Below are 144,179 nucleotides of genomic sequence, written 5' to 3'. Positions count from 1 at the left end.
TAACAGAATAAAAAAGAACAAAGATCAAAGCAGGAGAATAATCACAACCACCCTCAGCAAACTACTGAGCACAGGCTATATGGGAGCATTATGTAGGTTTCTGAGGGAAATAAAGTGTGATATGGAGCCCAGAACTATCTTCTAAGCCCCCACGTAACATCAGACTCAGGAACACTGCCAAATACTGTGATGTTCCTTTCAAGAACTTCATTTTCTCTAACAGTGATGTAGGAACTTAGTGCTGACCTTGCCACCAAGCATTGCAGCTGCTAAAAATCCAGCTGCCTCTGGATTTTTTTCAATGGGTCAATCCACTGAGAGACCAGTAATGAATGTTGTTCTATTTAAGAGTGATAGGTAAATTACAGTATTAGAATATGAGTTAATTTAGATAAAGATGTGTTAAAATTGTCTAGTAATGTAGAGTTAACTTCTGCTACTGTTATATTCACAAAGCTATACAGCAGAGAGTAGAAGAGGACTTACTCCCCCTGGTCACCTTGTCTCCATGCAAAATTCTATATTTAAATAGTAAGAAAATACAGTATTTGAGGCAGATAAGGAAAATATCATACAGCACTCATCCCCATGGCCCTATTTTGTGTTATATATTGTTGCTATGTTTGCAAAACCTCAGGCACTGGTTGAATTCATGGTTTACATTTTCAGCAGAAATATCAGCCACGGTGCAGGTCAGACAAGTTAAAACTGTGTGTATGGTGTATTAATACTGTTTTTCTCTGGACACTTTTATATGTGGCATTTCTGGTTTCTGACTATTATGGCCACAGCAGAGAAAGCCACTATCGAGCACCAGGAGTCCGAGGTACCATGAGGAGATATCAGAAGCCTAATTATGCTTACTCTATACTAGTAGAGAACACCTAGATGATTTGCCTACAAGTGAAATCAAAATGAACCTATATAAATTTTTAACACATTTTTCAGCTCCCTCAGAAACAAGGAAAAGTAAATTTACAGTAAGTATAACATGCTATATGGCAAATATTTGAGCTAAGCCAGGTTAGTGATTGAATTTTTGGAAAAAGAGTTCATTAAAGAAAAAAAAAAATCTGAACCTGAAGTTGTTAACCCTGCAATGAAACTACTGCAGCTTACATATTTCATTGTAGAAATAAGGCCAAAGTTATAATATACTTCCATGTTGTACTGATTCTAAATTTAGGGAATTATACAATACTTTTTTTTAACCACCAAACTTTCAGGTGTAGTAATCCATTAAAAGTAACACAGTCTTCTGTAATGCCTGATAAGAAAAAAAAATGCATCATGGCTGTTATTAGTCAAAGAAAAGACCACTATTGTCTTCTTTATATTACAGTATGTTTGTTTGGGATTGGAAGGGACCTCAAAAGATCATCTAGTCCAATCCCCCTGCTGGAGCAGGAACACCTAGGTGAGGTCACATAGGAACATGTCCAGGCGGGTTTTGAATGTCTCCAGAGAAGGAGACTCCACAACCCCCCTGGGCAGCCTGTTCCAGTGTTCTGTCACCCTCACTGAGAAGAAGGTTTTTCTCAAATTTAAGCGGAACCTCTTGTGTTCCAGCTTGATCCCATTACCCCTTGTCCTATCATTGTTTGCCACCGAGAAGAGCCTGGCTCCATCCTCATGGCACTCACCCTTTATATATTTATAAACATTAATGAGGTCCCCCCTTAGTCTCCTCTTATCCAAACTAAAGAGACCCAGCTCCCTCAGCCTTTCTTCATAAGGGAGGTGCTCCACTCCCTTAATCATCTTCGTTGCCCTACGCTGGACCTCTCCAGCAGTTCACTGTCCTTCTTGAACTGAGGGGCCCAGAACTGGACACAATATTCCAGATGTGGTCTCACCAGCGCGGAGTAGAGGGGAAGGAAGACCTCTCTTGATCTACTAGCCACTCCCCTTCTAATACACCCCAGGATGCCATTGGCCTTCCTGGCCACAAGGGCACAGTGCTGGCTCATGGTCATCCTGTTGTCCACCAGGACCCCCAGGTCCCTTTCCCCTACACTGCTCTCTAATATGTAATTTCCCAACCTATACTGGAACCTGGGGTTGTTCCTGCCCAGATGCAGGACTCTACACTTTCCCTTGTTAAATTTCATTAGGTTATTCCCCGCCCAACTCTCCAGACTGTCCAGGTCCCGCTGGATGGCAGCACAGCCTTCTGGCGTGTCAGCCACTCCTCCCAGCTTAGTGTCATCAGCAAACTTGCTGATAGTACACTCTATTCCCTCGTCTAAATCGTTAATGAATATATTGAATAATATTGGCCCCAGTACTGACCCCTGAGGCACTCCACTAGATACTGGCCTCCAACTAGACTCCGCACCATTGACTACCACTCTCTGGTTTATCTCCTTAAGCCAGTTTGCAACCCACCTCACTACTCTATTGTCTAGACCACACCTCCTCAACTTAGCTGTGAGGATGCTGTGGGAGACTGTGTCAAAGGCTTTACTGAAGTCAAGGTAGACCACATCCACTGCTCTGCCATCATCCATCCACCTTGTTACATTCTCATAAAAGGCTATGAGGTTGGTCAAGCATGACTTACCCTTGGTAAAGCCATGCTGACTTCCCCTAATAACCCTCTTATCCTTGATATGCCTTGAGATGGCACCAAGGAAAAGCTGTTCCATTACTTTCTCAGGGACAGAGGTAAGGCTGACCGGTCTATAATTACCCGGGTCCTCCTTCTTGCCCTTTTTGAAGACTGGACTGACATTTGCTTTCCTCCAGTCCTCAGGCACCTCTCCCGTTTCCCAACACTTGGCAAAGATGATGGAGAGCGGTCCAGCAATGACTTCAGCCAGCTCCCTCAGCACCCGCGGATGCATCCCATCTGGACCCATGGATTTATGGATGTCCAGACTATTTAATTGCTCCCTAACCCAGTCCTCATCGACTAAAGCAAACTCCTCCATTGACCTGGCTTCATCCGGGGTCTCAGGGGTACAGGGCTCCCCAGGACAGCCTCCGGCAGAGTAGACAGAGACAAAGAAGGCATTCAGTAATTCTGCCTTCTCTGTATCTTCTGCCACCAGAGCACCCACCCCATTCATCAGTGGGCCTACATTGCCTCTGGTATTAGTTTTATCTGCTATGTATTTGAAAAAGTTCTTTTTGCTGTCCTTGACCCCTCTCGCCAGCTGTAATTCTAAGGAGGCCTTGGCTATCCTAGCTGCCTTCCTACATCCTCTAACAGCAGCCTTATATTCTTCCCAAGTGGCCAGCCCCTGCTTCCACGACCTGTAAACTCTCCTTTTCTGCTTGAGCATACCCAACAGATCCCTATTCAACCACGCAGGCCTCCTGGCTCCCTTCCTGGACTTCCTTCGTGTGTGGATGCTCTGATCCTGAGCGTGGAAGAAGCAATCTCTGAATGCAATCCAGCTATCTTGGGCCCCTTTTCCTTCAAGCAGTCTTGCCCATGGGATTTCCCCCAGCAATTGCTTGAAAAGGCCAAAGTTAGCCCTGCTAAAGTCCAGGGTTGCAATTCTACTTGCTATTCTGTTCCTGCCACCCAAGATGCTGAACTCCACCATCTCGTGGTCACTGCAACCCAAGCAGCCCTCAACCTTTACTGCTTCGACCAGACCCTCCTTGTTAGTGAGGATGATATCCAGCAGTGCACCTCTCCTAGTCAGCTCCTCCACCATCTGCATGAGGAAGTTATCATCAATGTACTGGAGGAACCTCCTGGACTGTGGCTGGCTGGCTGAATGGTCCTTCCAGCAAACATCAGGAAAGTTAAAATCCCCCACAACAACCAGGGCCTGTGACTGTGAGGCCACTCTCAACTGCCCATAGAAAGGCCTCATCAACTTCCTCAGCCTGATCTGGTGGCCTGTAACAGACGCCCACAACAGTGTCACCCCTGCCAGCCTGTCCCTTGATCCTGACCCATACACTCTCAACTCGCTCGTCATCCACTCCTGGGCAGAATTTAGTACATTGTAGTTGCTCTCTCACATAGAGAGCAACTCCACCACCACGCCTGGCTGGCCTGTCTTTCCTGAAAAGGGCATAGCCATCCATGACCACATTCCAGTCATGTGAACTGTCCCACCGTGTTTCCGTAATTGCCACCAGATCATAATCTCCCGCCCGAACATAGGATTCTAACTCCTCCTGCTTATTCCCCATGCTGCGCGCATTGGTGTACAGGCATTTCAGGGAGCGAACTGAGCACACCAGTTTCTCTCTAGGGGCACAGGAGGCCACCCGGTCCTCATCAGTTTTAGAATGCTGCCCCACTGGGACAAGCCCAGCTACAACCCCATCCCCCTTCGAGCCTAGTTTAAAGCTCTCCAAATGAGCCCAGCTAATTCCTGCCCCAGCATCCTTTTGCCCCTGCGAGATAAACCTTTCCCACTTGACACTGTCCGGACTGGTGACTTATAAAACCAACCATTATCAAAAAATCCAAAGCCCTGTCTGTAGCACCAGTCTTGGAGCCAACCATTAAGAGATTGAATTTTCCTATTCCATCCCACATCGTCCCTTGAAGATGGAAGGAGTGAAGAGAAGATCACTTGAGCCCCTGAGTCTTTCACCATCCTTCCCAAGACCTTGAAGTCGTTCTTCATTCATATTAGCCTATGCTAACCTTGTTTAAAGTTCTCATTAGCTTTGTGAGTTAAAAGAAGGCTGAGGTCTGCCAGCTTCATAGTGGTTACCTTTGTTCAGTTCTTTCATTTTTTTCCTGCTTAGATTGCAACTGTGCATTTGAGAAGGTTATTTTACACAAATATCCTCCTGCTAAATGAACCCAGTACAGGCAACTGTTACTCAGATAAACCCCTTTCAGTACAAGGATGATAAAGAAAATGAAGTAAAGGTAGCAAAAGTATGTCATTTACTTAGCTGGAAATAACATCTAGCAACTTCGATGACCTCCCCTTTATTATCTGCACCGATGTTTTTTTTGCTTTCAGTAAAGTTATATTCTTGGAAAGAAAAATGCAAAATATATTTACACTGGAGTCTGTGCAAGTATTATACTTGTTTGAAATCCTTCTAGTATTCCCAGAGCTTCCTTTCCAGAGTCTGCAAACATCAGGTAGGGCTTAAGACATTGTCAAAGACAGGGACCAAACTATTGACTGAAATATGGTCTGTCTCTCTATACAATTACGATAAAGCAGTTTGGCCCAGTGAAGATATTATAACAGTCTACTCACCATGTGAACTACAAATACAAGATTTACTCTTCGGGAGAAGCAAGCTCCAATGTCCTTCTTGCAATTCTTCTGGCCAGATACCAGCTTTTGGTTCCAGCCCTGAGAAGCAGAGGCTGCTAGAGAGAGGTGTTAAACAAGGCCATCTTTGATTTTCTGCTAGGCTGCCCTCCCTGGCAGTATAAAATATCCTCAGAAGCTCTGGCCCAGTTGTTTCCTGACAGTATAGTCAGAGCCCCTCTTTGTAGCACCTCTTTCCCTTCTGGGACCCACAGTTTGGCTTCTACTTTCACCAACCTGCCAGTGACTGAATTAGGCTTGCAATTTTCTACTTTGATAATACATGAAAAAGTAAAAGAACTAGGTTCTGCCCCTGAAGTATTTTCCATAAATAGACTCCTCATCTACAGGCGCACTGATAGCATACAGCCTTACCTTCCTGTCTCTGGTGTTTCCCATTATTCCCACATGATTCATCAATATCTCAGCCTACTCATGTTTAACATTTTCATCCAGTCATTGCCAAAGTCATCTTCATATAAAATCCTTCCAGTCCTTATTCATCGGTGCACCAAATCTTGCACTGATCTTCTTTCATTCATTTAAAACTCCCTTGCAGGGCACTAATTGTGTTCATTGGTCTCAGGAGTAGTTTTTAAGCAGCCTCTGCTCTGAGTCCTTTTACTAGTTTTATTGTCTGGTATTGCACACTTGCCAGATTGTACAGAGATCCTCTAAAATGTCACAAGTTAATCAGAGTCACCATTAAACAACAGAATTCCTGAAAGGCTGAGTATTGGAGAAATAGTGCTTGTATTCAATGTACATTATTTATCATCAAAATTAAAAATCAAGCACATAAGATAAAAGGGAAATGGGAGATGAAAGGATAATGTGTTTGAACTGGAATAGGAAAGGGGTTTTGCTGTTGTGCAGTAAGCCAGAATCCATTGGTGCTTACAGTTTGTCAACCTGAATGTTTCAAACACATGCCATTATTCATTTCATAGTAGTCTGATTTCAGTTTTCATACTGTCTAGTCCCCCTGGTGACTGCTACTTTCTTTTAATTCAGAGAAAAATTGCATGTCACTCTGCTGTCTGTTCTTAGCTGCTGTATGCCAGTCTGAATATGGCTGTACTCCTGTGATGGGTGAATAAATCCTGTTTACCTTTATTTTAATGGATTTGTGATACCTAATTACTGCTTGAAAAGCTCTCTGAGATCATTGATTTAAAAAAAAAGCCCTTCAGCCATCCCAAGAATCATAATACAGTGCTCCTAATATCTTCAATTTAAAAGTATCGTAGTGTATTTTTTTCTGAATAAAACTGCAAAAGAAAAGGAAAGAAGCTACCATTATTCTTGATTTTTTTTAACACCTAGATCAGTCAATTCAACCATCATAGTAAAATACAACAGGCCAAATCCAAACACATTCTAACACTTCAGAACCATTTTCTTCCACACAGAGCATTCAGTCATTCTTAGAGCATGAATTCAGTTACTCATAATAACAGTCTGTTACCAAGATCAAAATAGGTTTTTGACAGAAAACATGTATTCTGTATGAAGTCTACATGCGGACTGCAGGAGTAGTTAAGAGTCACTGGGTTTTGCTACTTGACAAACTGGAGACAAGCATGTGTATTATTTTTTTTATTATTATTTTGCGTACTGAAACATCTCTGCAGCTGGGACTGCAAAAAGAAAATCCTAAATTACCTCAAGTGAAGTACAAAGAAATCCAAGATTCGATTTTGTCTCTGCAGTATTACTAGCGCTCTAACTAGTGCTTCTATCATAGGCCACTGGAATGGTCATCAATAATTCCCAAGATTTATACTGGGCTGCTGGAGAAAGAGTGAAAGGAAAAAGAAAAAACAAAACAAAACAAAAACAAAACAAACAAAAAACAAACAAAAAACAAACAAACAAACCAAACTACCTGAGGACTATTAGAACAAGGTGAATTGTCGTCAAAACAAAATAATATGTATCCCTGGAACTCCCTGCATGAAGAGAAGCTGAGACACTGATGTGTGATTTTGGCAATATCGGCATTGCAACAGCTAAAGACACCACCATGCTGTGAGAATCTTAAGGTGCTCTGTAAAATATTTTTCCCAGTCTTTTTCTTTTCTAGTCCATTGAACTCTCAGCTACTCTTCCTGAGAAGTATATACAACTTCATTTTATGCCTTTCCAGATTCACCAACAGGAGATTTATTTTATGTATCTACAAAATTATCAACAGTTGTCAACTCTTCTTAAACAATCAGTTCATTCCAATAACTTGCAGTCCTGTGGTTTATTCTAGATGATTATCATCTGTATTTTAATGTCTCACACCAGCAGAAACAGAATACAGGCATTTTTAGCACATCTGTCATTTGTTCCTATTTAACAGCAAAGTTCATGTCTTGTTAAAGAAACTGGCTACTTATCTCCAAAAGTTTAGAGCCAGAAACCTTAATATAAAGATATTTTCCCCTGAAAGTTTTTGGGGTTTTGTTTGTTTGTTTGTTTTTTGTTTTGTTTTTTTAATAATAAAAATCCAATTATTTGTCCTAAATGAAAGTTGTCTTCAATCAACAGCAAAATAAAAGAGGATATTCAAGGTCAGGCTGGATGGGGCTCTGAGAAACCTGATCTAGTTGCAGATGTCCCTGCTCATGGCAGGGGGGTTGGACTAGATGATCTTTGAAGGTCTGTTCCAACCCAAACTATTCTATGCTTCTGTATTTCTACAATTTCTTTTTCAAAATTGATGCCATATCTGGTTCTTCTCAATATCCAGAGCCATCTCTATAAAAACTCATAATATCAAAAATTCAGTTACGAAAAAAGTGAATTTGTTTTCTCGTCTGTCACCCCATTTTCTGCTACACTTTCTTTATCAGAAACATTAAAAGTAATCTTTTTTCTCAAATACAGCTGACGGTGTTGATGACTTGGCTGCCACCCCAAGCGATTCCTCACACTGTCCAATTGTTCTAGCTGTTAAAAGACTTTTTTCTTAATGTCTAACTTAAGATTTTTCTTTTCTATGTTCAGGCCATCACTTCTTGTCATGCCATCTTCTGAGACAGTACGATTCCCTTCATCCATTTTTATTGTTACTTTGATGGTGTTTATAGACTGCAATCATATTCCTCCTGAGCCTTTTATTTTGTAAACTATAAAATGTTGTTATTTCCCCTATGCTTATCCTTGAAGTGGATTATTCTGCTCAATCTCGTATTTTCTGACTGCCTCCTCATATCTCCCTACTCCTCAGTATTAGAGGTGCCTGATGTTTGTCAAGTGACATGCCCAGTGGTATCAGTGGCATGTCAAGCTTCTTCACATCATTCTGGTGAATCATAATGATGCATGGAGATTTGTTAAATAAAAAAAAAAAAAAAAAAAAAAAAAAATCTACTGGAGTTTATAATGCTTGGTTGTATTCTCACTTGCTGTCCCTGGGGTGGGGAAGGCAGGACCTGGCAGCCAGAGCCCATTTGGCAGTGGAATAGGCTCTGGTGTGGGGTCCTGCCCTGTATATCCCCAGCCAGGGGGCAGGACAGCAGGCAGCAGGTGGCAGACCCAGCACCAGGCATTGGGCACCTCCCTGGGGATGGGGACAGGCCTTGACAAACTGTGTGATTATTACATCCCCACACGCAGGAAGTCAAGGAAGGGAGCCAGGAGGCCTGCGTGGTTGAATAGGGATCTGTTAGGTATGCCCAAGCAGAAGAGGAGAGTTTACAGGTCATGGAAGCAGGGGCTGGCCACTTGGGAAGAATATAAGGCTGCTGTTAGAGGATGTAGGAAGGCAGCTAGGATAGCCAAGGCCTCCTTAGAATTACAGCTGGTGAGAGGGGTCAAGGACAGCAAAAAGAACTTTTTCAAATACATAGCAGATAAAATTAATACCAGAGGCAATGTAGGCCCACTGATGAATGGGGTGGGTGCCCTGGTGGCAGAAGATACAGAGAAGGCAGAATTACTGAATGCCTTCTTTGTCTCTGTCTAGTCTGCTGGAGGCTGTCCTGAGGAGCCCTGTACCCCTGAGACCCCAGATGAAGCCAGGTCAATGGAGGAGTTTGTTTTGGTCGATGAGGACTAGGTTAGGGAGCAACTAAAAAGTCTAGACATCCATAAATCCATGGGTCCAGATGGGATGCATCCATGGGTGCTGAGGGAGCTGGCTGAAGTCATTGCTGGACCGCTCTCCATCATCTTTGCCAAGTCTTTGGAAAAGGGAGAGGTGCCCAAGGATTGGAGGAAAGCAAATGTCACTCCAGTCTTCAAAAAGGGCAAGAAGGAGGACCCGGGTAATTATAGACCGGTCAGCCTCACCTCTGTCCCTGGGAAAGTAATGGAACAGCTTATCTTTGGTGCCATCTCAAGGCAAATCAAGGATAAGAGGGTTATTAGGGGAAGTCAGCATGGCTTTACCAAGGGTAAGTCATGCTTGACCAACCTCATAGCCTTTTATGAGAATGTAACAAGATGGATGGATGATGGCAGAGCAGTGGATGTGGTCTACCTTGACTTCAGTAAAGCCTTTGACACAGTCTCCCACAGCATCCTCACAGCTAAGTTGAGGAGGTGTGGTCTAGACAATAGAGTAGTGAGGTGGGTTGCAAACTGGCTTAAGGAGAGAAGCCAGAGAGTGGTAGTCAATGGTGCAGAGTCTAGCTGGAGGCCAGTATCTAGTGGAGTGCCTCAGGGGTCAGTACTGGGACCAATATTATTCAATATATTCATTAAAGATTTAGACGAGGGAATAGAGTGTACTATCAGCAAGTTTGCTGATGACACTAAGCTGGGAGGAGTGTCTGACACGCCAGAAGGCTGTGCTGCCATCCAGCAGGACTTGGACAGGCTGGAGAGTTGGGCGGGGAATAACCTAATGAAATTTAACAAGGGAAAGTGTAGAGTCCTGCATCTGGGCAGGAACAACCCCAGGTTCCAGTATAGGTTGGGAAATTACATGTTAGGGAGCAGTGTAGGGGAAAGGGACCTGGGGGTCCTAGTGGACAACTAGATGACCATGAGCCAGCACTGTGCCCTTGTGGCCAGGAAGGCCAATGGCATCCTGGGGTGTATTACTCCGCCCTGGTGAGACCACATCTGGAATATTGTGTCCAGTTCTGGGCCCCTCAGTTCAAGAAGGACAGGGAACTGCTGGAGAGGGTCCAGTGTAGGGCAACAAAGATGATTAAGGGAGTGGAGCACCTCCCTTATGAAGAAAGGCTGAGGGAGCTGGGTCTCTTTAGTTTGGATAAGAGGAGACTAAGGGGGGACCTTATTAATGTTTATAAATCTATAAAGGGTGAGTGCCATGAGGATGGAGCCAGCCTCTTCTCAGTGGCAAATAATGATAGGACAAGGGGTAACGGGATCAAGCTGAAACGCAAGAGGTTCCACTTAAATTTGAGAAAAAACCTTCTTCTCAGTAAGGGTGACAGAGCACTGGAACAGGCTGCCCAGGGAGGTTGTGGAGTCTCCTTCTCTGGAGACATTCAAAACCCGCCTGGACATGTTCCTGTGCAACCTCACCTAGGCGTTCCTGCTCCAGCAGAGGGATTGGACTAGATGATCTTTTAAGGTCCCTTCCAATCCCAAACATACTGTAATACTGTGATACTTGCGCACCACAAGAGACACTATCTTCAAACATCATCATGATTTAAGTTACACTGTATTCTACAAAAGTGAAATTCATTTTACTTCACTAATCCTATTCTCCTTTCTAATCCTGTTAGGTTCTTCACTTTACTGTTTCTCTGATAGGCATCAAATCCATGCTACAGTATTTTGGTCCAGCTGATATACATCATACAATATGCTGTCCTACAACTGATAGATAGAATTCCTTTACTGAACTCACTTTACCAGATAAATTAGGGACTACTTTCATTTGGCAAAATCACTTTAGTAAACCTGTCCAGCTCATTAGCTACCAAGGGCCATTTTCCAAAAATGACCTCTTTTCCAAAAGAGGTTTAGATAAGTGTTCATGTGCTGGGCCTTAATGCAGTAACAGGGACTCCAGTGCCCACGTGCCAGTATGGCCACACAGTGCCAGTGACACCTTCAGAACCTTCCACCCTTCCTCATCACCTTTCCTTATTTCTTTTTGTTTTTATATAATCAGTTGTTAAGGGGTTAATACAGCTAACAAAGAAATCATGTGGATTTCTGTAAACAACAGAAGATTAGCTGATCCTCTTCCTCTATATTTCTGTATGTGTATGCCTTACCAAGGGTGCATTTGCTAAGGGAACGAGAAATATGGATGCCAAATTACACAGTGCAACTACAAAGCCCTATGCAGAAGAGGATGACATTCAGCAGTGTGTGTATATGTATATCTCTGTTCATTTCTCTTTTCTTCTTAAACTTAACTTACTGGAATTGAATTACACTGACCTTTCTCTAAGCCCTTGCTGACTCTCTTCAGTATGTAATATATGTGTGTGTATATATATATATACACATATAGATATTTCAATTCTAATACCCAGAAGAAATGAAAAGAATCAGTTACTTACACAATTCCATTCCATGCCTGTCATTTCAGTAATATAAACAGTACATACCTTTTTTTCTTTTTTTTTTTTTTTTTTAAATATGTTTTTCCCCACTGAAATACAAAACAAGACAAAGAAAAACACATTTCCATACTGCCATCCATTGATTAACTTGCTAGGACAGTTATTAGCCAGATTCCATTTGCAATCCATGTGGCGTGCTGCTTAGACAGCTGACAGCCAGAAGGATGATGGTAAGGGGTCAAATGCTGCTCTGCTACCCAGGAGGAACCCCAAAAATAACACACACAATGTAATCATTGAGCAGAGCCTCTCTTTTCTGTAGGTATATACTTAAAGTTTATTTTAAAATGTTTAAGAAAACACTCTCATTTTCAGTCAAGTTTGTCCAGCTTCAGGGCCTGTTCAAGTCCATGACAAGAATCCTACAAACAGCCAGCCTGAACTTTACCTGTTACATTCTTATGTTGAAGATTTTAAAATTCTTCTCCCATTATTTCACTGACTTCAGTTCCCAGTTTTACTATGGAAGCTGAAGTAGGAAGACGATTATTGTATAGTTGTTGCATAAAAGGTGGGCCAAAAGAACAAAGCTGCAGGCCAGGGCCTGGTTCAGTTGCAGCAACGCTGCTCTTCGCTTCGACTTCTCTTGAGGTTCTTTCCTCTGTTCATTCATTTTTGGCACCATAAATATGGAATTTCTCTCTTAAGTAAATATCTCATTTATACATTATCCATGTATATGTTTGTGTCTCTCTATTTTCTCTCCTATAATTTACAATTATTCTGACTAAGACTTTCTGTTTAAACACCCTGGTTTCAAATAGCAGCAAAACCAGCCCACTATGTTACCTTGATTTCTAGTAGTTTTCTCTTCTTCATTTACAGCCTGTCTTCTTTCTATTCCAAGATTTATCTGCAGTACTGCTTGCAACTCATTATTATGTGCAAACATCAACATCTCTGTGGGACAGTGCTGTAATGAGGATCAAGAAGTTTCACTTAAAAGATCAGAAAGGGGAGGGAAGGGGTGGTATTAGCACCACAATTTGCTTTAAAAGCTCCTCCTCTGCCAGTCAAAGGAAGTCAACCAATGTTACTCTTTGTTCCAAAAATGTATAAAAATTGACTGTAAGTAAAGCGTATTTTTTACAAAGGAATACCCAATGGATTTAATTATGAGGAAAGACTGTGACACTTATGGAGTAAATATGACATTATAGTCAAACCTTTTATTATATTCTTCATCCCCTAGAAATTGCTGAGCTGACCCCACTGCAGCTGAATCAGAACTTTGAGTTTTAACGTCATAATCACAGCAACTACTAGAGTGTGTCTGGATTTTGACAGATAAGACAAAGGCAGAAGAGTCTACAAAATATGGTCTATTGAGAAAAAAAGCCCGAACAAAAAAAAAAAAAAAAAAAAATCCCACATACACAAAAACCCCAAGCACCCAAAAAACCCCTGGATATTAGGGCGATCCTGCAGACCTGTTTCTACACACACAGACGGATCAGTGACTCCAAGGAGCTCAGCTTCCTGAGCTGTAGTTCAATCATTAAACCTTGGGTGCAAATCTAGATTTAGTAACTTTTTAAAGAAAGAGTTTCTCTGTGGCAGAACAAGACCTACAGCTAACAGGGGGTAAATGACTTGTTGCAGTCTCTGACCTAAAGAGGTCAAATTATTTTCAATTAGAGGAAAACACAACTACACGACAGAATATAACATAAAAAAACCCATCCCTTATTATCTGAATGAAGTAACAACTCCTAACATTCTATGATATATCACAAGTGTGGTCAGCCACTTCTACTTCATGTTGTTATTTTGAATAAAATAACCCATACACAGGAGTGAGTGTGTATTATAAATGCATTTTAAAGTATTTCAGCTTAAGGGAAATTGCAGCAGATGTGGATATAAAAGACCATATTCTCTGTTCTATTCCATCTATTTTCTCAGTATCGTGCCTATATATGCCTATACAGCTACCTCTTACTTTCTCTGCAGGATCCTTGCTTTATGTGGAGAGATGTTGGAAGACTACAATTGTAATGCAATTTCTGACTGGTTAACAATCATTTAAGGTCTGTTATCAAATAGCACAGATCATTTCAGGCCCAAGGTTAAGCTATGCTACACAAAGTCTGGTACTGAGCAGGATCAGGAATCAGAGAGAGAAAATGAGATCCTTCAGTCTTCTTTATCTCCTGGATACAGGAGAGAAAGGATCAAGAGACCTGAAACAAAGAAGTGTGTCATTAACCAAGATTTCTTCTCAGTTCTCATCTGTTCCAAAGCGTTGCTGCTCTTTCAGCTTCTGCTTCTCACTGGGAAAGGACAGAGTATAATTTGACATAATTTAGCATATGTTTTGATGGGCTTTTTTCTTCTGTGGTGGAAAGTAGGGATAATGTAATGGTCTCCATGGCTAAAACTTTACCTGCTTTGAAGTTAACAGGACTGGATTTCACCATTTGACTGCAGTAATGAAAGAATGGTCTCAGCATGTGCTACTGAAGAAGTTCTGCATGTCTTCTCCATCATTAAACAGTTTCAGTTTACAGCAGTTGTGGATCCTATTTTCTGTTTATCACAGGACAGAATTTCATTTTCAGTGTTCAATAAATACATATTCATGAAATAATTTAAATAAGGGGTTGTGGTGAACAGATATGTCAGAATAATATGTATTCAAAGTAATTTGGAAGGTCAGTTTATTAAGTTAAAATTTCCTCCTCTGCTTTTAAACAAATACAAGTTTCATTAATTTAATGGTAGAATTCCTCTTAGCTATGTGCCTAGTTTGGGCTTGTCATTGTTTTCTAACCTATTGAGAGACATGAGCACACCCAAAGACAAATTAATCCCATTCTGTATTAGAAATCTGTTTCTGGCTATAATGACCCACACACTGAAAATATATCTACTAACTAAAGAGCTGTCTAGATAACCACCTTAGGCTAAACATGTAATTTTCATAAAACCTAAGTTAGGTGAGACATATTCTATTAAAGTGCCTATTAACTTAGCTTCATACCTTTTTTTTCAGGCTAATAGAAAATGGTTACCCACAAAATTCACATGCACAAAAACAGGTTATCAAGAAATAATATGTTTTTAACTAAAGTTTCCACTAGTTGTCAAGGAAATTTCGAGCCACCTACTTTGATGTTAGCACCCATTTTGCAAGAGCACAGTTCATTAAGAGTAGCCACTGCTTTGTGGCTAGGCTATAGCAAGTGTACTAAAAATTACTGCTCTGTATTCTTAAAATGTAACCTATGCAGTAAAGGAATTCTACTAAACATCGGCATTCTTGAAGGAAGGCAGATGACATATTTTTTTTTGTTAAAGGTGGACGTTAATTACTTTCTTGTACCTCCTTTTATACAGTCATTATGGACAAAGGCTGAAATACTTGCTTCCAGAAATGTAAGCCAGGCAAAATTTAGCTCTTAATTTCCCCTTTAGTTCACTTCAGTATTTGTCAAAGTGCAAAGTATAATACAAATCTATTGACTGTCTATTAAAGAAAATTAATTTATTCTGTCTCTAAATCCTCCAAGTAACATACAGTAATTTCCAGGTCTTAAGAAAATCCAGAGATATCTTTTTCAAGTGTTTTGCATTTCTGTATGCAAGATGTGTGTAACGGTAGTTCAAGGTACTTGGTTCTAACTGCCAAACATAGAACAAGCTTCTTACATTTACTCAAACCTGTTTTATACGGAATATCCTCTCAAACAGGACTAACACTATCTGAGACATATTTACATTTATACTGGAAGATTAAAGATGCAATTTGTAAGACGAAAGATTTTTTGAAATTATCTCAGACAGTGTTTTCCAAAACCATCTCACAGAATCACAGAGAGATCACGATGCTATTTTTATGCCAGTCCCTCTGTCAAATCATTCACATTGTCATGATGAAATTTGCTGCCAAACAGGATGGCAGCAGATACAGTACTTTTCCGTACGTGACAGCCATGTCACAAACCTGCTTCTTAACTATGAAATGTTTGTCATGTTATTGGCATGAATGCACTAGTCAACACAGTTCTGCAAAGATGATAACACATACTGTGAATAGTCTATTTTTCTGTTACATTTTCTCATTACCCACTGGGCAATGTATGTTAGGTATTGCTTTCTGTGCCTCATCTACATAGTATTTAGAGTTGTTAAAGCAGAAAGTTAAGATCAAGTTGTATTGATTCATGATCACACAGCTGAAAGTTCCCAGTTTGACTTTTAGTGCGTCGCAGAGTCATGGCTATGGTAACACTGAGGAAGAAAAGGAACAAGAACTGAGGCTTTGAATGCTTGGCATGAGAGTTTGCAAAAAGAGGGTGTTTTTAAATGTTCTGGAACTGCAAAACCCACTGGTTAGAGCATTGTTGTTCCCTTCTGTGCCTACTTGCACATTATGTGTAAGAGGCTTACTGCTGTGAGACACTATACCAAGGGCTGAAAATCTTTTAACCTGATGTACCTACTAAAATACCCACTATGTTAATTCCAGGAGATTGAAGATTCTCAAAAAAATGCTCATGCATATTTCAAGCCTCACATAATCAAGAGGTGGCTCCTCTCTTCTGAAATTCTACCTGCCCTGAGCTACAGAAGTTTAATTTCTATTTAGTTTGTCTGAGGCATGTCAAAGGAGTATAATACTATACAATGCAGAATTGCATGCACCATATTTCATATATTCTTCCCATTCACAGAAAAATCACACTCAGTAAGAGTCTGTCTGTTGACTTCGGACAATGAGAGCAAAACAGACAGACAGACAACACTGTGCATGGAGGCTGCTGAAGCTGAAAGCTTCTTTGATCAGTTCTTTCCTTTTTCTTTTATTTCCTGCTCATTATGTAAGGAGTAGACATACCACACTGACAAGAACAGTGTGAATGCTTATATTAATAGGTTTTCCTCAAAGTATAATTTCAAAACCATTAATTTGCTCAAATTATCTGTGCATAGGGTAAATCACTTTAGCAAACTAAAATCCTGCAGAGTTTGACTCCAAATCCTACCACAGGTCATATTCACAACAGTTTTAAAAGATATATAACTGACATGAACAAAGTGATATCAACTTCAGGTTATACTTGCTGAGTAACGAGAGGTCTTAATATGGTTTCAATGGATATGGCATACCCATGTATTAACAAATACGAACAGAAAGACTCCCCAGTGGTAGTCCTTCTCTACAGTGGTCAGAGGAAGCTGAGAAAACTTCATACGTCTTTTTAATGGCTAAAGTGTTATGCAATTAGAACAATGCCACTTTTAACTGCTTTAGCAGAAGAGACTCTACTTGTTATAGTATTATGGAACTAGTACTTTCTATAAAGTTGCGTTGTTTATTCGTACCCAAGTGATGCAGGCACCAATCAGTAATAGATTACAGATTAAAGGACAGAAGCAGGCTTTACAAGTATTTACGTGCTTCACAACTGTTAGACCATAAACATGATAAGCATCTGAATACAGAAGGATTTTGTCACCTTATCAGACCATGTACATCTATAATGTGATGCGGACTCCAGTCTTTTGCAGCAAACAGATAAATTGATCGTTATTACAGAAGGTCAAGAAAAGGTAGACCTATGGCGTCTGGTGAACACTGAGGCATTTTCACTATGTGCCTTAATGTTAAAACTGATAAATATATTAAATAATAGCTTTTCTATTTGTTTTCAATAGATCCTTGAAAGCTTTAGCTACCTTTCAGGGTTTTTTTTATTTAAAGAATAACACAATACTTAGAAGATACACATGCAGATGTAGAGGTAAAATATTATTAATATTTTTAATTATTTTATTGTTCATACAAATTTGGACATTCCTTAAAGATATTAAACTGCTCAAATGAAATGACTGTCAGTAAGAACAAGAACCTGGGCTTTGATCCCTGGGGACAAAGAAATTATTCTTGTCTCTTTCCTGGTGATTTGTTTGGTTGCAGCTTATGGTATTGGTGACTTGTTCCATATTGAAGCTTAGAAATTTTGCAGAAGGGGACTATTTCTTGAAAGCTGAGAATGTGCATGAAGCCTCTTGCAATACACCACAGCTGACAGTCAGGCTGTCAATACTAAATGACAGTTATACTAATCTTTGGAAAAGGTAAATTAAAAAATGGTAAAAAAAAAAAAAAAAAAAAAAAAAAAATCACTCAAGAAGGTACAGAACCAAAAAGATTAACTGTTGGAGATCTATAGACAGAAAGAAACCTGGATAGGAGATCAGGAAGAACACTGACACTTGCCAGAAGCATATCTACGTGAGTGAAGCTTTGTATTTGGAAGTGGTTTTCCAGCCTGTCACTGTAATGTTTCTAAAAATACTTGTTTCTTGCCATGACTGAGGATATATGTTGTATAAGAACAGGCTGAAGAGAAAGGTAACTACAACAGGTGTCCTGACTGTCATTTATACTGCAATGCATGACGCCAGCATCTCACAGAAAGGGTACATAGAGGATTACGCAGATCTGCAGAAGAGGCTTACAGAAGTGCAGGCCAAGGAGTTTTTTTCTGGAAAAAGATGGGCAAGATAATGCAAATGACAAAATGACAAGGTGGTTCAATCATGTGAAAATCTGGGGATGTCTTGGCACTGGGGAAATTAATTCAAGGATTAATTCTCTCAACTGATGAAATCTTTGAAAGTAGCTGGGAAAACACACAGTTAAGACGAATTTTCAATTGCTAAATTACTGAAGAAAGTTGAAAAATGTCTTGAAGTTCCCATGCCCGATTTCAGTGCAAAGGGAAAGGAAAATCAGGTAATCAAAGACACAGGAAAGAGAAAGACTGCAAGAGGAGGAAAATGGTAAGACTTGTAGGAAAAGGGTGCTAAGAACACAATCATTGATAGAATAGAAAGCTGATCTACTTGGAAAATTTGGTGAGGGCAGTAAAAAGCTCACACAGCTTGTGTGCTGTTGCAAGGAACAAAACAAAAGAATCTGAATTACTGCCATACAACATAAAAAACTTATATTTTACAAGCAGCAGACAGGCAAGAATAATAAAACATAGTTTCTGAAAGATATCTATTATTAAAGATAGCTAGAAATAAAAGTGCTGAGGAAACACTAAGTAAATAATGTCACAGGGAGAAGTGATATAGCAGATAAAACTGAGTCAAGCACTGGAAAACAGCATGGAGGAATTTGTTTCAAGGTCCAAAACAAACCTTAAATACTGATGCTGTCTCAAATCTTGTAACTATTTATTCATTTACAATATGCAGAAGATTGAAATAGTCCTGAGAACTAAGGCTGGAATCCACATTTCTTATCCTGCATTTGAGCATTCATTTCTTTGTTTTTCACTTTTTTGTCCATTTGCTGTGCTCTGAAGCTCTCTGCCCACTAGTTAATCCAGGGATTCTGGCCATGAGCTGGGCCTGGTTTCCCCAGATTGGACTGCTTCTGTGCCTAGGAGTCTAAGTTCGCAGACCTGAAGAACTCTGAGAAACTCTGAGGAACTCTGACATTCAAAATGTTGACACCAAATTAAGTAATGAGTTCTGGGGAATAAGCTTTCTTAATAACTGTGTTGCAAGGTCCAGCAACATGTCTACATTCCACCAAAAACCTATCCTGGGTGCCAAAGAAAAACCTTTGAGTGCCACATGGTTTCAGCAAGATTTTAAAAATAGAGGTAGAATTCATTTTACTTTCATATACTGTTCCCCCAAGGCAACCTGTACTGATTGTGAAGAGGATGATTTTGAGGTAGAAGGAAAACAGAAAAAGTCAAATGAATAGTAGCACATTTTATTAGAGAGATTAAGGAAATGGGCTCTGCTCCCCAAATACCCTACTTTTCTACCCCTGGCCAATTGCTAATGGAAACACTTTATTTATTTTTCACACCATAGATAAGGAATGTATACATTTATGAATGTGGTGCTCCTTTCTAAATTCATTTACAAGTCTGTCTATACAAATTTGCAGATATGTAAACAACTGCATGTTTACCTGAGGTGAAGCTAATAAATGTTTAATGTATTCTAGAGCAAGATAACCTTTTCAAGCCAGTGCCACAGCTGAGTCTAATGCTTGCTGACAGACTCTTCTTTGGCAATTATTTTTAAAGGTCTGTTTCTCTTCATTTTATTAGCGCATGATAAAGTCACGCCCTGGGGCATCCAATTTCTGAGTTAAATGATGAAATACAGTAGTTACTCAAGAAGACTAAATTAAAAACATAGAAATTATACTACATTTGAAGAACAAAAAAGCCCCCATGCAGAGCGACTTTTTTAGAAACTTGGGCTCTTACAACCTAGTAAGTATTAGGTGACAGTATTTTATTGACAGCCCATGCTTTATAGATCAGCTTTCATGCCTTTCAGTTGTACTAGATGGTAAGGTACATGTTGTTACTGAATGCAAGAGAGAATATTAGCCCCTCTGACTTTGTGCTGCTTAGAGTCAGTTGGTTGTTAACAGACTTGGTAGGAAAGATATTGACAAAACTACTGAGAAAGGCAGCAAGCTGGCAAACCAGCACCAACCATGCTGAGGGTGAGAGAACGCAAGCTATTGATTAAAAGCCTCTTCATTTTGGAATGGCAATTACAGAGAATGAAATGTGAACGGAAAAGATGTCTATCATTTCAAAACATACCTCTTTGTCTGATAAAGAAGCATGAAATATCTAATCTAAGCTCAAATACATGCTTCACTAATTATTCAGACATTTCTAGTATCAGGGAGAAAGGTTTTAAAGCAGAACACTGTTTCATCCTTTTAGAACTGCTTATTTATATTTTATGGAGAAGGCATAGAACTGAATAGTGTTGTGCAATATATAGATGAAAAGAGAATTCGACCTATGTCTTTTTGGATACCTGAAATATACTACAGTGTCAATAGGTAACTATTAATCAGTATACATAAAAATCTTTTGAATTGTACATGTGAGAAAGAGGCCTGGGACAGCAGTAATACTAGCTTTCATAAGCTATTCAAAATAAACAGCATCTAGTAACATAATTGCAGTACAGCTATTAAATGGTCTGTATGTCAAACACATGCTGCCTTTAGCTAAAAGAAACTTATTGATTACCTTGACCTTTATGGGCAAGTATTATTGTTAGTTACTGGTGTACTGAAAATAATCAGAAGAATAAGAGATGGGATGCATGTGATCATGTTTAAATTCCTTTACTTTCTATAAGAAAGCTAGTATTTTAGACTCATTTTATAATAAGTGGTAAAAAATGGGAATTCTAGATTGTGGTATGTCTCATGTTAGAGAAGGTATCTTAAAATAAATCAGATGAATAATTCTTGTATTTTCCTTTGATCATAATTGAATACCTGCTGTGGATACGTACATTACAAATGTACCTAAAGAGGATGCGATGAATTCTAACTCCAAATACAACAGAGATTAATGGTATGGGCACATATACATGTATGAGAAAGCAAGAAATAGAAAACATACCTATTTTAGGAAGAACACTCACTACAGGAACACTGGCTCATGCTGAGTGGCTGATTTTTTCCAATTCCATTAGTACAAATGTATTTTTTAAAAGCTTCTGCTACTTCACTGTCAATTTCTAGAGCTTCTTTTTCAAGTAAAAAGAAGTATAACTCCAAAAATACGTGAACTAAGCCTTCTACTTTCTTCAGTCATGAAAATAATTCAGCCATAGTGTGATGTTTTGGTTTTAGCACTGCACTTCAAAAAAAGGTGCAGACTAGACAAAGAGATGAGAGGATACTAATAGAATATATAGAAATATGTCACATGTGCAAAAAGTCTGAAGGACATAGGTTTGCATAGATTAAAAATAACTAAAAATAAATCAATAAATAGATAAATAAATGGAATAGACATACTTGCAGTCTTTAAACACATAAAACACTGTTGAGAAGAGAAAGGAAGCAATTTGTTTTCCATTTCTGCAGTGGATAGAAACAATGGGTTTCAGTTGCAGCAAGAGACATTTACGGCATACGGTAAGGAAACACTTCACAACAATAAAGATGATGAAGTACTGCAATTGTAACCTCAGGTGTCTTTGTGACTGGAGGTTTTAAGGTGGTCAATCAAGCCACTGTCAGAAATGCTTTAGATCTAATTGAACTTGTGTTGAAGATATCAGGAAATGGATTACACGGCCTCGGTCTTTTCATGTATATTGTCTATGAGGTTTATCTGTGAGACCCCAGATTCAGCTTCCCAGAATTGAGGATAATCTACCACTCATAAATGGCACATTGTTTTTCACCTTCTGATCTTTCAGCAACTACATCATCAACAAGGACAGACTGTGAATGTACTTTATAAAAAAATACATAATCTATTACCCTGACCACTCTGTAACTGTCATTCCGTGTAACCTCTTTGCCCAAGGATCTTTGCCCATGTCAAAGTCAGTTATGATATAGCACAGCTGTGAAACCCTGATTCAGACCTCTGTGAAGACAACTAAGTTGTGAAAAAGAGCAGTGAGAAGCCTCATCTAGATTTTCTAACCAGGCACTCCAGGTGCATTGGCTTACAAGCTGTATTTAACCTCAGGCCCTGTTTTTCACCGTTGCTTGAGCTATAATGTATGCATGCTGTGCATGGCCTTGTATCTTCTTGATCTTGGCCTTATTTGCTTGACTTTCTAGATTGACCTCAAACATCTTTTGTCACTACAAACTTCTCTGGCGATCACTCAATGAACCTGGTTACCATCACCGGACCTGCTCTCCTCTCCTCATCAGGGTTTTGTGGAACTGTGTCTCCTGTCTGCAAGGGATGCAGGTCTTGGAACTTCCTGTTGTTGAATTTTATGAGATATCTCTCAACTGAACTCTCCAGCAAGTTCAGGTTCCTCTGAAGAGCAGTACAATCATCTGTTATATCAGTCATTGCTCCCAGTTTCATGTCATATTCAAACTTGCTTACTCTGTCCCATCATCCAAGTCATTAATGAAGAAGTTTAATAATATTGGCCTCAGTATCAGCATCTGAGGTATACCACTAGTGACTTTCCTCCAAATGGACTTGCTGCCACTGATCACAACCCTATGGCCCCAGCTGTTTGGCTAGTTTTTACTACAATTCAGTGTCCACTGATGTAATCCATATTTTCTCTCCTAATCTATGAGGAAGTTATGAAAGACAGTATCAAAAGCCTTACCAAAGTCAACACAAACAAAACCCACTACTCTCCCCTTATTCACCAACCTAGTCACCTCATTGTATAATGCTATCAGGTTGGTTAAATATGATTTCCCTTTGATTACTCCTGATCACCATCTTATGCTTTCTCTTCTCATGCTTCTAGTGACTCAGGACTTATGGCTGCAATCCATGAGGCTGCATGGATTTCTGTATTTTCAGTTTAAGTTCTCCCTAACACGGTCTTTCACCATCAAGGGTAATTCTTCCTTGCTCCAGACTTTCGTCTGGTCTCAAGTGTTTGTGATTCCTGAAGGCTGGTCTTACCAGTAAAGACTGAAGCAAAGAAGGCACTGAGTATCTTGATCTTTTCCATGCCCTTTGTCAACAGTTCCTCTTCACTTTTCAGCATTGGATTCAGGTTTCCCCTAGTCTTCCTTTTGCTGTTTATGTACTTGCATAATCCCTTCTTTTTGTCCTCCACACCCCTTGATAGATTCAATTCCAGGTCAGCCTGGGCTTTATTAAGCCCACCTATGCATGATTAGACAGCAACTCTTGCAGAGCAGCCTGCTCATGCTGCTCCCTGGCATGGAGCTGACTTCCAAGGCTGTAGCAAGTTGCTCGAGAATTTCCCTGCTTGAGATTCCACAACCTCTCCAAGCAACCTGTTCCTATGCCTAACTGCTCTCACTGTGAAGACTTTTTTGTGCACCTCCAAGAATAGTCTAGCTCTATCTTCTCTAACCTCATTTCAGTAGGGGAAAACCCCCTTAACCTAAACAAATTCAGCTTTGCAGTCTCCCTACATTATATGCTCCAGGCCCATAAACATGATAGTGGCCCTCCACTGGATTCTCTCCAGTTTATTGATATTTCTCTTGTACTCATGGGCAATCATAACTATTTAATCACAGAACATCTAAAATTATGGACATCTTCAACATTTTCTCCTCTTCTGAGTAATTACTTTGAATAAAATAATTTCTAACATTACTCAAGGAAAAGCTATGCTGCCTGTTGAATTAAGATAATTAATTTAGCAGAAGTTAAGCCCCATGCAAGGCGGCTAGGTTGAACTTCTGAGTCATGCAAATAACCTCAAGTCAGGACTATGAGTCTAATACGCTCAACGCCAGTCTGGAGCACAGATGTAAGAACAGCATAATATATAATATAGGACCAGGTGCGTTAACATAGAATTCACACAATTAGATTCACAAATAGTGTAGGCCAGTCATGATCATTGAATCTTCACAGTGCACAGATACTCAAATAGCATAATATACACACTGCACAGATGCACGAATAGCATTATAGGTCTGGGCACATTCAATGAGAAATTCTCACGCCTAGATCCTCAAATAATGAGGTTTATTAAAGCAACAGGTGCAAGGTCTTTTAGATGCTGTTGATAAATACACTGTTTGCAAAAACACACTTTAGTTGAAATAAGATGTTAGTTGTAAGAAGTAAGTATTGGTATCGTACATATATAAATTCTAAGATGACTATATAGCACTATTAATATGATTACAAATACAAACATTAAGTCTAAGTGTAAAACTTGGTACAACTAAATGCACAAATCTTACCCAAGAGCATTCTCCTGAGGTTGGGGAAGAGAGGCTCAGCTTGTCGACTGGTCCCAGAAGTCCTAGTATGCTGTTCCCTTGACTTCTCAGTCATAATGGTATCTTTCTCTCCCACATGCCCCTTCCTGTATTGTTAGAATATTTTATACTATTTTTTGTTTAGGTGGAGTTTGAGTGAATCTAGTCATATATACCTTTGTTATTGATTGGTTCAGAAATCCTCATTTTGATTTTTAAGGTAAAAACCTCACTACACATGCTTGAAGGTAGGCTGGAGACAGGTATCCTTTGAGACAGAGGTGTGTTTTGGTATTATAATAAGATGATGACGAGCAAAGTTGATCCATCAGACGAATTTCTGGCTCAGTAACTAGCATTTTGGATGGAAATGACCATTTATCCTTTTTAAATGACAGCAGCTATATCTTGTCTTCAAAACTGGCAGGAGCTATACCATTTGGTTATTGTATCTGTCCCCTATTACAACAGGGCCCAGCCATGATACCCTCATGTCACTCCATCCCCCATCTTTTAATTGATACTGCACTGAGCTTCCTCAGGCACTACCAATTTAGAATGCAGGCCAGGTGTGTGTGGGGGTGAAGTCATACAGAGCAGATTTCTTCCACTCTGCACAGCTGCCTTATATGCAGAAGATGTGGATGTAGCTTTATTCTCAGCAAAAGTATCCTTGGGATTTAGTTTCAATCATTTGAATCCTCTCAGTAATTATTCCACACTGACATACAACAATGAAAATTTAAACAATCTAATCTTTCTGGCTAGCTATCCTCATCCCCATAGTGCTGGGATGAGATTGATTGGGAAGGATATTTAAGGAACAACAGAAATAGGAAATGGAAACTACAGTTTTAGGAAATTGAAACTTGTGAATTGGATTAGGGTAAGGCTGAATCATCCTCCTTGTTCAAACACCCTTTCTGCCTCTTCAGACTGTGAAACACTTGTGCATCCATTTTGTTTATTCTGTCCAACAGCCAAAGAAGAAAGGAATGGACTGCAGTGATTGGATTTTTCAAGATGCTTTCAGTCAATGCTATAGGGTTCAGAGTCAGTGTTTCTTTTTCTTCCAACAACAACAACAACAAAAACAATAATCTAATGCAGCCTTCTTTTAACATGATGCCTTTGAAAATTTGGACTGAGAATTTTAGGCTGATTACTGAAACTCATAGAAAAGAATAAGGAACAAGGCAAAAGAAAAAAATAAGTCATTTGCTCATATAAAAATGACCAACAGCATTATTGGTAATGTACTGAAATATAACAGTGAAAATCCAATAAGGTCATAAAAAGATATGTTTAAATAACATTTAAGGCTTTAGCTAGCCCTCACAAGCCAGATGATAGAAGATTTTACATATTTTCTTCCTATGTGCTACTACTACTTCTCCAAATGGAAGCTGCAATATTTTAAGGTTTAATAGGCAGATACTATAATAAAATGCTTAAAGAATGGAGTCTAAAATGCTAATTTTGTATTCTCATGTTTTGTGTGAAGTGGGCCCCTACGCGCAATACACTTACGATGAGAGAGCTTCCTGACAAGAAAGATTTGCCTATTTTTTCGGAGGTAATCAAGAAACAAAGCAACAGTAGAACATTAGTACCATGCAACATTTCCAGCCCCTAGTCTGAGGAGAGCTACTTCTCTTAAAATATAATTATTAGTTATGATTAATCATGCTCCCATATAGCCTGGCTAGGATCATTGATTCACTTTAGAACTTTTCAGTTCGTTGTCTCAAAGGAGGTTATTTAAGGTAATAGCAAACAGGAGTGATGCTGAGATCAAGTGATGTCAAGATACTTAAACTGAAAGGGCTGCAATGCAAAAATATAATCAAGGCAAAAGGATAGTGTGCAAAATTTACATATTTGTTCTCACCCTTCAACAAAGAAATGCAATATAGCATCTGTCTTAAAATCTGCTTGCTGCTTCCATTAGCTTAGTCTGTTTATCCTTCAAAAATAAGTCTGTTGAACGATGACTCCATGCTTAGTTTTTATGATGAGCAATTTTTTTCATTTGTCATGCTACAGAAAATATTGCACATAGACACTGTAGTTATGGGATACACATTCACCCTTGTATTTATCCCATCCAAATTAAGGATCTCCAGATCCAAGGCAGATTATTCAGAAAACTCTGCTTCAGCCCAGTCTGTGCTACCACCACCAGCTGGCTGATCATTTAAACTACCAACTTATGTGACTGCTTAGAGTCTTCAAAAGCACACAAAACTTTAGTTTATGTTCCCATTGAAACAACAGTTATTTATCACTGAGTGCTGGGTGCTGACTTGATATAGATGCCTTTTTTTTTTAAGCATTTGGTAGCTAAAACAAAGAATTTTGTAATGATAAATTTCGGAAATAATAAGCCATTGGAACAGAATTCATCAGTTTTCATCTTGAAATGAAATGTCAGAAGCAGGATTTGGGAGGTGTTCCAGTCCAGATCCCTCAGCCCTCGTGATGTGGCTGAACAGTTTACTGGCAACCCAGCTGTCTAGGGGCATGAGCAGGTCTGCTATGTAACCTGTTGAATTAGCTTCACAAGCCTGGAATAGCCATTGAATTAACAAAGGTCCCCAAGACTAAATCCTATTCCTTGCTGAAACTATTGCTGGGGAACAGCAAGAGGCAGGCTGTTCCACAGGGTGGGCAAACCACAGCTAAGGTTAACCACAGCATCAGTGTCCTCACCAGCAGGGCACAAACCCATAGCATCTGAGCAGGGTGAGCAGAGCAGGGATATCCATCACAACGGGTTCCACCCACAGTGAACAGACCCAGCAAAGCTGAGGTAACAAGCTATGTCTAATGTCAGTCCATGAAATCTAACCAACAGCTTGGGGACAGCAGTGAATAGGGCTGGAGAGAGACGGGTAAGGCAAAGACTAGGGACCCAAGCTTGAGGTAAAATGGGGATCCATGGACAGGGTGAGTGGGTGAGTGCCCCAGGTGAGGCTCATCAGGGCATTAAGGCTACTTCACAAAGGGACTCGGGAGCCTCAGCAGGTGAGGCTCATCAGTGCATTAAGGCTACTTCACAAAGGGACTCAGGAGCCTCAGCAGAAGTGGTTTTCATTGCCAGCATGAGAAAAATGTTCTCAGCAGGGCCACTAAGCTGTCTTCTTACTTCTGTAGCAAAACATCCCAGTCTCATTAGAGTTAGAATTACCTTGGGTAACCGAGTGTGAAGGAAAAGTAAATGACTGTAGACAGACCCATAAAACTAAAGAAATAATTAAATAGGTCCTTGTGGATAAGTAGCATTGCAGAAAACAGAGCAATGGTTGAGCCTATTTATTACTTGGTAGATGGTGTTCTGACTTTATTGGAAGAATTAAACCTGCTTATTACATCTCCCTTTTTCAGTATTGATCCTGGTATCATAAAAAATAGTGCTTGGATTACGATGCCAACTGGTTCACAGGTAGGTAGAAAGTACACAAACCACATATTTCACATCTTCCTCTTGATGCAACAGCATTACCCATTATGCCTGTTTCATCCATGATTAGTGTTAGTTAAATTCAAAATTAATAAAACCCTCAAAGTACAGATAATCTTTTAATCTTGCCTTCTGATTGTAGTCCCTTGCTTTCTGTTCTATAATGCAATTAATAAATAACTAAGCTTTATGTTTGAAGTAACTGGTGGTTTTGCTGTCACTGCTTTATTTCAAAGCTACTCCAAGCTATTTCTTTGTATACCCTGTAGTCAGGATGTGCAATTGTCAACACTAGTAAGTCTTACAATCAAATGTTCCTGACAGATTTAAAAGAAAAAATGGCAAATTTTTCGACTGGCTGAATCAAGTTATTTATTTTATCAAAAAAAACCCTGATTATTATTCTTCACTGAATCCATGAATGGAAATGGAAAGACTGTTATAAAATTGATAAGCACAGGGAAGGATCATCAGCCCATCACAGTTTTCTCAGAAATATTACTGAGACTTTCTCAAAGGTGTTTATCAAACTAGTGGCCCAATCAGTATTAACAGATTCACTTGACATCCATATAGCACTGAAATGTTGCAAATAGTTGTGGTAGAGGAAATCTACACCTGACAAATATTCAAAATAGTTCAAGCTATATAGCAAGATTTTTCTGTTTATCAGGTTTCCTTCATTCTCTACTCCTTCTCCCAACTTTTATCCAGTCGGTGGCAGAGACATGTAAATACTTGCTCAATAATGGAATAACATGTGGAAGAATATTCTTTTCTCCGGCTTTGTCAGTTTTTTTCAACTATCTGACTATTTCTACTCTCTGTTTATCCTATATTTCATTTATCTTTATGCTACTGTGGCTACAAGAGTACCTCCAATGGTGAAAGAATATTACTATAGCAGCCTTAGTACTTGCAAAACAGTTTGAGTGCTAGAATAGCAGATTTGCTGTGTAAATTTGGATAACCTCAAGTTACTCTTACTCATTAGAAAAGTTTACCTGGCTCCTGGCTTACTAGCAGCATAGAAACAGAAATCTGGTTTTGAACATAGTTCACCAGAACTCAAGGGAAGCTGTTTGGGCCCAAATAGTTACTTATTGGTCTTAGTTTAGTCTCTGAGTATTATTTAATGCAGCTATACAAAATTTCTAAAAAGTAAACAGATAAAGAATAGGTTCTTCTGTTTCAACTGCTAGCTTTAATTTGGGATGTTGTGAGCTGGATCAACATCTCTCTGAACACATGCAAATTACTTTTCCATCAGGAAATCTGGTATAGCAAAAACCAAACCAAAACAAAAACACTAGTCCAGCCAGAAAGGCTTATAATAACTTACCTCTGCTCTTTAACAAAATCCTGATGTTTTCCCTTGAGGCAAATCAGAATTTTACAGCATGAGAATCCACAAATTACATTTTAAAAATCTGGTGTAAAATTCTGAGGCGATAGTTTTTCTTTTACTGGAAAAGAGAAGCCAAAGTCACTACTTTTTTTTAAGAGATCTGACCCTATTTTTTATTTTACAGTCATTAAAATTTCTGATTTTTTTACTAAGTCTGCTCCATCTGACTACGGATTTTTTTCCAAAAAATAGTTGATGCTGTTGCAGTTACCAAAGTTTGTCCTTAATATCAGCTATTATGAAATTTCCTACTGATTTCACAAGGATTGGTTATGTCAACAATATTAAATCTATGCATCTATGACAGCAGAGTTTAAAATAATGTAGTATATGAATTACTGTATGCCTTTAAGCACTTCTGCAGTTAATTTTATGCACTTCTTGCATTTTATGATGTTTTGTTGCGTATTGCATTTACAGGAAAGTCCATTGACAATTTTATTTCCAAAGCTTCAGTGTATGGCTTCTGGTGATTCATGAAGGACAAAAATATTAAATTCCTAGACCTAGGTAGTTGCAGAGAAAAGTTTAAACTTCTGAGATATAACACTTATGGCAACTTGAAGCAATAAAGAAACATTAACTTATTTTCTTAATGGGCCTTTCAATCAGATTCCTAAGCATGAAAGACCCAACTTACTTTTTCTGAATGCAGTCTCAGTAACTCTGGGTTGTAGATCAGAGGGAGTTTTATGGAAATCAAGCAAAAATTAAGGAAAAGAAAGACAAGACACCTGAGAATTATGCTAGTAAATTAAATTTATTGAGAGTGTTCCTGGGTCTTGAAACCAGCTGGCACAGAAAAGCCTGTTTCTATACTAGTAATCACTGTTATCATGGGAAATGGGGTGGTTGCAGGCAAACTATCTATTGGCAGCCCTCACTGGAACTTTCCAACTCTAGCATCGTGCCCAAGTATTCCGAGTGAGTTACTCATGGCACATGAAAAAATCATTCCCGAGACACTAGCTAAAAAGCTAAAAGCTCGCTAGTGTAGGTAGTTGTGTTCCAACACTCAGAAACAGCACTACACGTTGCATAAAGAGCTAGTAGTTTGTGCTGAGCATTAGGATTGCATTATATATATATATATATATATAATTTTAGATATTCATAAAATAAACATATAAAAATTTATGCTATGATAGCCATATAATGTGACAACAGCTCCTGTGGATTCCTATGTATATTACAGTCTCAAACACTGTGTCTACTCTCTAGAGACAGGTTCATATTGATTCAATTTTACGTCATGTCCTTACATTGGATTAATCTAATGCTATATTTACATATTCATTATTGATCTCACACATTGCTCTTCTGCCTCAAGTTACAGCTAACAATGCCCTGGCAAGGGAATCTGCTGCATTTTCACTGCAAAAACCTACAGAACACAGCACAGAAGTGAGACACAAAATGTCTGAAGTGCAACCATTCCTTTTGTCACATATTTTCTGACATTGCTTATAGCTCTGCCATTCTTCAAGAAAATCCTCTGGCTCACTATGTCATGATCACAGAGCACTCTCGAATTGGTTCAGCTGACCCTTCCACCATTCAGTAAAAAAGCACCTTACATGGGCAAAGCTGGAGTATATGGAGATGACAACCCTATTAACAGGCTCCACAGTAACTAAGCTGTGATAACATACAGCATCAGGGAATTTCTCCTGTCTAGGGACACTCTGTTGGTGTAAAGACAGCAAAAAAACGAGTATGCAAGAAGCACAGCTGGACTAGACAAAATTGTTCCCATGCAGTTACAACCACGCAGACCTGTTCTATTATGGCCAGCCTCTGGAAGGTATTTTGAGTGCACAGATCATGACCTCAAGCTGAGGAACCTTCTTGCAGGACACTACCAAACACTTCTTACTGGTAACAGAAAATAAAGAGAAGAATACTATGGCTCTTGTTGGCCAAAACCAGCCATGATCATCTCACATGGCTTTTTTTCAGATGGTTTAATTTTTGAGTGAACACTGTCTCAAAGCACAAGAAATTTTTGAAGGCTTTGTGAATAAACTGCTTCACAAATTGCAGGCTAGGACAAATGCCATGGACCCAAAGAAAGTCAAAAAACATCCTCATATTGTGAAGCATTTTTCATCTCGAGGACAGAACATCGGCTTTTGGGAATTTACAGATTTGCCAGGTGAAACAGTCAAATTGATTTCCAGAAAAGTGTTTTGAGCAAGAGTGGTTCTATTTGTCAAATTTGGTAGTTCTCTCTGTTGGCAGAGAAAATGTCAGGTATGGCAGCACAAATCAAACTACCTCAAGTAATGTTTGCATGCATGTAGTGAGAATAAAAAAGGTTTTGTTCTTACCCTGGGCTCTCTGACACGTAGCTGCCACAGCAGAGCCAAGCATGCTGGTTAGTGCTGAGACTGTGAGACAGGAGTAATTGTACAAAACATTGAAAGTCACATTTCTAGTCCTGCTTGTGACATAAATCCTCCAAGGACTATTGTGATTTTATGAATATCAATTACACATCTCTGCCCATGCAGTCAAGTAATCTCGAGCTCATACCTCTGCCAACAATTGAAAGAGTCCTGCTGCTTTGGCCAGCACCAAAAGACCACTTCCTGTCCTCTGAAGCAATGCCATATATGTTGTTCTGATAAGCAACAAATCTCCTTTGTCTTTGTTCAGAACCTGCTATTGTTATTCAGAAAAAGCCACCGCAGTTTTCAAAGAGCTGAACTACTCTCTCCACTTCATGCAAGAGATTAAATCAGTACACAAAACAGTAAAATAATTGAATCCCTCGAAATTTTTACTTCGCATCATGCAATGCTACTGTGAATAGACTATATTGTTTGGTGAAGGGCAATGATATGAAGGAAATTTAATTCCAGTTTAGAACTCCATAGAGCCAGAATTATTTCATGAGTTTGCATTTTTATTTTTCCTCTTAACTCTGTTTCTCCCTAGTAATTTAGATAGTTTTGCTTCTTTTAACTTGTGGGATCTGCTAAAACATGGCAAAAATCAATTTCACTAAAGTAACATAAGTCACATGTGTGAAAAGGAAACAGAAGAGAACTGTTAAGATCTAACCTATTTTTTTTTCTTTCCTGCCATATGTATTGTAACAGCTTAATACTCTGCTCTTCTCTGCAATAGGGAAATAAAAACAGCAAAAACTAGTAAGCATAAAACTTCAAAAGGATAAAAATATGAAAGGAATAAAGGCCTCAAGTTACTTATCCAGCCAGCAAAATGAGGGGATTTTTGCTCATCCAAGTGCTTACATGTTGTATCCTCATCATTTTTATAACACACAATGAGAGTTTATAGATATGAGCCAAATATTTCCTCAAGGGAAGCACTGAGTTTTCCTAGACCATTGAGATTTTTCTGAAATAAACCTTTGCTGCATGGCAAACTCTCAGATGTTGTTAGCTAATTTTTAATGAGGCCAGCCTGCTACCTTCTGAGTTCTTTTCTTTTGTTGAGATTTAAAAATATCTTACACTTTTTTCTAAATTAGTCACACTTGAAGCAATCGCCAGGGGTTTCCTTGCAGGTCTCTCAGAACAGGTTGCTTCACAGAAATGTTGACTTTATGAACTGTGAAAAGATTGGAGAAACTGACAAATTTGTCAAGCCTGAAATGGAATGTAAAGACAGGTGGTTTGATGCAGTAAATAATACGAAAGCTATTTCCAAGGAGCCTTTTGACAACCTGTCAGAACACTGGTTGGACAAGCATCAGGTAGCGTTATTCAAGAGCGAGACAGTGACAATGGTGAGGAAACTAATGTCATTTCAGCTTTGGATTCCACTTCTTGAGAATCAGTTGTCATATGATGGAAAATATCCTTCCTGTCACATTGTTTCTACGTGCCAGGACTCTACAAGCTGGTTGCTTAAGAGGTGCACATTCACAAGCGTAACTTCAGGCACAAGAGTCTAAACTATGCAGGTTTCTCCTTTCTCAGCCAGTGGTGAGAGACAGGCTATTCCACAGAGCCCTTCAGAGATCACAGATGAGGCTCCTTCCATGAAATCACTCAAAAATTGCTTGTCTCCTAGATTCTTGTCAGCGCACTTCTCTAGCCTGTTGAGGTCTCTCTGAGGGTAGGTGGCACAACCGTTGGCTGCTCCTTCCAGTATTGCATTATATTCAAACCCAATGAGAGTGTACTCTGTTCTGTTGTCCAGGCTATCAATGATGTATTGGCCCTAGCAGCAGCTCCTGGGGCACACCAGTAGCACCTGTCTTCCAGGAGGACTTTGTTCTGATGATTGGAACCCTTTGAGCCCAGGTCTCCAGGCAGCCTTTAGTCTACTCCACTATCCACTTATCCACTTATCCTGTACTTAATCAGCTTATCCTCAGAGACAAGCTAAGAAATAGAGTTGATAGCCTTACTAAAGTTGAGATAAACTGATCTCCTTTCAACTGCCAGCCAGTCATCTGTCACAAACACAAATTCACAGAATCACAGAATGTTAGGGATTGGAAGGGACCTCGAAAGATCATCTAGTCCAATCCCCCTGCCAGAGGAGGAACACCTAGATGAGGTTACACAGGAATGTGTCCAGGTGGGTTTCGAATGTCTCCGGAGAAGGAGACTCCACAACCTCCCTGAGCAGCCTGTTCCAGTGCTCTGTCACCCTTATTGAGAAGAAGTTTCTTCTCAAATTTAAGTGGAACCTATTGTGTTCCAATTTGAACCCATTACTCCTTGTCCTATCATTGGTTGTCACAAAGAAAAGCCTGTCTCCGTCTTCGTGACACTCACCCTTTATATATCTGTAAACATTAATAAGGTCACCCTTCAGTCTCCTCCAAGCTCAAGAGCCCCAGCTCCCTCAGCCTTTCCTCATAAGGGAGATGCTCCACTCCCTTAATCATTTTTGTTGCCTAAAGGGTTACCCAGTCTGCAGGTATGTAGGGATCATGACCATGGCTTCTCAGAATTCCATAATAGACAAGGACATGGAGGCTTTATCCTCCAAACTTCCCTACTTTATTGCAGAGTACCACAAGTACTACAAAAATCACCAGTAGCTAGTATAACTGTGCTTAATAAAGAAAAAAATACATACAGATATTGAGCTATTACAAATTATTAGCACAAATCAGTAATACAGTATCAATCAATGGTATAGCACCATCAGTAACAGTAACAATCAATAATAGCAGTAATCAACAGTATAGCAACAATTAATTGTATCGCAACAATTAACGGTATAGCAACAATCAGCAGAATAGCGACAACCAATATAATAGCAAGAAGCAATAACAGCAACAGCCAAGGAGGTATATACAATTACAGGTTATTAAAAACATCATCAGTGAAGCAAACTTATCAGCAATATAACATTCATGTTCATAGACTTATGAAAAAATACTTATATGGATATATAATACCCACATCAACCAAACCACCTCAGAGAGGGAAACAACTATCCCAGAGGTGGAAGGACAAACTGAACCAACTGAGGAGTGTGGGCCTAGAGCGGGACCAACAGAATGACAGTCTCACTGCAAAGCTGATCCATGTCATGGAACCTGGAGTCAGTTAGGCATCCCCAGTGAGAGATCTTGTAGAGAGTTTGTGCAGAAAATTCAGCTGGTTTAGAAACACGAAAGTATGTACAGCATGGGAAGTTCTCAGAGAGGGGCTCCACTTCGTGTAAACATCAACTCATTCTTATATCATAGAGACCTAAGATGACAACAGGACACCACCACTTAGAGCAGCAGTGCAATTTTTTTTTTTCACCTAGAGCAGTGAACAGATGATTATGTTTTCTGTTCTCTCAGGCCATTTTTTATTTTTCCAGACTGTTTTCCTGTCCTTACAGTTAGAACAAGACAACCGCAATTATTGATCCTTACTTTCTGAGGATATTTTCCCTTTTTTGTGGAAAATTGTGAACAACTTTCAGCAGTATTTAAAAATAATGTAATTATAACTGCATTGATTTAAAGGAAAAGCATTACATCAGACTCATATCCCCATCTGATGCGCTCTGATGTTTCACAAGACCTATCAATCACTTACATCCTTTGGTTTTTGTAAAGGCCTTATAAAATTTTAAAGTCTACTGTAGGGTTACTTCTGCTTAGTTATCAATAAACCTAAGAACTAATTGTTAGTCTCCTCTTTCTTAGAGTTCTTAATCATCCTGGTTTATGCCCTGAAGGAGATGGCATAGATTTACAGTAAGTCATAGATGTTTAGACAAATAGTAAAATGTTAAGTTTATATTTTATCTTTTTAATAGCCTTCTTTTTTCTTGTCCTGTTCCTTTTCTATCTTGTTTTCCACTTCATTTCTTCATATCACCTTTCTCTGGTTTTCTATGTAGATAACCTATGACAGTTAAATAACTCATATTAGGATTGTTCATGACATTCCATAAATAGTCCTTAATTTCTGGAATGTCATTCTATAGGGAGTCCATATCAATTCTGATAGGGTTACATGCAACACCTATTGATATCCATGGAAGCTATGCTTTGTGATACATTATCATTTGAGGCAGTACTGATAAAATTTTCATTTTACCAGTACCACCTGATAAACATTTCCAGAACAATCTGATTCCTGACATGTATATAAGTAGACTTTTAATATTCCGAACTGTGTGGACACTTTTAAGATCCAGCTGGACAGGGTGCTGGGCTATCTTGTCTATGCTGTGCTTTGCCAAGAATAGTTGGACCACATGATCCTTGTGATTCCTTCCAATCTGTTATTCTATTGTATGATTCTATGATACTTTGTTTTGCAAGCACATCATATGGAAAATCACTCTGTATTTCAGTGATTATTAAGGTTAGAGTAAGATTATGCTAGTAAACATACTACCAATCAATCAATGTTGTATTATTATCATCTTGCCTATGAACTTCATGATTGTCATCTCTGCATCTTCCCACTTGTGAGATGTGCCAAAAGGCAGCACCACCATCCTAAGAAAACTCTGTAGAAAGCCCCCTCTATAGAGAGGTCAGAGGCACTGGCCCACAGAACACAGAAACTGTTATCTCCTTGTTTTCTTCTGATCCCAAGAGTTTCATAAAAGGGCTATAAAGAAGGAGAGGTGAGAAAAAAGCAGTTAACAGATAGTGATGGCATTTTCAGAATTTAAGCGATGTACAAACTAATTACCTTTAATCACTACTGCTGTCTGGTTTTTTGCCTTTTTTTTTTTTTTAATTATCTTTGTGATTTTTACTATAATTTAGCCAAATACATTAGCCGTGGGATATTTGAATCCTCTGGAGTGGTTATTGGATGTTTCTCCAATGAAGGTAATGACCTACACTGTTCATTATTATCCTTTTCTTTTTAATCTTGTCTACCACAGCTCATGCCTTCTGGCTTTCTTTCCCTCCTGACTTTTTCTTCCATGTGGAGACTGGCTTCTGCCAGACCAACAGGAAAATGGACAGATGACTCACTAAGAATTGGACTGTGACCTTGGCAACAGTTAATTTGCTGCTGTGCTAAAACTACATCTTTCAGGCTGACCTTATTACCTCACTGGCCTTCTCTTGCCTTCTAGTGGTTGAAAGCACTTACTGTCAGCAGCTGTTGCTCTCTTCAAGACAATTTGGTGTTAGTTCCTGATATAGCTGCTCCTTGCTACAGTAATAAGCCTAATGAAAAAGAAAATTTTCTCACCTTAAGAAAAATTTATAGCTGGATGTCAATACAAATGATAAATTATCTTTGTCAAAGCACAGCAATTTCCATTGAATGTAACATAAGTCATACTAACAGCTGTAAAATACACAGTTTATATATTATTTATCTAAATTAAAAACCATGAGGCAGGCTGAGAAGGCAGGAATGATGAAAGCTGATGAGAGCATGCAGAACTTCAAATTTCTTATGATTCTATTCAGTTCTTAAAGAGTGATGACGGGATATGGATTTTCTGTCTGAAAAGGCAATGTGGATAAAAGTTTCTGTGTTGGTGTGGCAAGGTTTTGGTAGTGGGGAGTTGTAGTGGGGGACTGTGTGGAAGATGGTCAGGGCCTGGCCTGTCCTATGCTGGACAAGGCCAGTTCCAGATAGCTCTGGACCCACTGCAAGCCAAAGCTGAGTTTGGAGGTGGGTGTTGCCTCTCTAAAAACATATCTAAGAAAGGCCAGAATATGCCAGAGAATGGAGGGGGAACATGGAGAGAAGGAGGGAACAGAGAAAGGAGTAGAGAATCAGAGGGAAACAACAAGAGAAGAGTGAGGTCAGAGGGGCAGGAGGTGCACCATGGCAGAGTGGATAATCCTGATAGGACAGAACCCATGGAATACCTGTGGAGGAAAAGAGGAAAAGAGCAAAGAAGCAGCAACAAACAGAAACCACTGTGTCCTGAATGCAAACACCAGCAACCCTCCACCATTGCCGTTCTTTGTCCCACTGAAGGCACCAAGCGTAACCTGCAGAGATACCAATGGGGTAGGAGGGGTGTCTGATTAAGTGAGCCTGGTAAAAACGAGTGTGTTTTTGCTAAATGTTTTAATGCTTTTTCTTGTTCTGGTTTTTGTTTCTTAATACCCAAAAAAGCAACTAAATATTTCTATTAATTTGCAATAAATTAATGTCCCCAAGTCAAGTCTGTTCCGCCTGCCACAGTAATTGGTAAGTGTCTTTATCAACAATCCACAAGATGTCTTGCTCCTGTTCTATTTTCTCCCCATCATGCTGAGGGTGGGGAAAGTGAGTGAGCAGCTGGGTGGAGACTTGGCTGCCAGCCAGGGCCAACCCACCACAGACTTTCTGGTAATTATCTCTTTGGTAATGTTGCTGACGTCTTCAGTAGTCTGTAGTCTTAAAAATAAATTAACCTGGTGTAGAAGAATCCACCTGTCTAAACCACAGAGAAGCTAAAACTCCTGCAATCCTCACTGCTCTAAGTACCTGAGATAGCTTCACATCTGAGAAGACATATTCAGACATAGAGTGTTTAATCAATTGTAGTGTTGTCCTGTGCACTGAATCACACAAAAGATTTACATGAAACTACCAAAGAATACTCCTGTTCACTGAGACTGAGACCAACATGATCTACACGACTATTCCTAATATGTCTTGTTGAAGAAATGTCCTGTTTTCTTGGAAAATGTCTTCTTGGAAATCCTCTCTAGAGGTATGAATTATATCAACATTAATAATCATATGCAAATAAATTGATCTTCTCTATTTGTATTAGCAAGGGTTGCAAGCTGGAAACTTGGTGTGCTATTATGCTCCTTCATGCTTGACTGCTTTGTTAAAGACGCAGAAATCAGTACGAGGAGCCTTTGTCCACATTCAGTGTAAATGTAGCATTCAACTGCAATTTTTCAAAATAATTAGATGCTTGGTTGAGCATCTAGTTTTAGCCAATTCAGCTGAATGCATGTGTAATTATGATATATCGGAAAACATTGTTTACAATGTTTACTCGTTTTTGCCAGTAATCAAATTATCAATTAAATTTTTAAATTTGGTTTTGAAACCACTTAGCACTTCTTAGATTTTTATGAGTTATTTAAAAGATGACAATCAAACCAATAACATTAAAACACACAAACCAGAAAACTGAATGACACTGTCAACATACAAAAAAGAACAAAGAACTAATGCAGCATGAAAATGTGGCAATGAACAATCATGCAAGATTGTGTAGAATAGACCTAAATGACAGCTTTTAAGCACGTATTAACTACATCCAATCAAATGCAATGAACATACACTAAGCCACAAAAAAGCAACAAATCGTAAATATTTATTTCACAGTCTGCATATGAACAGACTTCCATCCTTGGCTAGCAATTGCTTTGGGTTCATGTAAACAGGTTAGAATACTGCTGTCTGAGAAAAATATAGCTTTAAGAAGTGAATAAAGTTAAAGTAAGTAAAAGTTTCAAACCAAATCTTGTAGAACCACAGAAAAATAGAGTTGAAATGACCTTTAGAAGGTATCTTGTCCATCCATCTACTCTGAGACAGATCAGCTATTTAAACTTTTATACTTTATTAACCTGGTCCAAAAATATCGATTCAGCAACACAGATTTCAGGAAAATTATTCCATGCCTCTACATTATTTTTTTTCTCAGAAAGTCTGTCCTGTTGTCTAATATGAATAATTCATTTTGGAATTTAAGCTTATTAATTCATTTATGTACCATGGATACACAGAAGCAATTATTTCTTCTTTGTTTTTATTTTTTATACACCACATGACTCCACATGAGAAAAACATACTCTTTACTTCAGGCTAAATAACCCCAGGTCTTTCCAGCTGGTTTTGGAGATCATGTTTCCTAAGCCTTTCATCATTCTTGCTGATGTCCTTCAGAACCTCTCCAACTGACCTATGTTTTTTAAGGTTTTTTAAAGTTAACTAAACACATTACTTCAGTTTATCAGAGCTCTTGAGCAGAAAGGTCATCTTATGCAAATGTATCTTACATGTTATTTATGTAATTTGTTCTTTTTCAGAACAGAATGACATGGCCGACTCGCAATCAGCTTGTGATTCACGTCTTTTTTCCTAAGAACTGCCACTTAGCTCATTGTTTACCCTCATGTATTTATGCAGTTGACCATTTTTGCTTAAGTGCAGTACCTTTTGCTTCTCCTTGTTGACTGCATCTTATTTTTTAAAACCTTTTTTTTTTCAATTTGACAAAATGCTTTTGTAGTACAACAAAGAATCAACATCCTCAGTATATGATACTATCTAAGAGTCTTCAGACACCATGCTTCCCAGGTGTGCTGTATTTTAGAGACCATGGCAACAACTCCATTGCCAAGGCTGTAAGAGCACATAATTCTGAAGGTCCTGAATGTCTGTTCTGACACTTTTATGGAAATTGAGCTCAAGCAGCACCTCTCAAGAGCTCAGTAGTCTGTTAAATAAGGTCTTTTATCACAACTGGAAAATCCTTATTTCTGCAAAATTCCACATGGCTTTAAGTCCCATTGAAGTCCACAAGAACATAAGACATCAGGTCCCACACAGGTGCACTCAGAAAAAATGGTCACTAATGGATGAAATCACAAGCACTTTTGAGTTAAGCAAACTCTAGAAGTAATGATGAGTGCAAAATCATCACTAAACTGTTACATTAGATGCTATCGCACAGGTCAGAAGCTTTTCTTTTCCTTCCCCCTTATTCAGTTGCTGAGACATACTTTTTCATTTCAGTTATGGTCAAGAAACAAATGGCATATTTTGGCTCCGTTTGAATATTTTGGCTGTTTTCATATGAAGATGTTTATGCTTACCATGTTTTGGAAAAAGCTGTTTCTGTTTTCCTGTAACACAGAATCTTCAAAAACCAATCATCTAGCCTAAGAAAATAAGCAGATGAAAACATTTTAAAGACAAACATCTTCAAAGTCATAAAAGTTTTAAAATAAGGTTGTCTGTCATTCATGGTAGGACAACTTCTCTTCAGTTTTTCACAGAACACTGAAGCTAAAGAGGTTAAGAGCACTGGATGCCTGATGCTTTAGCTTCAGGGTACCCAAAACCACTTAAGGCCCTTTGAGTGAAAACCTGAATTAAGGACATATTTGAAAACATTCAGGATATCTCAAAACAGGAGGTAAACATGACTAGTGATAAAATTCTATTTAAGCCTTAGGTCTTTTCCCTCCTTTATTTACTTAGTTTTGATTTTCATTTAATTTTCTATTTTACTTTTATCTTACTGAAAGTCAAAAGAAATATATAACTAAAAAAATACACTGATGCAAAGCCAAAGTGAGAATTAAACATAAAAAAGCAAGGAAAAAAAAACCCAACACACACACAAACTAAACAAACCAAATGGGGATATAGATATAGATATAGATATAGATACAGATGTAGATGTAGATATAGATATAGATATATATAAAGAATAATCCCACTACAGTCCATGAAGATAGAATTATCAGAATTAAGCCCTAAGAGCTAAAGATTTTTCAAGAAAAAAAAAAAAAAAGCTTTTTTAGGTATCTGGTATATACTAAAACGTGTATTTTCTTAAATTCCAATTAATTTCATGTATTGAAGTTTTCTCCAGGCTGGAGAATGCAACCATGTCTAGAAAACTGGCACCATTATCATACTAGTGAAAGCTCAGGAACTGAGTAGGAATAGGCTTCCCAGTATACACCTCTTCCCAAGTCTCCTGTTGCTTCCTGATATATTTTTTTTGTCTCAAAGTATGTATCAATTAACTGCAGTTCTAATTGTCTCAGTGTATTTTGACTGTAAAACTAGTGGGGTGCAGACTGTTTTTTTTTGTCTGCCATTGCATTGTTAAACACAAAAGGATTCCAGTTCATGATGGCATCTACAAAAGGATTCCAGTTCATGATGGCATCTACAGATTTCCACAGGGAGGACAATGATGCCTGTGATAATAAACACAGTTAGACTTTCATTCCTGAAACTGAAGAAATAGAATTTTCCAAGTAAACTGGTTCATAAAGAATTATATTTTTAAAAAATGGAAAAAAACAAACAAACAAACCCTCATGCTTTAGTATATAGCATAGAAAAGCAATTGCTCCACTTAATGAAAACAACAGAACAAGAAATACTTTACTATTTTACAAATAATACTGAAATAGCTCTTACAGAAATAGTTCTATTTGTCTGTGCTCACACAACAGCATCCTTTAATAAGCTCTTTTAATGACTTTCTTGAAAATATATGCCTAGGTTCCTGTCCACTGTTGTCTACAACAGAAGCACACTTCCCAAAATTCACATGCATTGAATGGACATACAAACAAATGTTCCAACAGTTAGTACAAGCACTTAAAAGATTCATCATCTCAGGGATACAATTTTATTTTCAATTACCTTGTACCTATGAATGTTGTACTTTTCTTGCAGATATCTCTGGTTTCATTCCTCTATTTGCAACAAAAGATACCATGCTTCTGAAGCGCTAGGGTTTCTTTTCATTATTTGACTCCCAGGATACGTGTCACACTAACACATCAAACTCTTTGGGAAATTATACAAATTATATTTATTTTTGCAGTAACCTTCTTAGCCAGTATAAACTTAGAAGCATCACTGAATGAAGCACAAACTGCTATATCTAGTCAGACATCTGAGGTTTTAGAATAAAGAACAATATTTCAACATTCTTAGAGGTAGGGAATATTTCATTTAAAATATAGGACAAATATTATGCAAAGACATAACAAACATCCGTTATTGTTCATTTCTATAGAAAGCTTTTGGATAGTTGTCTCATTAGAAAACAAAATCCTATTGCTAAGCAAATTAGCTAAGAACACAACCACAGAGCAAGCATACTTAGTGAGTGTATTAAATTTAGAAAAGAAAAATGTGTCATTTAAAAAAAAAGAAGCAGACTTAATACTGGCAAACAAAAATGTAATCTGCAGTATCTGTAATGATTTGATGAATAAGAAATCCTTGAAACCAATGAAATGACTAACATTGACTTCAAACAGCTTTGGGTCAGGTTCCAAAATTTAAGCTAACTGTAATAACTCTTTATATTCTATTAACATCCATCTTACTAATGCTCAGAACCACAGTAAGTTTTCAAGAAGCCATTAAGCACAAAAACTATTCCTTTGTGAGAGTCTCCATGTATAATTTACTGTCTTATTTTACAAGAAAACTTGGAGGTCTTCAGACATATTTCTGAGTTGCTGAATCACTGAATTGGCAAGAGCAGAGATGCCTCCAGAATCACAGCAGTTGAGACCTTTTTCACACTCTTGCCTACATTCAGTCTCTTGCTTTTCTCTGGATCCTCTCCCATTTCTTTTGCTTATCTCCTAAATATAGGAGAAAATTGTCTCCTGCCCAGAATGATCCTGTCTTCACCCACCACTCCATCAGTGAGTTCTTCAGAGTTGGCTTCCTCTGATCAGGGAGCCAGTCATGCATCTGCTCTGCGAGTGAGCTACTGAAATGCCAGCAATAGCCTGTGGAAGTGTTCTGCGACATCTATAACCTATACCTATAGTACAGCCTATAACCTATACAATTTGGTCTAATAAAGGGTTTATCCTCCCCTGCAAATCTTGCTTCTAAATTATCATAATGTACCCACTAAAAACCCATTCAATGTGTGTTCTATTTAATTTACATTCACATAAGCTGTATGTATATGTGAGCTTCAATTATATAGAACACTAATATAGTACAAATAATGAAGAATTACTCATTTTAATACTCCATATATACTTATTTCGAAAGACAGAGATAACAAAAATTCATGGATCTGACAGTCCTTCACAGAAAAAAAATCATCTAAGCACAGCACTTTGTAGTAAGAAGCATGCTATAATCATATGTTTTCTTATTGATTCATTGCACAATAACTACATTTATAAAGATGCAAGTAGTATGCATTCTTGGAAACCATCTAGAAATTATTAAACATTTATACTGTCATCATGTCAGTAATTTTAATAAATCTGGACTTTTATCTTCTATTAGCTTCTATTTACAAGCAACACATCATTTCAGATGTACTGCAAAGGTTCTCTGTCCCGTAACCGACTGAATTTGGCCTGTATCTGTAAAAGTCTACCAAAAAATAAAGTGCTGTACCAAAAGCAAAGTTGAAGGAACAGAAAGGGGCTGCCTTTTAGCTGTGGAGATATTTGGAAATAGTTTTACCATAGCTCTCAAATGAGATGAAAGCTGATCCTTTTTGAGAGCTGCACTATTTAGAATCTGAGCATATCTGTCCTTCAAATTTCACATTGTAGAAGCAGCCCATGAAGTATTTCATGCTGAACTTGGAAAACATTATACCAGGGCAGCTGCTAATGGAGACGGCCCATATTCCTACAGGCCAATTCTCTTGCTCTTGTTTACTAAGATATCCAAGGAAAGCGAGGTCCAACATCTAGACTTTTCAATGTTGCTAATGGACTTGACTGTCATTGGTATGTGTGTTTTTCAAAGTATATTTGAAAATCTTGCCCAGTATTTTCAAATAGCTCAAAAAAACTTGAAAAAAAAAAAAGAAAGAAAGAAAAAAAAGAGCTTGAGGCTAGTTTCCCAAACCCTTTTTAGTGTCCTGCCTCACGAAGAGACAGTCTTCAGGAGCTTCTGAGAGCAGGTGTTGATTTAATGCATAAGGTTTTTATTTCTGAAAGCTTTGATGCAACGTCTTATGTTACAGATATTTTCAACACACAGGGGGGAACTTTTGGTCTTGCTGAAGTGATTGGAAAGTTTTCATTATTCTCAGTGGGGTGAAAATTTCAGTTGTATTTGGGGATTTCAAGAAATCCTAAACCATTCAGGTGCACGGGCATCAGTTACCTGTGGACTCTCTTTGCAACTTCCCCATTTCAAAACACATGTTCAAGAAAAAAGGCCACCATGTTGCTGGGTTTGTGGTTTTTGTTCGTTTGTTGTTGTTGTTTTTCCTCTGCAGAGGACATACAGCACATACTTAATGAAACATCAAAAATCACCTTCTGATGTAATGTAATTCAATATATTGTTCATCTAAGTTCTCCTATTGACTGTAATATTCTGCTGGCAGAAACTGGCTAATTTCTTGAAGAAAAATGAATAAGTGAAGATGAACACGACTATCATTTAAAAAACAGTATTAGAAATTCAAGAAAACCAGATTTCAGTCCAAATTTATGATAGACCTAACAGCAGTTCTGCTGACACATAAAGCTGGGATCTATCTTTTTTATCAAAATTCTGCTTATATACAGCTTCTCCTTCATTTTTTTCCTTTGATTGTATAGAGAACAGCACATACAAAACTCAAAGTCCTCTAGGTTTGAGGTGACTTTATAAAATAATTTTATAGTAAATTGAGAAAAGGTAGCTGGGAACAGAAGCAGCAGACTATGAGAAGTATGATGAGAAGATCAAGTAACCATTTCAAATACTCAGGAGTGCAACTTGCTGTTTCTAAATTATTTTAATTTAATTCATTTACAATGTGTAAGTTTTCCATGATTTCACTTCACCATAATTAAAATTGCTAAGCAGATCTTATACAGACATGGAAAAAGACACAGAAGAGAAAAGAGAAGCACATCAGCAGGTTAAAGCAGAATTCCCTCACTTTTCGCTCTTCTGAATTTTCCAGAGTTTTTTTGACTCAATGATAAGGGACTCTGAAAATGTTTAATTCCTGATTGTGTCTTTCACTGCTTTATCAACTATTTTTGCTGATAAATTTTTGTGATTAAAACTGTTGTTTTCAAAATACGGATTTAAAAACATGAAGTCATAAGAGAGGACAGACAATATTCCGCCAGAAATGCTCACTTGACAGAACTTAATAGTCTAAAAATAAGGTTGATTTCTCCAGAACTTTTGATGGAAATAAGGAATGTGGGGAAATGACACTGATCTTCTCAGCCTATCTGCTCTGTTGTAGTTGGCTCTTCAGATGGCCAGATTAGTCTTCCAGGTAATCAGGCATGCTTAAATTCCCAGTTCCACCTTAACTCTGTCAGTTATTTTTATCAAGGTTGTATGACAAGGTCTTAGTAATATAACCAAGCATGCTACATTAATGCTCAATAGAAGGTATAAGTTTAAAATGTATTGAAAACAGTCAAAGAAACCTTTTCCAGAAAAGGCTGTCAACAATGAAAACGAGTACAAAACATGTCAGTGAACCCCTCCCAGAGGCTTCCTGAACACCGATGGGTTTGAGTTCCAACTTTTGAATCGAATTTGGATTCACATTGGAGCTAGAACACTTCAGAGACTTAACTAAAACAGTTACAAAATAGGGGGGCAGTTGTGAGGGAAAAGATTTAAAGGCAAAAAAAAAAAAAGCAGCAGAAAATGATTTCCACTGGGACTTTTCAAGTCACTAAGTGATGAGAAACAAGAAAAGGAAAGCTGTCCCAGATATCCAGGACTGCAGAGATAAGAGAGAGCAAGCGCACAGGCTGGCAGAAGACAGATCTCTGAGGGACTGGAGAAAGCAAGCTCAAGTCTCTAAAGGAAAAAGCCTTGCTGTTGCAATGTTGAGCCATGTATGCTGTAGTTTTGTATTGTTAAGCAATGCAAATGAGACCTTGGCATGTGTCAACTTGCAGCAAACATCAGCAAGCCCGAGGGACCCTGTGTCTCTGACAATGACGAATTCAGCTTTTCAAAGCTTGGCCTGATGCCTCCTGCCATTTAAACACCACCAGCAGCAAGCCGCGGGCTTTTTATCCGTTATTTAACCCTCTGAAGGTGACAGCTTTTAAGTGCGTTTGAACGGGTAACGGCATCCACGTTTTACGGGTCACCAAATGTCGGGCCGGTCCCTGCGTGTACTGCCTAGCCCCTTCTATGAGGGCTGGGAGGCGGCGCTGCCCCGGGCCTCCCCAGACCCACCGGCAGCCCGAGCCTCGCTGAGGAAAGGCCGAGAGGAGGCCGCCCTCGGGGCCGGGCCAGCCCATGGGGCGGGACTGCACCGCCATGGCCGCGGGTGGCGGCCGCGGGGACACTTTGTATCCCGCTCTTTTCCCTCTGCCGCCACCAGCTGGCCCCGCCTCTCCCCGCCCCTGCCCGCGCAGCCCGTGCAGGCACAGGGCACCGCCCCCACCGGCCGGAAGGGCGGGCGTGAGGCTGGCGCGTATGCGCGGCCCGCCCGGGCGTGCCCAGTGGGTGTCAGGCGCGTGGTGCGGGCGGAAGTGGGGCTGGCGGTTTCCTCAGCGCGCGCTCCCCGCCCCGGGCTCGGACACAGGTACAGGGGCCCGCGGGCCGCACCCGCCCCTCGGGCGGTGTGTGGTGCCGCAGGGCGGCATGGCGGGGTGCGCTGTCCCCTCCGTAGGGCTGCAGGTAGCTGGGCGGCTGTCTCGGCTGTGGAAGAGGGGTCTCTTGGCCTCAGGGCCGCCGGCACTGCGGGCGGGCAGAGCCCCTGCCCTCGGTTGTGGGACTCTGGCGCTTTGCCAGGCCTGGCTTTCCTCTGCCAGACCTGCAGTTACCCTGCGCCGGCCTTCCCTCCCTCAGCCAACCCGCCTGAGTCCCTGCTCTGACAAACACAGCGCTTTGCGGATTAGTTCTGGTTTTTTTCTTTATAGGCACTAAGTGTACTGAAAATCAGATTTTGTTGTTAGTATGCCTGTGCTCATACATCTAAACTCTTGGTTTTAAAGATCCCAGCTTCTTGCAGTTGCTGAATTGACTCTGGAGTGATTCTTTCTAGCCCTGACTTCCTCAGATCTCTTTGTTGTGCAGTGGGTTTCTGCAGCTGAGGTACTACAGTTGGGATAATTGACAGTGTAAGAATTCATTTTCTTCGGGTAGCATTTCATTGTGGCCTCTTTTGCATGATATCAGATTAGTACATTTTAATCTGAAATTAATAAAGGAGGTGGGGTTTTGTTAAGAATTCCAGTTGTATTATTGTGAAAGTAAGTACCAGCTGTGTTATGAGTAAGAATGGTCTGGGACAGATTTCCAGAGCATGAAGTGCCTGAAGATCTGTAACAGCAGCAAGCTGAAGTCTTGCAACTAAGGGAATAAGACATGTCACATGGCTTTCTGTTTTAGTTAGCTGACATGGTGTTTTCTCCTGAGAATTATCAAGGAAACTGCAAGTTACAAGATTAGATTGTTACAAAAATTCCAGACAACAGACGCTGTTCTTCATGAATGGTCTTGATTTCGTTAAAACTGGTGTATGATAAAAGGTTTCTCTTGTGACTGATTGCAGGGTGAGTTAATAGTAGCTCTGTACAGTATGTTTTGTTCCATGGTGTTCCTGTTCATTTTTATGAGAAACTATATAACAAGTGTATGGCTATGTCTATGTATGTCTGCACATTTAAAGTGAGGCATTACCTATTTAATAATTATTTTGGCTTTTCACAATTAGCCCAAATATTGTGCTGACTAGTGTTTGTGTTTACAGGGGCTTCAGAAATCTTCCATTTTGACTGACCGCATCAATAAGATGGTGATACTCTTGACTGTTCCTTCATTCTTTGTGAAACTTTGTTGGGGTTTCCTCCAGAGGCCCCCACTATCATGTATTTTATTCTCTGATCTGGAGAATGAGTTTGTGTCTCTCTGTGAGTAGCATCTGCTTTGATAGATAAGGAATATCCTCATACCGCTGTTTCAGCTTCCTTTTGCCAAAATGACATTAATCCTCTTTAAGTCATTTTCATGAATCACCAAAGTATTTCTTGGTTGTAGAGAAGGGAGTAATCTTTCCAAATTACTTCTTGCATCTTGTGGCTGTTTGGTGGTGGGCTTTTTTTGTTTGTTTGTTTTGTTTTTGCTTATTTTCTGCTCCAAAGCTGATATCTCATTAGTTCTTGAAGAAAAGAGGCTGTAGAGGAAAATTCCATTTGTTGTAGTGACAGCTAGAGTCAGGACCCAGTATCTTTGGCTTAAGCAAAGGCTCAAATGTTGGGTGGATCTGAGTAATTCAGGCAAAGAAGTGTAATTATTTGCTACTCTGTGCACTGGATTGGTGTACTGTGGTGATAAACCATAACAGAAGAACAGATCCAACTTCAGTTGCTCCTCCATGAAGTTAATTCTGGAGTCAAGATGGCGAATATTAATATACTAGGATGTTATCTGGGGCTTTGGACAATTATAAGACATGTTGGTACCTTTAGTTTTACATTTGAAGTGTATGAGAACCCTTTTGTATACAAAGCTTGCTACCTGCTGCTTTTTGTACTTAAATCTTTTAGAAACTGTTACTGCCTTACTACGTTAATTGCTGTACAAAATTTGGCTGTTTCATGTTCCTTAGAGAAGCTTGGAGGAAAGGGAGAAACAGTGATGAATTGTCTTGATGATAAGAACAAATTTGCCTTTCCTATGTGGCTTATTTTTCTTTTGTTCCTGTCCTTCAGTTGTGTTGTGCTGATGTTCATGTCAGTAGTTCTGTATTGTTTGTGGCTGTGTGGTGTTAACTTCATTTGCAACTGCAGTTTGTGGTTTCTTAATGATTTTCAGTGTGCACTGAGGGGTGGTATAACTAATCTGGGAGTTTAAATTCTGGTGTTTTTGCAAACATAATTTAAGAGTTAAAAAAAAATATAATGAAAGTTTAAAAAGCCTAGAGAAAAAAGATATGAGGCTTTCACAAAAACGCTTAAATAGTCATATTTTTTACTACTACCACCCTATTTTGGAGTGCAAAGCTCAAAAATTACAGTCTTTAAATCGCTTGTAGAGCCACTGTTTGATTCTCTCTCTTCATAAGCATTTAGATGTATATGTTGTCTTAAACACTGAAGTTACCAGGCTCTCAGAACTTGTACCTGGGATGTGCTACACCTAAAAGGAAATGCTAATTATTTTGCTTTCTGTGTGAACTGAAGACCGTGAGCCTGAAAGCTGCTCTTGTTTCTTGTGCATGCACTCCAGACCATACCTAGCTGCCTCCTTCAGGTCTGTGGATGTTTGAACTGTCAAGCTGCAAGGGAGAAGGAGGAGGTGAAGTCCTTCAGATATGTTATAGGAATTTTTCTCTTGCTTCTGGACTTACAGGAATTCTGTGACTGCAATATTTTTACGGAATATGTCCTCATTCCAGAAGAAAAAAACTGTAAAATGACTGCTGTTGAAGGTTAACCCTTGCTCTAGGCCATTTCTACTAGGCAATTGTTTTCTGGTGTACTGTGGCTTAAGATGGCTTTTATGCTTTTGGAATACACGTTAATATTCTGTACGCAATTAAGGCAGAACTAGTGGATTGTAGTAGATTGTTTCACTGTCAGAAACTTAAAGTGTAGAAAATCAAGGATAGGGTAGAGCAGCACGTGAAAGTTCAGCCCATAGCCATCCTCAGTGTTATGTTTCACTTACTTAAGCAAGTGATATATGTCTCTTCCAGGGTATTACTTTTGGGTTCTTATGCAGTGCTCATCCTTTATTATAATTCTTTGCTTGTCGAAATTAATTTGGTCACTCCCTTTCCATATTTTTGTCGTTTTCAGCTATTGGAAAGCAAATGATAGTTTGTAGTTCACTGCTTTCTTATTATACCATGTGTGTGTTGTGCATCCCTCCTGTTGCAAGAGTGTCCTATGATGCTCTCTGTGTTTCTTGCAGCCTCTTTGTTTTGGTTTGTTTGTTTTTTTAATCACCCATCCTTATGAATAACTCTATTTACCCCACTTATAGATTTCTTGAGCAGCAGACTCAAGTTGGAATGATTCTTGTTATTGTTATGCAGTCAGCCCTTTGAGAATAACAGAGGTACTTGACAGACTTACTTTCACTTAGTTGCTATTCAGGAGAGCTGTGAGCACCAGGCATTAAAGACATCCTCATGTAGATTTGTGAAGCTAGTGCTTTAGCAGTTTGTTTTTGAAAATTTACTTTCATAGCTCTTAGAGCTGGATACAATTTTAGTTGCAGAGAACAAGAGTCTGGGATCTTCAGTGGTTAGCATTTAAAATACAGGACCTTAGTTTTATATGTACAGAAATTTAAGATGTGAAAAAAAAAAAATGTTTTCTGTTTGAAAGCTATTTATATAAATGTCCTAAATTGTAGGCATATACAGTAAGTAAATAGAATCATAGAGTGGCTTGTGTTGGAAGAGACCTTAAAGATCATCTGGATCCAACTCCCCTGCCATGTTCAGGCACACCTCCTACTAGACCAGGCTGCTCAAAGCCCCATCCAGCCTGGCCTTGGACACTTCCAGGGACGGGGAGATCCACAGCTTCTCTGGACAGCCTGTTCCAGTGCCTCCCCACCCTCATGGGGAAGAATTTCTTCCTTATATCTAATCTAAATTTTCCCTCTTTCAGTTTTACAGCTATTACCCTTTGTTCTGTCACCACATGCCTGTGTAAAAAGTCCCTCTCCAGCTTTCTTGTAGGTCCCCTTTAGGTACTGGGTGGCTGCTGTGAGGTCTCCCTGGAGCCTTCTCTTCTCCAGGTTGAACAACCCCAGCTGTCTCAGGCTGTCTTCACAGGAGAGGTGCTCCAGCCCTCTGATCATCTTTGTGTCCCTCCTCTGGACTTGCTCAGGCAAGTCCATGTCCTTCTTATGTTGAAGGCCCCAGAGCTGGATGCAGTACTGCAGGTGAGGTCTTGTGAGAGTGGAGCAGAGGGGGAGAATCACCTCCCTCGACCTGCTGGTCATGCTTTTGATGCAGCCCAGGATATGATTGCCTTTCTGGGCTGCAAGCACACATTGTCAGTTCAAGTTGAGCTTCTCATTAACCAACACCCCCAAGTCCTTCTCCTCAGCACTGCTCTCAGTCCCTTTTCCACCCAGCGTGTATTCCTGCAGGGGATTGCCCTGACCCACATGCAGGACTTTGCACTTAATAAATTATATGGGCAGGTCCCACTGTATGAGCTTATGTATGGCTGCTTTTTAGAAATTTTCCTTTGTAACCTTGAAGGCACATGTAGAATATTTGTCCCATTGAAATAAATGGCAAGGGCTCTTTTTAAATGAAAGCAAGAGAGCTGCAGATTTGAGGGTAGTCATCAGAGAGAGATAGAATTATAGAGTCATTTTGGTTGGAAAAAACCTTTAAGATTGTCGAGTCCAACCGGTACCCTAACACTGCCAAGACCACCTCTGAGCCATGTTCCTTAAGAACTTCATTTGCATGTCTTAAATACCTCCAGGCATAGTGACTCAAGCACTTCCCTGGGCTGTGTGTTCCAATGCCTGACAACCCTTTCCATGAAGAAATTTTTTGTAATAGCCAATATAGGATGAGTTATTAAACCTCAGTACCGTTCTTTGTTTTGCTTTAACATTGATATTTGAATTGTAACAAAATGTGTCTTGTTAGATATCTTTGCGGGGGAAGTGGAGGTGGAACCAGGAAAATCTATTTAATTGCTCAAGTGCCATAACAGAAAGAAATATATTTAGGAAAAAAAAAAGTGTTAATCCATTTTGTTGTACATCTCCCTAGGTCATTATAGCATTGCTGGATGGAGATCAATATTGCTGATTAAATTTGAAGTTAAGTGTTTCAGGGTGAAATAGATCAGCTTCTCAGCCTACTGGAATACAGTGTGAAGTAGATACTTTCATCTGAGAGCTTCATAAGACTCCTGGTTGCTCTTTTCACCAGAGGCTTGAAATCCTAGTAAGCTAATGACGATGCTATCCTGGTTCATGTTTTAAAACATGCAGATATAGGCATAATTTTTAGCACCATTTAGTGGTATTTTATAGAAATTGTAAATCCTAATAGTTCACTAGTTAAAGCAGTGTAAAAATTCAAACTTGTCTGTTGTTGTACCTCCCAGCTCTGTGCTGTGGTGGGTTGATCTTGGCTGACCCCCAGATACCCCACTAAGCTCCTCATTCCTCCTCCTTAATGGGATAGGGAGGGAAAATAAAATGAAAAGCTCATGAGTTGAGATAAGAGCAGGGAGATCACTTATCAGTTACCATCATGTGCAAAAGAGACTCAGACTTGGGGAAATTAATTTAGTTTATGGGTGTTCAAAACAGACTAGAATAATGAGAAATTAGAACAAATCCAAAAGCACTTTCCCCCCACCACTCCCATCTTCTGAGCTCATCTTCACTCCCAACTTCTCTACCTTCTCCCCCTAAGCAGCACAGGAGAACAGAGAGTGGAGGTTCTGGTCATTTCATCACACTTCATCTCTGCCACTTCTTCCTGCTCATCTCCTGCTCCATTATGGGGCCTCACTCATGAGAGATGGTCCTTCGTAAACTTCTCTGAAGTGGGTCCTTCCCACAGGCTGCAGTTCTTCATGAACTGCTCCAGCATGGATCCCTTCCACAGGGTGTCACTGTATCCTGTTGAATATGTTTTAGAGATATGTGCTGGATCTATCTGGGATGGAGTTAACTGTCTTCATAGTAGCATGCATGGTGCTGTCTTTTAGGTTTGTGACTAAATCCGTGTTGATAACACATCATATTTCAGCTGTGGCTGAACAATGCTTGCACAGCACCAAGGATTTATCTCCCTCTGCTTCCCCCAGTGAATAGGCTGAAGTTGGACAAGGAGTTTGGAGGTGACACAGCTGGGACAACTGACATTAATTGGCCAAAAGGACTTTCTATACCATATAGAGTCATGCAGAATAATAAAAGATGAGTTTTTTCTTGTGTATTCCAGGGAAGCCGTTGGTCAGAGGCTGTCAGGGCACAGGTCTGCTTGTTGGAGGTGTTGAGTGGTTGCCATTGCATCACTTGTTTAGTGTTTTCTCAGGGGTGTGGGGTTTTTTTCCTTCTTTTTCACGTACTAAACTGTCCTTACCTTGACCCATGAGTTTTTTCACTCTTAGTATTCCTGTTGTCTCCCCTGACCCACTGCAGGGAGATGAGTTAGCGGCTCTGTGGGTACCTGTGGGCTGGGCAATCTGCCACAATAGCACAGTCAATCAGAAGGTAGAACTCATGTCCAGTGCTTCCTACAGCTCACAGGTGGGGTTATGGCAGGACTGAAAGAAGTGTCATCATGTCGACCCTTGATTAATGTTGTTGTGGCATCTTCCTCTCTCCCCATCTTCCTCTACCCTCCACCCCCTGCCAAACAAACAAAAAAAAAAAGCACCAGCACAGAAACCAAAATGAGTCAACACCATTAGTGGTGAGGTTTGTGGATGTGTCTTTCTAGTTCTTTTCCCATTGTGTATTATGAAGGAAAGGTGTGTTGAGATTCCAATTAGAGATCTGTGAACCCTTGTAAGAATTTAGTATCAAGTGTTTCATGTCAAGTAACTGTCATTTGATAATACTTCAGTTTTACCCCAGTAAAAGAGTGAGATTTTGTTGCCATTTTATTATGTGCTGTCCATTCCAGGTAGCTGATCATTGTTTGTGTCTTCCGAGTTCCTTTCAGAACAGTAAAATTCACTATGAGGCAAAAGACTCAAAAGCTTAATTAATTAGGCTTAAATTTGTTGCTTGCTTGTTTGGGGTGTAAGCTAACGTCCTGCTTTGCAGTTTGGACATGTTAACACTGTACACAAATAATTACTGAGGTGAAGAGTGATAATTTGTGACTGTAACTAATTCTTGTCCATTACCTTCCCCTATATAAATTATTTCTGCTTGTATCCCAGGTAATAAACTTTTCGAGTAGTCTCTTCGTAGTAGTCAAGTTCTTAAAATTATTTATCAGTATTTTATAAGCTATGTCTATTGTTCAAAATGTGTGTGTTTTGAGTAACGGTGCCTCCTTTAGCTTCTGTGTCTTCTAAAGATTTTAAGGCCACCTTATTTCATGCACACTGGGGAGGAACTTACAGGGAAACAAGTTGCTTGTTGACTTGTAAAGCAGGGGAATATATATTTTAAGCAGGGCAGATACATGGCAGTGGAGCCTTGCTACTCTCCTCTTACCGACTCCTGAGTGCTTGGCACTGCTTAATATTGTGGAGTAGATGAGGACTGGTTTTCAAAACCTAAGCTACAATTTAAAATAAGATGCTCAAGTTAAGCACAGATGTTTTTTCGGTTTGAGATATGGTATTTATCAGACTCACTAGAATGTATTTTGCTTTTAAATGCATACTTTATTGTCTAGATACAGTACTTGAGAAACCAGAGGTTCTTTTGCTATTACTGCTTTTTCAACTCTTAGATGTTAGGAAAAAAAAAAACTGATTTTGCTAGTGAAAGGTTAACTCTTGTAAGAACTGCATTTTTAAAATTAATGTATATTATGGCCAACATTTCAATTGCTTCTCTATATGACAAAGTAAAAGCTGCAGTCTGGGACAAGCAACGAGAGAGAAGTATGCAAATTGGAAGCTAAGAGAAAAATATACTCATTTTGCTTATAGTCATTTTAGCTGAGATGCTCTTGAACAGAAGTATTTTATTCTATAGAATCTCATTAGCGAATGTGAATACTTGATGTTATCTGTTAGTCAAGAATAACAGAGGTGGGGAGTTTCCTGGAAAATGGGGAAGGAGAAAGGATGGAGTCATTCAGAACTAGAGAAATAGTCATGAGCAGTAATTGAAGTCTGATATTTTTGGATACTGGAGTGACAGTAAGGTGGGATTTTGATTTATCTGAATAACCTGGTATTTTTTTTTTTAAAGAATGTCTGTAATATTGCTGAGTGTCTGCACTTATATGCACTGACTTACGTTTGTAACTTATGATCCAGTGGTCTTTCCATTTGGCAATGGCTTTCCATTTCCATTTAATTGTAAGTGAATATTTTGTTAGAATTCAGTCTGTCTAGCACTAGAAAAGCACTTCTGAAGTGAAATGAAAGCATATTTTAAGTTTTATTTATTAGAATACCAAGTTTTTGTGTGCATCCTAAAGTATAGGAAAAAAAACGTATTTTTTGTACTTCACTGTCATATAAGGATTGCTAAAACTCTGAGATTAGAACTGTGTCTATAGTACTGCCAGCTGGGGTTTTAGAAAATAGAAAGCATTCTTTCCATAGTTTATTAAAACATACTGAAAACAGAAGATTGATAATTCTGTGAATTTTCTGTAGATACCCACTTCAAATTAAAATTGTACAGAAAAATATGGATACCCCAAGAAGAATGACATTACCATGTAATGAGAAAATACAACAATAACTACTTATGGCTGGATCACTTACTTGTATTTCTCATGTGTGTAACTTCACCATAATAGACTACTCTTTCTCTCCCCATTCTCATTGTTATAACAATGATATCACCAAGAATTTATTTCATTGACTTTAGCACAGCAAGAACAAACAATAGGCAATGCAGACATACATTACTTAGTTTTTTTTTCCAGTGCATTCAGTGTTTAGCATTTTTAGATGACCATCTCATTTTCTTTATTATTTTTTCTATACTTCATACATAGATCACTTTTTTTAAATCTATATATAAGCATTTTCTCTGCATTGGTGAGGCCACACCTGGAGTATTGTGTTCAGTTCTGGGCCCCTCAGTTCAGGAAAGACATTGAAGTGCTGGAGCGGGTCCAGAGAAGAGCAACACGACTGGTGAAGGGACTTGAACATAAGACCTATGAGGAGAGGCTGAGGGAGCTGGGGTTGTTTAGTCTAGAGAAGAGGAGGCTTAGAGGTGACCTCATCACTCTCTATAACTACCTGAAGGGAAGCTATAGCCAGGTGGGGATTGGTCTCTTCTCCCAGGCAGTTAGCAATAGGACAAGGGGGCATGGGCTTAAACTCTACCAGGGGAAATTTAGGCTGGATATTAGAAAGAAATTCTTTACAGAGAGAGTGGTCAGGCATTGGAATGGCCTGCCCAGGGGAGGTAGTGGACTCGCTGTCCCTGGAGGTTTTTAAACTGAGATTGGACATGGCACTTAGTGCCATGATCTAGTAAACGGACTAGAGTTGGACCAAGGGTTGGACTCGATGATCTCTGAGGTCTTTTCCAACCCAGTCGATTCTGTGATTCTGTGTGATTTTTTGTTCATTTTCAGTTAAAATGACTGATGAGGCAAATCCCTCTGAAAATTTTTAGTCTTCCGTAATTACATGTTCTTACTATTAAATAGATACATTAATATTTCCCTTATTTCCCTGAGTAAACTGCAAATTCTAGTAACTTTTAATTTGAACAAGATTAGTTGCTTCAGGAGTCTACTTATTTTTTTTTATTTTTTTTTATATGAAGCAGCCATGCCTGTTCAGTTGCTGAAGATCATTAAAGGAAAATCTGAGACTCCACTGCCAAGCCATTTGCAGGAGGAGGATTTGAAAGATTTGCAAGAAGGCCTTGATCATACCAACAAATATGTTCAGGTAACTTACTAATAAAATAATTTTGGCTTACTTTGAAATACCTTCTGATATATTTATATGGGACCTCCATATTCCGGCTCAGTTGATGACTTGCTGCAGCTGTGGGTCTCTGAGTACATCTGTTGCATATCTTTAAGTGAGGCAAAATTATGACCCTGTTGAGCTTTGTGACATTGTTGCTATTGACTGCATTGATTGACAATTCTGCCTCTTTCTCTTACGTTGTCAGACTTAAGTTTTATAAGAGGCTTAATTTTCTTAGTTTTTAAACTCTGGGCCTATTTAGAAACATGTTAATATGCAGAAGGTTATGCTGAAAATAGAGGGATTAGGGAGGTTTAGTGGTATTTTTAAAAAATGGTAATAAACATCGCCATCCTGATTAAGATCAGTTTTCAGAGTAATGACTTCTAAATGAGGTTTTTTTGTAGGAAGCAATGCAATATTCAGTTTTATGAAAAGAGGACTCTGTAGCAACTACCAGCATCAGAATACAATTAGGTTTTTTATCATTATCAAGTGTGCATTTATATTTTACAATAGTCTCAAATATATTTCAAACTGGAAGTCTGAAAGCTAGTGTACTAGTGAAATGCAGAAGTGTTTTTTCATCGCTAGAACAAGTATAGTCTGTAAGATGCAATGCCAATTCTTGAAGGTTTTCTTTTTTTAACTGGTTTAACTTTTTTTGTGTGTGTGTAAACAGTTCTGAAAGTCCTTTTAATCATCCTGATGCTTAAGTGGTAGGAAATCAACATCATCCTAGGCTTGCCTTCACCCTATTACAAAAAAAAAAAATAATGGGGAGGGGAAAAAAAAAAACAAACAAGTAATTCTGTAGAAAACCTTAAGTGGCTTGAATCCTTAAAAAATGGCACAAATATTTTAAAAATATGAGCTGAACTGGTCTAATAATTTTCTGTAACCAAAAAGCATGTTTGCTTCTCCAGTTGTATGTTCCCAGTAGGAGATCTAATGCTTATCTGACCCTGTGATGAGTCCATTCATGAGAAATAGACTGGCAGAATACTGTGCATATTGATGGACAGGGGGTAGTTTTCTGCTGCTCTTGCTCTCTGGATTGGTTCGTAATGGTATCAATTAGATAAACCAAAGGAGCAAAACTGCCCTTTTTGGAAGCAGTCTGCAGTAGAGTGAAATAGGAGGTGATTTGATTGAGAATGATCCAGTGTCCCTTAGGTCTCATAAAGGGACAAATGGAAACATCAATAACCAATGCTGCTGGTAAACAGGGTTTTTATTCCTCAGGGTGTAGTTTTCTGTCCCCATACACCTGCAGGGCATATAGGCTTTCCTGCTTTTAAAAGCCTTGTCTGCAAGCCCCCCTGACACTGAAGGATAGCAAGTCTAGTTCACAAAGGAAGTATTGAAGCAGTCAAAGACTGATTATCCATTAGAAAATGTTTTTTGCCAAAATAAATGTTTCCATTAGGAAAGCAGAACAATTATTACCAGGCTATCGTTTAAAGCATACATGCAGTGTGATAGCTGGTTGCTGAAAGTGCGTAGAATCCCCTTCTCAGGCTTCTGCCTTATGTTAAGAAAACTTCATGCTGCTACTGACAGGGATCAGTAGGTGACTAAAACAGCTTGGCATGAAAACAGTGCAACTGAAGAGCTGATAAAGCTGATGCTAATGCACCATTAAATAAGTAGGAAAATGCAGTTCTGCAGGCTGAGCTTGAAGTGAACCTTAGAATGCACTGATGTTAGGTTATCTTAGTGGTGGCACAGCACACTGTCACTCTAGACCTGCCAAAATAGGGACCAGGTCCTGTTTTGAAGAGAGAGGAAGGGAAAAGGACGATTTTTCTGAAGTGTGTTCTGGGAAGAAGCAAAAAAAACCCAAAACATTCAGGATGCTTCTGTCTAGCTTGTGTGCCTCAGTCTTTTCGTTCTTCTGAAACTTATTTGCTTTATGGCATACTTTTGAATAATACAAATTTTACTTTAAATTTGTGGGAACATAGCACAAGGAATATTCATAAATCTTCAGTTGTGATGTCCCCTAACTGAACCTGCTGCCTTCTCCCATTAATTCATCATCCTCTGGATTTTACTGTGACAAAGCAGAACCAAAAATGAAAATCAGCTGCTGGACCAGATTGAGGAACGAGGCTGCAGCAAGGAAGGAGGCACATTCACTAGAGGAATTGCATATAGTTTGATAGTGAGTCTAGTGGCATATGGAATGGGAAAGACTTTGGAAGAAGTTGGTCTATGGCTTAATAAACAGTGCAGATTTGTGGCGGAAGAGTGAATTTGAGCAGGTTTTGGTAGGGTAGGTTTGGAGCCCAAGAGTTTCAGGCATGCTGAGAAAGTGCCACTGTTTCTGCTGAGGAAGAGAGCTACACTGTAGGTGTTTGGGATGCAAAGGGAAGTGGTGGGGGCAGACTAATATAGCAAAGAATGTGATCCCAGAATTTGAAAATGCATCGGAAAATACCAGGGTTTAAAAGGAAAAATAAAAAGTAAAACTGGTCAGAAAGCAGTTTGTCTCATAACTGTATTCTGCTTTTAAAGAGCATGCTGATGCAGACTGAGATTTCTTTAGTAAGAAAAAAGAAATATGTAAATCCAGAGTGTTCCTGAGGTTATTCTGTTTCATTGCAAAAACTTTCTTACAAGAAAAATGTGTCTACTTACAAGAAAAATGTGAGTACTGTTCAAGACAAAAAATCTCAGCAAGAACAATTATATATAATATTTGGAATTTTAAACCAAGTTGTAATTTTGAAAACAAGTGACAGACCTTTCTGTAAGTATTCATAGGCAAATCTCAGAACATTATTCTGCAAATGGTGATTGTTAAAATAAGTATTTGATAGTTAAGTCTCGTTATAAAACTCATTAGTCTTCCCTGTGAAAAGTAGGAACTTACCTGTTAAAAACATTTCATCATAGATTTTTGACCTTCATTGTCTCAAAAGCAATAAAGCAACATGGTACATATTAAATCGAATTCAACATGGATGGGTTTTTAGTGTAATAAAATTAAAATATACTTTGGATTGGAAAAGGATGATTTGTGAAGACTTAGTATTTCTTTATAAAACAGATAGTAAAATGAATTGTTGAATTTGATTTGGATTCCTCCTCAGTTAACATGTTGTAGGTCTAATTTTACTCTGTAAAGCCTCTACAGTAAGAATTCACTGCTATGTATTTTATCCTAATTTGGTTTAAGAGGCACTATACTAACATTTAAGTCAAGCTTCCCACTGTATACATGTGCTATAAAAACATGATTTACCTGACTGTCCTCTTAGTGTTGCTTTTTTCCACTTATAGACAGATTGCTCCTAATTTTTGTATTTTTCTTTATTGAACCAATTTCTATGTTGTTATCCTTGAGAAGGATATAATGCCTTACCTGCCATACTCTAGAAGAATACGTTTGACTGGCATTTTTGCTCTGTTGAAGAAAAGCCTTTTTTTGATGATATCTTTCTAACAAAACACATTTGTACCAAAAAGATGTTAACATAACTGAAGTTGCTGACCTGTGATTTTTACTTCATTGCAACTTGAACTTCACTATAAAGAGCATTTTTACATAATCAATAGAACCTTTAAATTTTTTAGAGCATTTGTATTATTGACAAATTAATAGCTCACTGCAGTTTCAAAACTTTGTAATACCCTCATTCCGGCTGTACAGGTTTTCATTTTTCACAGAAGATTATTTATCTTCATAGGCATCTTTTATCTCTTGACTATGTTTTTGTTCTGATATTTATGACAAAATCCTTTGCGAATATTTTCTGTATTTTGATCACTCTACGTTTTTAACTGCCTTTTAGGTTTTGTGCTAAAACTCTAGCTGTTACTAGTAAAAGGTGCTTCTGTAGCTACTAAATTGTTTAGACTAAGCCTATCATCTAGGCAGTAGCATCTAAGTAGTATTGACCTGTAATATTTCCTTTGTTACTTGCTAAGAACATTGCTCCTCACTGCTGTCTTTTGCAGTTTGATTGTTTTTAGTTTTGTTTTTTTAAGAATTCAGATGGTAATTTGCACTTATCACTTGAATTCTACCTTTTTTTTAGCTTATAGATGTTTCAGCTGTTTTCAGTGTTACACTAACTTAGAGATGTATAGTCTTAGTTCACTTTTTTTTTTTTTATTTCTACTTCTTAGGGAATAGTTATTCTTTCCTACCCACTAACGAAACTTGGAGATGGGACAGACTTTTTCAAGGTTGTTCTTCAAGGTATTACATTTAAGTATACATTTTAAATTTATTTTCTTGAACTTCTTGACTCTTTTTTTAACTTCCTGTTTTTACATCACTAGTGCCTACTTTTTTTTTCAGTGTTCAGTGAAATGTTATATTTAAAATACTCTTTAAAGTGTTTGTTCTCTACAGAAATAGATTGTTTTAAGTCTGTGCCAGGTAAGTTAATGGAAACAATACAGTCTTTATATTTCAGTAGACTTCTGTTGCGGAATCCGTAAAATACTGTCCTGGAAGGGCATTAGCTATTAATAGTGTGTTTTTAACCTGCTTATCATAAATGAGTACTATAGAAAAATACACACTTAATAGTTACCATATAATACAGATAGTATGTACTATGTAATTGCACATTTAATAGAGCTCTGTAGCTTGATTGGCAGAAAAATATTTGTATTTCATTCTATTGTAATCTAACCAGTCAAATGGAATTTCTGCTGATTACTCAGGTATTCAAGTATTAGTAGACACATTAGCATATTGAAAGACTTAAGTTGTTCATCATGTAATAAACAAATGACACTAAAAAATAAGATGTCCCTTTTAAGTCCAAAGCTCATCACCACCCACAGCCAGGAAGGAGGAGGATGTCCTTAGTCAGGGGTTTATGTTGGATTCAAGGAACTTTCCATTTCTTTCCATTTCCTTCTCAGCTCCTTCCTTACACTGGCTGGAGAATCACTTGCTCCCTCTGAGCCTACAAATTCTGTAACTGTGACCAAAGAGCAGGTTGGGGTGTGCAGGTCCTACCTGGTCATAGCGTTTGTGATGGTGCCAGCAGATGGGACCTGAATCAATGTCCCTGCTGGCTTCAGGGTTCCCAAAGAGGGACGCAAAGTTTCCTTGAGTCTTTCTAACTTCACATGGCTGTTCAGGAGGGTTGAGAGTTTCTGCACATTATCCACAGCCTCAAAAAACAACTTTGTGCATCTAAGTCATTACCATTGTTTTTGAAACAGTAACAGGTAGAAAAATATTTTAAAATATCAACATAATTTCTGCTTCAGTCCTCCTTGAAGGCTGTTTGTTGATATGTCTACATCCTGGAGTAACTCCAGTTTATATAGTTCTACCATATGATCTGCGCTAGTGTAAAAAATCAAATGTGATTGGATAATATTTCCTCTTTAATACTATACACTGAATTGTCCAAGTGGAATTTCTTGTAATTCCTGTTTAATGTACACTGATATACAATGTGTGCACATTGTAAATGGTCCTTTTTTGAAGAGTATTCTTGATATACCTATACCCACCACACAAAAAGCAGTTGAATAAGTATTTGAAAAGATTTTCTGTTTGTAGGTTAATTAGAATGAAAAGTATTAGACTCTGTAGGTTAATTTATTTTGGAAATCTCATTGCTGTTTTGTGTTGGGGAAGATATGGTAAATAGAATTGCTTCTGCTTTTTTATCTAGATTTGCACAGCTTTTCACGGATTAACAGCATCAATATTTTAATATATGGAAAAATGGCAGAGGACTGTGCAAAAGTTATACACAATGGGGTAAGATATATATATATATTTCTTATTTTATTCCACAGGTGTATGATGACTTCATATACTATCTTTGTATAACTAACATCACCAAAATTAGAAATAGTCTATTCTGTCTAATTCTATAAATATGAACTAGAAAAAAACTAGAAAAGGAAAGAAGTATTTCCTTTTAACAACAATATTGAAATAAAGCAATTCTTGTTGTCAGTGCTGTTTACCTAGCAAGTATGAATACGATATGGATGATATGAACATAAATGGATGACTTCTTAATTTGAATTTCTATTGTCATTTGATAAGATAGATTTTAGAATTAAATTGATTTAAAAGACAGTTACACTAAAAGCTTAAAAAAAAAAATTCAAACAACGCACACTGTTTCCTTTATTAGTTGAGTGCTGGCATCTTTCTTTGTTTTGATTAGCTCCGGTATAAAAGACATCGGCGAGTCAGCCTGTGTGTTTGTGAGTCAGTGTTGCAACTAAAGAAGGAAAAAAAGCTGAAAACAATTATCTCAACTTAATACTGTTTATTGGTTTGCCCATCACTTTGCTAACATTGCAATATAAAGCAGATATCAAATTAAAATTAGTGTATAATATGTTATGAAGTCATTTTAGGGCTTTTTCATTTGTGATTTAAATTCACACTAAATCATAGAGTGGTTTGGGTTGGAAGGGACTTTTCAAAGCATTTTATTAGATTGTAGTCCTTTCACAGGTGTTTTTTGGATGTCACATTAAGCATTGCATATTACATGAGTAATAACCAGTCATTTAATATTATTCACAAAAAAAGTTTCCATTTATTGTCGACCTGTGTAAAGGCTTGAGTCTGTGTAATTCTAAAGTTCCTTCTGACACTGGAGAACGAGACAAGTCAAGTCAGCTGTACAGAGCTCCAGTCCTGACTCAGCAACCAAGTTCCAGAATCTTGTGTAGCCTGCAATCTAATAAAATGCTGAAAAGCGAATAAAGTATAGCAGGGCATAGCTTTTTAGATTAAGTTTGTTTTCACTGTTGAAGAAACACCGTGAATGAGCATCGGCAACAGCGAAAGGGAAGACTCATGCTAAAATCTGGTTTCTGCAGAGTAGCTGAATTTTCTGAAGCTTGTGTTTGTGTGTGTTTGTATCTGGAAAGAATGAAATAACTTTAATGTATGTTAGCAGGGTGGTCTGTTCCAGGTACAAGGAATATTGAGTTGTCTAATTGTTTCGACCCGTTTTAACTTACTTACTTAGAGTATGGCTTAGATTTAAGTGACTTGCCTATTATCTTTTATTCAAAATATACATTGTATTCCCATTTGTGAGGCTACCTGAAAATCACTGTGCCCTAAGTAGTTTCATTGTTATTGAACTGTCTGATCAAACTCATGTTTTCTGCAGTAGTTTTTTATGGCAAAACTTTTAATAACTAAATATCTCTCTGTCACTTAAGCTAGCAGCCTTTCTTGTACAAGCCACTAAGGTTTTGGATCAGAAATAATTTAGAGTAGTATTGTCAGATTGCTGAAATAGCAAAAAGGAGCTATCATAGTGCAATGTTTGGCTTAAACTGTCAACTTCAATCAGAAAACTCTTTTATTTGTTATAATCAAATAAACACATGAACAAAAGACATTCGGTAAAAGCTTATGGAAGTGCTTTTGGTAGAAGGTCAAATAGAAATAGGGTTCCAAGTCTAACATGTCTATTAGAATGGATCACAGAGGTACAGCCCTGCTATACAGTCCTAGTGTCAAAGGAGCTGACTGTAAAGAAGCTTTACATTGTATCATAGTTCCCAGCATTATCTCTATATCCTAAATTTATTTTCTATCTTCTCCTGGTGGTTTGGTTTTGTTTTGGTTTATTTTTTTTTTTTGGTAAAGTTGCTACTAAAAAGAAGAGCTACTGCAGGGGGACATAAATAATTTACCCCCTAAATCATCCTTTTCTTCACTTCGTAGTGTCTGAGGAACTTTGTTCCAAAGTGAAAGTGCAGCTGCAAATACAATTGTTTCCTGTGCCATAGTCTCAGGGATGACACCAGAGAAGTTTGTAATGTCTCTTGCTACCAGAAACCTAGCTTTTGTCATGGTAGCTTCAAGAGGGAAAATGTTATCAGAATTTGAAAATTTGAAAAAATATTCTTGCTGGCATTGGTTAGAAATACTAATTCTGCAGGTAGAAGAGCTTAATAGAGAAATGCAGTGTTCAGAATCCGTTCTGAATTTCTGTTTCTTGAATGTCTTGACACTTTAGGGTGAAAGGTCATGTCAGATACTCTTAAAATAGAGTACATGATTCAGTCCTGTGTAATCATCTGTTTATCACCCTGTCCCCATAGGACACCTTTGTAGTTGCAGGATTTAAGTTGGCAAAATCGCCTACAGCAAAAGAGGATGGTAGACATGGTTGCCACCTGGAGGTGTCTGAAGAAGCTGGATCAGCCATTTATGTGCGTGGGTACTTAACTTTCTTTTAATTTTTTTTTTTTCCCCAAACACCAACATTAACCCTTTTTTTTTTACAGTAGAAAACCCAATAAAATCTGTTAGAATCTGAAGTACTACAAGTTATGTTAGTTGGCATGTCTATCAGGAAACAATCAGAACACATTTGTGTGTGTGTGCATACAATTTTATAATACCCTCATCTGTGCAAGACCCAAATGATCCATATAATTGTTGTCTGGCAATAATTTTAAATTTAAGAAAACATGCCTTTTTATTTGAGAAAGCTATTTTCTTCCAGAATTGACTTCTGTAGATAATTATAGCTTGGCATTCAGTGCAATGAAAAACAGTCTGAATTAAAATTATAATACAGACTGTTTCATGACTTCATCTGTTGATAACAATGATATATAGGTAGAAAAAGTATGTTTCATCAAAGACAATAGATAGCAAAACTGTGCCCTCAGTCTGGGTGAATGTGTCTAAACTAAATGTACCTAAATTTTAGGCACTGCATGAGGCACGAAGTTGAGTTTTGACAGGACCTCATGATATGCACTCAAATCCCAAGGAAGATACGCAGCTCACTGAACATGTAGGTTGTTCTGAGGAGATGTCTGTCCCATCATTGACCACAGAATGGAGCTTGTGGCACTTAATTTCCTGACACACTCATTGAACGCTTAAAACTAATACAGATGATCTGAATTTTTTGTGTGCTTGAATTCCTCATTTATACTGTTCCCCTGACTATTTAAAATAAATAAATGTAAGTAAAACTAGCTTTAGGAATGCAATTGAGGGTAGAGAGCAAAACAAGACCCCTCACAGGAGTCTTCAGGCGATGCACAGCTGTGACATGGGACTGTGTGTCTGTCAGACTGAGCTCTCGCATCAGGATGGCAGCTGAGCCCCATGTTTCTCTTGATAGGGTGGGTATGTGCTGATGCTATGTCAAGTCACCACAATTAGTTCTATAAAAGATCTTACACTTAAGAGATGTCTGGTGTATAAGCATGGCTCTCGAAGCTTAGGAACTAACTGCCTTTAAACAGAAATTATCCCATTCTGATGAATTTTCCTGGACTTTTTTTTTTCCCAAGGGAGAATAACGAGTCACTGAGGGTAGACCTGCTCTAAGCATTGTCATATACAAAACCTAAGTCCATTTAAGTTCTCTGTTCAACAAGTCACTATTAGAAAATACAGTTTAAAATTTGTGGCCTACAACTTTCAAATGCTGATGCTGCTAATGTGACCTGACTCATTCAGCCAAGTATATTTCTACTTTACAAAATGCATGTGTTATTTAAAGTAGCTTTTGTCTGAGAATAATTGGAGTTAATATTATTTTATTTTTTCTGTGGAATAAAAGTTTACTAGTTTCAGAGGTAATTCACATAGCGAAAGTGCCGATAATGCTGTTTTGTATTTGCTTATAGTGTTATATTTGTCTTAGTGTTATCGAATCTTGTTATGTTTGCAATGCCTTCAATTTTGTAATCAGTTTCCTTTGGTTTTTGTTTGTTTGTTTTTCTTTGGGTTTTTTGTTTGGTTGGTTTTGTGTTGTGTTTTGTTTTTTTTTTTCCTCTTCAGATTTATACTACACCAAAACAACATGCTGCTTCAGAAACTGCATCGGCGGTGAGTTTATATTTGGAATGTTTTTAAACCACGTGAGCATAACTGCATAGAAATAAGAATGTGTGGAGTTTTTTCTTTCCTGCTTATATTAGTTCCATACTCTCATCCTAGCAGCCATTTGTTTAGCTTTTACTTTTCAAGTAATATGCCTAGAAAACAGAATAAAAAATGACAATGAAGTACTTTTTCTATACTTGCAGTACAGTTCCCATCTTGATCTCAAAATAGGCTGCATGGTGGCTTGGGGAATATGAACTGTAAAGGTAATTTCCATTCTAAAGATAATAGGCTTCTGCTTTAAAAAAAATGGAAATACAAATCCTCCTTTGATTTAAAATCAGACTTCATGTACTAGTTTTATCATTTGTTTGATTATTGTTTGGAACAAGCCTTGTGTGTCTAACTTAAAATTCTACAGGAATTCTATATTAAAGGCATATAAATTGGTGTATGAAATTTTATTGTTTATCATAAGGTTAAAGATTTAGTATTGAAGATGATACAGCTTAACTTTGTGTTAATTTTATGAAGAGTTTAATTTTTTATATTCTTTAAAAGAGACTAATCAGCATATAATGTAACCTTAAGATGAGAGGAGAGTAGTCCTAACATAGAAGATAGTCTTTCATTTATTTAATCCACCAACAAGTGTGCTACTTTAATAGGAGGATTTTCACAGTGGCTGTGAGAAGTAAACCCCCGCCCAAGACACTGATTCTGTGCAGTGACACTGCCAATAAGAATTACATAATTATTTGTGAATGTGCTTTAAAAAGCCCTTTGGATGGACGTGTTAAAATCAAGTAGTAAAAAATTACATTCCATCGTTCTTTATTATAATGATTTTTATTCACCTGTTTCTTGTACTGAAGCTTCCTTGAACTGACTAGTTAGTTCATTGTAAGGAAGATGTCTTCACAAAAAGAATGGAAATAGGTCATATGCTTTATTGCCTGCGAATATATGTGTATATATATATATAACTTTATAGAGTCTAAAGTGACTAGGATAAAAAAGATAATCTATGTATTTAAGATGAAATAAAGCATATCTGCGGTTGGACATTCTGGGTGAATATTTGAATAATTTTTTCTTTTGTTTCCCAATTCTATCATGCCTTTCCAGTCTGTTGCACCAAAATATGTGTATACTCCTCTGAATCACCTTAAACACGGAACTGTAGTGAACTTGTATGGCGTTGTGAAGTTCTTCAAGCCTCCGTATGTAAGCAAAGGAACTGGTATGTACTATATTCAAGAGATTTAAAATCTCCTCCTCCAAGGAGAACTGTTTCTACCATGTTTGTTAAAAAAACACCAGAACAACAAATTCAGGTGATCTTTTAACCATGGTTCTCAGCTAACATCAAGAAAACAAAACACTATATAGGTAAGGGATATCAGACTTGGCTAAGACAGACTGGTGTAGATAGCAACTGAAGAAAGTATTTATCAAGTTAATACTATCCATACAAGACAGGAAAAAGGACTTGTAGCAAAAAAAAAAAAGAAAGTACAAAAGCCTTGCACCTGTCCTTGTGGGAGAGAATTGTATAACTATGTATAATTCTTCTGTGAGATTTTGACAATAAGTGTTATGGTGTGCTATAAATGAGCTGCCATCGTATTTGTTGCTTTTAAAAGCTGTGCAACAACTGAATAATTTTTTCTCTCTGTGAGGTGAACGCCTACAGATTGTGCTAGTTTTGCCAGAAGACCGTGTCATTTTACCAGGTGCTCAGCAAGTACACGTCTAGGTGATAGCCCTGCTGAATTTGATTAAGCAGAAGAATTTCTTATTTGATTCAGAATTAAAGTATTTTCTTATTAATATAAATTTACTGTGCATTTTAAAGTTTTGGGTTTTTTTCCCTTCTAAATATATTTCTAATGGAATGAAAAAGGAGATACTATGATGGTGATTGATTTTTATGGCCTTAATTGTGCATGCACGTTTCTTGAATAATGTCAAGAGCCATGAATTTGGCTTCTAAAAACAGGAATTTAAGTGAGCATTAAATCACAACCAAGAGTTAGTGGCTTGTCTACAAAACCTTTTGCAAACAGATTTGTGTGATCTTGCTTGCTCAAAAACTCCCAGCAGCAGTCTGAAGGTGATGCACTCAGCATAAGTCAGTGAATATCCTTGTAAGAGCACAGCGCTACCCCTGTGGTACCATGGCTTCCAAAATGAGGTTTGCTTACAGTTAGGTAACTTGAAACATAAGCACAATAGCTGAAAGCTGTGCAAACATGGTGACATACCCAAGAAAGTGCCAAGTCTAACTAAGGTTCAACTAATGGCTTCACTTTTTGAAGACAAAGCAATTTTCAGCCTTTGTTTGAATCAGTTTAGAGCGTGTGAGTGAGTGGAACGTCTGGGAGGTCTGTACAGAAATGTGTATGCTGGCTTTGGTGTGTTCAACTGAACTATACTGATATAATCTGGGTGTGGGTATGCTTAATTGCTTCCATTTGGTGCATGTAGTATTCTAGATAAACAGATATACTGGTATGTATGAAAGACGCTATTGAAGGGAATATTTTTCCTCACTTGTAGCTGAAGTGTGGCTTCACTCTACTTGTCGCTAAAGTGTGGTCTGTCACATGCCACAGAAAAGACAGAACATGAGGGTGCTGCTCTGTGAGCTCTCATACACCGAGTGTCAGCTGTGTTAAAAGGCAGAGCTACGTTGTGCAGTGCAGCATAGAGTTTTTCAAGAATATATTACATTAGCTGGGTCCACAATCTGATTGATAGCTTCTGGAAATTCAACAGCATTTTTATGTACTGTTGACCGTGTCAACAGAAGAAACCCCGTACCTACAGCACTAGGGCTCAGTGCCCTGGTGTCTGCAGGAGAGCGTCTCTGTGCTTCCCATACAGTTACCTGTTGAAGATGATGAGAAGACAGTAGTGTTCCCCAAAATAGCTCTGAAACATAAACAAAAAACAAGGCTGAAGAATATGGGATAATCTAATTTAAATGTTCACATTTTAAAATAAATGTAGTCATTAAGTTGGGAACTAAGCCAGTAATGGTCCATCTGTTTTTATAACAAATATAGTGCGTGTTTTTTTTTTTCATTTTGAGACTAAATTAAAATGAATATTATCATATTCTCCGTAGTCATTGATAAACTAAAGTTATTTAGCTAAACAATACATTGCAAATCTTTAAGATGAAATATTGTTTTGTTTTATCTAGGAAAAAGAAAATAGTGGTTGTTAGAGAAAGCTGTAGAAAATTTGAATGTCACTGTTTTTTCAGAAAATAATTGGGTTTGGTAATACTGTAGACCAGTAAAATTGGAGAAGTGCAAAATGTCAATTGTTCTATGTCATGAATGTTACGACACACAGATATTTCTAGATGTAAATGAGGAATAATGGTTAAGTGAAAGTATCTGCAGGAACTCAATGCATTTAGACTGAAAAAAGAACAAGTGTTCTGGCATCTAATTAGAAATGCAAACATTCATAAAATATTATACTAAAATAAGTGTGTGGATGTTTGTGTATAGCAAACCAAGTTATACTGCTGACTTAGAAGTAATAGTAATAAAAAATATTCTGCCCCTAGAGCTGAATACTTACAGAACTGTCTTGTGATTTAGCTACAGTTAATAGTTAAATAATAATATTTCAAAAGTATTAATTCAAAGAAAGACTCTAGAGGGAGTTCTCCGAAGGTTGGAGGACTATCACTTGAGCAGTGTTATCCCAAAGGACTGCAGCCCATGGGAGGACCTGTTTTGGAGCAGGAAAAAAGTGTGAGAAGGAAGGAGCAGGAGAGAAGAGGAGCTGTTCTGGAGTGACGACAACCCCCCATTTCCCTGTTGCCTCTGGAGGGAAGAAGAGGGGTGGTAGAGATGCTGGGAATGAAGCAGTGAAGTTAGGCCTGGAAAAAAGGAGTGGGGCGGAGGTGTTTTAATCTTTATTTCTCGCCATCTGGCCCTGTTTTATTGGCAATAAGTTAAACTTCCCCAAGTTGAGTCTGTTTTGCTCATGATGGTATGTGGTAAGTGATCTCTCTGTCTTTATCTCCGTCCGTGAGCTTTTTCCCGCCTCATTTTCTCCCCTGTCCTGTTGAGGAGAGAAAGTGAGGGAGTGGCTGGGTGGGTGCCTGGCAGCCAGACAAGGTCAACCCAGCACACATGCTGGGACTCTCTGGGATTTTCAGACTTTCTTGTTCTTTGGCTTATAATAAAATGAGGACAACCCTGGAGAAGGGATCTTAACAAAGAAATTTCCTTTAAAAGTAAGAATCTCAGGGTAAAGAAAAATCTCTTTTGTGTAAAAAGGAGAACAATAACAACACGTAGTTTTTATGCTTTCTCAAATGCAAGGACCCAATTTAAAAGTTTATAAAATACTTTCTTTGTGTAGGAGATGTCATCACTGGTACTGTTTCCTGCTTGACTGTAAAAGACTTCATTATAAAGGTGCAAGTATAATCTAGACCTGTATAGGGCATAGAACAGTATTTTGTTTTTAATGTAAAACTGATCAATGATTTCAGTATTCATTTACTCTATTTGATCTTTTCTGCACAGACTGGCAAACAACATGTTTGTCACTGTAGCGAGCTTCTCAAAATCTTCATTTTGTGGTGGTATCTGGTGATTGCTTGCTTATGCTATAGACTTGTTTAAATGCTATTATTCTTAGAATATCTATCTAGATATATAGAATACATATATATATATTTATATTTGAAAAGTTGGACTCTCACTGATGTTGTCAGCCTGCAATTGTAATAGATTTCTTAGCTGTGTTTATAAGGAACCAGAAAATTTATCTTTATCTGTAATAATTCAGGATATTGACAGTGGTAAATGGGATGTGCTTTCCTCTTGAAAAATATTGTGGGTTTAAAACTCAGGCTTAAAAGCAAAGAAACAAACAAGACAACCCTCACAAATCTTTTAAAGGTTTTGTTTCCTTTGTTCACATTGCTGACAACAAAACGGGTAAGAAGAAAATAAGTAAAATGTAGAAAGTACTACTTTTAGTCTTTGACTAAATCATGGAAGGGCAGTTCTTGAAGGATCACATAGTGTAGATTTGTCATTTGTCCAGCTGCTTTAACAAGACTTTAGAGACTTGAGGACTTTGAATGTCTTACTTAGACAAGTACTGGAAATTAAGATGGACATTCTTTCCAGATATGCATAAACAATACAGTTAAATGGACTGGGTTTCAAGGTAATATGTCTCTGAAACAACTCAGTTGCAAAAATCTGTACTATTAATAGTTATTTGACAACTTTATCACTTCAGTTTCATAAGTAGTAGAAATTTAATAGGGAAAATGATGATTTGCTTAAGAACTAGTCCTTGTCTAGATGTCATTAATAACTGCCTAATATATCTTCCCTATATATTTTCAGTTGGTAATATTAAAAAAAAAAATAACATCAGTGGAGATCAGGGACACAATCTGAAGTTTCTTATTTATGATAATAGTTATTGTTCACTTGCTACTTTATCATTAAAATCTCTACAACAATTTTAATTTATTTGGGTTTTAGTATAAAAATATTCACTACTCAGTTAAATATTTCAGTGTTGGTTCGTTTTGTTGTTTTGTTTTTTTGTTTGTTTGGTTTTTTACACTATCCAGAGCGATGTCTGTTTGAGAGGGTGCAAAATGCATAATGGTTGCTCTGAATTGCCAGTGCATGAAATGGTTCTTGTCAGAAAGTTCTGTCGTTGCATTGTATCTGGCACAATCCTGCACTAATATGTTCTCTTTCTGACACTGTGTTAATAAAATCGTGCAGCTTTCAGCTGGTACCTACTGGAAGCATGGGCAGTCAAGCCACTGTTCTTAATCCATACGAGTCTTTATTCAATGTGTAGATATGCCCTAGATATGAGATATTGCTCCATCTTACGTATTTTAAAGCTTAAGGCTGAAGCTTTGCACTGTGTTCCCACTGAAAGCAAGTGGTACCTAAATTAACTTTGTCAGTTTATGTAATCTGTCATTAAATGTTCATCGTTTTGATTACCATTATTTCATTAGATTAATGTTAAAACACTGAGTGAAATGAGTTTTCAATATGATAATAAATCATTATTTATTCCAGAGAAAGCTGTTGTAGCTGAGCGTGCTTCAGCTCAGGGCGTGTAGTTTGAAATGTCTTTACCTGAGAATTTTATGTGTTCTGAAAACCGTCCAGTGAGATACCTCAGGTCCTGCTTGATGCAACAGACAGATGGTTTCTGTCTGCTGGAAGGTCTGTTGGAAGTGTTCAAAATTATATTCTAGCCTTCCTTCCTGAATAGTTTAAGAGTCTTAGATACCTTAAACTTTTTAACAAAGGTGATTCTCTGTTCTCTTTCCTACCTTGAGCCCAAGCACACCTCAAGTATTTAGCATGAGTAAAACCAGTGAATATAAAAGAAAAAGAGCCTCTGTCTTTGTACTGTCCAATTACAGAGATTATGTGCTTGACCATGAAACTTTTGTGACATTACGATGTGACACCACTGCTTCCGCAGCTCTTTCTGATTTTTTTCCTGCACATATTAGCCAGTGTTTTCCATAATGCAGGGAAGTATTATGGCAAGAAGAATCCTTGCTGCTGTTTAACGACATCGCAAGAGTAATGTCCTGTTTTCTTGGGGAAACCTCCACTCTGCTTCTTCTCTTAGACATATGCCTTGTTGAATTAAAACCTCAATTTAGCCTACCTAGATATGCATGTGGATGGTAACTATTTTGTTTTTTACAAATGTTTCTTAAAATCTAAATTAATAAAGAATAGCATTTTCAGAAATTATACTTCTAAAAACCTTGAACAGTTCCACGTCAGCAGTTCTACATGCTCAAAATACAACTTAAGGAATGTAGATCAGATTCTTAAAGGTATTTTGAAGCCATAAGTTTTATCTTTATTTAAAATTTTTATCTGATCTTGAGCCAAGTTCATCAATGTTCTTAGTCCAGAATTGGTTTAAAACTATGTAGATGAAAAAATATTATTTTGAACTATAGCATGTGGGCAACTTCAATCAAAATAGTAATTTTTTTAGTAAGTTATAGCAAACCAACATTAGAGTACAAAACAAATCAATCGCAGAATGTTGTGGTACCTGATGGTCTATTTGTGAGGAAGCAGAGTCAGAGTTAAATCTGCAGTATTTCAAGTATTGTGTTCCAGTTTGTTTTTTTCCAAATAAAAACGTCGAGGATGTTTTTTAAACTCTGCAGAACGGAATAAAAACTGTTGCAGAGGTAAAGCTTGTGTTTTCGTTTCGGGCACCTAAAGATGAGAGTGATGTTCTTTTCCCTTCACAGTGGTTTGCGTGTGTTTCTTTTCTAAATGATCAGGGTTTCCTATCATCTAGTATTGAAGATGAAGTTGAAAAAGTTTTAAAAAGGAAATAAACAATTAAACGGTTGAATAAATAGTTAATAGAAAGAAACCTCAGGACAGTTACTTTAATCTACAATTTACAAATGATGGCGTTAAAGCATCTGTTTAGCCAGATGCTTCTGGTAGTTACTGAATGTATCTCGTAAGTATATCGCCACGTTAGAAATAACAAGCTGTAGTAAAACATCTTCAGTTTGATTTTTTTTGGGCGGGTGGGGGTTTCTGCAGTATCTGTGTATGTACCTACGTATACACACACACATAGTGTATGTACATTTGTACTATTTTTCTGCGTTTCGTTGAACACGGTGAGTTGGCTAGTTCAACTGCTTGGTTTAAGTACAAAGACACTTGTGTACTGAATGACATCCGCAATTCTTCAATACAGTATTATTGTTTGTTGTAGTTCTGAAGAGAGAGTAATTTGCTACAATAATGACTCTCCTTTCGTATGTACTGAAATACAAGAAACAGAAGGCAATCTCTAATTAGAGTCCCCCATTGCCAACAACATAGCCCAATATCTTTTTATCTCTGTGCAGGGGGAGGTTACTGATTCAGGATAGTGGCTTTTCCACTTAAGTGTTAGTCAGGAATACATATGTGATTGTCCAAAAGGGGATTTGTAATTAGATTGAAAAATTTATGCAAGCGTATTTGTTAGGAACTGCTGAAGTCCTCAGTAAAAGTAAAATAAATGTTTAATTAGTAAGTACTAAATGCCTTCCTACAACATCAGGAACCACTAATCTGGAAAGCTTTTGTAGCAATTCTGGTTTCCTGAAGATGACTGAAAAACAAATTTGTGATTGAAGCTGTGGGTTTGGGGGTTTTGGTTGGATTTTTTTCATATGTCTGTACGGTGTGCAGAGATGCTGACTTTCTGAGCATGCTGATTACTGATATAACAGTCTATAAAAGAGTGCAAAAACAATGGCATTTATAAAAAGAAAGCTATGGCTTGAAGAATGAACCTAAACCGTTATCACAGTGGAGGAAAACTTACCTTTACAGGGCTACAAAATATTCTTATTTCAAACTATGTGAAGTCAAGACGTAGAGGCTTGGAGATGAGCACTCTCCATGTAGTTAATGTAACCTTCTAGTGATCTTGACTTGGAATTATATTGATTTCAGGATAGTACTTGCAATAATAATGAGTTCCTTTTGTTGCATAAATTTATTTTCTGTATAGCAGCTTCACCACATACTTGTGGGATTTTATGAAAAGAAATAAAGGAACAAGTTAAAGTAATCGTATTTTTTAAGAATAGGAAGGATGTAAGAAGCATATCAGACAGATGCATCACTCTGTACTTCTATTTAAACCAAACATCACTCTCCTTGTTGCTTTCATAAACACCAGTTTTGAAGTGTTAGAAGCATCCTTACAGATAATCGTGCATTGCTGGTGGTCCCTCACATGATGTTGAACCTGAATGGTTATACCTTTTCGTAATAATTACGTATATTTAAAAAACCAGGTGCTGTTTGTAGTTCTGTGTAGTATCACCCTAAAATCAATGCTTTTACTGAATCAGTCTAGTACAAATTAAAAACGTATTTTATAGTATATATTTATAGTATATAAATCTACTGAACCGTGCATCCATTGTGTCATATTTTAAGGCAGATCATTACAAATAAATCTTGCCAGTGGTAAAATTTGCCTTCTTTAAGAGGCGTAAGTTTATCTAGTGAAGGAGAATTGACTCCAATATGTAAAGTTTCGTTTAGGCATTAAGGTTTGTTGTTGTTGCTGTTGTTTGGTTTTTGTTTATTTGTTTTATCTTGGTAACGGAGGCATTTTGCTTCATTGGAAAGTATATTGTGAAAATCAAAAGTATGAGCAGTGACATTTAGTATATCATTTTCTATAACACTGGGGCACTATTAAAATTCAGTAATTCTATTTAGAGTTTGACAGAAAAGTGAATTCAGTTGCTGAACTCTAACGCTGCTATGGAAAGCCAAAAGCAATTTTCACATTCTGGCTGGAGGAAGAAATACAGGTGGCTTTTTATTTTTAACCTTCCAAAAGGACTTGCTGGATGAGGATTTATTTACAAGAAAGTCAGTCTTTTGGTTTGTTCTTGAAGAGCTCTGTTTTAGTTAGATTTATTGTAGAAGTCACGTTTTGAGGTGATAGTTAAGAATAGAAGTCAAAAATCACAGAGAACCTAAATTATATAGAAGGTTTTCCTCAGGCTATATACCAGCAAGTATAATACTTTATACTACTTTGAGTAGGATGGTTATTAGTCCTTTGAGTATGCTAATTGCACAGAAAATGGAGGGAGTGTGTTAACTCTTCCCCTCTTAAATAGGCAGCTGCAGATGTATGAAGCTGATCAGGTTGTATAATCACAGCATCAGAGAGTAACCACAGTTCTAATGTGGAATGTTTTTGTTATTTCACTTTTTATTTCTGTGTTTGATTGTATCAGTGCACTGTAGCATGTTATCTTGTATCCTCAAAGGACTGTAAATCTGTGAACTATATGTGTTTTTTTTTTTCTTAATGGCTCATTTTGCTCATATTGCTTTGCAGCTGACCTGTTAAGTTAACCTCTAGAATTCATACTTGGAGAAACACAACAATCACTTGTTGGGTTACAGTAGTAAACATTTGGAATTTTGTCAGCCACCGATTGGACTATATTTGTGTCTGCTTATCCTAGCGCAGAATGCCAGAATAGGTGCTATGTAGCACTTGATCGTGTGCCTTTGGTGGAAGTGTGCAAAAGAATGACACTTAGCAAATTCTGAATGCAGTAGATGAGAACCGATTATTATTGAGTCTGTGTAAAAATCTTGGGGAGGAAGAATAGAATATATCTGTAGGAAAAGTAGCTTTATTTTTCTTGGTAAGCCTTCACTGGATTTCTTCTTTCAACACTTCAGTCCCTCAAGTCATTAGAAAATTTAAACTTTTAAGGTTAAATGATAATAAAATGTAACGATGCATTTGCTGGAGATGGTGGAGTGTTTATTTTGAAGGCATCCACAGTGAACATACAAGCATGTTATTTTAATCCAGTCTAACACATCTGTCTTCAAGTTTGGGGAATCTGTTCACAGAGTTTACATATGACAATTGTCATCTTTTGACTGCCTTCCTGTAGTTTTTATATAAGGCAAATGTGTCAGTTTTAGTAGACGGAAAATGTTCTCTTTCAGAGCTGTCTAGCAGTGATTTATGTGTCTGTATCTTCATAAAAGGCATGATGGAGATTTTATTGACTTTTTTGTTAGTGCTATGACAGCTTTGTACGGTTCCCAGATATGTAAACTCTGTTTTAGTGTCATTATCAATAGCTCCCTTGTATAATTAGAGCTGGGTTTTTTTATTTGTTTGGATTTTGTTTGCCGTTTTATTTTGGGGAGTCAAAAACATGTCTGTCATGGGAAAAACTGATTTGACTCTAGGGAATTTAATTCATTGCTAGTCAAAATAGACATGTACTACCTGATTCAGCTATTGAGAAGCAAAGAAGAGAAGCATTTAAATGCTTGGGGAAAACACCTTTCCTCCACCTTTCCAGGCTCAGCATCACTGCAGACACCTCTCGTTTCCCCTCCTGTCTCATTCGCTGTAGTGTTACAGGACACATGGTGTTTCTTAGGAGAGCGAAGGATGGCACAGACTGGGATTGGTATGTGGCAGTTTCTTTCTGCTGCTACTTGTTCCTTCCATTTTTTATTTTCTTTTTCCTCTCCCCTCCATGCTGTACCTACTCAGTGGTGTCCTCTATTCAACGGGGGTTCCTCCATGGGCCTCAGTCTTTTTGTGGGTGTATCTGCTCTGGCATGGACGTACCCACAAGTCATGGCCACTTCAACCTTGAACTTCATTCATAGTCTTCTGGTGTTTAATTTCACCCTTATAGAAGCTGAGAAACAGGAAGCTTCTGGTCAGTTATTTCAAATATAGTTCTATAGTTTGTTCAAATATCAGCAATATAATTTTTTTGCTTCTTTACTCTTGACTTGATGCCTACTGAATTATGATCATGTATCTGTGTTACTTTGTTTAGAGAGTGTTATATCTTGAACAATGTTCCCATTTTTGGTAGCTCAGGAGAATGCGTGCAACTCGTCTTGTAAATCGGTTTCTAAGAGTTACAACTACTTTTTTTTTTTTTTTTTTTTTTTTTTTTTTTTTTTTTTACAGTGTTGAGATTCTGTTGTTGACTGTTATCAAAATGCAACATAAAAATTGGCAAAGAACTTTTAGTTTGAATGGGGGTCCCCAATAGTAGGATTATAGCCGGAGTAAATGGGTTCTGTATGTAGGGAAACTGTTCCTGCTTCTAGACGGTATATCTGCATTTTCTATGCAGGTCAGCAGTATGTATAAGTAATTTTTACAAGGAAAACTTATGTTCTTAGAATAGGATTGTGAAAGCAAAAATGTGAGTTAAAGTAGATGGCATTAGAAAATTGGTGAGTTGCCTAGGCATTTGTGGTAATTCAGATCTAGAGATTTAGATTTTATTTTTTTTTTCAGTCAGAATGAATAATAGCAAGATCATTTCATTCATGATTCCAGTCTGAAAGCACTATGTGCACTGCAAACAGTTTAGGCATATCCACTCTCTTCAGAGTACAGAAAAATGCGAAGATAAATAGTAAATCAGTGTTATACCAATGTGGAAAATTACAAGATTATTTGTTTCAGAAGTTTTTGTCCCTCTTACTAATACCGTTTTTTTGCTTTCTCATTCTGAGAAAGGTACGCTCAAATTCACCACTGCAAGCGTTCAAACTTCAGAAATGTTAAATTGTAAATCATTAAGTACTGTTAATTTAACACCTAAAAATTATGTGTTTTGCTTGAAGATCTTGCTAACTCTTTCTAAAAGCCAAAATTTTGTGTGCATAAATGTATCAAGGTAAAAATAATAGGTTGTGATGTCATAGCTCTGCTGATGTGCTGAAAAAGTTGCAATGCAGCCCCAAACTGTAAGTTTCACTCAATGCTAGCATAATAAGCATCCAAAACAAAAGCACTTGGTCATCTTGATTAAAAGCAAGTAGGACAAGAAATGCGGATGTTTGAGGTTCTGAACATACAGCCATGTTGATATTTGGTATTTGAAACGTTCTCAGACAGGTTAACCAGCTACCATGCTGTGAAACAGCAAGTGTACTCTCCATTTTACGTTTGTGAGATATCTGAGCACACATGCTTCTGTAAGCTGAAATGGGAAATACAATTGTCATTTATGTCATCTGCAAATACTGTCCTATCCTGAGCTGTTTTCCTGTCATATTTGTATCTTGTTTTGAGTTTGCTTTTTAGGTCCTTAATAGAAGTGAAATTCTATTAATGAAGTTTAACTTCAAAAGGACATATTTCAGATTCTTACTATACTTTCTGACTACCACTGTGTGACTGTATCCTTGCAGTATATATCTTGCATGTTTTGTTGAAGTGAAAGATAAGCAATTTATGCTTTAATTTGCTTTTAGAACTTGCAGAACTCATAACCTCTTCAGAAGACAGTGCAAAAATAAATCTTAGGAAAGGATTGTATAAGATTGTACATGTACTCCCCATTTTATAGAGGAAGTAATTGAAACATGAAAAAATAGTGTGCCTGTTGCAGATGGAATAAAAAGTTTTGTGTGTTCCTGGCTCACAACCTGTGCTGAATCACCCATTTAATTTTCAGTTATTTGGGCTAATTATTGGTGAGAGAGGCCACACTTCAGTTGTTATGCTACTCTAACTAAATTGGCTGTGGATGAGTTACACAGATCACAGCAGAAAAAAATTGCCATATGGTTTTTTATCCCATGTCTAATATCTGTATATTAATAACTCTGTAATGCCTGTTATTCATTGAAACACTTTCATATTTTACAGATTATTGCTCAGTTGTAACACTCGTGGATCCATCGAATGTGAAGTTAACATGCACTCTTTTTAGTGGAAATCTAGATTCCCTACCAAAAATTTACAAAGTCGGAGATATTGTTCGATTTCATAGGATAAAGGTATGTACTAGGATGTTGGGGGGTTTATGTGCTTTCTTTCTTTGCAGTGAGAGGACCCTAAGAGTAATTTAATTAATTGCGTGCTGAAATTAACACATGCAGACATTGGATAAAAGAACGGATTGATAAAACAGCTATGCTTATTATATGGACCACAACTGGAAATAAACTCAATTTTATTAAACAACAACAGAGCACTAAACTGATATCTCCGTTTAAAAACAGTGATACATGTGGTTATGACAACTCAAGAACAGCATTTTTTTTTCTTAGTACTTATTAAACTAGTTGACAAAAATCACGTGATAATACTTCTAGATGAGCAGAATTTAACTGACATAAATGTGCACGTTATCCCTCTTCAAACTGATAGACTTGAGGTATTGCTTTAGAGCTTCTTTTGTGGATCGCTTTAGATCATCTGGAGAGTTACTCAAGTAAATGTAATCTATGTCTGGTTAGTGTGCAGTATGCTCTGATGGCTTCTTTGATGTTTTTCCTGCCTTACCCCATATTTGTCTGTATCAAAGGCCATGAAGGAAATAGGGCTTATAGCTTTGGTACTGTTTCTGCTGTGTGTTTTTCATATGCCTTCTGCAACTCCATAGAGAAGAAGAGCCACAATACAGAGACTGAATGAGAGTCTTGTAATGCTGGATCACACAGGCTTAAAGAAGTACAGAATAGCACCAAAGACATGAGTCACCTTGTCTGTGTGTACTCCCTCCTTTAGTTTAATCCAATTTGTTCCATGCAAGTTGGTTCATTCTCTTTCTTTCTCCTTGATGCAATATAGAAGGCATTGAGAGAGATACGCTGGAGAAGTATCCACTCACTTCTTATTTCTAGGCAGCTCTGGCTGTAGCTGTCAGGTTGATAAGGATGAGAGGGGAAAGTCTGGAGCTTAGACGTAGAACATATTGGGTGAATGTTACACTTTGGCAGAATTTAACTGCCAGATGCTTGGTGTCCTCTGAGTAAATGTGGTCTAAATATGTAAACTTGGCCAAGGTTAGGTTTGAGACTTTTTGCTAAAAAGGATCTCAAAGAACATGTTGTCTGCAAGACTGCAACCCTGTGGAGTGATAGGATTTCTCCAAAAATTGAAATTTTAGAATTTTGTACATATGTTTTCTTAAATTTTCATCTGAATACTTTTGGTCAAGTTACCTGATCACGTCTTAAATATGTAGGGAATATTCCAAAATAGTAATTTTTTCTTTTACCACAATTTTCTCAAATATACTGTGCCACTTTCTCTGAGGAATATTTCTAAAGCAGTGCCTGCTGTTTTGTTAAATTATTATCGAAACAAATTATTTCAGCTGGTTTAAGTGTATATACTTTTTGCATACAGCTTTTTCTGACAAAATAGTTACGATATATTCAGGTCAACTGATAAATGAAATGTACAATGTATTTTTCATTTTCTTCTTTAATTTGGGTTTCTATTGCTGCGGACGTTTCTGATAAGCTTATTTTGCAGACAGCAATTCTCAGGAATAGTAGACGACAAGCTATAATTTATAGCCGTAATATCTAGGTGTATTTTTCATGTCTTTGTAAAAATTCATTTTATTTCCATATGACTAGCTATGTTAACTTTTGTTTGGAAGGTGTCTGTAGGTAGTTTTTGTAGTTCGGTCTTCTTGCCATTATATTTAAACATGTTCAAAATGTTTTAATTTATATAAGGACAGAAATTATTTACTAAGTTACTTCAAATTGCTTCCCTATTTCATTATTACATCTCTGTTCATGGAGCTGGAGGTACATGTACACAAGGATTACATTATGAAAATAGAAGAAAATATGATCAGCGTGCCATATTATCCAGACTTGTTTAGACTGCGATTCACTTTATGTGAGAAAACATTTACAAAATATAAGGAAATATACCAAATGCATTCAGGTGGTTTTTTTGACAGAAAACTTTTTCATATAAACAGCATCAGGGGCAATAAACAAACTGCTACAAAGAAATTAATCTCTGGATCTGATATGGTGTTAAGGCTCAGATTCAGTTGTGGAGCATATTTTTTAGCAATAAGTTGTTAAATTAGTAACAATTTTGACAGATCATAGTGATTTTGGGGGGTATTGGAGTATTTGTCTATTTGCATGTTCTGTTATGGAATGTGCATATCATTTATCTGAAACTTTATTTTAGCTTGGAATTTTGTCTTCAATGTTTGGGATGGGTTTCATTTTTAGCCTTCCATCCCATTCCACGCACCCTCGTGCACTGCATGACGCTCAGAATGGAAAGCAAGCGTTTACTGTTTCCAGATTAGTTTTAGAAATGTAGGACTGAAGTTGTTCTCATGTTGCCAGGTCTGGAGAAAGGGCTAGTGAGAAACATCTCCAAAGGTCTTACTCTTACTTCTAGCCTCTTAGCCCTGGGCAATTCCTAATAAAGCTCAAGTGTTTCAGCAGCAGTGGAACAGGGGCACACTAAGGAGAATAGTTAATAATATCCTTGTAGGTGATGCTGAACATACAGTGTATTGTATTCAGTGGGTACAGTCTCCAAGATGGAGAAATCATCATAAATCCAGGACATGTGTTTAACTGAGGGGAATACATTGCTGTAATTCTTGCAGATACATTGCCTATAAACAATTTTGCACTCTTTCCTTTTCACTAGCATCCCACATATACTACTTTTCTGCAGTTAAGGGAAGACTGGGTAGCAGCACATGAACATTGATCTTCTCTTATTTTGTTGTCAGCCGTGAATCACAGGGGTCAAATGTTTTTGATGTCTGATTAGGTAAAAGATACCTTACAATTAGGTCTTCAGCTGAATATATACTCGAATTGGAATAGAAGGTACAATAATTCAGATTGAAAAAAACCCCAGAAAACAACAACACACAACTTGATGTCTTGAAATAATTTTATATGTATAAACAATAATCAAGTTTTAAGCTTAATGTACTTAGGTTTCAAAATATTATCTTGAATTCCTGATCATTCCACGTATCAATAGTTAAATTTATTTTAGAAAATCTTCCTACTTAGTGTGAGAACGTGTACAATAGCTTAGTATATGTTGTTTTACAAGGCATTTTATTGATATTCTGAGATGATCTGTGACTGCAGTGGTTTTGTAATAGTCCTTTGCTTCTGCAATTTAACAACCAGTTTTGATGGAAAACTACCTTGAAGATGCTATTATTCCAGCTTTATACACTACTCACTATCACACTTTTCTATTGAGTGAGGTGAATAACACCAGCTTCAGTTAAAAAAAAAACGGGTGGTTTAGGTTGCTATAAATCTTATTTGTAAATGTTTCAAGATTAGCTTATTTTCAGTAGGCAGATTCTGGATAGAGTTGTACTCTATAGAAATCACCAGATTTTATTGTCCACGCAGTCTGTTTAGGTGACATTTCACCTTTTGTTCTTTAATTCATATAAAGTATGCCAAAGACTTTTGCAATATGTATTGGAATTTATTTGCCTGCTTAGAACAAGCCAAATACATTGTATCTGCTTGGTTTTTGTCCCAGAAGATATTTTTGCTTAGCAACCATTATTTATTGAATTTATCTAAAATTCTCAGGGAATTTTTAAACTCATAGGCATCTGACCTCTTTCCCTGTTCTTCCCTCACAACCCAATTTTGTAAAAAAAACAAAACCCCATGACCTCTAGAAATGACGAAAGCCTAGTGAGAGAGAATTATCATCATATACAAAAGTCCCAGCTTAGCTCTTTTCCCTAAGGTTAATTTCAAAATTGTTTGTGTGTGGAAAACATAACTAGTTTACAGTATCACAGCTTAAAATGATTTGAGATCTACTTAGAGTGCCATAATGAAACAACATTTGCCCATGGATTTAATTTGTTTTACACTCCAGTGATTTCTCGTCACTTTAGCAATGATTTGTTTTTAAAAGATAGGGCCAGAGAATTTCTGTTGACCATCATCTGTTCTGTGTGTCTGACATAAGTAATTTTCCAGCTATGAAATATATTGTTCTGTAGCCCATTCTACATTTACTTTTCCTGTTTGGGATGGAGTTGTTCACTAAATAATAATGTTGAGTGCTGTTTACCTTTGAGATGACTCAGTGGCTTCTTCACACACTGATGCCTAAGGACATTTGGTTTTGCTTCAGGATCATTGGTATGTTGCTCATCATGACACTTCAGGTTTACCTTCTTACATATTTTATTTCTTTTGTTGTTTTATTACTGCCTTTTCCTACATTAAGGCTGATTCCAAATCCACTAAATGAGGGTACTAGGAGATGTCAGAAGTTCAGTATGTCCAAGCACAGCCTCATGAATGCTCAACACGTGACATAAAGGATTGGGGAAATGGGGAAAATAGTCTATTGTGAAATATTAGTGGAAGCCCAGAGAGACAAAGTAGTTTCTTGAACTGGTCTCCTGGAAGGTTTAGAGCCCTCATAATTAGTCTAAAGGTCTAGGACAGAATTTGTAGTAAGAAGGTATTTTGATAATGATGTAAAAGAATTAGTGAAGTAATAAATAAGTACGTAAATTGCAAATTAAAACATTTTGAGAAATATTTGACACGTCAGACAAGATACTTAAAAATGCCTCTTTTGGTAGAGGGTGAGTGCGTAAAAGTGATGAAACAGAGTTTTCTTCCCCTCTGGATGTTACGTATTTTGAGGAGCTATGAAATATAAGGCCAGTGGCAGCAACTAAAGTAAATCTGTGTATTTACATTAGATAAGGTCTTAGTGTTATAGTGGAACATTTTTTTCCAGATCAAGTGTAATGAGCACAAATTGATTATGTACCTTTGTATTTTCCTGATTTGTCCATGGGATTTTCTTGTATTTTCAATATTTAAATGTAAAGGTTAAAAGACTAAAGCTTTTCAGTGTCATAGTGAAGAAAAACTACATCATGAACTGATGTACTCCATTGGTCAGGTCTGGAGAATGCTTAGGGAAACGAAAATTTATCCTGGAGATGATCTGTAATGCATTTATGTGTTATGTCCAAGTGGCAGGGATTAAAGGAGTTCCTGTCATCAAGATGGAGCTGCTTTTTTTATTAATTTCCAAGGAATACTTGATTTGTGTGCTTTTTACATTTCAGTGTGTTTATGAAATATAGGCCTGAATCACTGGCAATGCTTTGGTAAAAAATGTTGCTGTTTAGACCTTCTGTCACATCTTTCTGATTCTATACTTCTGAATCAGTAGGATTTTCAACCATTTGAAAATGGAGCACTGGGAATCCTAAACTAGATTGCCTCACAAATGCTATACTCAGAAGTCCTGTTGCTTTTTTTGGTAAGCAAATTTTAATTAAAAAGGGATGGATCAAAACAAACGCTTTGAGATTTCTGGATAACGAGTCATGCAGTGCTTTGATATATATAAAAAGTGCAGGGAACAGTAAGAGTAGACTAGATCCTCGAAGGAATGCTTCAGACTTTGAACACTGTGTTTTATATGGTAGCATATACACAGCTAAATCAGCAGGATACAGGGGACCTGCCATGTGCAGGCAGTAGACATAGGAGTAATTGTGAAAGCTGTGTTCTTTATTCAAGGAATGAGAGACAATCACTGTTTGCTTTACATATAAAAAAAATAGCTCCTGGAACTGATACTTTCATTTTCAGTTCCATAATATCAGGAAACAAGGCTGTTGTTAGAGGCAGAATACAGGAATCCATAATAACTTTGTTCTGCTATTGCTCTGTTGTGTGACCCCTAAAAATTAATTTATCTCGTGCCTCAGTTTCCCCATCTCTAAAAGCAAACTTGATGTGTTCCACATACATTTTGAGATTTGTGAATAAAATACTCTGCACTGATGCTGTATATTTACAGGCAGGTATTAGTCTGCCTCTTAAAAAAAATGTTTGATGTTAGATTATATTTTCTGCTTATTCATTTTGTTTTCTTGTTAGTTTCCTTTTTTGTTTTGTTCTTATTTTGACTCTCTTCTCCTAATAGCACCACAAACAAAAATCATCAGTGGTCCATTCTTCATGCACATGATAAAAGAGAAACATACGTGTATTTCAGTGCACTGCAACCATTTTTTTTTCCTTCGTATTTTATTACAGGTCAGGGAATACAATGGACAGATGCAGGGAATTACCAGTGCAGGATTTGCATCCTTGACATTTGATGGAACTGTAGGAGCACCAGTACTTCCTCGAACCTCTAGCAAAGTGTACACTTTCATGGATGAAGAACAGAAAACAATAGAAGAATTACGTGTTTGGGCAGCCAGTAATCTTACCATCTCTGGACCAGCCACAAAGTTGTCTGGTGTTCAGCCAATGGTGTTCTTTGACCTCACTTGCCAGCTGGTAGGAAAAGCAAAAGTGGATGGATCTTCTTTTCTTCTGAAGGTAAATTTATTTGTTAAAAATAATTTGTTAGATTTATTTATTAAGACATTGTGATTCCGTTTTCAGTGAAACAGACATATTCATTGACTTAAATAATGTTATGTAGATAAATATTTTGAGGTTAAGCAAATTTATGATCCTTGACCATATTATTTCTATGAAAACAAGACAGAAATCCAAGCTCTCTTTAAAGTTGTTCATCTGATTAATTTCTTTAGAGAGGTTTTGTAAGATGGGATTGGTATGGATCATTGTTTCACAAACATTTGTAGATAAATATTTCAAGATTTCCTAAAGTCTAAAAATTAGTTTTAAATTTTAACCTTATTTTTTATTTAGCAGTTATTGCTTTTTTTTGTTAATCTACTAGATATAATTAATGCAGTAAGCAGCACTATCTGGAAAACAAATGTTATCTATCTCGAAAGATTTTAGGTAACTTCTTTTAGTTATACATATAGGTACTTTGGCTGTCAGCGCTCACTGAAAGTACAAAATGCAAAGTGCCACACAGCAGGAGGCCGCTTGCCAAGGGTGGCCCTTAACATCAGCTCAATTAAAAAGGAGATCTGCATCATTTTCCAGATATATCAATCTGATGCTATTCTGGAACTCCTTTGTATTTCATTTTGTTTCTTTTATAAGTTGGTTGTTAAAATGTTAGAGATGAACAGCCTGTTATTTTTCCATTTGATGACTTAATAAAATTATTTATTGGTTCTGCTGTATTAAGCTGTATTGTTACAACAGTTTAGAAATGGTGCACTGCATTATTCCTTCATTAAAGCAGCAAAGATTTTTCTTATGCAGAACAATGCGTGCATTACGCAGAAACAAACTGCAAGTGTCATCCTATAATATGCTTTACAGCTGTTACAAATATTTCCATTATTCCTTTTGAAATAGATGTCAGAAGAGACACAGTAAAATTTCAGAACTTTGTGGACTGTAATTAAGTTGTTCATTAATGAGCACATGTTCAGCATTGAAGGACACCTTGCAAGGCCAGAGAAAAATGCTTTCTTAAATTATTAATAGTTATTTACACTCTTTTCTGTGTTGAAAGATCTGAAGTTGATTTTGTCAGTTTTGTGTAGCAAAGATAATGACTCAGGGGGGAAAATGTAAGATAGACTTAGAAAGGTAAAAGTTTGAAATCAAATAACAGTAGATAATTTTTTCTGATAGGTAATTCCTTTGACAGTATACATTTTTAGTAGTATAAAATATTAAATAATTAAATCTGTATTAAAATACATCAGACAAGCTTAAAAATGGTAGACTAACATTGGTATGCTGTTGCTAATTTCCTTTATTTTTCAAGCAGGGCAAAATCCCTTTCACGTGTCAAATGTTGGTCATGATAGAAGAAAAGCATTTTTTAAATATTGTAGACAGATCTCATGATTATTTTGTTGATTCACTAAACAAAAAAAAATCCATACCAGCTCAGATGGAGTGATCATTAAATATTATTAGTGTTATATTATTTTGGTTATACATTTTATAATAATATAAATTTATGATGTCATTCCAAAGTACAGCAGTTATATTGACAGTCGATTAATGCTATAAAATATAATGATTATTTCAAGCATTGAGCTTATGTAACTAGTGAGGATTGCTTCAAAGACAACTAAAATGAAATTCAGTGATTTTGTACATCAGCCAGGGCATAACTTTTAATATTACACTTGATAAATAATTGGGATATGCACAGCACCTGAGACTGACATGGCATAAACACAGTATTGCTAAATTGTTAGTGCTTACCTTTTTCTGAGAATTCGGTTATTCAAAGTGTTGCAGACTAAAAACCTCACGCTAGAAATTATTCTGTCATTTATGCCTTCCGTAAGAGTTTTACTATTATTCTCTACTTTCATTCTGTCTGTCAGTTAAAGTTAAGGTGTGTCACACAAGTCCCATACTCTGCTAAAGGGAGAAACAGGTTTCATTGTGCCTCTCCCATTTCAGTGTTTTGCCGACCGTGGTGATCAAAGGTGTAACTCACTGTTCCTTAGCTCCGGATTGTTCATGACTAGTAATAGAATTGTTTGCTGTTTCTTATCCAGAATTAATTTAATCAGTGTTGCTTTTTAGATCAGTGCTAGTTTTTGAAATTAGAACTTCTGTATTTTCACCCATTATTTGAGTAAAGTGAAGCTGGCAAGCTCCCAAGGTAGGGCGCTTGATATGTTTTCATATTTGTGCAAGTGAAAAATAAAACCAACTACCTTTCTAAGGACTTTTTTTTTTTTTTTCTTATAAAGAAAGTTTACTGGCTTACAAATCCCTCCAAAAGGTGGCCCGATGCTAACCCCATTAGGTCCTCTGGTGAAGGACATATTAAAGCTAAGTAGTCATCCTTGTATCTGACAGGGAGTATTCAGGTTATTTCAATAGATTTGCTGGATCCATCTCTCTACTGTAGAACTACCAAAGTGTCCCAAGTAAAGCCAGTTGAAAAATAAGGGAAAGCGTGACAAACTGGAGGTTATTTTATTTAGTCACAGTGACTAAATTAATAATATGTATGCACTAAATCTGTGTTTCTCAAGCTCACTTCTGGAAAAGGTTTGATAATTCAAGCAATGGGCAACCTCTCTTTCAAAGATGGTTTTAAGTATTTCATGCTGCAGGATCAGAAGATAATAGGCTTTTTTTTTAAATCTGTGGCAGTGTTTACCACTTCATTATCTAGGTCCTTCCGAATACACTCCCATTTGGGAATGTTAATTTGATGTTATGGGTCATTTTCACTGTGAACAGTTTACCCTTTTATCTCTCGATTTAGAATGAGTATTTCAACCATGAGTTATTCTTGGTGTATTTACACATGGCTTTGCTGATTCTTAGATCTATTCCTGTGGGTCCTTTGATCCACAGCAGTTAAGCATAAGGGGTAGAAAAGCTTTAAAAATTAAGCTGTGGTGTCTTTTTTTCTCACTCTCTACAGTAGCTCACTCATGGGACAAAATGCCTCAATATCACGAACTGTCTGAAAATTAGCCTCTGTTGAACCTATATGCATGAAATCCTGTGAAATGCAGCATTTCACTCTTACAGTCCTCATGCCTCCAGGTTTTCTCTGCCAGTATTTCAGACCATTCCTTTTTGTCTTTGAAAAGAGTATATCTTCAGGAACTCAGGAAACCATAGTTTACAGAATAGATTGTAAGGAGCTATCACTAAAATGTTAATATTTGATTTAAGTGGTAAGATTTTGATTCCAAAGTGCTAAGTCTGCTGGTAATCTTACTTTTTCACAGTAACTTTGATAGCTCAAAAATAGCTCTATTGACGTTTTAATTTTTAAGTGTCTTAAGAATTTAGCTTTAGGCAAACAATTTCTAAAATCTTCTTTATTATGTATTAAATACTGATGTTTTTCTAGTACATTCTGGATAACTAGCAGTGTATACTCATATAGGTGATCATCAGTAATTAAGGGAGTATACGCTGTGTACTCAGTCTTCACATACTGTAGCTGGAGTGTTTAAAAAACCTGTAGCAGGGTTAAAATATTAAATATTGACAGTTCTGCATATGGTGAATTATAATAATTGTAACTGCTGGATGAAGAGTTGAGGTTTTGCTAGTGCTATTTTGTTTTGATTTGGTTTCTTTAATAGAAATAAATCTCAAGTCTTAATACTTCATTATATTCTCTATAAAGGATGTTTTATCCTCAAGAATAATAAAAGTAAAAGCAACAACAACAAGAAGCATAAAATCTAATTTAAGGACTTGGAGACTCCAATAAAGATTTCTTATTAATCAATTATTATTATTATCAATTTTTAATCAAACAACAATTTTAAAAAAAGAGCGCTATTTAAAATCTCAGTCTAAAGTATTCTGAGCAAACTGAAGTAGTTCCTTTGCATTGCAGGTTTGGGATGGCACAAAATGTCCCTACCCAACATGGAAGGTGCCTGTGGAAACAGGAGACCTGGAAGGAGAAACAGTTCTTCTTCATCATCTGCGAAATCTAACGGTGGATATTCTAGTCTATGATAACCATGTACAGCTGGCAAAATCACTAAAGGTAATGAACAGTTTGGTATTTCTAACTCATTTTTTGGCCTATTTCCTGCTTTGAACTCACTTCAGAAAATGTATCAATTTAATTCTGCTGTTAATTAGTTTCAAATGTTCCTCTTTATCTTTCACTATATTTCCCAAACCATTTATTTGCATGCGAAACTTCTTCAACATGTGTAAAACAGCCTCATTACTCTAAAATTGCCATGAAAAAGTTATTCTAATTAAGCAGTTCTTGCCAGGCATTGTAATACCATATATAATCGTGTGAAAATAATGCACTCAGAATATGTCTTTTATGCTTTAGAATTATTTTTTAAATTATATAAAGTGGGGTTTAACTTGCAGTCCTATTAAAGGCCCGTAATTCTAAAGTCAATAAAAGATTTTCTGTTCTATAAACTTTGGCAATTTGCAGTGCAGTCTTCATTTAGTGGGTCAGTAATGTTGATTATGCTTAGAGAAAACAACAACATAATTAAACATTTGATCTTCAGCAATACTGCCATCTTGCTTCAGAATACAGTAAATTAGCAAAGAATACGTCTTTCAGTTTATGCCTTGCCTCCTATACCCAAACATTGTTTTCAATAAAGTGTTTACTGCAAAATAAAGATAAGTGATAGCCATTTGTTAGTCTGGGGCTATCAGCAGACATCAATTCAAATTGATACATTTGTAAGTAAATGACATATAGCAAAATAACTTGCCTTTGTGTAAGAATTCATAACAAAACTTACAAATGTATTTCAGAACTTTTCTCATGCTAACTGCTGTAATGTATTGATACAAATAACTTCTGACGTTGCAGTGAAGCAATATGCTTGGAAAATTAATGGAAAAATATTTTAATAGTAATAAAATATGTTTTCTTGAGTAGCTGATGATACTCCCAGTATTACCCTCTCCCATTTATATTCAGGAATTCCTACTGCATATGTGGGATGTCTTCATCAGCTCTCTCAATTTTTTCCTTCCTTTGAGGCCTTTCTTTCATATCTCTGAAATGTCCGTGCCTTTGCTGAATACTTCACTGTATAGCAGAACCACTAATGTCAAAGGAAACTGTTAAGAAACCTGGTTTGACTTACTGAGCAACACAGGCTGTTCGTCTCTTTCTGGAGATGGCCGAAATTCAGTAGTTTCACTCACACAGTTTGTGGAAGGTTTAAGTTGGACCATTTTTGAACACTGCTTTGTAGTGGATTGTCTTAGTCAAGTTATTGAAGAAAAAGCGCTGATATCCTAACAATTAAACTTCAGGAAGATTTATTAAGTTCAGGTTGCAATACGTACAGCTAATTTCGTTTCACAGGATAGTCTAGAGATGATAAAATTTTGGAGAACTCTTCCTAAAGTGGAAGATTTAATAAAAGATTTTTTGCTTGTTTGTTTGTTTTTTAATTGCTAATGGAAATTGTTTCATATTTTAAGAAAGTAAAATAGAAATATTGTATATTAATTTGTATTATATTTTATTTACTTCACAGTCTTGTTATGCAAAGATTATTTTTTTAATGGTTTCTGTAGAAGTATAAAACTGGCAGGCGTTTAGTGCATGCATGTGCAGCTCCCCGAGAATGAACACTATCCATCCAGCATGGATAAAAACTCTACTAGATCTTTTGCCAGCTTATGGTTTCAGAAACAATGTGAGTGCGTTGTTTTTCAGCCATCTCTTCCGCATTTCACAGTAGCTTAGAATTGCATTTATTAATGTAAAATGTTACGGCATTGCTAGGTTACACTATCCCCTGTTGCTGTGTACCATTTGCAGTGACAGTCGCAGCTCTGAAATGATATTTTACGTAGGAACAATCTGTTTTATGCAGCCTTGTTATACCAGAAGGGCAGATTGAAGGAGGGGAAAAAAATGTTCTCATTTTAAAATTATATCTGTAGGCACATGTTCCAACAAGGGATCTCTGAGTAAGCACTACAGTCTAGAGAAAGTGGGTAATGTAGCGCAGTGAATTTTTAGCAAATCCTGGGGCAGAGTGTCAGGGATATTCCTACAAGAATTTGTTAAAAGCTACTTGTTTGGATTGTCTGTCCAGAAAACACAGAAGATATGACCGTTTTACCCCATTTTCTGAGTTGGTTAAATAATATTTACAATTTTCGATTGAGAGAACTTTAGTAATGTTGAAAATACACTACTTGGTACTGTGAGTAGACCTTTTGTTCCCTATATTTGCTGCCCTTCCTTTCCTGATAGATGAGATTGTGACTTTTCAGCATTTACTGCCTTAGCAGAGCATAAACAGAATTTTCGGAAATCTCATCTCAGAAGTAGATTATTTCCTGGGGCATAAAGACTCAAGCATGAGCTACAGCTAAGCAAAGACAGTGGTGTTTACCACTTTTTCCTGAATGTCCCTCTTCCCCTGTGGTGCATGAGGCTTTCTTGTTACTCTAGGAACCCCAGCCTGCAGCGCTGACTCTCTGGAGTACAGTTGCTCCTCGTAGGCTGTAGCCTTTCATATTCCAGCTTTTCCAGAGGTTCTCAGGGTTCACTCAGGCCTTGCCACAGAGCTTGGAAATAGGTCTGTGACATGGGTTTCTGCATCTGGGGCATTTCGCTATTAATAGATGGTTGAGCATCGAGGTGAGTGAGCATCAGTGGTCAGGCAGTGCACAGGAGCAGTCCAGCTGTCCACAGCATGTTGGAGATTTTCTTATGGACTGTCATTCATTGAATACGTGAGACTGTGGTACTCTTATGGCTTATACCATCAGTTTTGTGTTGCCATGCATTTTCTGGATAGTACAATTCAAACAATTAGCCTTTTGCATACCTACAAGTCCTACTCCATTGTTTCACAGTAGTTGTTTGATGCTATATATGAGCAGAATTTGAGTCTTTTCAGCTGTTCCTCCCACTGTGTGCAATGGCATGTCTTTTTTGATAGTAGTTTGGACTAAGACTTGCTTGCTTTTCTCGTATCTGAGTCACATTTCCAGCCTGCGACTTAAATGAGTTACATGGCCATTGTTATCGAGCTTCATATTTTTCAGGCCCGGGTAGCATTCCTTTGACCCGTCCGTGTTATTTTCGCCATTTCTGTCTTTGTACTCATTAAAAGGGGAAAAAAAACAATCCACAATACCCGCTCATCCCACCCCCAAGTCCTCCAAACCCTTTAATGGAATTAAGTTGGTAGTTTTTATTGCAAAGGACCACACACAAATGCTGTGTGTATTCTTCCTTTCATTTGTAAACGGTTGTGCACTGTTTAGTCAGTAAAATTAGACTTGATATGATTAAATGAAGACAAAGAAATCTCATTGAGTATCATCAGCCATAAAATAGGCATAAAAATCAGTACAGATGATTTTGCTATCCTGTAGATAAAGACAGCTTCTTGTCATGAGTGTTTTTCTGGCCAAACAGGGACATTAAACAGCTGTGATAAATGACTGTTCTGAATTCTCAGTGCCTTAAATGTGAACACAACCCAATATGCTTTGAAATAATGACGAGAATTTGCTATGCTAAAAAGTTGTTTTAGTTGCTACTTAGAGAAAACTGCATACGGCACTTCTTCATTTTAATTCTTTTTTAAATTGTCATATTTTAATTTGACTGCACATAGGGTATTAGTATAGTTTATATTACTGCAAGAAAAGTGTTCTTGTCGCTTTAGGTTTAAATTAACTTTCTCTAAATGAGATAGGTAGTTCATAAACAGAACTGCTGTAAATTCAAGTAAGGAGTTGGTTTTGTACTAGATTTAATGATGGCTCTGTAAATCATTATGTTCACTTTAAAGTATATTATATACTTGACTGAAAAGAAATTATAAAGTGTGCTTGGACTACAGGCATTCTGTAAACAACAGAAATTCAGGAACATTTTTAAGCCGCAGCACCAGCATTTGCTCGCCGCTGCTAACAGTAAGCAATGCTGCCTCTGAAAGGAATTCACAGAAACTGCACTTCAGCTTGCCCAGTCAGATGTGGGGGTTTGTGCTGAAATTTGTCACCTTTCAATTTGTCACCTTTCAATATTTGGCAACGCTGATTATAACGCATTTTTTTAGTATAGTTCTGAGTGATATTAAAATATATAAAATAATAACGTTTTCATAAAAGGGATCTAATGAAATGCATATATAGGAATATACATTTTGATAGTGATCATAAATCTTGGGAAGTTGGTTGTTGCACTGAAACAATTTGCTGGACTTCTGTGTCAATTTCAGCACGGGAGTTTAGAGAGCAAAGGAAACATATTGTTTTCTGGGCTCTCCTCTCCCATGTTTAATATTTTATATTTGTACTTACAGTAAATATTTTGTTTTTTCATAGGTTGTGGGGTTTTTTTAAAGAAATAAGTTCTTCAATTATAATCAACTTTTTGCTGCTTATATATAAATTACTCTTGAAGAAAAACTAAGTAGTTTGGCACTATTGTATTGACATAAGGTTATTTGATAAACAAAACTTAGCTAAGAATTTTTAAAAAACTTTCTCAAAAAGCATTTGTCATAGTCATCAGATTAGTTTTATAATATGACTGCCTCTTGTATTTTTGGATAATAAACATAATTAAGTGAAATTTATCGTGTGGAAAGAAGAAAAAAAAGCCTCCAGATGAGCCTCTTGTCTGCCATCCAGATGCACAAGCTGACCTGTTGATATGCTTTGAATGAGCAAAATGAGCAGCACCCTAATGGTGCAGATCAATTAAAAATCTGGTAAGAACTCCATACCAGAAGCAAAGTAGGTGCAGACTGAAGTGCGCTTTTTGTGTCCCTGGCCACCTGACTTTGAAAATGCGCTGCCTTTTTCATGTGTGATTATTGTTTAAAAGAGCAGTTTGATACCAGCATTATATGGTCATAGTCTGTTCCGTCATACAGAGGAGGATTCCAGCATCAAGATGCTGCTCTGTCTGCTTTTATGCGTATATATATACACATATGTAATTGTCATACTAACGCCTGGCCAGTCCCATCTAATAGGAATACTTTTTAGGTTTCTACTGATTAAAGCAGGAGCTGAAGCTGAAATAAGAATTAACAGACTAGCTGCTGTAATATCAATGTTAGTTAAAGACAATTTAAAATAATTTATCATTTATGTAGGGCTATTTAAAAGATATTTAAAGGGAACATAAGTCCAAGTTATTGAGTGTGTGTAGCTTGCCAACCATCAGCTGGATCTTAGGTTATATTTAAAAAAAAATTGATTGCTAGTTAATTGATTCAAAGGCCTTTTAAACACATCAAAGGGAAATTAACTGTATAATTAAGTCTCTAGGTTATCTACCCTTAGAACTTTGGTTTTAGTTTGCGTTTTTGCTTGGTTGTTGTTGTGTTGGGTTTTTTGTTCTTGTTTTTCTTTTTTTGGGGGTGGGGTGGGGATGATAATGGGATTGGTATTTTGAAATAAAAGCAAAGTTATGAAGATATGTTCAATGTTGAACACTCCATAACTTCTTTTTTTAATAGGTACTTGTGTAAGTTAGCCTAAGTCCATGTTTGTAGCTTGATCAAATTGTTTCAGAGAACATAAAATAATTCTAAGCAAAAAGAGAATTATATTCCCCATGTACCTGAGTAGAAAATCTAGTAGAGTTAGGAACTGTGCCAAAATCTTCAAATTTCTAGCACATGTTGCCTTTTGACATCGTGCTGAAAAAAATGTTATCTGTAAGATATGATAAAGAAATCTGGGTAAGAGGATGTGTTTGCCTGTATACGTAATCAGAGAACATGCTATGCGTGAAGATGGACGTGAGGTCAATTGCTGAGTGCGATCATACATGGACAAATCACAGCATGTCAGTCTCTGGAGGGCTGTGTTGTGAATATAGAAGACAAATTATGCCCTCAGGAAAGGAATATATTGACTCGTTTGATCTGTCTTCTGAAGACTGCTTGAGAAACAGATTTAGTAAGAAGGCGTGTTCTGGTTCTGAATCAGCCTTTCTGCCAGTAGTGTTGTCTGATAAAGCAAAACAAACAGGTTACCCAGAGAGGATTTTGTGTGTTCACCTTTGAAGTGATTCAAAACCCAGCTGGAGACAGCCCTGAGAAACCTGCTCTGGGTGACTCTGCTTTGGGCACAGAAGTTGACCCTGACAACTTCAGCTATTCTGTGATTCAGTGAAAACACAGGAAAGAGCTTTATGAGGCCTAGAATTTTCCAAGTAAATAGCTAACTTCGTGTTACCATATTTTTTTTTTCTTTTTTTAAGATTGGAAGTTTTCTGAGAATTTACAGTATTCATACGAAACAAGCAAATTCTGACAGTGATGTCTCATGTATAGAATTTCATCTTCATGGTGGCACCTGTTACGGTCGAGGAATAGGAGTCTTACCAGAAAGTAACCCAGATGTTAAGGAACTGAAAGCGTAAGTTGTATTTCTATTTTATAGTGCTGTAATAATAAGGCCTGGCCACATTAACATCCTTAATCAGTTTCATGGTGGAATGTAATCTTTTAAATATAAATGCTATGGTTAAGCAAATTAGTTGAGCATGTTTTAAGCATGTTCCTATGTTTTACTTTGAAATTATCAGACTTAAGATATGTTAAAATGAAGCATATAATATAAATGCTTTACTGAAATGTGGTATATACATAAAGAAAGACTAAGTAACCAAAGTCTACATTCCTTTATCGGGAATTCTGTTTACAGTAGTGTACAGATTTATTTTGGCACTATAATTTGTTTAAAATTCCAGAAGAGGTTTGGAAAAGTGTGTCTCATCTGCATCATTAATATACACTCCTTTAGCTTTTGGCTCAATTGAAGTTTATGTTTCTGCTTGAGAATTCATGTCTAAATGTTTTAACTGTCTATTAGTAAACAGTTAAATGTATGTATAGTTATATATATGTGTGAAAGACTATTCTAGTTTATTAAATATTTAACCATTTATTTTTAGATTCTTAGAATCAGTGGATCTGGCAGAGAGTCAGAATATGGAAAGCATGTCTTCATTGGAATTAGATGGCACTTTTAGCAATATTACAGGTAAGAGCAATTGAAAGCTGATCTGCCCTTTCTTTTAACATGTGTATGGTCAAGGTAAGGTCACAGTTACTGCTTTTCTAAGTGTGTAATGTTACTTTCACATGCAAAGCTTTAGAGAATTCTTTTGGATTATTAGACTGGAAGATGATGTATCCTGTCTCACAGCAGAGGCCTTTCATATACAGGAAAAATACTTTAATAGGCAGTAGTGAATAAATTATTAAACACAGATGGTGTTCTTCATCATAGTATATTAAATCATAAAGCAGAGGGATGTAACTCCCTCCCTCTAAACAGGGATTCCTCAGAGACAGGCACTGGAAACACTATTAAACAGCTCTTTGCTGAAGAGCCCTTCTAAATCCATTGGACAGAAAAATAGTCTCATATAGACAGTTCCACAGATCAAATATTATTATTTTAATGAAGTTTGTTGTTGTTGTTTTAGTCCAGAATAAAAATAACTAAAAGTTAATTAAGCTCTGAAGTTAGTTGGACATAGTCTGCATCTTTGCTTGTAGCTTTTAAAATCCTCTATTACTTAGCCATTGGCAACATACTGTGACAGGATATTTGTAAAAGGATGCAAAAGTCAAGAATTAATAAATACTTCATGTCTAGACCAAAACAGTGCTCAGGTTTACTGCACGGTGTATGTGTAGTCAGAGTTGTTCAGAGGAGGGACCAGACAGTCCATAGTTTTTTTTAGAATCATTTTTGTATGCTCTGGTCCAGAAAGATTATAGAGGTATGAATGCAGTTTATGTCAGTGTGATTGTTCATTGTATACATTTGAAAAGTGTTCATTTTGATGGGCATTGCAATTTAATATATGCATTACTTCCTCCTCACATATATTAACTCTTGATATCCGGTGTTTGACTCCTGTTTACTTTTTCCTTTTGCTACATACATTGTTTGCATATAATATTAGGATTTCCACTTTCCTTTGTTCAGCTTTTTGTTCTGTATATCTGCCTACCTATCTGTTTTGTGTGTCCACATGATAAAGAAGATAAGAAGGAAAATAATTAAGAAATTATTCTTGATTTTTAGATCTTGAATCACACCTACAGAGATGTCAGCAGTTATCTGTTACAGGTAGGAAACGTTTTAACCTCAAGATTAGTTTTATTTTTGCTAAAGAGCAGAAATTTTTTTGAGACATCAGCTCAAATGTTGAAATAATATCTTTTACTTATTATAGTAACAGCTATTTTAGGAGTGCAAGTTTGTGAATGTTATGTTGGTTTTATTCTGCTTTTAAAATAATATGACATATTTGTATATTGTACTTTCATTTGTTTTTTTTCTACATGTCGAATTTCTGTACCCTGAAGTACACCATGCTCACACAATCTATTGTGATTTATCTTAAAGACTGTGGTAAAATGTTGTATTGATAAAACTGAGGCTGGAGCTGGGGAGAGAAGGTGGGAATTAAGGGAAAATACGTACCTGCAGTGGCCATTTCCCATATTCCAAATATGATGCTTAGAAGGTATGCGTGGTTCTTTTTTTGTCTTGTTATTTTGCAGTATTAACAGATCATCAGGATTTGAATAACACAGAACTGAAAACCATTCTGAACAGCACAGCTCCTCAACAGTATCGCATTAGAGCAAAGCTGAGAACTTACAAACCCCAGAAGCTCTATCAGTCTATTAAACTTCATTGTTCCAAATGCAACTCTTTGTAAGTGTTTCACACAACTGAGGTAATTAGGAATTGTTCTGTATGCTTTGGGATGCCTAGATTTTCCATGTGTTTTCATTTTTGTGTAAAATGAGCTGAATGCAAGTGTATTTTGTATTTTGAGCAGAGAGTTGAAATTCAGTGATAACAGCTAGGAAAATTTTAAATCATCAGATGAGTTCTAGTTACAGACTTTTTTGAGTGGTTTCAAAACAGTATTTTTTTCTTTATTTTCAAATTTAGCAGTGCAGTTTTTCCCATACTGAAGTTCTGTTTCAGTACCTGTTTCTGTTTTGAGGTTTCAAAATAGGTATACGCAAAAATGTGTGGTAGTCTCCAAGTGAAGGAATAAAATATCTTTGGCTAAAGTGTATCTTCCAAAGAAGTAATCTTTCGTTCATCTAAAACTTTCAGGGAAACATCGTTCATCTTGGTTTTTTTTGTCTTTTTTATCTGACTTGAGTCAATTCACTGCCATTTTATCTTTATTATTTCCCCTTTAATGCCATTTGTCATTATATCAAATAGTGTTCAGTCAAATAATCATATGCCATTTCTGCTGTATATTCATCTAAAAATGAAAGAAAGTTTGTTTGAAATGGCCTATTTCCAGTTAAAATACTCAGTGACATACATTACAGTGCTGTTCATGATCATCTGAATCTTGTATCACTTTTTATTTGCCTGACTTAACCTATCATCAGTCCCAAGCAAACAATTTCATTGTTACTGGTGTAAACTGTTGCCCTCTTTAAGTGATGGCACATTAAAATTCTCCTAGCCTTTTGAAATTTTTTGTGCAATCAGGATTTGTTAGATACAAATATCACTGAGACATGAAATTGCCCCTACTGTCGTCTCTTACAGCTTTTGGATGCAAGGTAGCATGCTTGCAGTTTGAACAATATTGGTCCTTATCCAGATGATGTTAAAACACTCTCTTAGTTGCTAATGAAAGAGGAAGCATTTCATCATCTTCACAGCAGACAAATACATGGTCTTTATTGCCAAGTATAAAAAGGAGATAATTACCAACTATCTCTGCCACTTTTGTCACTTTTCTGATGTATTTGCCAACTCTCTATAGTAATAAGCAGATACAACTGATAGAATTTTGTTTGTTCCTTATGAACTTTATCCTTATCCCACAATTTTCCATGATTACTGTAGCCTTTTTATAGATTCTTGACTTGTTAGTGTCTTCAGTTCTCTTTGAGCATATCACTGTTTTCTCTTTGCCACAGAATTAGGGCAAGCTTTTAACCAGATAGATTTATGAGCCTTCATTTAGTATATTTCCCACTACTACTACCACCATCCTGCTGCAATGATGGGACTGATTGCAGTGATTTTCCAGAAATTTAGCTTCTCTTTTGGGTGAGCTGAGTGGCCCAGGAAGGAAACATGATTTAGGGGCATCTTTCCCTGCTACATCTGAAGTTGTTTGCAAATGCTGAAGAGCCTGGCTGAACAACACTCAATGCAAGTTTGATCCTGTTTGATCCTTCATGCAGTAAGATGTATAAAATGCTTGGGATATAAAATCCTTGTAAGAGATGTCTCTTTGGTTTTTAGACTTTGACTGAAAGCTTCTCTGTAAGTAGCAAAATATCGATATATGTGGATCTAGTATTATTCATGTATCCACATTATTAGAGAATTTTAAATCCTCATGTTTAGTTCAAACCCAATTCATTCCATTCCTGCCTCAGTGGGAAATCTGCTGGCAAGCTGTAGAGGTTGGAAGAGTTTAATGAGTATGTCTGGAAAGATGACCTGCTATATTAGGTTCATTGCTTTTGCATTTAAAATAGTAATCCAGGAACAAAGGTGGAAAGAGCTCATGTGAGCAGCACTGTGTTCATGGAATGAAAGTTCAGGCTCAGAAGTTCAGGAGGACCTCTTGCGTGCCAGTTCTACAGTCATAGCAGAAGAATATCAGACTTTGGTTTCATAGGCAAGAATTTTTCTATTCAGTGGTAGAAGCAGCTGCTTTTGAGTTTAAAAATGAAATTGTCAGAATAATCTGCAGGAGTTGAGGCTATTTTTTTTTTTTTAATACATTGTCGTTTTTGTCTCAGGTCATATTCCACCTAAAGCCAGCAGGTCTGTCTTGCTTACAAGAAATCGTTCTAATGCTTTTTTTCTTTGTGTGCCAACTACTGGCTTTTTGCCTGTTGCTGGTAATACTGGTAAAATTTGAATGGCCTGCATTACTTCTCTGTGGGTGACAACTGGAAATGCATGAGTGGTGCACTCTAGCAGGACAGGAAAGAAACTTGTGTCATGCAGAGTTGCAGATTTTTCCCTTTACAGTGCACGTGGGAAGATCTTCTATTCCTGCCCTTTTTCTTTCCCCTGCCCCCCAAAATATGCTAGAACATAAAACTTGAAGTTATATGAGCTTATATGGTCATTTCACTCTTCTGAAGTGGCGTGCAGTTGTGTGGCCCTTTTAAGGCCTAAGTGAAACCACATCAAGCTGATATACTTTTCTTTGGATTTATATGTGTGTGGATGAAGCCACTAGACTATCTCCACTCCTAGGTAAGATTAGATTATGTAACATATTTACTAACATGAAAATTAATTATCTTGTCATAATTTGCTATACAGCTCTGATTGTTTAAACTGATATAACAACCAAGTTATTTTTCCTGTATATACTTCAACTCTGATGACTGTATTTTAAAACTTATTTTGAGTACTACCTTCCTTGTTGCTAGATTGCTTAAGCAGAAGCTGCTAGAATTTACTTATTCATTTTGGAATTGGTTTAGGCAAGAAGTTCCAGATGGAGGTGACTTTGACTTAATTTTACAAGGCTCTGCAGTTACTGCTCCAAACCTGGAATTACACAATACATCCTGGTATGATTCTGTGATGTGGACTACACGAGACCAGAAACAAAGGAAAATAGTTATCCATTTTGTAAAGCCTGATGAAATGCTTCAGCAGCCCGAAGACACTTTGCTTATGATAGAAGGTAAGACAAATTGCCACTTATGGCACAGTTTCCACTCAGAGTATCTACGAAGTTAAGATACATTGAAGTTATATTCAGTGTAACTAGTGATAATCATAAAGGCATTTTGAAAGAAAAGCTCAGCTGGAACTTAAAGTTTCTGTTGTGCAAACAGGAAAAAGAATCAGCTGTGAAGGTCTCGCAAGGTGCTTCTGTCTATTTTAAAACTATACCAATAAGTTTATTGTTGATTCTGCTAAAATTACCATGAGAAACTGTGCTTACTGATTTTTCAGTTCTGATTTGAAAACTTGCTGAGTCCTCTAAAAAAACCCTTGTTTTTAGTCCTGATGCAGAAAAGTGCTGAGAGGCTTCTTATAATACAAGCCTACGATGAACTTCGTCAGCCTCTGGATGTCAGTGTTGTTTCAGATTAATAAAGCTTCTCACAGCATGAGGTTGGTTTGGTTTTTATCAGATTTTCTCAGAGAAGAACTTTAGCTGCTGAACTTTAAACAAAGTGATTTAGCAAGAATACTAATAAAGAATGCTTTGAATAAAATAAAAGTAATAAATAGTTGCATATCGTAACATTCCAAGTTCAAAACGAAGTTTTCAGTTGTGCTCAACTAGAGATGTGAATAAGCAAATGTAAGCCAGATGGTCCTTTGCACAAGGGTCAATGACAAAACCCCTTCTGTTTTCAACTAGTTCTGATATGTGCTTTATTTCTAGCATGTTCTAAACTGACTTTTTTTTTTTTTTTTGGCAATCTAACCTTATCTTTGTGAAAACAAAATATAAAAGAATCTACTTATACTCGAGTTTCCTAAAATAACTGAATGATATAACTTGGTAAATCTTCTTCAGACACTAAAATGCCAGCAGCTAGGTATGTGGTTATCTGTGTATCACATTGAAGCACAAGGAAAAGGCATAATGAGTGTTTTAGCACTTTTCTTCCCAGAACATTGTTGATGAACTTTGGCAAAGATACATCCTATTCTGATTTTTATATTTAAGCTTTTGCAGGTGGAGATTTTGAAGTCTCCCTAGAAATATTCCCAGCACTTTTCCAGATACAGACCACCATCAAAAGCCAAACACATCATGACATTTCTTAGACAGCCATGGTCTAGATTCTGCTTGCTTGTTAAGCACAAGTAATTTGCTCTCCTACAGCACAATACTCTGTTCATCCCCATATTCATTATGCTGGGCCAAGGACTTCATTTTCAAGTGTTTAGCATCTATTGGCCTGGAATTGAGGAAAAAGTTGGATAATGGCCCGAATTTTATGTGACCCTGGAGTGAGGGCAATCCATAACCATTGCTACAGATCAGTTGAACTGAAGAGTGAAACGTTACAGCTAACAAGTAGACTAATGCTCCTTGCATATCCTCATTATTTGTACATGAAATCATTGTGATTCATATAATTGCCGACCGTTGGTCGTTCTCTGTGTTTTATGCCAGTCTCTTAGAAGCCAGGATACTTTTACTCACTGTAACTTAGTATTACAGCAAAGTTGAAATTCTGGAGAGCTTTGAGCAATGCCAGTTAAATTTGTATGTTAACATATGAGACACTTTATCTATGTCACTGTACTTGGAGGACCTTTGTTTTCTAACCTTTTGGGAAGCCATTTCAAATATCTGTGCCTTTTTTCTTTTTTTTACTAGAAGTTGATTTATTTTACTAGAAGCTGATTAAATAATATCTTTTTATTGAACTGTTTCCACATAACTGTTCTCTGTGTGTTAATGTAATAAATTTACCACATTTCCACTGAATCGGTGATATGTCAGAAAGATTCCATAATTAGTTCTGCAGTTCATACTACAGACACTGAAGACAGCTTTTCATGTGATTTAAAATAAGTTTGAAAGAACTTTTTCCTGTCACTGGAATTGGAAAATCTCAGGGTTCCAGCTGTAATATATTAAATTTCTTCTGTGTTCCTAGCATGGCCCCAATTAAAGTAGCATTCAAATTAGCATCAAGTTGGGTGGTTCTGCGTTTCCCACCACATGTCAATTATGACACAGTTGAACAGCTACTTTTTCACAAACTGCTCGTTAAAAATTAATAGATTTTTTCACTTAAAATCTAATAAAACAGTTTACTTAGGAGCAATCACAAAAAGTCACTTATTCTCCCCTGCTCAAGAAAATTGCTAGTAAAATCATAGCGGAAATTACATGAAAGTGATGCTAACTAAATACAACTTAATGGCTACAGTGATAACTATGAGAAAGATATTAAGGCATCTGTTCTGATAAATGTCCATGTTTGTTTCTTTACTGAGTCTGTTGTTGAAAAAGAATGAAAATGTTACGGACCTTTTTTTTTTTTCAGTTTTCTATAGTGGGTCTCAATTCTTATTGAAGGTCCTGAAGTCAACATCTAATTAGCCAATAAATGCAAGTTGTTCAATTTATTCTTGATTGCAGTTTAAAAAACCGTGTTTTTCTGTTTTGAACAGGTGGTACACTAAAAGAAATCTGGAAGCTTACAAAAAGATTCAAATGTGTTATTCCTGTGAGATCTACAGAAGACGATCTTGAATTACTAGATCTCTCAGCTCCTTTTCTTTTACAAGGGAACATAAAATATTATGGGTAGGTTAAAAGTACTTGTTGGTATTTCAGTAGTTGCAGTAATAGAGAACATTATCAAGGGATAACTTACCTACATTTTTTGATGCAAAATATATAACATGATCAGTAGTACTGAGTTCAGGGGTGAAATGCCATACTGCTACTATGTATCAAAGGACTCAACTGCACTTGCACTTCATCTTCTGCTATAAATCTTAAGCCCTTAATTACACAGCACACCGGGTTCTGTCCTACCTGTGGTGCGTGGTTAGAGCAGCGTACCACAGAGACAGAAATGCACAGACAAGTCTCTTCAGGCTGCAAAATGCCAAAATCTTACTATTTTAGTCAAGATCTTCTATTTTCTGACCTTACTGTTTAGACTAAGGTCAAAAGATATGGTGCTTTAAAAGTGTAAGCTGATGGGATTTTGTACACAGATAATATTTAGAGACCTGGGAAATAATTTCAGGCCATCAATACATGTCTCATTCTTTCTCATTGCTAGTGTTGCAAATGCTTGGACTTTGGAAGAAATACAGGATTTTGAACAGTCTTTCCTCACTAAGTGCCATTTATTTGGATCCACAACACTGCAAAGTGCTTTACCTATATTTGTAGACATCAGTCGCTGTAGGGACAACTTCAGCAGGTTTCTGGATTCCACAGTTGCAGAGCTGCGGACCATGGTGCCCACATCTAGGTGTGATATTGCTGCTGTGTCCTGCAACACCGAGCTCCTGCTCAGCGGGAGCTGGCGGCTGTGTGTTCTCCCAGCTCAGAAATACCGGTCTCTGCCATGCAGCTGCCAAGTCCTCCCACAGCAGCCCCAGCAAGTTCAAGCAGAGCGCTGTGTTGCGCTACGTCAGTCCTGTGGGCAGTTAAAAAATTTTTGTGCAGAAATATTGCCTGTTTCACGTGAACCCTAAAGCTTCCCATAAGGGACTGATACAACGCATACAGATAATTATTTCTCTTGGTCATATATTGTTTTGACCTTTCCAGATATGTCTGTCCACAGCTTTTTTAAATAAAGGCAATATGTGGGTATTCCTGCTGGGAGTACAGAGTATTTCCCCTTGCACTTTCGTAATCCATATATTTCCCCAGCTATGCACAACTCACCTTCAGACATAGTTCTCTGTTTAAATTACTGTATTGTAGAAGCCAATGCTCTATAAGATAGTCAATGATTGTTTATAGGATATTTTTGAAGGAACTTCACAAGTATGTTGACATTTGAGAGCTTTGTTCCCTGTTCTTTTTTATCAGTAGCATATACTTAGCAAAGTCTAAAAAAGATTCTGTGTAGCAGACTGAAAAGCAAACTTATTTTTGCTCTAGGAATGAGCTTGAATACCCCTATAAATATTTATGTGTGCATATGCATGTATATTCATGTGTGTATATATATATATATGTATATAAAAAAACATACACACACTTGCATACAAAAACCAAACTTCACAGCTAAGTTACTTTATTGGAGTTTGAGTGTTTTTAAAGGAAAAAATAACTTCTTTAAACTTGGCTTTATATCACTTGAGCAGAACTAGTATTAATTTTTTCGCACTTTGTATGTAATTCTAAAAGATAATAACTATTTTAAGTTCTAATTGTAATATACTAGCACAGAAGCTTAATTTGAAAAAAATAGTTCTGTAACTTTATTTCTTCAGCCAAATGAGAACAATTTTGAAAACTGTTATTCTGTATTGTCATCCACTTGCATTTGCTTACTGTGTCATGTGTAAGAGGTTTTTTTAATAACTCATAGTTAATATTTTTTTAACATGGATAAAGCCACATTTCGCCTCTAACCCTGTTGTTCTAACCCTGTATGCTACAAGTTCAGATTCATTCCTGCTTTTACAAAGTGTGATGTTGTTTGTATTGAAAGTAGTGACATGTGAATATATGTTTAGCAATGTGGTGAGCTTAGAATCATAGAATGATTTGGTTTGGAAGGGACCTTTTAAAATCATCTAGATCCAACCCCCCTGCCATGGGCAGGGACACCTTCCACTAGACCAGGTTGCTCAAAGCCCCATCCATCCTGACCTTGAACACTGCCAGGGATGGGGCATCCACAGCTTCTCTGGGCAGCCTGTTCCAGTGCCTCACTATCCTCACGGTGAAGAATTTCTTCCTTATATCTAAGATAAATCTCCCCTCTTTCCGTTTATAACCGTTGCCCCTTGTCCTGTCAGTATGGGCCTTGGTAAAGAGTTTCCATCTTTCTTACAAGCCCCCTTAATACTGAAAGGCCGCAATAAGGTCTTTCCAGAGCCTCCTTTTATCCAGGCTGAACAACTGCAACTCTTTCAGCCTTGATGTATAGTTTTCCTCTTTTCTATTCACTGAGGTGGTCTTTCCCAGACCAAAATGATTTATTTCATGTCCAGGATAATTCAAAAGCAACATTAAGGGTTTAGATGTGGTCTAAAGCTTGTGTGTGTGTTAAAATAGTTACTTTAAACAGCAATAGAAATACTTCTGTATTCCCACTGGGTAAGGAAATGGGAATTTTTTTATTTTTTTTCTGTGCAGAAAGCTTCTATTATCAATAAATGAGTGTTTGGTTGGTCTCAGTATCTTGTTTTAAATGCTAGGTGCAAGCAGTGTTCAACTCCAAAGCCTATCAAGAGTCTGAGTTCCCTTGCGGCAGAACAACAACCATCATGGGAACCAGCTGAAATAGCACAAGGTGAGCTGACATGATACTCTCCTGAAATACTTTTCTGTCTTGACTATGAAGTGTTTAAATGAAAGAGTTTTGTTTCTTGTGTTGCAGTTTTGTACAGAAAGCATGTAACTTATGGTTATGCTTGAATATAAAGCTGTAAAATGTATTCACCTTTTAGCAGCTGAAGTGACATATTTACTTTTGAAACCGTTACACTATGAATTAAGGGACTTTATATGTTGAGTAGCTTCTTTTATTGTTGGTGTCACTAACACGTATTGTAGTACAGATATGAATTTTTGGTTGCAGATGTCATTTTTAAACTGTGTACATACTTGCACTCCTAGAAGTTAGTCTTGCTTTTCCTTTTGAAGATACAGTTTTTCTGACCTGAATTGAAGAGAGTTGTATTTAATGAGAAGTTAAAGTTAGATTTTTATCTTCTCTAAGCCTTAGCAATGCTAAGCATATTCCAGAGAATCTGCAAGAAATAATATTCAAAGGAAAGTAATTATACCGTAACATATATGTGTGTTCCATGCTTTGTGTGTTCCTTGTGTTACTTTAAGTAGTCAACACATTCAAATGCCGGGGGTTAAAATGGAGCTTTAAACTTTACAACACATTAAGGAAAACAATATTTTTGTGTTTATGTTCTAATATATTAAGTTGAAATACCTAGCAGTGTATAAGCTTGGTAAAGACTTTAGAGAAGAAGAAACTTTTTGAGCAATACAGTTAGTTCTCTTAAACTGTCATATTCTATTAAATAGATGTAAAGTAGTATATAACTGGCAGTGTTACAGCATCTGTGATTGACATTTAATTCTCAGAATGAATATTCATTAAATGCTTTCTGGCTTTTAAATTATTTTATGTATGTTATTGTCTTATCATCTATATTTTCAGACCAAATGATAACCTGCAAGTATATTGGATCAGTTGAAAATAAAATGACTAGCCAATATAAGTAAATGTAGCCAGAAAAGACTGATGCAGAATTGCAGTAACTTTGTATGTTTAAGATATTTTATATTTGCAGCATAACAGTTACTGCTTCCAATGAGAGAATGACTAGTCATTTACCTATCAGTGAATTGAGAGCAAGTCTCCTATAATCTACTGTGGGTAAAAGAACAGGAGTATCCTACCAAGGTAGGACCTAAGATATAAGCAAATATTAGCATTTTTTTTTTACTTGGATGAGTATAAAATTCTCTGCAGTTTACAGACACATCTATTAAAGTGTTTCTAGGCAAATTGCACTCTCAAAACATGAGCCTCTAGTTTTTGACCTGTCAGTTTGTACTTTCAATTATACAGTATTCATCAGTTACTGTTAACAGAGGGATATTGTCAGCTTGAGTTGTTATGTTTTGTTGCCCGTAGTCACTTTAAGAAACAGATTAATATGTTTTTACTCAGTTTTAGGTATTGAGCTCCTCCAGTATGTTTTTATAATGAAGTTTACACTGGTTGATGGAACAGGAGCAATAAATGCATACCTTTTCGATTATGTAAGTAGATCTAGGTAACGGTAGCCTGTAGGGATTTTGTGGGTTTGGATTTTACTTGTTTTTAAAATAGCAAATGTATGTACAAAAATATTCATTCCGTGTTACCTGCAGTCTTTTGTGGGGACAGTTACAAGTGTTGTGATGTTATTAATAGTGTCTGTCAGTTAACACAGAGAGAATGGAATTTGTAGTAATTTCTTAATAAGATATCCAAGTATAGAATATTAAAGCAAAAAGATAATACTGAAGCTTGTAGGTAGATCATTTGGTATTTCCTTAGCCTTTTATACATTTCCATCACTGAGTTTCCCTTTTATTGGCAATGTTAAATTAGGCAGCCTTAATGCTGTGTGAATGATGGGAGTGTTTCAGGATTTATGCAGATAACTTCTGGATTAGTTATCTCATTACTACCTTTTTTTTTTTTTTAACTCCATTCAGTAATTCTTGATTTTTTTTTCATATCACCATGATGTAGAAGAGGCCTCTGCAGAATTCCAAAAATTTCTACTTCAGGGTAACTCGGGTTGTTATCGGATACTACTCAATCCTGCAGGTTACCTGCAGGAACAAGGCCTTCAATTTCTTCTGAAGTGCCAGCTACTCGCATTCCTGCTGGTGGTATTTCAAACACAAGCCAACACCTTCCACACCTAAGGAACTGGGCTACTCTGAAGTGCAACTCTACGCTAGCTTCCAGTCGCACTTCTGTAGGAATGCCCTCAGTTCTTTTCTTCCTCTTCTCTTTATAGGAAAAGTAATTGAAGGAAAAAATTGAAAAGTTTTATAGTCAGAAGAAGAAATGGAAAATGAGAGGAGAAAGTGATCAGTCCATTTTTCTGCTGGATTATTTGTTAACTTCTGATCACTTTCATTAAACATGTCATACAAAGATTTTAGGAAGACATATTATTCTGTATTTGTATCTTTTAACAAAAAGGAGAAATTGCCATCAAAAACCTTAGCTCACTTTGAGAAAGTATAAGATGATGAGACTTTGGAGATACAAAATCAGGTAACAAACTTGGGAGGAATCAAATGGGACTTTTGTTAGTCATGTTTACTGTATATGGCTTAAAAATACATAGAAAAGATGTCTTTAACATTTAAGTGTTTCATTCTTTATTTTTCTTCTCCATTCAGAAGTGTATCCCACACCATAAGCCTTTCTCCATAGTTTCTAAAACTGTCAAAACATGAAACTTAAACTAAGGGAGTTCTGCTCTCTGCAGTCAAGGACTGCAGAGGACTGACCGTCCTCTCTGGCCATAACATTATGGAGGTTTATGAGGAATATCTGGAATGTGTGCTGTCTGGGTGACTGTAGTCCCTGAAAAGTCAGGTGTTCTGAAATACAGACTATTAATTTTTTCAGAAAGTTTGGGGGTTTTTCTGTATCTGCATAGTTATAGAAATAATATTCTGTTGTGTAACCTATCTGCATAATTTTAAGTTCCTTAAATTATAAAAGAACATGGAGTCAGGGTTCTGGCTAATGATTTCTTACCCCTCTTCCAACACCTCATATTTTTGTGTTCTCTTCCAGGAAAAGTTTTTCCAAATTCCTGCCTCTGAAATCTTAACTAATAATTTTCTTCAGCAAAAGATGCAGATGACAATGAATATGCTTTGCCCTCCAGGAAGAAAATTAGGTCAGTATGACATTATTTTAACAGGGAAATGGGAAAGGAAAGAGTTTTTCAATCTGCTATTGCATATACAAAGTCTTAGAATTCAACTTAGGCACAAGCAAAACTCAGAACAGTGAAATACAGGAGTCTGTAAGGAGACTTCCAATTAATTTGTTTTGGTACATTTATTTAACAGCAGAACTCCCTCCTGAGAAAGAAAGCTAATGGTTCAATAAATTCTCATGTAGCTTGCAGTGATGTGTGAATACAGGCACTAACATTTCTGTTCAGATGGCAGTTAACCAGAACACCCTTATATTGAATGCCGCAGCATGGTAGGGAAAATGGAAAGGGTGTTCAGCACATGGCACATGCTTTGCATGAGATTCAACTCTTGAAGCACGTGCTGAGCTAGAGCATCCCTTGCTACAGGAAACAACCATGGAAACTGAGCAAATACTTAATCCAAATCCAGTCATGGAAGTTCTATTTCTGTTGTGCTTAACTTACCTGTGTCCAAGCTTGCTGCTTCTCTGCCGCAGCTCCGACCTCTGGAGCGTACCCCTCTCAGTACATGGCTGTCAGTGACCACCACGACCATGGTGGAGTCTTTGCCATACTTACAAAAAGCATGTAAAGAATGTTCCTTTTGAGAGCAAGGAAATTGTCTCATTGGGACACATGGAGAGGAGTTTTTATTATTGGAAAGTCTTTGTGACCTGTACTGTGGTACACTGGTACCAAGTGTTTTGGGGGGGCACTGGGGCAGGAAGGGCAAGGCTTGGAAGGTTGTCACTGAACACCATTTCAGATGGTGCAGGATATTTTAAGATACAAATTGGAATTTCAAAATTAGTAATTCACGTTTATTCCTATTAACTGTTGTATATATTTAGATATCCTAGTTAAGATACTGTTCAAGTTATACTTCTCTCCTATGGAAGTTAGAAATGAGTACTAAACAGTAATTTGGCTTTTGTTTGTAGATGACTTGCCGTGGCTGGAATGCTTCATCAAGTCCTATAATGTCAGAGATGCGACAAAACCTCGAGTTTGTTACCAGATTTTTGACACTACAATTGCTGAAGATGTTGTATAGTGATGTGTTGCTAGTAGGAAGTAATCCAGAAGAGTTCAATTTTGGGTGTTTTTGGGATCAGAGACTGTATACAAGAACCTTTGTGCCTTTCAACCCGTATGATGTTTTAGTTTGTATATTAATGTGAATGGAAATTATGCTTTGATGTATATACTACTTTCCTGGCGTACAGCCTTGTGACCGAGCGCAAGTGGAGGTGCTAAGCTTTTCACAGGAGGCTGCTTGGCTCAGGCTGATGGAAGCGATCTGGTACCCATCTGTCCTTCAAAAAGGTGGTGATGAGGTTACTTGAAACTGGTGAGTTTTATGCAGAAAATATAGTCAGAATTACGCTGCTTTGTTCTTTCCTGTATTAAAATAAACAATGTTAGCAGAGATAGGGCAAAGGAGCTCTTCAATGAACTTTCTCTCAGACGACTTTGTGCAAGCATATATTACTGTTCTCAGTTAGCAAGTTTGACAGGGAGGTTGTCTGTGTTTAGAGACTTCTTTTGGTTTTGCACTGATATGTACATGTAGAGAGAACTCTTCCTGTTAATCATACTAGGATAACTGCTATGCGTACTAGTTACTGTAGATTCCGACAGAACTACGAATGTCACCATGTAATGATTTTCACTAAAATTTAAGTCAAGCCATGAAAAGTAAGTAGTGTAAAACTGTAAAGTGCATATTGACATTTGCTAGATGGTAATGCTTTCTAAGGTGGCCGTATTGGGTACCACAGTTAGCAGCATGCTTATTAGCTGGGTCTGAGTTTAAAGGCTCTCACATGTCTGGCTAAATCTACTGTCAGATTACACTGCCCAGATCTTCCTTTTCTGCCTTACATAATCAGATTGTATGACTAAATTTAGAGATACAGAACAGTGATATCATGGATTGTAAATACTGCTGGACTAGAAAAAATACTTAGTGGTTTTCCTTTGCGTTCAGAAGTCTGTAAGAGATTCAGGACATGTTTCTCCAAGGATGATTAATGTAGAAATCCCTGTCAAATCAAATGTTTTCTATCAGAGCAAAATTACTTAGTATTTGCAACAGCTGTTTCTTAGGGAAGTTCAGAAGCAAGATGGAATACTTGTAAGAAGATCATCATTCTGATAGTAGATTATGGTTTATTTTTGCATTTTTCAAGGCTGTTTAATAGATTATGCAATTTGTAATTTAAAATTTCATCTAAATATCTTCTGATAATTTTCGGGTACTCTAAAAAATATATCTTTACTGATTGATTTATAGGGAGAATCAATAATAAAAGTGGTTAGTGGTATTTCCTCTAAAAAGTATGGGGAAAAGAGCAAACAATTTTGGAATTGAACAAGCAGTTTACCAAAGTGCTGTACGAGCTTATGAAAGCTTACTTGAATCTGTGAATAAATGCATAAACAAAAAGTAGTTGTAACAAGTTATTAAATGAATATTATGAAACTTTTGACACTAGCCATAGCAAAATTCTTTCAGAAGCTAGGGGTTGATTTGAAGGCAATCTTTTTCCTTTGCTTGTACATCGTGTACAAAAACATTGGAAGGGAATGTTTTTATTTTTATATTTTTGTTAACAACTATGACAGACATTGCTATTGTACATTTGTTCTAAATAAGTCTTTGTAAAATAAGAATATGTTTTGAACTTCAGTGTAAACTGAATGTACTTCACCACATCTCCTGTCTGAGATCCCTGCCAGAAAGCTCTGCATGCATCACTTGATTTTTTTACTTTTGAATATTGTAATAAAAATGTCTAATAAAGATTTTTCCAAATATTGAGGTTTTCTTGTACTTGACTTTTAGTTCCAAGTTCATAAGACTGTGAAAACTCTGCCATCAGTAGCCTTTATGCAAAAAAAAAAAAACCTCCAAATGAATGTTTGTATAGATTGTTGGATGGAAATGTGCATGTTTAACTCCCTTTCTAAATATAATACAATTCATAGTCTCCCTTGGCCAGTTTCTTAGCCAAGAATGTAATTTAAGTTTCTAAAACATTAATAAAAGGGCGAATTTATATTTTAATAGTTAAATAAATACTGAAATAAATTGCTGAAATAGATCATAATGTATTTAAAGACACTCCAAAGTTGAACCAATAGTAGTGCAGGTGAACATCGGTCCACTCAGATCAATGAAAACTCCAGGTATGTCTTCCTCATGTCTCTTCTTCTTCCTCCATGCACATAGATCCCAGCATAGAGGACAACTGCTTCAAAACATCAGCTTCTTACTGGAAATGTGGGCTAAATGGGAAAATGGCAGATACACAATGTGAGGTATATAGCACACAGCAACATCACCAGAGGCAAGGTCAAAGAATATCTGATTGTAAAGGAGGGAGGAGCTGTGAGGGAAAGCAAAACTGTAAAATAACAATAAAGGAACATTAACCCATTCCCCACTCCAGTTACACAGGTAATTGCATAAAAGTGGTAAAATCATAATTACAAAAAATATATATATATATATTTTTATATATATATATATAAGAAAACAAAATAAATGTGCAATAGTATTTTCAGGACTGCCTGTATGATTTGGCTCCTTGAAGTCCTTGTTTTAGGGGAGTTTAAAAACTGAAGATCAGAAGTCTTTCCCAAGTCAGTTGAATTTAAGTTCTTGGGTGCCTCACACTCTCTTGAAACTCCACCTGGAAAGACAGAATGTAAATAAATAACATACAGTACAGAAATGAGACATTCCTGATGGGTCACCTGCTGTTCAGTGGTGACTGAACTTTCTCATCAGCTTTTGCTGTTATGGGATCCGGAGATTTACAGACAAGAATTTGAAATGCTTTGCTGAATATTTGTCCTTTGGCTGCTGGGCAGCAGAAGTGTGATTGCAGGCCCAGGGGCCGAGATGTGCAACAGAAGGAAGAGCGTTTATTGTGTTAACAGGGATGAGTGCTCAGCTCTTCAATACCGTGGTGTTTTACATCACAAGAATTTATTCATGTTAGGTCACATTTTGTCCAAAGCCATTGCCTTAGTAAGTGAAACTGGCAGGAACTGGTGCACTGCAATAAAGGGCAAGGCCAAATATTGAAATGAAGTTGGGAAAAAATTAAGCAAATACGTATGTTCAAGTTCTTCACATGGAATGGGAGCACTGCAGAATTTTTTTTCAGTGGAGGAGAGGAAAAAAAAATCAAATAAGAATTTATTTCAAATAAGCATTATTCCAAGTGTACTGAACAGTGAATATTAAAAATAGGAAACAAGGAAATTCAACAGGAGTTAGAAAAGAAAGAACAGTTTCAGAGGACAGTAGCAAAGGCAAGAGGTGAGAGAGTCTCTGTGAGACAGTTTGCTGCAGCTCCTGTTCACAGCATTTCTTATACGTTAATTTCTCAGTAAGATCTGTGGTTTGTGGAAACATCCATCTGATGATGGGTTACCAGATTCACAGTGCTTGGAAAAAGTAGAGCAGAATTGTAATTAATGAGTTCAGCTGTGGCTGGACTTCACCCCAGAACAGTGCTACAACGTGTTTTCCTTCTTGTTTTCTGCTGCAACTCCGATACGTGAATATGGAAGTACCTCCATAAAAGTGCTGCAGTGTTACAGTCTGTCTGGATAAACCCAGCGCACTGAAAGTGTAGGAATAAATCTAAATTTAGTAGTTACTTTTTATTAATTTGAATTTTTGCAAGTAATCTAGGAGGAAATATGGTTAATGTGGAAATATGTGCCAGACAGGTAAAGATTTCTCTTTTTTTTTGTCTCTTAACTGTTTATTACTCAAAGCTTTAAGCATAAATTTGTTCTATACCTTCTCTGTGTGTACAGCCTGTGGGCTACCACTGTTAAAAAAATGCAGTTTGGTGGAGTACAAGCTACACCTTTGTAATTCAGTCCATATTTAACTGTAACTTAAAAGTTTTGCTATCAGGTAGCTCTGAATTATGGAAGTGTAACTTCACTGAGGGCAGTCCTCTGAATGGCAGCAGTTTAGAAATGCTGCTTGAATATTGTGGCTAAAAGGGTGGCAAAACGGAACACTGAAATCTGCTGATAAGACTGATCTAAGTACAGACTTCCTTTCTTTCTTCTTCTCTCTGCAAATGACCCTTTAAGCAACGCAAAGCCCCTCTGAAGCAAAGTTTCAAATGACACGTATGATCAGTCACAGGCAAGATGTTTATTACCAGGGGGTTTTTACTGTTTTTAACAGGGGGGTGGGTGACGAGCTTGCAGCAGGGTTTAATGCAATTATTCTGGCATAAATTCTTACGATACACATAAAAAAGCAAAGCAGTTGCAGTGATTGTGTTTGACATAAACCCACAGTATAAAGAGGCACTGCCCTTCCATCTCTCATGCATAGGTACCCTGGTACCTGTAGTGACAGGCTTTTCTCCTACAGGTCAGTTAACGCATTTGCTAGTGATGTGCCGCTGCTTGGGTCCTTCTCACAGGAAAAAGATCCAGAAAAGGAAGCCTGAAAAGCTTAGTTTGAAGGGATGGGAAAGGTCAGAAGTTAGACGTGAAAGGACAGTTAGGAACGAGGAGTGCCCTTGAAATATCTAAAAGTGTGCTTCTCAAAATGAGATATTGTAACTTGAAAATTGTGATGCAAATTTGTTGACTGCCATGATCTGTATGATTTAATAATGAATAACCTTTTGAATATTATTCTAACCTGTAACTGCTTAACTAGGCTATTAATTCACAATTATGTTTCTAAACAAGTTCTAAACAAATTCCTCTGGATCTAGTTGCTGGAAATCATTGCTATCTGAACTGAGAGTATTCAGCTTGTTATTCCTTTAAAAACTGAATGTGTGAAAAGAAAAACAAACCTTGGCAAAATTACAGTACTCGTAATTAGCTAGACTGATTCTTGCACTTCACCAAGTGCCTGGGCCTGCTCAGATAATATCACAAAATGAATCCTTGTAATTGTACCTTTTCACAGCAAGCATACTAAGGCATTATATAAGAAAAATAGCAGGAGTTTTCAAAGCTCATTTAGCTCTTCTGTAAGGCCCAGAAAAATGTGAATGTCTTTGGCTTACTTTTCAATCTGGGTAAAGAGGTGGCTGATCTGATGTGATGGAGCAGGGAATTCTTAACTCATTTCTTAGTGGCTATGGCAAAAGTACTCAAGCCTCATTTAAATATTGAGGTCATTGGCTAATATGTGTCAGGAAAGCACAGAGCTGTACCAAACACTCCTGTCAAGAGCACATGCAGCAAAGCGAATCGAAATTGGAAATCAATTCCAATTGAAACTGACACAAGGAAAAATGTGGCAGTAAAATATTCTGCTTTTGGTAATTCCGCTTCGGTAAAGCATTCTGGTCTGAAACTGTTGTGTTTTAACCCTAGCCAGCAACTAAGCACCGTGCAGTTGCTTGCTCATTCCCCCTTTTTCCCCACAGGGATGGGGAGGAGAAAAACAAACAAACACAACAAAACAAAAAAGTGAAACCAAATCAACAACAACAACAAAAAAAACCCTCATGTATTGAGATAAAGATAGTTCAATAGTACAGCAAAAAAGAGAAAATAACAACAATAATGATAACTGAATATACAAAGCAGGTGATGCAGAGCACAATTACTTACTACCCACTAATCAATGCCCATCCCATCCCTGAGCAGTAATCACCCAGCTAACTTTTTTTCTAGTTTATATGCTGAGCATGATACCATATGCTGTGAAATATCCCTTTAGTCAGGTGGGGTCAGCTGTCCTGACCACCCCCTCCCAACTTCTTGAGCCTCTCCAGCTTTCTCACTGAAAAGTTCTTGAGTTGGTATAAACCTTGCTTGGCAACAACCAAAACATCAGTGTATTATCAACATTCTTCTCATACGAAATCCAAAACACAGCACTATACCAGTTACTAGGAAGAAAATTAACTCTATCCCAGCCAGAACCAGGACAGAAACTTAAACCAAATAAATAAAAACTTCATCTGATGAAAAACATAATGAAACTACCTGCTCAAATAGAGCAGAGACCTCAGAAGAGGCACTGTATTGAAAAGCACTTTTATCTTATTGAAGATCAGCTTGTATTCCTTGAGTGTTTCATTCTTTAGGCTTTTCTCCCCATAGTCAGTATTTAGATTCCAAATCCATTCCAACCAACCCTTTATTTTATTTTACTGGAACTGAAATCAAGTCATCTATGTCAGCATAGAATCACCATCTCTTGGAGACTGTCATTGCTTCAGGGTCTAGGAGGCTATCCTGCACACATCAGGTGATGAGAAATGTCATTAATATTAATTAACAACACCTCCATGAAGTCTTTCCTATCCGTAGTGAGGCAGCTGGAAGACTGCTGTAAGAGCAGCCGGAGCGCTGTGTGCTTGCTGCCTTCTCACATGCACAGGTACACTCTGAATAGCATGGGAGTGCTTACAAACAGAGTAATCCAGGATTACTCAGGTGTATGTCTATGTACCTTGGATACCATGCAACTGCTTTATACAGTAGCATAATTAATCAAGGTATACCTAATAAATGCATAAGTAACCAATTTACATGTATTCAATATGTATTCATCATATGTAGAGTGCCTAATCTTGTGCACTTCAAATCATATATGCACCTCTTTGGAAACCATACCTTTATTGAGATAAGAATGTAGGAGCACACTGTCCAAGAGACTCATCAAAGCTGAGTCCCGATTCCAAACTTGACAGCTGTCAGTAACTGATGAGCCTTTATCTAAGAGTGCCAGTGAACACAGAGCTGTGAGCCCCACCACCAACCAGAACAGCGTGTAGTGTGCTGTGACCCACGAGGAGAGACCCGGCTGATTCCGCAACAGCTGCGCTTCCCCGCTTCAAGAGGGACACAAGATCACTGTCGCCTTTAGTATAATTTCCATTCTTAATAAATCATCTAACCAGCTTTGAGTGTTATTGCCTTCCTTACTGACAACACAAAAGAACTGGCACCTCCTCAGTGCAAAACACGTTTTTTTTTTTCATAGAACATATCAGTACTCCCTTCTTTTTCCTCAAATTCATTCACAAAGGTTGAATATTAAAAAATACAACTGTTGGTCTTGATCAAAGGGAAAATGCTGATAGGTTCAAAATAGCAGCAACAGATTAAGTCACAGTTTACGATAGCTGTGTCTGCACAGTTGCAAAACACGTATGGATGAGCGTGTGTAATGCCAGCTGGTACTGTAGTAATACAGCCCCTTAATTCCTCTTTTTTGATTTGTGCTTATTTTCAGGGTTTATTTTGTTGTAAAATAAATTTATCCTCGGTTAAAAAACTAAATTTCCAGTTTTTACACAGGGAGCAGAGGAAAACAATTGCTAATTAGCAGTGTTTGAGTCTTGATAAGCTTATTTTTATTAGAAGACTGTAGAGAATTAAGAGTCATAGGAGATGGGATCAGTGGTAATAGATATATTTTCTGTAACACTACCCAGCATCCCACCATATTTCATTGCATAATGGCTTAGAGAGATGGGCTATGTGCAGTATTCTCACTACAAAGAAACAAACAAACGAACAAAAAACCCCACAACTAAACTTAAAAACACTATCAAACTTTCTCAGACTTTTTGTAGTTGCAGTGGTGGATGTGGATGTATATAAGGCACGTAGGTGTGGTACTGACAGAAAATGCAAAGGCTCCTGAACACAGTACAGCTTGCTGAGTGGTACCTGATAGAGACTGGAGAGACAAATTAAAGCGAGAGACAGACTTATTTGATTTAGACAGTGATATTTTATCAGAGAGGACTTCCTGGTGGCTCAGTCTCCCTACTCTGAAGACCTAAGGCTTTTTTTTGTTGTTGTTTTTAAACCGAATTAGGGAGAGGTTTATTCACCTTTGCATACAGAGTACCTAAATCTGCATCTGTAGGAATTAACTCACCTTTACACCTCTGCTGACATGTCAGTGGGCTGGGAGGGAAGATCTCAGTTCCCAGCCTCACCGCAGTGGGCTGACCTGGGCTGGCTGCTGGATGCCCACCCAGACGCTCTCTCACTTCCCCTCTTCAGCAGGGCAGGGGAGAATAAGAGATGGAAAAGCTCATGGGACATGATGAAGACAGGGAGATCACTTTTCGTGGGCAAAACAGACTTGACTTAGGGAAAATTAATTTAATTTATTGGCAATCAAAAACAGAGTTGGATGGTAAGAAACAAATATAAGAACTAAAACACCTTCACTCTTCTTCTCAAGCTCAACTTCACTCCTTCACGCCTGGCTCCTCAACATCCTCCTTCCTGTGTGGCAGAGGGGGTGGGGAATGGGGCTGTGGTCAGCCCATAACAGCTCCTCTGCTGCTGCTCCCTCCTGCTCAGGCTTCACCTGCTCCAGTGTGACTGCAATCCTCTGGGAGAAAGCCTCTCCAGTGCAGGTTCTTCCCATGGGCTGCAGTTGCTGTCAGGAGCCTGCTCCACTGTGGGCTCTCCATGGGCCACAGTTCCTTCAGGAAACATCCACCTGTTGTGGCGTGAGCTCCACCACAGGCTGTGGCATGAATGATCTGCTCCTCCACGGTCACTCCACAGGCTGCAGAGGAGTCTCTGCTACAGTGCCTGGAACACCTCCTACCCTCCAGCTTCTCTCATCTCAGTGTCACAGGGCTGTTTCTCACACCTTTTTTCCTCGCTCCTCACTGCCATGCAGTGATTTTCTTTTCACAAAGTCGTCATTTGCCACTTTCCACCTCATCTCCCCCCCACAATGATTTTTTTCCCATTCATTAACACTGACGTATATTTTCCCAGAGGCACCTCCATGGTGTCTGAAGGGCTCAGCCGTGCCCTGTGGTGAGTGGTTGGAGCAGCTGGAACTGGCTGTGTCCGGCATGGGGCAGCCCTGACCTCTGCTCACAGAGACCCCACAGCCCCCACGGCCAGTGCCTGGGCAGGGAGCCTGACACAGTGTCTGGCTTTGCAGGTGCAGGAGCAGGCTCACACACGCTGAGACACTGACATCTCTCCATTGGTGCCTGATATGCCCTGGTTTTATAGTTAAAGGGAACTGCATGAAAATTGACAGCATAATAAATGATGTGGAAAGTTGTTAATTCAAAAATTCTAGCCTGTTCACTGATGGAACAGAGCCAGGCTCTTGATGAGATGTGAGGTTTTGGTAAACACAAATGTGTTTGGTTATGATCCATAAATAGCCCAATTTCCCAAATTAAGAGCAGAAATAATGTGGGACAGAAATGTGCAGTGTTCTACCCTTCTGTCCCTAGCTATCTAAAAACCACATTATTAAACACTTCAGGGTATATTCTTCCCTATACTAGATGTACACAACTTCGATGATAGTTGTAGAGTACTTGAGTGTTTTAATCAAGAGAAGAATTTAACACTTAAGGCCTAATTGTACAAATAACCCATCTGTCTTGTAAAGTACAGAACCAGAGTGATATTTTTAAGGCTAAATCAACCCCTTAGAAATTAGACAATCTGTTGCCACTTCTACCCAGCTGTACTTCAGGCAGTGGTACTATTATCCATTAACTCACCTAGTACTGAGCAACATGGAAGTGGAAGGAAACAGCTCCAAGTGATTACCACATCTCTTCTTTTAATGGTACTGCAAGTACTGCAGCCCCAAAGCTATATGTACTCACTGAAACAAAACGTTGTTTCATCTATAAATGTGTAAAAGAAGTAACTGGGAAATTCTCCACAGATTTCTCTCAATCTATTTTATTATTATTTGCAGATAATGTATAATAAGTGCTTTTCATGTAAATAAGATTTTCATGACAAGCTCTCTAGTGTGAACCTTTTCCTCTTCCCCTTTTTCTGTAATGGGAATCTCTTCAGCATGCATCTGGATGTTGTTTAAACTTTTGTTGTTTACCCTTATTGTTCTGATAGTATCAAGATGCTTTCAAAGGGAAACCCACTTTGAATATACACAAATGGAGGATGATGTCAGAAAGTTGGCTCCAGAGAAGGAAGCAGCTTAGATACAATTTCAATAAGCCTTTCGTGAGTCCTTCTGCAGTCCTGTTCAACGAGACCATGACCTTGTATTTTAAAGTTTTGCCATAGGCTTACTCATTCGGCCAGCCGTGTTAGCTAAAATCCAAACACAAAACCTGTGCAGTATTTCTTAAGGCAGTGACTATCATCTGGGCCGTCCAGTACATTTATTCAGCTATTATCTTCTGCAGCCACTTGAGATAATAAGAGCTTTGTGAAGCTGAAAAAGAAGCTTCGAAGTACACAAGTAAATTCAGATATTCATTCAGGATAGATTAATAAATCAAGCAGTCAGGTGAAACTGTTCCTCATTATCTAAAGAAATTGCTAATATCTGAAGTAAATAGTAACGTCTCTGGTTGAAAAATGTATTAGATATAATACTACTTGGGAAATAAGATATTCACTTGCCTTGTTTGTTTGTTTGTTTTACCAGAATCAGCATAGTGATAGAGAAGTATTTTGATTCACTGTGGTCATACTTCAAACTTAGCTGAGCACATCCAGTGAGATTCAATCACAGAAAACAAATAAGAAAAAAAATCTGATAGAATGGGCTGAAAGAGAAGAAGGATTAGTCAGAAAAATTGCCTTCAGACAATCACACTAGCAGCCATATTTCATTGTAATTTACTTAAAAGAGTAAGACCTCAGCCTGAGCAATCATGTTATCTTGTTAGAAGAGCTTCTGAAGTATTTGCTATTTGATCTCCGTGGACATAAAACATCTGACTAATACATGTTATTTTGAAGCCAGTCAAGCCAGGGACCATGGTCAGAGGTGGGAGTCATGTGTGTTATGCCCCTCACAGACAGGCGTATGGAGACAGTCCTTGTAGATTATGCATGTTTATGATCAGATACAACACATAAATGAAACAGATGAACGGAGGGCATATGAAAGTAAGGTTGTCAGGATAACAGTATAAGAAACTTGCATAGCAGCTACAGGCCAGCCCATCATGTCTGATTTAATGGGAGGGGAGTCATTCCATCTCAAATGCACTGAGTACAAGCAATTTAGTTTTCTTTCTTGGCTTTGCTACATGTCAAGGTTTCAAATAGTGCTCATCTCCCACTTGAGAAAGTAACTAGGTTTTCAAAAGCACTTTTTTGAGAGAAGTTCGGCTTGTCTTTTGAAAAGCTGGCAAGAACTTAGCCCAATAATTTTATTAGAAGCTTTCATTCAGCACTCTGAAACACTAGTGAATTATTCCTTTTCCTGACGAAACAGACTCAAAGCAACAGGGCATCATGCACAAGGTATGAAACAGACCTTTCCTCTGTGTTTAAAACATTGCAGAAAAACTAGTGTACACAGGGAAAACCAAGTCTGATTAAAAGAAGTAGAAAAAGCTCCTACTGTTTGGGATTATACACCAGAGTCTTGACACTGTTCATAATGCTGTGTGGGTGTGAAAAATAGCTAAGAACTGGATCTTTACAACTTCATGGTCATTTTTGTGCACATTCAAGTGAGGCAGGAATCAATTTTTGAATGTTTGCCCAATGTATCCAGTGCTGGCTTTCATTTTCAAGCAAGGTTAAACATCTTTTTATGCCAGCAGTCTTAGAATTTGAGTTGAGATCGACATAGCCCTTCTTAGAATGTGGATGAGTGATCACTATCTTTAACATTTTATCTTTGGAAATATGGAGATGAGTCCTCTTGTTGCTTCCTTAAGCTCAATGAGCCTTATTCATCCATTGTGTAATTATGGCAATTTCAAAGCAGTTACATTACAGATAGGTTGGACCACTCATGTGAATCCAATTCCTCAATGTACGGCTATTTCTAGATAATGGAATGAAGACCTAAATGTATTGCACTTTATACCAAAGATTTACTGTTGGCTTCAGACTGCTCCAGCTGATTGCTAATTAGACATTTGGCCTTAAAAACAAAACTTTATGTGAACACACAGAAAAACTTTTATTATTATGAACATTAATCTTGTTAGAGTAGCACAGTTACCAAAACCATCGTGGGAAAGTAAGTATAGTTATTGTACCAGTACAGGCAATAGAACTTTGAAACTCATTTCCTTGGCAAAAAGCTAAAGCTCAATTCTTTCCAACATGGAAAGCAATTATTATATCTCAAATCCTCTAGTTCATCATGTGTTGGTTTAGTACACAGAAAGTAATTCCTCTAACAGATTTATCACTTTAACAGATAGGCTATCTCTTACGTTCTACATTTTTGAGAAAAAGGAGCTTGTGTGTATATATTTAAAAGGTTCAAGGCTCCTGCAGAAATTCATGTCAAATTGCTTCATCTGTAACAAAGAACACAGGTGGAATTGATGCACCTGCATGCGAGAGGAGCTGATGGCCCTGTCAGCCTGTCCTGGTTTGATACCAAGCTGTGTGGAGCTGCCTCTGTGTCTGATTCACCTGGCTGCATTCCGAAATGCTGCCTTGCTCTGAGAACTGTGTTTCTAGAAGTGTGGCACTCACTTCCCAGTCTGGGAAGGACAGTGTTGGTTCAAGGATCCCACACTGATAGTGAGACTTAATGTTAGATGGTAGGTCCTCTGAATTACATCTGGGTTCTGTGAATTCAGCTTGTGGCTTTGCTCTCACACACCACTACTGATATCCTGAAATATCGCGACTGGGTCTTGAAAACAATTACTGCTCCCTTAACATCTCCATGGAAGGCCATGTGTGTCAGCAAGTTTTGCATAGACACAATTCCTTCTAAAGATGCAACATCATAAATTACTTAAGCCCCAGCAAATCCATTATACCACCAGAAAGATGTGTCCTGCGTTTGTCTCTGGTCATAAGTTTTCAAGCCTTCCTTCATGCTGGTAGTGGTAAGGTTGCATGATCTGGCTCATAAGCTCCCTGATGTAGCCCAAATCTAACCTTTGTAGGGAGAGAGAAAAGGTGGGAAAAATGTTGAAACTAAGTAGATGCAGGGAGCAACCATTCATTTCAGCAGAGTTATTGTCTTAGGACTTAAGCAATTAAGAAACTGCGTCCAGTCAGGGGCCATTATAAAAGAAGTAGTCTTAGTGGTTGACTCTCCAGAGCTCCTGGGAAAAGCTCAGATTTGCCTCCTCTTGCTGCTGGAAAGTGGTCTGTGCAAATCTTTGCAATATGATTTCTCCTTTCAGTGTGATTTGATCAACAGTAACATCATTAAGCATATGACCATAAATTGCTCTCATTATTTGTCATAGCCAAGATGAGAGCAGCTTACATGTTTCAGGACTTATCTCAGCTTGTCTCCCTGTGGACTGAGGGAGCAATTCCTGTGCTGCTTCATATTCATCTTGCTTTCTGTTCCCAACTACAGAGTTTAGATACTTAATTTTCTTTATCTATATCTATATCTATATCTATATCTATATCTATATCTATATCTATATCTATATCTATATCTATATCTATATCTATATCTATATCTATATCTATATCTATATCTATATCTATATCTATATCTATATCTATATTATCTATCTATCTATCTACTTAATTTTGGGAGTAGGAAGAAGAATGTACATTTTTGAGGATAATAGGCAGGAAAATACTTTTTGCATGTCCTTGTTTTTGCAGAGTAACTCTGTGCCCTGCAATGGCTTTAGCAGCTACCTACAAAGCCATCTGAGCTCCTAAAGTCCTCTCCCAGTACAAATATGGCTTCAAGATTCCAGTTTTACAGTCACTTTTCAAAATCAAAGTATGTTTTAACCTACGGCAAACCTTTTACTACCATCCCAGCTGCTTATTCATGACATCATAATCAGCTAAGGTGTTTCTCCTGAATATGACAGATATTCACAAGAGATTCAGCACTGAAATTGTTGAATTACTTTCTACAATGTCACAAGATACATGCAATATACCTTAAGAACAGCTTTCCTAAAATTACCACCAATATAAAGAGACAACATGGTCAATACAAAAAGAGTCCTCTTGTAGGCCAAAAGTGAAGCTGTGTTAGAGAGTGACTCAACAGCCCAATACTGAATCTCAGAGAAAAGGTGTATTTAGATGTTGATCTGCAGACAGGAACACAAATATTTTACAGCTAGGTTCAATAAGGAGTTTAGTACTATGCATGCATATGTATCTAACAACTGCTACATAAAAACCAGAATCAATCCAAATAGCAGAGATTAGGACCCTCCTGGTCCTGCAGTAGAAGAGCAGGAGGTCACGTATAACCTTGTTCTCATCGGCTGGCTCCAAGTGCTGCACCCCCCATGAGACATTTTGAGTTAAGATTGCAGGAATGCAACTGTTTATGCAGGGCTAATCTTATGGGGCTGAAGTTCTTTACTGAGCCTAATCATTAGCCTCTGATTTCTAGCTTCTTCATATTGAATCTTCTTTCTACCTTGTCGTCTTCTTTGCTGCACAGTGAAGGGCAAAATAGCTTGTTGAAGATCTGCGCACTTTCCTTTACCAATTAATAGAAAATGTGTCTTATTTTTCCTTGGGTACTCTCTACTTAGTAGGGTTGTCCTGACAATATGCAGAGAAAGAGGTTTCATCTTTAATATATCTTGGTTTCATTCATCAGCACAACCTGCTGGATTATTTTTCACCTCCATGGACCATTAAGAGCCTGGTGGCTCTTCCTTACTGTCCTGTTCTGCAAATTCTTTGTGAATTTTGAGAATTTCCCCATCAAAACCGAATAAAAAGAGAGCTTAACTGAGAGGTTTCGATTTTTAAATTACAGTGAATTACCAGCTAGGGGGAAGCAGCTTTCTCTCCACACAAGCTTCTGTTTCAGTGGCAGCAAATCCACTTCTAGATTTATATTTGTACACAGCTCCTATATCCATTCTCCAAAAGTTTATAATCTCCTCTGGATTTGAGAATGGCAACTCTTCAAACAATTTTTAAATGGCTTGGCTTAAAAAGTGCCCACTTTAGTCTACCTTATTGCACAAGTGCAGCTGTGGGGACAGTCACACAAAAAGTTGGCTTGCCAGTGGGAATAAGTAACAGAAATGGTGGAGCTAACTTCCTAAACTGGATTTCCTTGTGAGAGTAAAGTGAAATGTAAGCTAGAAAGACCAAATGGATATGGCAAGCCTTGGGTAGTGTACTGCAAAGTATCTGTACTATCTGGTTTTACTCCTTGTTAGGTCTTAAAATCTGTTGTACTGGAGGACATTTGTAGATTTTTTTCAAGTTTCAAAATTGCCTCTGTTAATTTCAGTGTGGTTTTCAAAATTAATATTCCTGGATAATATCAACCCTTCTCTACAGACTGAACAACAGAGTGTTTTGCGCTGCTTTGCAGGCTATACACCACCCTCACTCTGAGCTGGCCAAAAGCCACAGGAATGTGCTAGGACAGTGAATGATGAGACCAAGCTCAAAACTGTGCTAACCACACCAACATGGATTTCATTCAGCTCAGAGTAGTGGCAGGACACGTTTACCTTTTCCTATTAAATACCCCATGTGAAAGACTGATTCTTCTGCCGAATAATTACAGCACTTTGTATAGAGAACATTGTCTTTTTTAAGATGTGGGTAGCCTTGCCCTAGGAAAAGACCCTTGTTGCATTGAACTCTGAAGTAGACAAAGTGAGATTACACCCAGATGAATCCATACAAGGAGTACATAACCAAGGAAAGAAAAGCAACTTTCTTAAAGAGCATCTGTGTCCTAGAATAATGCAGGAGGATCCTACTGGCTAAACTTCAGAGAAGCTCACTGAAGCATAAACTGTACAAAATAGAGAAAACAGAGGAGATGGAAGAAAAGACAACATTACATTTTACGTGCTTGTAATAAACCTTCCAAAAAAAGCTTGTGAATTGCAGCCAATGACTGTAGATACAGAGGTGAAAAAGTGAAGGAAAATGTAACACAATGATGGAGACACTGGATTTGTTGCTCTTTATTTTAGTTGCATTTTCTAGCTGTTCAGAAGGGTTTCTAGCAAATCTCTGGTACTTGATTGTCAAGTGAGTTTTCATCTTTCTGAATTAAAATATCTGTATTTTCCTCCAAAGCAACTTAAAATATTTTCCACACCACAAGATCTACCTGTGTCTGAACTGCAAAGTCCTCACAATTACAAGTTTGCTTTTAGTACATTGATAGGGAAATAAATGTACCCACTTCCTAACAGAGACAGATGACGTGTGAACATGGAAATGCACAAATGAGGAGAGTTCCAGCCTAAGCAGTTGACAGCCAGTTCAGAGAAACAAACAAACAAACTGTCCTGGCTTTGTTAAAAACAAGTTTCTCTTTTAGAGATTTTACCTGTCAGCTAAAGCTTTCATATTAGCTGCATTTTCCTGGAGAACCAGACACATGTTTTGGTAAACCTAGCAATGGAATGCAAACTTATTGATAAGCATGGATGGACATCTCACGAGAGGGGCAACGAGAAACAAGTGACCAAGAAACTGACCAACTGTGTATAACATTCCATTCACATGAATACTTGATATAAAAGTGGGAGATCACGAGGATCTCGTCCCTTTTTCCCTCTTTTCCTCATGTCTGACATTAGGAGAGGACCTTGCTAGTCTTCCCTGCGAACTGAGGCCTAGTGACAGACTGAATCCAGCTCCGGTGGGCTGCAGAGTCCAATCCAGGACTTTGGTTGCCAGCTCTGCAGTTGCTGAGACTTTCAAGATTGGTTTTGTATATTTTGTATTGTTTTCTCTATTCTTATTAGTAGCATTAGTAAAACATCTTTAATTTTTCCAACTCTCTTCTCTCTGTCCTTCTTTCCCTCCTGATTGCCTGTCCTGAGTGGGAAGGAGGGAGAGGGAGGGGCAAAAGGGGCAAGTGGGGGGGAGAAGAGGTTAACAATACATCTGACAGGGTTTTATTGTCACCCCGCAATCTAAACCCTCGGCACAAACACAATTGCAGTGGCCTCAAAGTCCATGTGGAAAAGCCTTTATGCAAAGAGTACCTTTGGCTATTTTCCAAAGAGTACCTTGGGCTATTTTCCGAAACATATGGACACATTTAAGAATTAGAAGGTGGAGCAGTGCTTTCTAAGTAGCTCCGTATTCCCACAAGGGCAGAGAAATGGATAGAAGAAGTGCTGCTGTGGGCTGTTGACCCAACACAAATATGAGATGTGATATCGCAAAAGTAGGCTAAAAATTGCTTAGTAAAACTGAAAATGCCAACTAAGTCTTAACACAAATATGTTACAGAAATGCATCCCATTCAAACCCTTCTGCTGAAACACAGACAATGCTCAGCTGGAGGCTTGCCAGCTGCCTGGCAGCACCAGATGCTGAAGAGCCTTGTTTTTCAGGGTTTATTGCTTTAGGGCTACATCACCATGTGAATGGCTCTGGGCCTCCAGAGCTCCCAGGTTATTTGCTTCCCATCATGGAGTCTGGAAACGAATACAGCCTTGACCTGAGCCGAATGTGTGGAGGACAGTCTTCTCACTCCTTAGCAGGATGGCATCCATCCACAGAACCAGCATTAGGATTTACTTCAGTATTGCTTTTTGGTTTTAAGTCACTGTTTTGGAATTATTAGCACATCTGAAAAAAAATAAATTACTTATAATAAATACATATTTGCATAGGTTCCAGTGGAAAATCAGATTTTAACAGACCATCTAGTCTTTCTTCCACCCTCAGACAGGATAGCTATGCCTGGGCCTTTCCTATGGATGTTTGCTTTAACCCACTGTAACTGACCTTACTGGCCCTGACACAGTCAAGAAAAGGAGCTGGACAGGGAATACTGTGAGGTTAAGTGGTGCAGCACAGCAAGAATGAGAATCTACATGTTGTTGTCTGAGGCACAACATTTGTAGGATTTCCTTAAGTCTATTTCACTGCATAGCCAGGATGACCTACATCGAATCAACACAACTTCATATTTCTGACTGGAAAGACCGGGTGAGCCACTTCACAATGCACAAGTGGCCACAAAATCTTCAACATGGATTTAAGCTTGTAGTGGAGATAATCCATTCCAAATTTTGTGTAAGTAATAAGTACTAAGCAATAATTAGCTAAATTAAAAAGTCAGTTGGGTGAGGGAAACAAGGAAAAGAGAAGCACATTATAAAACTGAAGTGCTGAATAACATTTGAATAATCAGTGAATATTGCATGTCTTTTTCTTAATAATTCAGGAGAAACTTATATATAGATTTCATTAACATGTTCTAAAACTTGGCATGTTATGAGAAATTGTTTACAGAGAAAATGCAGCCTTAAGATCTCACCCAATCTGTCACTAAGGACAACAAAAAGCTAAATCACTAAACAAAGATCTTGTTTTGAGAGCTTTGCTATCTAACCAACAACATTAATGATTGTACCACATTTTAATCATTTGACACATTCTTTATAAGACCAGAACTACATATTTGAAAGTGAAAATAAGAAAAATATGTTTATTAACAACTTGCATAAACCCTGATTTCAGAGCAGACAGTGCAAGTTTGTCATGTATCATAAGAAAAAACCACAGATTGAACTGGATATTTTGGTGAAGTAGCAAAAAGCAGAAATATGAGAAGCTAAAATCTTACTAGCTATTTGTATTTACCTTAACTGTGTCAAACCTTCAGTTGAGGTGGTAATAAGCATGCAGGTCATTAAACAGCTTAATTGAATTTGAGTGACATCTGCTTTTGAACAATTAGGTGGCACAGCATATTTTCATAATGAAAGAATTGACTTAATTTCCCTCTTCTCTCACTGAAAGTTTATTAAGCGGTTCAGTCATTAAAGTGCTTATTTATTAGCGAAGCCCAGATGGCCAACCACTATAAGCGTAAAGATTAGCTGAGCCATGGCAGACCTTAATTAAGTGATTGCAAATTAGAGGAACATCACTCAAAGTATAGAAGCTGAAATTACACTTTTCTACCATTATAATTCCATAATTATTTGTGGAGAGAAAAAAAAAATCTAAATATAGCTCTTTCAGAAAGTAAATGTAACCACAGCACAAGGAAAATGTGTAACATCCCTGGTGCCACCCCTGTACTGAAGCTCTGACACTGATTCTGTTGGACTTGCAAGCCCTGAATAATCTTTCTTATATGTGTTTGCAAGGTGCTATCACCCCTGTATTTCACATGCCCTCAAGTGGGAACTGAGGGTACTCAGAAGCTGAGAAGTTAGGTGAGAAATCTGTCATATGTATTTAGTTATAAATCTGCCCTGTTTTCTCACTCTGAAAGGAAATAAGCATGTAATAACCAGGCACAATTTTTTTCACTTTTTTTTTTGTGGCTAAGGAGTGCAACACGGAGGGAGACAGGTGTCTTTCTTCTCTTGTTCAACTAGTTCATTTAACATGTGTCAGTTCCTGTGGGACTGTTTTCTTGGACAAACAGAAAGTAGAGACCCACAACCCTCCCAGGCTCCATCTTAGCAGATATTTTTTTTTTTTTCCCAAATATCTTCTTTACAAAGGATGGAGAAAGGAGTTGTGACTTAGAGTATAGTAAATTTGCATTTCCTGATGATCCTTAGGTACCACTCAGGCCAATTTTCTGCCTGCTTTGAACAAGGCTACTGGAAAAGACATCCAAAGACCAAGTTTATTAACAAAGGATCATGACAAATTTAAGCCTTTTATAAATATAGATTTATGGTTCTCATGAGATGTTGGTTTTGGTAACCAGGTTTTTCTGTGGCTCAGCTTTTGTTTTCCTTGCTTATTTCTAAGTTGAGTACTCACCAGAACTATCACAGATTACATAACAGAAGCAAATTGTGTTTGATGTTAAAACTTAAGCACAAGAAGAGTTTCCAGAACAAAGAGTAATTCTAAACCGAGATGGGAACCATTGCAAGCCATGCATTCAATACTGTTATTTAAATAACTGCAGATGCTAATTAGACCCATTGTCCAGTCTAGTGCTCAAAAACTGAAAATCAATTTAAAGCTTAATGTTGCACATAACCCTTCCTAGTATAAAGACTGTGAAAAATCTATAACACCTTTAACTTTTCATTTAAACATTTAGGGACTTTCTGTATGTTACTATAAACAAAACAACTAGAAGACAACAACTTTTATTTGAATGCAGTCATGACACAAGCCCACCAGTCCTTTTATTTCTATCACTGGGTCCTTAGTCTATGCAGTATCACGAGGAATGATTTCTCAAGCAATGCGCCAAAGGTGACATTGTTCTCAACTTCATTCTCTTCCTTTTGGTTTTAACTTTTTTCAGTTCTGAAGGCCACAAGCAATGAGGATTGCTTCACAGCCAAGGCTGGTGCTACCCCACTGCAATCATGGAACCTCACTGCAGGAGACACTTGATGAATTCAGCCATGGTTTTAGGGCATCATTTGAAACTCTAAACAGTTTGCTCTTGTGAATTGAGAAAGCCGCTGGTCAGGCCACTTTTCTAGCATGAAACAAGAAGTGGATTTCACACTGCATGCATTTAGGATGAGAAAAGCAAACAGATCGAGGACAAAGTGGCTCATGAACTGGTAAATGATGCAGTCAATATGTTGCTGATGCTGCTGAAATCGATAGGTGTGTTTTGCTTTCAACTTCAGGAAGGGCTGGATTTCACCAAAAGCTTGCCTGTGTGTAACTCCTGATGGGATTTATGCCCACCGTTAATTGTTTAGCAGTTCCTACTTGTAGGCTATTCTTGACTAGTTAGAAATATGAACTCCCTGGCACAGGATATCCCTAAACCACTAGTGCACATCAAATGACAATAGCCTTCAGTGCTCTTTCTTATACTCTTCCTCATCTCTTGTCAGATTGGAGAGACAGGGCTATATCTTATCAGATTTTTACAGTTAATTGACTTGAAATTGTCTTGCAATTACACCTGGAGAAAAATGGAAAATGTTTGAGAGTTTACAATTCCCCTTGTAACTTTGTGATGAGTGTACCAACTGTTCCTTTAGCTCACATTGTGTACAATCGTATAATATCTCAAGTTGGAAGGGATCTATAAGGATCACTGAGTCCAACTCCCTGCTCCTCACAGGACTACCTAAAACTAAACTGTGTGACTTAAAGCATCATCCGGATGCTCCTTGAACTACGTCACGGTTGGTGCTGTTTCAGTGACCAACCACTCTACCAGTAAAGAACCCTTTCCTAATGTCCAGTCTGAACTTCCTCTGATGCAGCTCCATTCCATTGCCTCAGGTTCTGTTGCTGGTCACCAGAGAGAGGAGATCAGCACCTCCCACTCTGTTGTGCCTGTTGAAGAAGATGTAGACTGCAATGTGGTCACCCCTCAGTCTTCTCTAAGGTGAGTAAGCCAAACAACCCCAGCTGCTCCTTGTAAGTCTCAGTATATTCCATTATAGTTTACCAGTGGGTCTGATAATGCAAAAGTTACTATTCTTAATGAGACAAAACTTTTTTTTTTTTTTTTTTTTACAGGACTATAGTGTATTTGTTCAACCGATGATAAACTAAATGGCTATCTATTCAATCTTCTTAAAAAGCCTTCCTTTGTACTATAAAATGGGTTTGGCTTTTTGCGTCAGTAACTATTCTCACCATTTTTTCTTTGCTAAAGGGATATCTTTGAAAAATCAGATATGCTGCACTGGAAGCTATATGTATATTTATATATTTGCACACTGTTCTCAGCTGTGGCCAGTGTGTCATTTGAAAGAAACTGGGACAGCACAATCAGTCTCAGTAAGGTTATGCCATTTATTGTGTCTGAAAAATTACACTCCAGAAATAAAATGTGCAGTCCACCAAACTCCAAAGCACCAACGACTCCAGAAAGTAATTGTGGACTTTAAAATATTTGCTGGATTAAAAAAAAAAAGAAAAGGGAACAAAGAAAAGTGCATCAAGAACTCCATGTTACTAGTTCTGTCAGTAATAATTCTGTAATGACTGTGATCAGATTTTAATTCCTATTGCATCTTGATCATTTGGGAAGATTTGTCAGGAATCAAAGAAAATTCAGAGAATGTTACATGTCAGCAGTGACAGGTGGAGACCTGAAGTGCTTTATATCCTAAACCCTGCCTAGTGGCCTGTTTTCGTGGAAATGAGAATAGAGATGAAACCTCTTAGCTGATCACCATCTTTTTATTGTTCTTAAAATAACCAGCTTCCTTTTGCCAACTTCTCCATAAATGTGTGTGTTTTATCAAATGCAAGAGCGAGTGTTTCACAAGAACTCTTGTGCCATATATTGTGGTCGAAATCAAGAAGCTTAGCAATTTGCTTTTGCTATAAACATGCCTTGGTATTTTGCAGATCGGATGCTGGAAAATCATTGACATTCACATTTGACAAACAGTTTTAATGTCTTCTTATTAAAATAACATATGTCTGGATCTACTTTTTTAGTAGTAGTGAGTTGCTCATTTTTTGTTATTAAGCATATGTTGAGAATGATGTGTATAAACACTGGGAAGATTCTCTTCAGAAAATCAAGCAAAAGAGTCTGAAATTGGCACTTATTAACTCTTTTCACTAAAGCAGGCTCAATTCCCACTTGTGTAACTCTGAGGGGAATGTTTTGAGAGTCAGAGTTTAAATTTCTAAGATAAAGAGATGCTTCTTTACAGCCATACTTTCAGAATCAAAAGAAGCATGTTAGTGGGAATAAAAATAATCGACTCTTTAGTAGGTGTTATATAGTGAGGTTAATGGCTCTGTCACTGTGGGCATGCAAAAATACATAGGATCTGGCCAACTTACATTAATTTCTAATGAAGGTCAACATATAAACTTCTTAGTTCAGTTTCAAAATCCAAGTGCCTCGCTCTTTCCACCCACTCCACACCAGAAGGGGACAACTTCTATTCCGGGGTGAGCAGAGGTTCATGCACGCAACCAGACCTGCCCATTTACAATTACACCAGGGCTCTGGCTGTTTATGATCTTAATCCTGATATTATCTGAAGGTAATGGCAAAACTTTCCTAGATATCAGTGGAGTATGTTCAAGATTATAGTCTTGTCATTTAATTTGCTAATTCTGGGGAGGTCTCTGATATGAGGAACGAAGACTGGATCAAGAATACAACTGAACTATAATCGATTTAGGTAAGCAGCTGGTTAGTACCTTACAAACTCTTTGCTAGCCCAGACCGCATGCTGGGGACCTGAATTTAGCTGCGGGCTACTTGTAGTGTAATCAGTGCATGTGGGAATAGAAATGGACTCTTAATGCCTGTTTACTAGCATCAGCAGCAGTTCAAGATCAGATGCACCTGAAAAAACAGAGATGTGGAAATAAATTGTGACTTAAGGGACAGATAGAAAAAGAATTGCCAGATTCTGACTGTCAAACCTCTGAAAACAACCTCCTCTCAGCTGCAGGTCTGAATCTGCCTTGGCACATTTTATTGAGCATTAAAATATCTCTACAAATTTGATGGATAACAATATAGAAGTTTATTGTTGTAGATATTTTTTTTTTTAAATCCATTCTATTGATTCTTGTAATTTCATACTTCTAATCTTAGCACTAGGGGAAGACTTCTATCAATGGTCACATTATATTTATTATTTGTATTGCTGTTACACCTAAGGATCTCAATTAGTATGGATATTTCTAAACACCAGTTAAGCAAAGGCACGCAGAAAATATTATCTAAAATATCTTTAGTAAACCCATTAATTTACTTCTTAGGCTATACCTCTTCCAGAAGGTGCATAATCTGTTAAACTACTTCATACATTTTCTTGCAAACACATGATGTGTTAGGATTCTTGAAACTGAATTGTAAAGCACCAAACCCTGACATTACAATAAAGTGCTTTTGGGGGGAGCTGCTTCATTTTTTTTTTTTTAAGGAACAGATTGCTCTCTGTATATGCCAGTCTTACTTTTTCTCAAAGCATTTGACATCAAATACTTCTTAAGACAACATATTATGAGAGATGGACAGACACAGTATCTGCAGTTCTTGTAGTATTTGTATTCTTACACTGTTATGCTGACTATGAAACAGATGCTTCTTTTATCTTCTTTTTATTGGAAGAACAAATTAGCCCTCCAACCAGAAAAGTCTAAGAGATGCAAAGTTTTCCTTAATGAGCTGTTTCTATTGTGTTTCTTAAAGATTCTTATTATATTTGCAAATGAATTTACAACCTAGATGTCTGACTATAATTCACAAATTGCATAGTCTACACGTAGGAAATACTGTACAAATGGATCAGCAAGTGCAGTTTACCACTGGAATCCAATTAGACAGGCTGATTTTCCCCTTAACACTTCAGGAACAGGTACAAGATTGGCTCTGCATGGCTTGCAGCAATGCCTTCTGTTTTGCAGGGGAGGGAGCTATTCCCTACATATTTTAGGATGTGGATGTATAAAATCATTCAGTGTGCTAAAGAGAAACACACAGCAAATGCAGCTATGCAGGATACACTAGGAATGTCTGTGAAACAGATATTGTTTTATTCTGTCTCCAAGATTAAAAAAGCGAAATAGAGATTTTAAGAACAGAAGAAATGCTCTTTCTCACAGATCTTCAGCCTAGCAGCATGTTCCAGCCACTTGCTTTGCCTCTACATCCGCATCTCATCTAGGGAGGAAGGAGTATTTAGCTGAATCTTCCGGTCTGTTCGTAGGTAAATGTGTTTACACATGTTTGATAGTGTTAATACTGCATTTTTTTTTCAATACAGATGAAATATAATGTTAAAATAAATATAATTCTTCTACCAAATTGTGGCTATTTGTTGGCATTTGGTGAAAGATTTCCATCCCAGATTTGTACCCTCTCAAGGTGGTCAGTCCCAACAGGGATGCTGCATTAAAGGCCTTTAAACTGTGAGTTGGAAAGTCACAAAAATGTCTTCATCTGTAATATCAGTAGCACACAACTCTTAGGGCACATTACAGGAGGCTCTTGCAGGGCAGACAAGTGGCTCCTGCGCAAGACAGAATGTGGGCAATGCTCATTGTGCTCTGTGTGTGTGTACACCAGTTCATCCACCTGTGTGGTACCTGGAAGGGCAAAATCTGAGGCAAAAATGGTTTCTTGTCTTATTCATATGTAGCCCCAAACTAGTATTTAGAATTGGAAAAGTATTCATTAAAAGGAAAAAAAAAAAAAAAAAAACACACATCACCATTTGGAAATATTGATAGTGACAGCTGGAATTATCTCTGCCTCCTTTCATTTAGTTCCCAATTCAAATTTCCATGCAGGCCATGTTTATGCTGCATAACAGTTAACACTGCAAATTGATGTGATTTCAACACAGCCTAAACCATACAGATGAAAAATATACAGAAACATATTCACTATATTAACTAGCAAAATCATTCATTCACTTGCACTGTAAATTGAAAATCGCAATAGGATAGATTGTATTGGCCAGACACTTTCTGAAAAGTGCTGAATACCCTCTGGATGGGAGGCAAGGCAATGGAAAATAACTTCCTAGGGTTTATAGCATCCCCTGCACCCCGCCTTCCCTTCCTAAGATTGTATTCATTAGTAAAACATGTTCACAAGGGACTGAATATTCCCTCACATCTGCTTCTTTGTACAAAAGGTCAAGCAAAAAACCAAGTGTGGCTCAAGTGCATAAACTACTGCAATTTCAAATTAGGAGATAATGATGAAATTGGTAGGGCTGAAATGTAACTTCTTCTGTTGTCATTTTTGCTCTGTAATGTTAACATAAATTTTATTTATTTATTTATTAAGTCTTTAGCTTCCAAAGGGAAAACATAAGTGCCATAAGCTCACCAGTTTATCTCAGCAAGTCAACTGGACACAAATTGGAGGAAAAGTCATAAAGAACAGAATCACTTTGATATTGACTGATGGAAAACAAAGAAAAAACTATTTTTACAGTGATTGTCATAATTTTGAGTGGCGTCCTTCTCTATAATTTTCTCTCTTGGCCAATTGTACTTGTAGATGTTAATAAAGTTGTTATTTCTGTGTAAATTCTTCTCCTGCAAAACAGCTACAAACACTAATATAAATTGCCTACAAAAATCCTCTTTAAAGATCAGTTTGAGTCTATATTGAGCAGATTGATGTTGAAGAAAACCACAAAAATTTTGCTCATTATTACACAGAGAGATTCTTCAGGCTAGAGAAATAGCCATCCCTTGTTTCTGTCTTGGAACCTAATGTTGTTCACCACTTAATACTATTTATTACTTATACACAAATAATTTTTAAGTAGCCTTAAATTTTAAGGTCTTTACTGAGTGATGTTTTTAAAAAGTGTTATAGCTTTATAAGACAGGTTCATGATAAATATTTGCATTTTAAAAGTTATATTTATGTGTCATTCTTGGTACAGTATTTTTGTGCAAGCATTGCTGTAATTCCGTCAGTTTTATGACAAATATACTGTAACAAAACTCCTCTGCATTTTACTTTTGTATTGTAATTTTTAGTGGCTGAGAAAAAGGAGCTTCAAAGCCATCTGATACATATGTCTGGACACATTTTATTTGATCTTGGTATGAAGTTCTATTTATTCCCTTTTGTCAGTCAAAGCAATTACAGCAATACGATAAATAATCATATGCATACATGAGTTTTGGGGTTCCACAAGCTGGACAAATAACTAAATATGATTGCAAAAACCCATCCTTTTGGCTAAATTTGAACAGCTTGACTCTGATTTCGTTCATGGTTATTAGCCTGAGTAAAACCAGGAAAAATAGCCTGGAAACAATGAAGAATAATTTCAACAACAAACAAGCATGAGATAAAGGGCCTAATCAGTCAAATCCTTTTCTTGTGTTTGTGTGTTTTCCTGGCTTTTAGAGTGAAGAGGTACTGCCCTGAGCTCAAGCCAGAAATGAGTATCTGATTCTTTGAATGGAGCCTTCAGGTCCTCAGGAGAACACCAGGAGCTCAGCAGAGCTCCATCATGCCTAGTGTTTCTGGACTGCCAGGGCTGCAGCTCCCCATTTGGGAGTGCAGCTGACAAAGTATCTCAAGCACTCCATCCCAAATAATATTCATTTTCTGTCCACATTAAGATTTCTGTTGCCAGTAGAGCTCAAGAAACGTTTCCTCCCGCTGGTGGATGGATGGTCAGCAAGCTGCTCTGATGCTGCTTTGTCACCAGTAGAGTTCTACACACAGGTTTTCCCCTGGATGCTCAGGATTGCTTCTCAGGGAGTGGATAATGTAGTGTGCAGAAATGCCCTGAGGAACAGAGGTGGGGGACGTGTTTGTCTGCTTCCCAGGAAAGTCCTAGCCTTAGGACATGAGTTGGGCAGGAGATAGGTGTCTGAGAGACTCAAAGGAGGGAAAAGAACATGGGCTGCTCTTTCGTCGTGGATGGTATTAGTCACTAACCTGTTATGCAAAAGATGAGTGTCTAAGCCCTCATTTCTGGGGCCACTCTTTCTTCCTTCCTTCCTTTTTGTTCCTGTAATTCCTACATTCCTTACTACATAAAGGAAGAGAAAATCTGTACTGGTCTGAAAAAAGTCATATTCCTGGCCAAGCACCTTAACCATTAGAATATAAAAGGAAAATTGGCTGCTACTGCTACAGTGTCATCAACTTCAATCAGTTTGGATCAGACATTTAATGCTTTACTACCTGTCAACTTCAGAGAGACTAACACTCTTGTCCCTTCAGTAATTATCTATCTTTGCTGCTCCATTTCTTCTGCCATTCTTTATGTCCTCCCCAGCATTCACACTGCATGCTTCTCGCTAATGTCTCTAATAGTTCTTGCATTCTCTGTTAGTTACAGCTATGAATTGCTAAGTTGCAGCATATTTTAATAGTTTGCTTGATATCTTATTGTTAAATACTTAAGTTGCAGCTCATCAGTTTAATTTTTTATGCTGTTACAGCAAGATTGTTGAGTTTTCAATGGTAATAACAGCAGCATCCTTAGAGGATTTTCAGAGATGCTTATTGCTAATGGTACTCAAACTTCATCAGTCTTACAGTGAGGTGAGTGTATTTTTTTAGAACTGACAAAGTATCCCATGAAACATAATTTCTCTTTATAGAGCACATTGCAGCAGAAATGGCTAAAAACTTTCACTCTCATTCTGACTAAGCTGCTGTAGGATTTAAAAAGTTCTTGTGAATTAATTGCTGTGATCCCAGTGAAAAATAATAATGTGGGTCATGGAAGAACCCCAAAAATCAATTTGGGCAGGTTTAGTGGAGAATCGACTAGAAACAGGGTTTATCCAAAATCATTCAGCAATCCAACAACTTCATAAAATGCAGATTCAGATACTGGTTGTGAGTTCAGTTACGACACAGCTGATTCAGACTCTAGAGAAGAAGACGCTGTACTGGTATCCCACCATGGCAGCGGATTGTCTAGTCCTTCCTTACAATATCTAGATGCTAAGATGTCAGAAATAGCAGTATTCTGGTAACAGGAGAGAAAAATGGCTACTCCTCCACTTCTTGTGATTATATGTGGCGGGGGAAACCAGCAAGAAAAACTAGGAACTTGTTGTCTCAGTTATACAGAGGCATGTACCAGGCATGAGTGGCACAAAATGCCACAGTTAGAAGAAATATGATAGACACATTTCTACAGGGGTGATCCAGCATTTGTAAGTGTGTGCATGTATTTGTGGTCATCAGTGTCTTTAAAAAACAAAGCACTAGGGCACATGTTAATGAAATGACATTCCCATTCCCAAAAGTTCTGCCACACTGAGCTGGGTTGTCCGACTTGACAATGACTCTCTAGGATAACAAATTACTGCAGACCCCGCACAGTTGGTACCAGGATGCATCACAAATATATTTTTAGAAATTTTCTGTCAAGCACAAAAGTAAAAAGGCACAAGTGTTCTGAAAAGTATTAATTCAAATTTAATCAGTTAGAACATCAGCTGAAATAGTTATGTGGAAGTACTGAATATTTGCCCTCAGCTCCTTTGTGAATACACAATTAGCATAATAGTTAGTATTCTCATATTAATAAACATGAATAATTTTCTCAGTTGTTGTCTGCTTGCTCTGCCAGTCTACCAAGCTATTAGTCCATGTCAGTCTGATCTAAAAGGTAGTTTAGAACAAGTGGATAGAAATATGTCAAAAAGTGATACTCAGACAAAGTAATAGATTGATAGGCTGGTCACTCATTTAACAGGCTGGTCCGTAAAATACCAGTGGGGATCCCATTATTTTATCCAGTGTATTGTTTCAGGGAAGTGTTATAGGTGTTAGCATTCAGATTTTTTAATATCTCTTGATGCAGCCAAGGTCCTGCTGCTTCTCCTTCATGCTGGCAGTCAAGACCATTCCCCTCTCTTTCATTCTGTGAATATGAATCATAAAGACTCAAGAAAAATATCTACAGTAGCATATATGGCTAAGATGGAGAGGCATTTTGCTCAGAAGGGGCAAGATCTTGTATTTCACACAACTTGCAAGCCATTTCAGTGTGCATTCACTGTATGCAGCACGCACGGGGTTAGAAGAGCTGCCAGTCCTCGGGAAGAAGCTGCTAATCGAACCTTCACGGCTTCAGCCAGGTAGACAGAACAGCCCCCTGCTACCACTGCTGCAGCGCTCCCTGCAACTGCTCCTCCCCTGTCTTTGGTGACTGATACTTTTTGCGATTATTACCAGCAGACACGCAGAGCAATTTCCTGACAGGGTATGTCAGGGGCAGGATACCCAACGCAGCATATGTCCCTGTGTGTGTGTGTGTGTGAGAGAGAGAGAGAGAGGGAAGGACTGCAAATGCAGCCCTGCCTTGAGCCTACAGTGCCTGAAGGTCCTACCCTTTAACCAGCAAGAGAGAAGAGCCCAGGCTGCCTTTGCAGGCTGTGTGTGCAGACCCCAGCACTGCCAAGATCCCCTGAGACAGCTGCCAGTTGCTTATGGGGGTCTGTTACTGTCTGCATGCAGTAGGTATTCATGGCCCATGAGCTCCCGGCACAAGAACTGCTCCTGCTCCTCTCTTGTGCAGTAGAAGCCCAGACCAGGCTCTTTCCCTGACACACTGACAGTAAATGATCTGAAACAAGAGGAAATTTGCCTCTGGAATACTTCTGAATCTGTGGAGTGCTGCAACTAATGCTTTTAGCTGGAATAATTTCTAAGTGGAGCATTTTCTCTGTGAACCTTTTTAAAATAAATAGTTGTGCCTTTTTTGAGCAATCCAGAGACCTGAATAGAGGGTGAGGATGCAGAGTTGCCACAGAGGCATACAATGGGTTTAGACTTAGGAGCTCCAATTTGTCTCCCGTGGTTTGGTATAAGTTTTGCATGAGACTGCAGCAGATTTGTCTTTTATTTTTGTACTTCTCTACACTTGTTGTCCCAGCTCCCTTTCCCATGTTGGTGACTGAAAGTGGTGCCTTAGCTCCACTTCTTTGCCATCTTCTCATGGTTTGCCTGTCTGTGAGTGGCAAATGATGAATGACACATCCATATGTTTCTTTTGAACATATTCCCATTCAGCATAGGTGTGTTTGCTCCACCACTACACTTTGCATTTGTGCTACACCGTACTGTGTGTGTTGTAACAATTCTTCTTGTTAACTATGACATGTGGCTTTTGTTCAGGCTTGTTTCTTGCATTGCTCAGAGTTTTATCTCAAGCTCCCTTGGCGTTTCAGATCTGCATGGTCAGTCTCCATGAGAAAGTCTGGAAAACTGAAGCAAAATCTATTGAATAGATTTTGATTCAATCAAGCCTGAAAAATTACAGTCCCATCTTTTCCTGATCAGAAATCCTGCCCTTGCCTGACTGAAAATCTTTAGTTAGAGCTATCCTAGATTTACAGTAATTGTATTAGGAGCAGTCTGAAGCCTGATCTGCTGACAGTCTGGCCTATGTTTTCCAAAGCCTCTCTTAAAACAGTGCTGGTATTACAATAATGTGATTATGTTTCCAACCAGGAAATGATGATACATTTTCATCACTAAGGTGATATTTTCTTTCTTGGAGTTTCCATGTTTATTATTAGGATGAAAGCTGCAATCTTTAAACTGTGTTGCAGCCTAAATTTCTGACTCCTAAACTGAAAATCAAAATCGAGCTAGAGGGAGAGAATAAATGAGAATGGAAAGAAGCCAGAGGGAGGTTAACGAAGCTACAGAAGCTTTCTGGAATGTATCAAACAAAAGAGGAAGTAGAAATGAGGAATAACTGGAAATCGGTAACTCGCAACCGGCTAAAGGAATACATTCCTTTGTTTTAACTGGGCTTTGTCTGAGTGAGCAGAACGTCGCATTGGACTGTGCAGTGAGAGAACAACCACAACAGGTAAGTCGTGCCCTGACGCAGCAGCAAGTCTTCTTCCTTTGGCACCTCGCGGGGCCACGGTCCCCTCACAGCTGCAGCCAGGGCTCACATCCGCGCCGGACACCCTGCTCAGCAGGACTGAGGCTCGCACAGCTGGATCCTGCCTCAGTCGCTCGGTCGCCAGGTTTTCTTGCTTGGCAGTGGATTCTTGCAGCTCCTTCAGACAGGCCCTCATCTTGTGCAGCCGCAGACGTTGTTGACAGCAGGGCTGTTCTCCAGACATTTGTTGGGAGCTTGTGCAGTTCAGCCAAATGTACCTACCTACCTACCGACCTGACTCACCAACTCTCTGGCCCTATCGGCTCAAAAGCCTGTGGGAAAACTTTGGAAACTCGCAAACCGTATGTGAACCAAAAGTGCACTCAGTACACAGCTACCTACACTAGAAACTAACAAACAAACAAAATAACAAACTTGCTAACTAACTCGCAAACAAACAAACAAACAAACTCTCTTGCCCTACTGGCTCAAAAACCTATGGGAAAATTTTGGAAACCTGGAAACCCGTATGTGAAAAAAAAGTGCACTCAGTACACAGCTACCTACACTAGAAACTAACTAACTAACTAACTAACTAACTAACTAACTTGCTAAGTAACAAACCAACAAACAAACTAACCAACCTGCTAAGTAACAAACCAACAAACTAACTAACAAACTTTCTAACTCGCTAACCAACAAACTAACTAAAACAAACTCTGGACTGTCCGGCCCAGCCAACATGAGGGTGGCAACACGAGGGCGACTTCCTCTTCAACCTGCCTTGAGAAAGAGGGGGGGAAAAGACAGGCATTAAGTACAAGGCTGAGAAGAGAACAAGCAACTCGTGCTTTGCTGGCATAGGCAATCCCCATCCACAGTTCTCCTCTGCAGGATTCCTTAGGGCTGGGTATTAGGCTTTGGGGTTTTGCTATCAATGATTTAGACTGTGCGAGTTTGGGGAGGCTTCAGCGGACACAGGGGCTTTTGACTCAACTGCCGTACAAATCTATGCTTCGAGGGCCAGGCCTGGGTACAGCTGCAGTAAGAACAGAGAGTAAAACCGAACCAGAGTAAAGGAAGGAGGAACAAAGACAAAGATAAGCACAAAGACAAAGGCAAGAGGAAGAACTGTTTTAAAATGAGCACGGTGAAATACTGGTGCGGGTTGCCCAGAGAGGTGGTAGATGCCCCATCCCTGGAAACATTCAAGGCC

At 37.7% G+C, this 144,179-nt stretch overlaps 1 protein-coding gene across 11 annotated transcripts; it reads left to right on the top strand.

Annotated features, from left to right (window-relative positions):
• The first annotated feature begins 46,892 nt into the window (after positions 1-46,892).
• POT1 (protection of telomeres 1) lies at positions 46,893-113,631 on the top strand. 11 transcript variants are annotated; one of them, XR_010469583.1, is made up of 21 exons: positions 46,893-47,065; positions 56,911-57,035; positions 61,197-61,269; positions 62,714-62,802; positions 65,130-65,240; positions 66,835-66,882; positions 68,008-68,122; positions 80,143-80,273; positions 86,343-86,633; positions 90,529-90,684; positions 96,886-97,043; positions 97,582-97,670; positions 98,727-98,771; positions 99,209-99,365; positions 102,146-102,351; positions 102,676-102,788; positions 104,817-104,952; positions 107,544-107,638; positions 109,043-109,134; positions 110,681-110,786; positions 111,752-113,631. XR_010469583.1 is itself a non-coding variant. In XM_065048877.1 (20 exons), the coding sequence occupies exons 1-20, from the start codon at positions 46,957-46,959 to the stop codon at positions 111,862-111,864; spliced, it is 2,445 nt and encodes an 814-aa protein (XP_064904949.1). In that variant the 5' UTR covers positions 46,893-46,956; the 3' UTR covers positions 111,865-113,631. The 11 variants fall into 11 exon arrangements, 9 of the variants coding, with proteins under 9 accessions (XP_064904949.1, XP_064904956.1, XP_064904947.1 ...); XR_010469582.1 differs by having other exon boundaries at positions 46,912-47,065; positions 56,908-57,035; XM_065048877.1 differs by lacking the exon at positions 102,676-102,788.
• Positions 113,632-144,179: the final 30,548 nt, after the last annotated feature.

Source organism: Columba livia, chromosome 1 (genome assembly GCF_036013475.1).
Source record: "Columba livia isolate bColLiv1 breed racing homer chromosome 1, bColLiv1.pat.W.v2, whole genome shotgun sequence".
In the NCBI taxonomy this organism is placed as follows: Eukaryota; Metazoa; Chordata; class Aves; order Columbiformes; family Columbidae; genus Columba; species Columba livia.
The sequence above is the reverse complement of the archived record's forward strand: the minus strand, read 5'-3'. Positions and strand labels throughout refer to the sequence as shown.

Bases quoted from the DNA above. Each gene is read 5' to 3' on its own strand.
- POT1 (XM_065048878.1), top strand. From the start codon at position 48,278: ATGGTGATACTCTTGACTGTTCCTTCATTCTTTGTGAAACTTTGTTGG. The intron at 99,366-102,145 runs GTAAGTGTTTCA...GAATTGGTTTAG, and splicing joins TGTTCCAAATGCAACTCTTT to GCAAGAAGTTCCAGATGGAG. The intron at 107,639-109,042 runs GTGAGCTGACAT...GTTTTTACTCAG, and splicing joins ACCAGCTGAAATAGCACAAG to TTTTAGGTATTGAGCTCCTC.